Below are 144,179 nucleotides of genomic sequence, written 5' to 3'. Positions count from 1 at the left end.
TCTGTCAAATAAATAAATAAAATGTTTGTTTTTTTTTTAAGAAAAGAATGCATTTCTTCATTGTGTACATCATGTGGAATTTAGTGATCATCTACCCATTTCTTGAACAATTGTCTTTTTTAAATTAACATATAATGTATTATTTGTTTCAGGAGTACAAGTCTGGGAATCATCAGTCTTATATAACTCACAGCACTCACCATTCCACATGCCCTCCCCAGTGTCCATCACTCAGCCACTCCACCCCGCCACTCCCTTCCCCTCTAGCAACCTTCACTTTGTTTCCTGAGATTAAGAGTCTCGTCTGGTCCGTCTCCCTCCCCAGTCCCATCTTGTTTCATCTTCCCCTCCTTTCCCCCACGACCCTCCGCCCTGCCTCTCAAATTCCTTGTATCAGTGAGATCATATGATAATTATCTTGTATCAGTGAGATCATATGATAATTATCTTGTATCAGTGAGATCATATGATAATTATCTTTCTTTCGTCCATCCACATCATTGGAAATGGCAAGATTTCACTTTTGATGGCTGCATAGCATTCCATTGTGTATATACACACCGTATCTTCTTTATACATCATCTGAACAATTGTTTTTTGAGCACCTGCTATGTGCCCAGAATTGCATATACTCTGGCAGTAGAAAAAGAATATTAGACAATAAACATGATAAAGTAGAAATGGGGAGTCGTAGGTGAGTGTAAATAGGGTGGTCAGAGGGCACCTGGTTGGCTCAATGGGTTAAGCCTCCGCCTTTGGCTCAGGTCATGAACTCAGGGTCCTGGGATCGAGCCCCGCATCAGGCTCTCTGCTCAGCAGGGCCCCTGCTTCCCCCTCTCTCTGCCTGCCTCTCTGCCTACTTGTGATCTCTCTCTGTCAAATAAATAAATGAAATCTTAAAAAAAAAAAAATAGGGTGGTCAGGAGAAGTCTTATGGATAAGGAGACTTTCAAGTCCAAAGCAACATAATGAATTCCCTCCGTGAAGGCTAATGAAATAAGACTATCTAAAATGAATGATCTGAGCTCTTTCTAGCAAAGGTTCCTTCTAAATAAGCGGTTCTCAGTTGTGGGTGGTTGGCCTCCCCCTCCTGGGGACATCTGGCAATGTCCCCAGACATTTGTGATCACCACAACTGAAGGGGATACTGCTGGCATCTAGAGGGTGGAGGCCAGGGACATAGCTACATACCCTACAAGGCACAGGACAAAACCATCAGCACCCAAGTGGGAGTAGTGCCGAGGTTGGGAGCCCCGGTCTAGACAGGCAGACCAGCTTCTGCAGCAAACACTGGGAAACCAAGGTGCATCCATCTGTCCCTTCCCTGGCAGCTTAGGCTGAAGGGTAGACCACACAGAGCTCAGCAGGAGCAGATGGGAACGCCTGGTGCACTCGGATCCTGCAGCCGGGCACATTTCACTGACAGGGGGTAAGAAAGAGGAAGATGATGATTTGCACTAACTGGTGCAACCTACTGCCAAATCACAAGGGAAGGAGAATGAAACACATCCCGAGAAACTGTTTATGGAGCAGGAAGGGTTTAGTGACTTTACTGCTCAGATTACCGTGCGGATATCAGTTTCATCATCACCGACCTCCAATTTCCTGTTTTGCTTATCTTAGAATTACTTTTTTTTATGTTTGCACAGCCCATATGGCTTTGGCTTCAACTTGATTAGATATGGAACTGGTTTATAATGGATTAGAATGCAGGATTTGTTTGCTTTGTAATATTTTAAGAAAGAAATGAAAGAAGCTGCAATGATGGAGCGAGATATTATATATTTACAGTCTTATTCTTTTTTCATTACCGGAAAAGACAACTATTTAGGAATGTGGATTATGGCTCTTGGTCACTTTTTGATTTGTGTTTCACTTTAGGGTTTTCCTGAGTTACAAATCCCTACAGATTTGTGGGACTTAAGAGGTACACTTGTGCAGTTATTTTTTTTTTCTTTTAGCCTTTTTCCTTTTTTTCCCTTTCCCCTGGAGTTGGTTTTCTTTCCCCCTCATTTCTCTTTCCTTCTAAGTCAGCCTGTGCACCACTTTTTCCTGTGTTGTCTGTACACTTGGAAACATTGTTCGAATTAGTCCTGTGAAACCGATGGCCTGTTGTCCCTGTTGTTAAACACTGATTGACTGTGCATTGACACTTAGCTCATTTTTGGTAAACATATTTTTTCTTGATCATTTCAAAGTACCATGCAAAGCCACATCCTGCCTTTTGTAGATGTCTGGAACAGGCCCATATGCCATGCATGGCTTTTTGGGAAAGCAGAGGAAGGCTGCACGCACTGGTTCTGTAGCAAGGAGACCATCAAGCAGGTCTAGACGCACCCTAGTACTGAGAAGATGACCTGCTTTGGGGATCAGAACTGAGAGCTTAGACTTCTGGAGTTTTCTGGGTCTCAAGGTTAGAGGTTTTTGGTGAATTTCAACATAATTAACTTTAGGAATTCCTTGTCATTTCTAGAAAGAGTATGTGTAGTCATGAGATCTAGGCTGAGAACTTGGGATCTAGGATTTTTTTGTCTGATTGCCTTGGGTCCCACTTAGAGCAATATAACCACACCAATGTTTGTGGGACTTGACGGGCAGTTGCTGTGGGTTGTGTTCCCCAAAAAGCTATGTTCAAGTCCTAACCCTTAGTACCTGTGAATGTGACCTTATTTGGAAATAGTTCTTTGCAGATGTAATTAAGATTAAGCTACAAGAGGGGGAGACTGGACACAGAGAGCACCACGTGAGGCACAGACACAGAGGGAAGACGGATGGCCATGTTACAACAGAGGTAGACTGGAGTTATCCAGCCACAAGCCAAGGAACTGTGAGGGTTGCTCACACCCACCAGAAATTAGGAGAGAGGCATAGAGCAGACTCTGAGTCCCCAAGAAAGAGTCAATCCTGCCAACCTTGATCTTGGCCCTCTGGCCTCCAGAACTATGAGAGAATATGTTACTGTATTAAACCCTCTCATTGGTGGCACTTTGGTATGGCAGAGTTAAGAAACTAATACAGGAGCTCATTAAGAGCAACAAAGGGTTCTCTCACTTCCAATTTCTAGGAGAAACTGAGAGCCAAACATATTTACTCCCAGAATAATGAAATAGAACTATTTTAAAAACTGTGGGAAAACTTATCAACATTGGCCAAATGGATCCCATGAATTGGTCAATAAAGACAGCAGGGGGTAGAATACAGGTATTTGCATTTTTAATCAAAACAAAGCACTAAAGAAGGCACAGATACAGCTTTTACTCTCAATTTGGTACCTGGTGTTTACTAGTTAGCTGGAGAACTGGTCAACCTGGATGGTTCTCCCAGGATGAACCAGGCCTCCAGCGTGCGGCCAGGACAGTGAGAGGACGGCCGGTCGGGGGCTGGATACAGCCTTGCTCAGGCCTCTCTGAGCAGGGTCTTGCTTCTGCTTCTCCAGCCACCCTAGACTTTGGGGGGCCTGTGGCCGGGAAGCCCCACAGAGGCTGGGCTGGAGCAGGGGGTTTCTCCAGCTGACGCCCCGGGTGGAGACGGTCGCAGAAAAACACGGACACAACCACCCGGCAGGACGTGAGCCCAGGGAGCTCCCGGAGCTGGAAGTTGTCGGAAGTACACGGGAGGAGAGACAGGTTCTCCACCACAGAGAATCTGACATGGGGTTCGATTCCAGGACCCTGGAATCATGACCCGAGTTGAAGCCAGATGTCCAACTGACTGTGCCACCCAGGTGTCCCTCTATGTTCATGTTTCCACTGGGGTTCCATTATAACTTAAACATTAAGTGTTGTACAAATGTCTTTGAGAAGGGCCTTGTCATCTCTGGTCCACAATTACTTATTACTCTAAGAACTAAAACAAAAACAAAAACAAAAAACAAAGCACTAAAACACAGGAGTGTGCAGATGAACTTTGAATTCTTATTTTACTACTGCCATTGAAACCAATTGTGTTTTACTCTTTCACTGGAAAACCCCTCTTAGGAAGTACCCTTTCTCTTGCTTCTCACAGTTCAGCTTTGATGCAGAAACTGAGAGTAAATTAGTTGCGAGTAAATAACCTGTAGTCCATCCCTGTGGCAGCCCCATCGGAGTGGAGAGCACATCCAACTGTCTTTTGTGTTAATCACAGGAATACACTGATACTGGACATAGCTATCCCTAGAAGTAGTTCTATCTTCAGTCCTCAGTATGTTGAGATCCCTCCCCCTTATGTATGAAAGGCAGAAAGTATCAAAAATAGCATTCCAGGGTCCTGAGATCGAGCCCCGTGTCGCCGCCTGCCTCTCTGCCTACTTGCGATCTCTGTCTGTCAAATAAATAAATAAATAATCTTAAAAAAAAAATAATAAAAATATTATTATTGAAATGAAATCTCTAATAAAAGATTTGGGGGAAAAAAAAAGTAAAGGCAATCTTCCAGAATTTAAAAAAAAAAAGGGGGAAATCAGGGAGAAAATGTAAAAGGCAGGGAGACCAACTCAATAGTTCCAGTATTTCATCAAGTGGCATTTCAAAAATACAGAAAAAGAAAGGTTAAAGGAGGAAATATTCACAAGGAAATAATCAAATGAAATTGCCAGAGCTTAGAAAAAAAAAAAAAAAAACAACTACCAGAACTGAAGAAAAACATGGGCTCAGCTAGAAAGTGCTCAAATGTTGGGTACACTGAAAGGGTCAAGTCTCCCACTTAGACTCATCGTTGTGAAATTTCCAAACAACCTAACATAAAGAGAAGACGCTAGAAACTCACAGAGAGCAGCTATGTACAAAGAGACTAGAATCAGAGTTGTACTGGATTTCTCATCAGCAACAGTAGGTGTTAGAAAACAGTGGAGGTAATGCCTTCAGAACAGTGCTGAAGGAAGTGATTTTAAACAGAATTTTAACCTGTTGATCAAATGAGAAGGCAAAAAAAAAAAAAAAAGACATTTCATACATGAAAAGACTCAGAAAGTTGTTTGTTTGTTTGTTTTAAAATTTTGTATATTTATTTGTCAGAGAGAGAGAACGTGAGAGAGGGCACAAGCAGACAGAATGGCAGGCAGAGACCGAGAGAGAAGCAGGCTCAAGGAGCCCAATGTGGGACTCGATCCCAGGACGCTGGGATCATGACCTGAGCCGAAGGCAGCCGCTTAACCAACTGAGCCACCCAGGCGTCCCAAGACTCAGAAAGTTTTCCCTTCCATATAATCTGCTGGAAAAATTACTTAAGCATACACTCCAGTAAAATAATGACAGTAATCACTAGCACTTATTGAGGGTGTACTAAATGCAAGGCACTGTTTTAAACACTTTACATGTGTAATTTCACCCTTACAACGACCCTGAGTTTGGTTCTCAGATTTACTGTCATAATCCCCACTCTATGTACAAAAAACAGGCAGAGAAAGATTCGGTAACTTGTCCAGGGTCATGCAGCCACTATGTGGAGGCCGTGGAAAGTGAACCGGGAGTTGGCTCCAGCCTGGCACTTACTCACCATGATGCACTGACTCTCAGAGTTATAACCCAAGGAAGGGAAGGCCTGTCTGCAGACACAAGTGACCCTCACCCAGAGGAAACGGAGAAGATGTGTCAGGGTGAGAGTCACTCAGTGGATCTGGGAAGCAAGCGTTCCAACCTAGAACAAGAAGAACAGACTGTGGAAGCATGACTCTACAGTGAAACGAGATTCTCTTAACAAGTATGTGATTGAGAAAGCTGAATGATCTTATGAGGGAGTGAAGGAACATGCTTCTTTTGTGAACAAATGTTTTATTATTTATTTTTTTTAAAAGATTATTTATTTATTTATTTGACAGAGAGAGATTACAAGTAGGCAGAGAGGCAGGCAGAGAGGGAGAGGAGGAAGCAGGCTCCCTGCTGAGCAGAGAGCCTGATGTGGGACTCGATCCCAGGACCCTGAGATCATGACCTGAGCCGAAGGCAGAGGCTTAACCCACTGAGCCACCCAGGCGCCCTGAACAAATGTTTTAAAAGACAGTTAAAAGCCTGTCGAAACCAAGAACTGTAAAAGGATGTCATGGTTCAAATGTGGAGCAAGCTGAAATGGGGGCATGATTGGAATTATTGATGAGGGGGAAGAAGAGAATCCAGTTGACCCTGACCCTTTGCTCAGTCTCCCTGGAGGGGCCCAGGTGGGTGGCAAAGGGTGGCATTTCCTTCTCCGTGGTCGAGTCGTATTACATGGTTTTCAGAGATCAACATTTGCAGAATCGTGGCATTGTAAACACTCTATACTGGGTTTGGGATTTGAGAACCAATTTTTTAGACCAAACTGTCAGTTATTGATCTGAATGGATCAAAGCTTGAGTTGGCTGAAAGAGAGGGAAGAGGCAGAATGAAGTCTAGAGACCACGTTTCTTCCTCATAACGATGCCAAGTCCTATATTGTCTGGGTTGATGAATCAAGAGGTTTTGATGCATTGTTGAAAGCAGGGTTTCTCAACATTGGCACTGTTATAATTTGGCTGGGTAATTCTCTGTTGTGGGGCTGTCCCATGCACCCTGAGATGTTTGGCAGCATTGCTAGTCTCTAGTCACTAGACATCAATAATACCTCCAAGCTGTAACAGCCAAAACCCGCCTCTAGACTTTGCCAAGTGCCCCCACCAACACACCCAGGGGGATTGCTCCTGTTTGAGAACTGCTGGTTTAGAGTTATAAAATCAGTAGAAGTACTCAAAGTGAGATAAAGTTAGCAAAAATTGGGAGGAGATGGAGATTTTGCAGGTTATAGATAAGCTAAACCACTCGTCTCTCATACCTATGTTAATAAGATTTGGTCTAAAGTTGATAAATCAAGACAAGGCACCATAATTTCCACGGGATATTTTGAAAATTATGTGTAATAAAGTAGAAAATGAGGTTCCTGTAGCAGGCTGTATGAGGAGAAAGAAGTAGAAGCCCGCAACTTGCAGAACCCTGGTATGACTATAAGCAATAGACGGCCCTAAACCGTGACATGCAAGACCCACCAAGCTCGTTCAGGTCTCTGTTCTTAAGAAGACCATGGATGCGTTGTTCCAGTACGTTGCCTCGTGGACAAACTGACTGACGGTCTCAAGTCTCCTCCTGCAATCGGCCTATGGATGGGTCCATGCTAGTTCCTACAGTTTTACCCCTCCTGGCTCCCACACCTGAGGTGTTCTACAGTTTCCCTATGCGTTCTCCACTCCAGCCTAACACACCTAGCTCTGTTTGCCCACGAGTATGTTCCTGGAGGTCTTGGGCTGGCAAGCTTTAACATACAACACTTAATGTAGAATGCAAAAGTGGACCCCGTTGGTTATCTTTGCTCTGGCCTGCCCCAAAGATCATCTGCCACTGAGGATATTGGATTTATTCAGAAGCAGTGCAAGGAGGTAAAATTTGGCTTGAGAAGATTTTCCTAATTTCTTTATCGGTGCTATTTTTTTCCCATTCCAAGGGCAAGCCCAGTGGGCCCAGGTTTAAGAGGCAGTAAAGCCAAGACCACTCTGCATTGGGAGAGGGGAGCCTTCTATTTGTACCCTGCACTAGGAAGGACTCTTAACATGCTTCATGCATTTGATTTTTATAATAACAAGTATAATATTTCTCATTGCGCTGGAGAAAAAGGTGAAGCTGAGAGAGATTCAGTGACTTGTCCCAGGCCTCCTGCCCAGGAAGTAGGCACTGGGTCTTTATATATCTAACATGGGTGTTTTTGTTCTTCTGGGCCAGCCTGGACCAGGGAGGGCAGGGTGACTGTGACATGTGGGGGTGGGGTGAGATTCATCGTGCGTAGGTCCAAGGAGGCCTGGGCTGGGAGTGGATATGCTAAGGGCCACTGGGGTCTCAGGATGGGACATCTGCATCTGACCCTGCACCGCTGTCACTTGGGACCTCATGGCCACCATCCTGATACCTCCTGGGAACGGTGAGCTAAGTTGCCACCAGCAAGGACCTGCTTCCCCTACCTCCTTTCCCACACCCACTTTCCCCCCAGAGTCTTGTTTTCTCAGGTGCCTTTTCTGTGTGGCTGGGGTCACACAGCACTCATGGCCACCCCAGGCACATGACCTGCCACCATTCGTGCACAGCAGCCTGACCTATTGCATGGTTTGGGGCCCGTGAAGTGAGTCAGGAAGTCAGCCCTCCCCTGGGACCTCCGGGATCAAAACTTACTTACACAACCCCATGAGTCTACACTGGGTTGTGTTTCAGCTGATGCTCCAGTGCAGGAGGCGGGGGAACCTACCAGCCACACCGGGCGGCTCAGGGAAGGAGAGGAATGAAGGCCTGGTCTTACTGGTCCTGACGGCGGAGAGGAAGCCTGGTGAGGTGCAGGCCTCCAGTCAGAGCGGGTTGGGAAGAAAGGCGTGTTTTCACCGTTCCAGACGCTCATCCACACGGACTGCGGCTCAAGGGCCTCCATGAACAGCCCGAGATAATGATGCAATTCTCCAGAGGCTGATGTCTTCCGGGACCAAGATGTCAGGTCCCTGGATCTTCTTCTTCCCTTGCTCCTTAGCTCTACCCTTCTTGGGGGAAAAAATCAACTCAGAGCCCAATGCGGTTATTATTCAGATAATTCCCACCAGAACGCTTGTGTTGCTTTTGCCTCTGCCTCTAGCAACCTTGCGTCTTCGTTGTCCCCGTGACTGGAGGGAACCCGGGTCCCTGGCTGGAGGGGTCGATGGAGGAGGGGGGCCTCGGGGGGTCCGAGATTCCATCCCCCACCCAAGTTTGTCATCATGGAGGCCAGCCCTTGCTCCCAGGGAAGGCAGGGCAGCGACTGCTGTCAGCCCAACTGCCTGTTCCTTCAACCGTCAGTTCCAGAAGCAGAGGGTCCATTCTTCTTAGAAGTTTCTGGCATCCAGACTTCCTAAGAACCGGTCACTCACCTCCTCGCATACATGAGCGCTGTCTGCTGAGGCCACAGGGCTATGAGTCTGGGCATTTGTCCCGTAGGAGTCACCCCTGCCAGCACGTCTCCATGAAGGGGGGTGGAGGGTTGGTGGAGGGGATGGGACACGTTGCAAAAACAAGACCCCTGCAGCAATTACCTTCTCCCTTTCCACAGTCGGACTGGCTTGCCTTTTGTTTTTGTTGTTTTAGAATTCCAGGGAAAGATGAACTATTTGCAGTTGGTCAGACTCACTAAGGGATACAACCCCAAATTTGTCCGTCTAAAGATGGAGACAAAGAAGCTATTTTTACGCCAAGTCAGGAAATGGTAAAAGGTACGACTTTCCTAAGCTCCCTGCTCTTATCATTGGCAGCAGAAAGCTAAACATTAGCCTTTTCGTTAATGGGTTTTTGCAACTCAGACAGCAACTCAGGTCAGTTTTGAATGTCAGCTGCTCAACCACCTCTGCTTTCCATCTTTCCCAAGAACTGCGATGGAGACCAGATAAGACTTCCCCCTCCTTATCTGGGTTGCCTTATGCTCCTCACAGGCTGCCCTATATTGGCTGGGGGGCTCACTGCCCACCAGCTCCAGCCTCAGAGCCAATGGCAGTAAAAGGCCGTCTGGGTGACGGTGTTGAGACACAGAAACGTCTGGGGACATTCCAGTAGCTTTGGGGACAGTTTGAAAAACCACTGGACCATTTGGACTCCCAGAGCATGGCTGTGGGACTGGCCGCACTCAGGCCTGCTCCCAGTCCTGCTTCCTCTGCAGCTTGTACCTGCTCTGCGTCTCCCCACTTCCCCTCCCCTCCGCACCCGTCCCGGCTGGGACCTGACCTCAGGCAGCTATGCCTGCCCTACATTCAGGAGTGTGGCTTCTCATTCTTTCTGCCAGTTCACTCCTAAAAACTTGGGCTTTTCTTTCTTCTTTTTCTTCTTCTTCTTTTTTTTTTTCCAGAGACACAGTTATTTTCCATCACCCAGGCCAGGAGGCTAGATGGAGGTCTTGCTCCCAGGGTAGTGGTCCTTATGCTGGCGAGCTTCCAAACCATTCTCAGGAGAAGGGAGACTTGGCCTTGCCTGGTATCGCCTGCCCTCTCTCTGGGTCTGATGTGTCCCTCTGGAACTGTGGCTGGTAACCTGCAACCTGCCCTGAACGTCTCCCAGCCCAGCTGCCATCCTCTCTGGATCCTGGGCTCTCCCCTCTCCCCAAGCCCCATAACAGGACTCCCCAGCCCTGCACAGAGGTGGGCTAGGCCTCCGGCTGCTGTCCAGGATGCCTGTCCCTCCCTGGCTCTCTGCACAATGCACTCTGCTTCCAGGCTGGCCTCCCCTCCAGCTCTGGAGCCATCAGTCCTGCATCCCCTGTCCTGCCTCAGACGCAGGGCTCATCACCTCCGGGCTGCCCTGCTCCAGCTGCATGTCATGTCTGTCTCAAGCCCCACGGCTGTAGCTCCTGATGGCTGCCATGCCGCCCCCCCCCCCCCCCGCTCCTGCTCAGCAGGTTGGAATTTCCCAAGAGGAGGGATCTCCACTTTGCCTTTGAAGAACAGCATAAAATTGCAATATTTGTGTCCCCAAGAAGATCTGTGTTATCAAAGGCAATTTCCACTCCAGGGTTGACCGTGGGGTCCAGAGGGTGCTCCCCCCACTGGCCCGCCGGACCTGTGGCCATCATGCAGAGGTTCTGAGGGCACTTTGATGTCCGTTCCCCTGGGCCGGCTGCCAGCACTGTGTGTGAGTGCAGCAGGCCCTCCCTGAGCATGGGTTGAACGGAGAAGTGCCCAAGGGAGGGAAGAAGAGAAGGGGGAGGAGAGAAGGAGGAGACGGACCTGCGTTCCGAAGCCTCTGTGAAGAGTGGGAGAGTAATTAGCCGCCAGCGGAGCGGAGTCATGTCCTGTAGGAAGCCAGCCTGTCTCTAACTGGGGGTATTGGGCGGCAAATGCAGTCCTCCAGGGCAGAGGATGGGAGATGTTTCTGAGGGCGCTGGTAGGTGTCCCACTCTGCTTCCTCCCCAGCTTGACCTCTCCCTTCCGTCCTAGCCCCTCCTCTCACTCCCAAGAGCCGGGGCTGCTGGAGAGGGTCCCCCCTACTGTGTCTGTTTGCTGAGGCTGCTGTAGCACCGTGCCATAAACCGGAGGCTTCGACAACAGAAGTACAACAATGTCTTGCAGTGCTGGGGACTAGAAGTCTGCGACCAAGGTGTTAGCAGGGTTGGCTTCTTCCAAGACCTCTGTCCTTGTCGTGCAGACCTCCCTGGGTCCTCCCATGGCTGTCCCTCTGTGCATGTCTGTATTTAAGTTTCTCCTTTTTATGAGGACTCCAATCACTTTGCATGAGGGGCTCTCCCTGCTCCACTATGGCTTCGTCAGAACTCAACAGAGCTACAGCGAATCTGTTTCCAAATAAGGTCACATCCCGCAGTTCTGGGGGTTAGGACTTCAACATATGGATCTAGGGGAGGGACACATTTCAGTAGCAGGGGCCTTGGCATCTTTGACAGCAGAGTCTGGTCATGGAGAGGAGGAGTGTGCATGTTCAGGGGACAGCCCGCTCATTGTCACCCTGAGCTTGTCACCTTATTTCCATCTATTTCTTAAAGATTCATGTTTAACTTGAAGGTGGATAAAATCTGCCCCAAGAGCTGCAATCTCCTGCCCAGATTCCATATTCTCAGTCTAACTCTGGCCTCACTTGAGGCTGGTCACTGGTCCACTTCTGTAATGGTGGTTGGAAGAGGGCGACAGATGGTCCTGCCGTGGTTCCCTAGGGTGGCTCCCACAACCTTCAGGTTCTAGGAACAGGAGGCAGGAGGCAGCCTGCTGCACCGGCGACAGGCACAAGCCTGCTTCAGAGGTCCATAAGCTTTCTGGAGAAGGCGAGAACATGTTCCCTGGGAGGCAAGATTGATTCTGGGCCAATGGCTGGAAGGGTTGGATTAGGGAAGTTTGAGGGCATTGGGAAAGGAGGCAGTGAGGAAGATGAGGTTTGGGTGTGTTTCAGGATGGCTAGCGGCCCGGGCTGGCAGGAGCCGGGGATGTCTGTAGGGGCACGTGGCGCTGGGCAGCCATTAAAGAGGGCTATGACACCCTGCTGGGAAACTGGACTTACTCTGGAGTTGGTCCAGTGCCGTGGGTTTCTGATGCGAGATGTGCATGTGAAAGTGAGGTTTTCAGACAACTAATGCACATCAGAGTGGTACAGACAAATTAGAATGACGCAGGGTCCAGGGGCAAAGCCGGGAGGAGAGGAAGTTGGGTCTGGGTGTGGTCAAGTCAGAGGGAGGAATCACAGCGGCCATGTGTGGGGTGCTCCACTGGGAGAACGGCCCTTGTATTGATGGGGACATAGACACTGGGAGGGAGGAAGGCGTCTGGACTGGAGGCACCAGGGGAGATCACAGAGCAGCAACTGAAGGCAGGTCTGGAAGCTTGGAGGCCCAGGAATAGCAAGGTTGTAGATTTGGGGGTTGTTCCTGTAACAGAAGCTTCAAAGAGCAGAGGGGCAGAAAGGGCAGTTGCAGAACCTGAGAGACTCCATATTTAGTTGGTTAAAAGAGGAAGGAGGGAGAAGAGACAAATGAGAAGATCATAAGCTTCTGGAGGCGGGGGCCATTTCTGTCATTGCAGCCATAGCCCTGGGCCGAGCACCGCGCCTGGCACACAGTAGGTCCTTTGTAAGTATTTGTTCAGTGAAGGAAGGAAAACTGGGACAAAGTTTCAGCAGCCGAGTTTGGAAACCATTTTATTTATTTATTTATTTAGTTAGTTAGTTATTATTTTTTAATATTTTATTTATTTATTTGACAGAGATCACAAGTAGGCAGAGAGGCAGGCGGGGGGTGGGGGGGAAGCAGTCTCCCTGCTGAGCAGAGAGCCTGATGCAGGGCTCGATCTCAGAACCCTGGGATCATGACCTGAGTTGAAGGCAGAGGCTTTAACCCACTGAGCCACCCAGGCGCCCCTGGAGACCATTTTAGATAGGGACAGTGATCAACCTAGAGCAGAACACGCAACCATTGTACACATTTCCCTCGGAGCTGCACAGATTGGCACAAACTGGGGGACTTAAAACAACAGAAATTGATCATCTCTCAGTCTGAAACCTGCAGGGGAGGAAGCTTCCTTCCTCTCCTGGCCTCTGGTGTTGCTGGCTCAGCCCGGCATTCCTCGGCGTGGACAGCCTCACTCCCAACTCCACCTGTCATCACGCGGCCTTCTCTCTGTGTGTCTGCGTCCAAGCCCTAATCCCCTCTTCTCAGTAAGACACTAGTCATAGTGGATTAAGGGCCCACCCCAGTGACCTCATCTTAACTAATTACATTTGCAACAACCCAGTTTCCAAAAAAGGTTACCTTTCAACACATCTTTTTGAGGGACACGTGACCCACAGCGAAGATGGTCTACAGTGCTTGGGAGTTTCTTCAAAAGCCTTACATCTAGCACCCAAAGAATTGAAGAAGCCTCAGTGGGGGCACAGAAGCATCTGGTGTCTGGGTGTACTTACACCCTGGGAATTCTGATTTGGCTTGAGACTCGAGCAACAAATAGCAGTGGCTGAAACAGCATATTTTAAACATAGTTGACCAAAGCTTCCATGAGAGAAAGGAGATGTATTCGGAACATCTCAGGAGAATATCAGCACGCTCTCTACCTCCCACCATCCGGGACCCTCCTTGACCAGCCTCTCTAAGTCACAGTGGTCATGTCGGCCACTGGGCCTGTTCTCAGTGTCCAGGGATTGAGGGAAAAAGACAAGAGAACTTTTTTTTTTTTCTCAATTTCAACCAGTTCCCAGTTCCTCGAATCACAAATGAATGAACTGGAAAGATGTTTCCCACATAGACAGATGGCCCCAAACTATCAAATGCTGGAAGTTTCAGAAATAGTTATCCAGACCAGCTGCTCAGAGGCAGGGATAAATTGCAAAACAGGCTGTTAGAAGAGATGGTGTGATTCTAGCCTAACCCCTGGGAAGACAACCTTCTTGAATGTCTGGAATCCTTCCAGAGCTGGATGGGAAAATCGGGGTCACCCTACCTGCCCACAGGTTGTCCTGACCCCAGGCCAGGGCTTGCAGTGAATCAAGCGCCCCCTGGTGGACATTTTAACACTCTCCTTAGGAAGGTGCACGTTGGCAGGTCTAGGAAGGATTGGTTCTACCTGGATGTGACAGTCTCAGAATAAAAGGAGACATTAAGATCGTCTAAGACATGTTCCTGATTTCAAAGATTAGAAATGGAGGTCAAGAAGAAAAATGACATGTCTATTAAATGTCTACTACATGCCTACGAAAAAATGACAGAGCTGCTAGAACAGAGCCTGGGTTAGAATCCTTGGCTAGGAGAACACCAAAGATAATTTATCATGTGGAACTTGGTCCTCCTACCTCTCTTTAACTGGAAAAACCTGCAGTTGGGGTGGAATAATTTTAAGCTCGTTCCCAGCTCCTGTGTGTGGCTGATAGTTTGGTTATTAGGTGGGGTCATGGGAAATAATGGAAACTACAACATTTTAATCACCTTTTTGAGAGGCTTCTGTTTTAGGGTGCTATTCCTCTTCCAGAAATGGTGTTTCTTTTTAATCAGTGACAATGTGGAGTTTCTAAATAGGACATTTTTATTTTTTTTTTCAGATTTTATTTATTTATTTATTTATTTGACAGACAGAGATCACAAGCAGGCAGAGAGGCAGGCAGAGAGAGAGGGGGAAGCAGGCTCCCTGCTGAGCAGAGAGCCCGATGCGGGGCTCGATCCCAGGACTCTGAGATCATGACCTGAGCCGAAGGCAGAAGCTTAACCCACTGAGCCACCCAGGTGCCCCAAGTAGGACTTTTTTTTTTTTTTTAAGATTTATTTATTTATTTATTTGACACAGAGAGAGAGAGAGACAGCGAGAGAGGGAACACAGCAGAGGGAACGGGAGAAGCAGGCTTCCCGCCAAGCAGGGAGCCTGATGCGGGACTCCATCCCAGGACCCTGGGACCATGACCTGAGCTGAAAGCAGATGCTTAACGACTGAGCCACCCAGGTGCCCCCCAAGTTGGACATTTTTTTAAAAAAATGAATTTTCTAGGGAGGGGCAGTTCAGGGTAGACTCTTACACAAAATGCTTCTCACAGAAAATACTGCATCTGTCCCATCATTTCCCAGGACTAGGCAGAAAAATTGGTATTCTCAAAATCACTTGTTGGTGTTTGTCCTCCAGTTATGAAATCAGATCTAACAGGGATTTTTCTTCTTCATATGTACAGGATATGCAAATTTATTATTATTTTTTTTAAGTAGACTCTATACCCAATGCAGAGTCCAAGGTAGAGCCCCGTGTGGGGCTTGAACTCACAACCCTGAGGTCAAGACTTGAGCTGAGATCAAGAGTCAGACACTCAATTGAATGAGCCACCAGGTACCCCAATTTGCAAATTTCTTGGAAACTTTGATTAGTGGGCACCTCTCTTTGTTGCCATGAGGGTGTCTCCACACCTGGAGATGCAAGGGACTCATGGAGACATGCAGAGCAAAGCTCATTTATTGATGTCAACATATTGGACAACCTAAAAGAAATGGACAAATTTCCAGAAACATACACTCTCCCAAAACTAAATCAAGAAGGAATAGAAAATCTGAACAGACTGATTACTAGTAACAAAATGAATCAGTAATTTAAAAACTCCCAACAAACAAAAACCCAGAGCCAGTTGGATTCACAAATGAATTCAGCCAAATATTTAAAGAAGAGATAATACCTAGTCTCCTCAAACTATTCCAAAAAATTAAAGAGGAAGGAAAGCTTTCATATTTGTTCTATGAGGCCAGTATTACCCTGATACCAAAACCAGACAATGATACTGCAAACAAAACAAAACAAAACAAACAAACAAAACCCTACAGGCCAATATCCCTGATAACAGAGATGTATAAATTCTCAACAAAATATTAACAGACCACATTCAACAATACATTAAAAAGGTCACTCTCCATAATCAAGTGGGATTTATTCTGGGGATGCAGTGTAGTTTAACACCTGCAAGTCCATCAGCGTGATACGCCACATTAACAAAACAAAGGATAAAACCCCTATGAGCACCTCAATAGATGTAGAAAAAGCATTTGACAAAATTAAACATCCATTCATGACAAAAGCTCTCAAAAAAATGAGTTTAGAGGGAACATACCTCAACATACAGAGGTGAGAAGTACAGCCTGAAGAATAGACTCAACAATGTCTCGATAACTCTGTCAGGTGACTACACCTGTTCTGGTGAGCATAGCTGAATGTGCAGACATGTCGAATCACGAGGTTGTGCCCTTGAAACGGAAGTAGCATTGCGTGTCAATGCTGCTGTAATAAAAAAGAAAGAAAAGAAATTACTGTCAGTGGTTTCTATACCATGCAAAGGAGGTCAGCAAAGAAAAGTATCAGTGTATTTTAAAGTTGCAGGAACTCAAAACGAGAAAACATTATGGGCTCTGCAAGGAGATATTAAATTATCATGCTCCGAAGAAGCCTTCTTTATAGAGGTAGCACTCTCCAGCATTGGTTACTTATATGCCATTTCATTCCCAAAAGGCTTGGAAGCCGCTACAAACACACATGGCAAACTTCTGTTAATGCATCAGAAAAACCAAGACCGTGCAAAAGAGGAGGAAGCAGGTAGCATAAGCAGAGCCCAAGTCATTACTGGGACTTACCCTTGAATTTGGCTTCGGACTTCCTAGAAGTCACTGGTTTACATAACATTCGTTATTAGGAAGAGGGGAGCTAGCAATCCTTAAGGGGCTTCCCAAACTCACCCCCACACATGGCATTATATAGTTATTTATTTATGAAATAATTATGAAATATTATATATTATATATTATTATTATATTATTATATAATAATAATTATGAAAGAGAGAGTTACAGGAGTGGGGGAGGGATGGAGGGAGACAGAGAGAGAGAATTTCAAGCAGATTCCCCAATGAGTGGTGGGGGTGCAGGGCTCGATCTCACAACCCTGAGATATGGACCTGAGCTGAAATCAAGAGTTGGACACTTAACAAATGAGCTAGCGAAGTGCCCTGACATTATATTCTTAAATAAATAAATAGGTAAATACACTTCCTCTGCCCGTGGCATTACATTCCTAAAACAAAACAAAACTTTCTTGGGTCTTCCCCTGGGCACGCTGGAGCTGGGTGACAGAAGGAACCCCGCCTCTGACCACAATGTCAGCCCAAATGCAGAAGCAATCGTCATCCAGCTGCTTCTTGTAATGACCTCAATGAAATCTAAGGGCATGACCATAAACATGAACACACTGAAGCAACTCTGCCAGGGCTAACCTAATGGGGTCCCGACAGGCCCTTTCCTCATACGTGAGCATCATGGAGGAATGGAGCCTAAACCCATATAGGACAGGAGACCACAGCCAGGCGGGGCCGGGGAGACGCGGCGGGATGGGGGGAGTACTGAGTGGCACAAAGCTTCATTCCTCAGGAGTGAAACTTCAGGACCTCCCCCCACACATGTGTGTCGATGCCTCAAAATCTTCATCGTGGGCCATACGTGGAAGCTGGCAGGGTTATTTTCCTGGAGGACAGCCCTCATCGAGGGATGTGGGAACACGCAGTTAGCCTGTTCTGACGCCCATGAGATGCTTGTGTCTTTATTGCCCGTAAGCGCTCCAGAAAAGTTGCAGGTTTTATCCGACACACCCCCCTGCAGATGCCTGTTCAGGGTGTGTTAGAAAGGCAGGCTCGGCTCTGCAACCCACATGTGGAACTGCTTGCTTCACTGACTTCCAGAAATATCTTAGGTAGCATGTATTTTCTTACTGCTCTGTTAGAAAGATACACACCGGGCACACGCTGTTTGCTTTACGCACCCTTTGCTGTGAGCAAAACAGAATGCATGTGCTGGGTGGCGGGAGTGTTCGTGGCACCCGGGCCGTCAGCCTGGGGAGTCTGGGGCTCTCCTGGTAAAGCAGACGCTGCCCCCGAGGTGATAACCCGTATGGTATTTTAGCTTTTTGTGACTTTCTGCAAGTCAGTTCAGCAGCCGAAAGACGGTGGCTTCCCCTCCTGCGGTGAGAAAAGGCCCGCGGCTTCTGCTTGCTGCCTTCAGTGCGCCCTGCAGTCGCACCCCCCCGAGTCCGAGGGGGCACCTGGGGTCCCACGGGGCCGTGTCTGCCGCAGTGGGGCACTGGGGGAGAGCTGGGGCCTGCGGTGTGGGGGTTCCATGGGGTCCCCCCCAGCACCCACATTCGTTCTCTGGAGCATGTCCTCAAGGATGAACAGGAGGCTGAGGGTGCACACACGTTCACTAAAACCCGATTTTCTCTTTCACAAAAACAACGGCTCCCTGCTTGCTTCCCAGAGAGGCCGGGAGGTGGAAGGACCCCAGCGGCGGGCAGAGGCCTCCAGCTCACTGAGGTGTGCATGTGGGAATGGCAGGCCCCGGGGCTCACAGAGGGAAAACCTGCAGGGTTCCCCGGGCAGGTCCAGACGGAGGCAGGGAGGGCCCACGGACTCTCTCCTCCAGCTTCTTTTTCATTCTTGCTCTCAACTCATCCCAGAAGCAGCGTTGCATGGGACATGAAGAGCACCCAGGGGAGAAAAAGACACCCCTGTATTAGATGCAGGAGTCTGTGAGCCCATCAGACAGGAATCTGGCTGAGGTTTTCTTCTGACCCCATATCTAAAAGATTTATATTATTTTATGTATATTTTTAATGCTGTCTGGAGAACAACCTAAGATCTTGGACTTAGTGTAGACCATTTAGAAAGATGACAAACTGCTGAATCCTGGAATGGTGGTAGGAATTTTTTTTGAGAGAGAGAGAGAGGGAGAGAGCAGGGGAGGGACAGGGAGAGAATCTCAAGCAGGCTCCACGCTGAGTGTGGAGCCTGACACGGGGCTCGATCTCATGACCCTGAAATCATGACCCGAGCCAAAATCAAGAGTCAGAGGCTCAACCGACTGAGCCACCCAAGCGCCACAGAAATAGAGATATTACACAAATCTGTGAAGGTGACTTAAATAATGTGTTTAGAATATAATATATAATATATAAGACATATAATACACACACACACTGGTGGTCCATTAATCAGGATAACTGCAGGAACAAATTTAGGGCCAAATTTTCAGTGTGTGGCCCTGGGTAGAAAGGCCACATCATGGCAATATGGGGATATAGTCATGGTGACCCAGTGCAATGAAGGATACAAGCTCCCTCCCTCTGGTCACATGTGGCTCTGATGTCACTTGCCCTCCACTTGTCCCCACCTCCTGCAGTGCAGATGCCTAAGGGGGTGTCTGCCTAGTCTTGGTCTCATGGGTACATGAGGCTCCTTTAGGCGGATACTCGTGTCCAGCCGCTGAAGGGCCTCAGAAACATTCATGCCAGGAATGGCAGGTATTTGAGAGAAGGACTAGGAGGAAGGTGACAGTCTTGAAATATTTGAAGGGATGGTCATGGAACAAAGAAATTAGACTTGTTTCGCCCTTCCCCAAGAGATGGGAATTGTAGGGAAGTCTGTTCAGGTTGACATACAGGACAGTTTTGTACCATGTGATCTAATCCAAGGAAAGGGTCTGTCCCCAGGAGCTGTGTGGTGACCTAGAGGGACACATTCAAGAGGACTCGGGGTCCAGGTAAACTGTTCCAACCCAAGAGCTTGTGATCTGTGGGGTTTCCTGCCTGAGAGGCCCGGAGAAAAGTACCGGCCCTCCTACTCTGCTTATCATCCCTGCATGTCAGAAAATTCTTTTAAAGAGTGACTGGAGTGTATTCCACAGTTTAATTTTTGAGCCATTTGAATAGGATTTTACTTTTTGAAGGGTATGGGAAAACCCAACACTGTATAAAGTTTATTTGAATTTCACAAATGAATTTTCGTGGAAAAAAAATACCCTAATGATCTGAGATGATCTAATCTTCGTAGCCTTTTCCCGATGGTTCCATGGACCCAAGCAGAGGCCACACATGACCCTTTGAGATGTCTTGAGAACATCTGGATGTGTGGCCATGATTACACCAAAGTACAGGTTTTTGTTGTGTTAAAACATATTTTTATGGTTGAGAAACGATATGTAACATTTGTTGTCTTTGTCAAAGAAAAAAGGAAGGAAGGCTTGTAGCAGCGACAAGCACATTTTCCAGATAGCCGTGATTCGTCCACCCAAGACTTCATGAATACCTGTTTCATTTAGTTACTGCATTTTCAGCTGCGACTGGAAAAGAAATGAAAGTGGAAAAAATAATCAAAATTAATGATGGCCTCATAAAGTCATGTGCACTTTCTGAAAATGAAAACTGTGTCAACTTCTAATCTGTGAAGAATTTATACAAAGGTTATGTTATTTTAAAGCATTCCTTACAGCAACATAAAACTTCAAGTTTCATGTTCCCGATGGTGAGTTAGAGTAAGCATGGTTGGCTGGTGGGGTGCTGCTGTGTTTCCCCAAGTGTGTTCCCAGGAGGGCCACAGACTGCTCGTCTGCTGGTTCTGTGGGTTTTGTGGTCAAAAAAGTTGGGAAAGGCTGAAGGCACAGCCTGATATGCACAGCCATAAATCTTGATGGCATTATCTGAGGCTCTGAGGTGTCTTATGACATGAACCCTTGATAATATCTCTTGGAGCACATGTTGGAAAGCTCTGGAGTAGGATTAAGAGCACTGGGCTGGTTGCCAGGAGATCCAGGGCTCATCCTAGTTCTGGTCTGTGGACTTGGTCAAGCTACCTTCCCTCATTGTGCCTCAGTTCCTCCAGGCGTATCACAGAGTTAGGGATGTGCTCTGTATGGTAGTTAAGAGTTTGGTATTCACAATTACTCACTCTCCCCTCCTCTGTGATAGTATTATACACCCCTGCCCCATTGCTTTGGGCTTACCCTTGGGTTATGCTTTGGCCAATGGAACATGAGCACATGGGCTTGAGCCATGTGTGAGGACGAGCTCTGTCTAGGAAACACTGGGAGCTTCTACCAGCTCTCCTGCTCTTTTCCCCTGCCTTAAGAGCCGGGACGGGTCTGATCCCTGAGCCATGTCCTGGAGTGAGAAGATGGGTGGAGCAAGGCCACTACAGCATAGTGGACCCCATAACATAGTAAGAACAATGTCTTTGCTGCTGTAGTTTCTGAGAATTCAGGGATGGTTGTTACTGCAGCAACACTGACTGATATACCCACGCCAGTCTCCTCCAGCTCAACATTCTTAAATGCATGTGAACTCTACCTGTGAGTTGTCCCCTCCAGTCTCCCCAACCTCCTCAGTCTCCTGCACATGGAGATGCCCATGATAGCCCTCCCACAAAATCTCCAAGAGGCCCTGTCACCTCCCTAGAGACTGAGGGTCAACAGCCTGGGGTGGAGACAAAGCAAGAATCTAAGCCCACTCACTGTAGGATTTTGATGGGTTTGGGCAATTCCAAAGCCTGTGGGTACCTGAGGCAGGAGTCTAGTGGTCTGGGGCCTAAGAAGTCCCTTAGGAAAGAACCCATCCAAAGATAAGGGCCAGCAGACCTTCCAGCCCAGCCTAGTATAATAATAAGTGAGGATTCTGGAGCGAGGGTTCTGGAACCTTCCAGGACTGCTTGTGTACGGGTACAGGGACACGGACAGCAAGAGCCAGGGCAATGCTGAGCTTGGACACTATGGGACAGATCTGGGGAACGACTTTGCCCTTCCTCTGTCAGCTTAGAGCCTTGCGGTTCCAGACACGGGAGCTGGGTCCTCAGCACAGGGTACTGGGCTGTCGACATCTTGTAAGATGGGCACAGGGAAGGCAAGAAGAAAGTGGAAGAAGACCACAGGGTGGCTTGGAGGCCTGTGTCACACTCCCCAGGTGTAGAGTTTAGGGGGGTGCATCAACGAGGTTTGGGGGATTCCTGCAATAGTGGGCACAGACATAGCCAAGAATGCAGGTTGTATCATTACTAGCATGTGGGGTTTTTACCCCAAGGGGGTCCTGCCCAGCATAACATGCATGGAGACAGCAGCATCATAAAACCTGCCACATCTGTTTGTCCTGATGAAACACCTGGAGACACATGGAGATGTGTGAACTTCAGGATATGCTCCCTGCAGGGTGGTTTCTACCTCACACACTGGACGCAATCTGCCTGCCCATCAAAGGGGAATTGTTAAACTGGGATCCATTCACTGATGGAACATTCTACAGCCCCCAAAAAGGATAAACCACGTGGGAAGGGTGTTGCCGTGGAAACAAAGATCTGAAAAGCGGTGCACCGTGGAAAAGGCAGATACACAATGGTACGTATTACAAGGATTCTTTTTTTTTTTTTTAAGATTTATTTATTTGATAGAGTGTGCATGCACAAGCAGGGGGAGTGGCAGGTAGAGAAAGAGGGAGAAGCAGGCTTCAGGCTGAGCAGGGAGCCCGACGTGGGGCTCAATCCCAGGACCCTGGGACCCTGACCTGAGCCGAAGGGAGACGCTTAACGACTGAGCCACCCGGGCGCCCTGCGCGTGGGTTCTTTTTATTCTAATTATGCACAAACATCTACAGTGATTCTTACAAAGTGGGGAGAGGAATTATAGGGACTCTTCTTTGTATGTTTGTGGACATTTTATAACAAAACACGTGCCTCCCTAAAACAAAAAAATACAGATATTTCCATTCTGGGGGGAAGAAAATGTGCCTTTTATCCAATGAGATGCCTATGGGGTTGCCTGTGAGTGATGCCTTGGCTTCCTGGCCTCTTGTGATGTTGAAGAGGTCATCCTGCCTAATATTTCTATTTGATATTGGGGTGAACACTGAAGAACAAATGACATTTGGATTCATGGTAACTCATTCGTTAATCTTGCCAGTAGAGGATCTTCCACCTTGGCCCAAACATAATTGATGTCCATGTCACGTTGCTGGAACTTTAGGGGCAGCACTGCAGTCACGCGAGAGTGGGTTTGACTCCTGTAATCATGGGTTCCTAGCTGTGAGCTGTCCCTGTGCCATGCTTGACTTCCTCAGAAGCAAGGAGAGGAGGAACTCCACGGGGTGAGCTGCCAGGAGCTCAGCACTGTGCTTACCCAAGCCAACAAACGCAGGGAACGGACTGCTTGTAGATTTCCTTCCTTTTCTGTGCTTCTCCTGCCTGTGCTTTCTCCCTCTTTCAAAAATGTTGCTTTCCTGTCTCATTTCTGTACCGATGCTCCTGTCAGCCCACTGTCTTCCATAAGTTCTTTGTGTCCAGATGGACGACAGTCCTTCCCTCCCTGCCCATGGAAACGGAGAGAACAAATGGCCTGGGTTTTACTGGTCTGTCTGTGGTTGGCATCAGCCACATGAAATATGAGATCCAAGCCCTTAAAAAGTGGCCAGTGCCAACTGAGATACACTGAAAAGTATAAAATACACACTGATTTCAGGGACTTAGTAAGAAAAATGATAATTCTTGTAAATAATTTTTATAATGATTACATGCTGAAATGATAATATTTTGGATAAACAGGATTATAGAAAATAGGTTACTAAAATTAACTTCAGCTGTTTCTTTTTATCTTTTAATGCGGCTACTGGAAAACATAAATTATGTTTCTGCTGGGCTGGGCTGATCCAGATCTACCAACTTCGTTCGTTTCTCTCGGTACACCGCTCACCTGCTTCTGGCTTGCTGCGCACATCTCCACGCATCCAGTGTCGGTCATGGGGGACGGTGAGTCTGCACGTGGATGATGGCACAGGGGACACGGAGGACAACACTTCTTCCTGCCTCTTGGGACCTCGAGCTCTGACAGCCTCTGCAATCTCACAGGCATGCACATCAATGTGCCTAAATAAATGTGTTCTTATACACTTGATTCTCTCCAGCCCCAGCAAGGTGGATCTGAAGAAGCAAAGCAAGAGAAGTGAATTGTTCATTTGCAGAACAAATGAATCATGCAGCCGCTGTGGAAAACAGTATGGAGTTTCCTTTAAAAAGTCAAAAATAGAACTACCCTATAATCCAACAATTTGACTTCTGGGTATTCTTCCAAGGAAAATGAAAACACTAACTCAAAATGATAGGGACCCGCATGTCGACTGCAGCCTTATTTACAATAGCCGAGGTATGGAAGCAACCTTAGTGTCCATTGATGGATGGATGGATAAAGATGATGTTGTGCACACACACACACACACATACGATGTGGTATATATATATATATATATATATATAAAACAATGCCGTATTGTTCAGTCATAAGAAAGGAAGATAATCTTCCCATTTGCAACGACGTGGATGGAACTTGAGGGCATTATGCTGAGTGAAAGAAGTCAGAGAAAGACAAATATTTTATGGCCTTGCTTATATATGGAATCTAAAAAAAAAACAAAACAAAAAAACAAACAGAACAAAACAAAAACCCCAACCAAGCTCATAGATGCAGAGAACAAGATTGGTGGTTATCAGCGGTGCGGGGCAGCAGGTGAGGGAAATGAGTGAAGATGGCCAAAAGACACCAGCTTCCAGTTATAAAATAAAGACGTCATAGGATATAATAAAGGACTCCATAATGACCCTAGCTAATAATACTGTATGGCACATTTGTAAGTTGCTTAGAGAATAAATCTAAAAAGTTCTCATTGCAAGAAAAAAAATTTTGTGGTTGTGTATGGTGATGGATGTTGGCTAGACTTGCAATGATCATTTAACATTATATACAAATACTGAAAATCATCATGTTGTACATCGGAAGCTAATGTGATGTCAATTATACTTCCATAAAAGTTTATTTAAAAAAAAGAAAAGATGAATCCTAAGCTTCCTTGAAAACGTAAATGTCCCTGAGACATTGACAATACTGTTGGGCCAAGTTTGGTAATGACCAGTGGAGTTTATCCTAACCTTGAGTCTCAGCCTTCTGTCTGTCTTTCACTGACAAGAATAAGCTCCCAAGAGGAGGACACATCCTTAATCATCTCCTGTGCCCCCGCTAGCTAGCTGTGGGTAGTGGGGGAAGGAGACAGTTCACAGGGTTGAATCCCATGAAGGACCAGGGGCAGGCAGCCTGGTCCGAACCCTGGCTCTGCCCCTTACTACCTGCATACACCTGAGTGACTGTGTTTTCTTATTGTGTGTATTCTTGATGCTCCGGCATGTGGGGCCTTGAGCCTGGAGAAAACGCCCCTTCCAGGGCTGGCTAATTCCTGGAGTCAGGGACGACTGCCCTACAAGCATGCCTTTGATCAGAAATGAACCAATCCAGAGCCGGTGCCTCAAACATATCCTATGTTTGACTCTCAGATGTCACGCCACTCCCCCCACCATGGTCCTTTATCACCCCAGGGCCAGGTACCTAACATTGAGGGACAGTTCCATAGCCCAGAAACTGCCATAACTATTCAAACTAGCAAATCTGAAACTTGCTTTACTCTACCTTGCCTTCTCTTCCCACAAAACCCCAGTAAGGGGTGTGGACCAGGCTTTCCCCTTCCCTGTCCTCTGCCTCCCGACAGACCCTGGGGCTTCCCCACAGCCTGCATGGCATCTGCGCCTCCCATTTCTAGGGAACCGTGAGTACAGAGTCCTCTCCAGAACTACTTCTGTGTTTGCTTACCCGACTAAAACAATCCCAGACATATCCTCAGAACATCCTGTCTTCCCTAAGTCTTGGCTCCTTCATCTCTAAAATGGGGGTGATGGTGTCCTCCCAACAGGGAGATCCTGTGTATGAAGGTCACTTAGCACAACACCATCTCCCACAAAGCTCAAAACATGGAGAGTGACTTTTTTTAAAAAAAAGTTCCCCTCCATGATTTCATTCTCTTTCTCCACTTTGTTGTGTAATTTGTTGTTGTTACACTTTTTTTTAAAATAAGACATACACAAAAAAGAAAAGTAAGAGCCCCTAACCTCAGATTTCACACACACACACACACACACACACACACACACACACACACACTGGTGAGCAGTATATACTGTCCCACACGTGACCGCTAAATGGGAACATACAATCCAAATGACTTTGGATCCCTCCCCAGCATGTACCTGCACACAAGAAAGGAGGTGGGAGCATTTCCCCCTCCTTCTTCCTCCAGAATCTTCCTGCCCATCCATGAGGGCTATCTGGGAGGGGTCATGGCAGACACGTCAGGAAACAGCAATGACCAGTCGAGAGGAACGACCTCATGGCCATCGACTGCCACCGATTCCTCCCAAAGCCTGAGCTGGCCAGAGAATATGAAAATTCCGTTCTGCTCTAGAGGTACAGCCAAAAAGTTCACTTATAGACTTGAAACGAGAGTGATATTTGAATATTTTAATAAATCACAGAAAAGTGGGATTTCAAAGGGCCAATGGAAGGAAAAAATGAGAAAGCGATGTGTCTCAATGATGGAGGAAACAAAATAAAATAACAATAAGTGAATAATAAAATAAACTAAAAATAAAATAAAATAATCCTTGGAGGGATGGGAACGGAGGACCCTGCATGCTGTAGGCTAGTGTGTTCCATCAGAGTTGACCCCCCTCTCCTGACTGTCCAGCTTGGCCCATACAAGACGATTCTTGTGCATAATTTATATGATGACATCAAATTTCCTGGTTAGGAAGGAATGAAAACACTATATATATTAGCTGTAAGTTACAAGGTCAAAGGAAATTTTTGGACAGATACTTAACTATATTCACTTACGAGAAACGTCTGTTTGTTGTAAAATCAGGTAATCACCTTATAATGAAAAGGAGGATTTCAAAAATTTTTTTTTCCACTTACAGCAGAATGTCTTCAACCAAATAAGTTGAATTGGCTTTTCATGATTATATATTTCAGTCAGCTGCCTTAAGCCCTTTCTGGATCAAGGCAGGGTACAATAAATAATGTACATTTTAAGTTAAATCTGGAAAATATCACAGTAAGCCTGCTAGTTAGAGCCTGGGCCACATAGGTGTTCAAGAAAACCTAGCAATGGTTGTGTCCATGTGGCAGGCAAAGAGGGTTGGCAAATGTTTTAAAAAGGAAAAAGCAGGCCTGAAACCTCGCCAATCCATCACAGAGCTCAGTTTCTACCTCCCTGGCTTCCACTGAAACCAGACGGACCCCAACCAGAGCCCTGGTAGAACCCTGTGGTTGTGCATCCACAAGAGTTTCTGAGGTCAGATTAGTCAAACCCATTCTTTTGCGAACACAGCACCCTCCTCCCCCCGGGACCAAGCTTCCTCTGTGCAATGTCCTTTCAGGCAAGTAGGAAAATTTCTGACCTGCCCGGATCTAGGGAAGTCACGAAACTACCCAGCTAATTCTGTGTCGCCCCAATGACAGAGTTAGCGTGACAAGGTAGGGCCCTCCATAGATGGGAGAGCTCAAAAACAGGGTTAGACGCGGGACAGAATGCAGAAGGAAATAATCTGAGTGTCTTCAACCACTGCCTAAAGCTGGACAACCCATCCATTGATAAGGGATTACAAACCATGATCAATGGCGCAAAGGAGACGGTTTCATCCTGATCAATTTATGGCCCTCGTAAGGAAACAATAGGAGTCCCGCACGGACTTCTGCAGAGAGCATCCAGTGGATTTTCGTCTCCTTAACCCATGCTTTCCTGCCAAGGGGCTGCACCCTAGGCTGATCCAACAAAAACACATTTGAGAACACACCTGGCACCTTATAAGCCGACGGAGGAGACAAGAAAGTTGGAACAGTAAGGCTTAAAATAAATGTTGGTCTGTGGAACCATTAATAAAAAATGGACTGCCTTTGGCATGGATTTGTCCCACTGTCTTCGGCTGAGTTGAAAACACTAATAAAAAAAATAATGTATCCCTGAATGTAAAAACCATATTACCCCAGTCCTAAAGATTTCTCCTGTCAGGGAACCCCAGGGAGTTGTCAAAAATAAATAAAAATCTAAGCTAAAGAGAAAGTTATTGAGAAGGTGGGACATGGTAAGAGCTTTATATGTGGCACTCAGGAATGCTGGGTTGACAGATGTAGCTAATTCTGCAAGAATAACTTCCTATTTGAATAACAAGTAAAAGGTGTTTAAAGAGAGAAAGGTTATATTTTATTTCAACAAGTATAGCTTTTGGTGAGTGTTACATAAATACTGATTAAAAGCCCTGTGTTTGTTTCCTTCACTCTGACAGATAGAAAAAATAGGTCATCAGAGCCTTTCTTCCTTGGCTGCTATATTACAGAGATCAGATTTGCCAAGGCTCCTCTCCTATATTCAGGGGAAACCAGGAGTTTAGATTTTATATTATTTTAATTCAAAAAGTGTGTGTGGGGGTGGGGAGGGGAGTTGTTAGTTTGGCAACTCGTTTGGCTTGCATTTTGAAGTGCTTTTAATGAGGACTATCAGCACAGTGCGGTTTACCATCTACAGAGTGTGATGTGTGATGGGTTTCTTTGGGGCCAGATCCTAAGAAATGACTCATCCTCCTGGAGGGTGAGTCCTGAGGCAACAGCTAACAGGGTTATTCCTGTCGCTTCCCAAAGGCTGTTTACCAGGCAGAAATGTTTTGTGCAAGACTTCACAGAGAGGTGAAGGACGGTCGGAAGGATGCCGAACCCAGAAAACCAGTTGTGTTGAAAAGTTCCCTGCTCAAAACCTTAGAACTTTCTCCTTTTAGTTCCTGCTCTTTTAGGAAGGCTCTCTAGTGCCTGCTTGTCAGTCTTTTAGTACTGATACTGATAATGGTAGTAAAAATACCACTAATAAGAATAACGGTACTAGTAGTGTACCAGTTAGCCATTAGCCATTGCTGTGTAACAAAGTACCTCAACACTGTGCAGCCTAAAACGACCATCATTTTATTTTAGCAACCAATTCTGTGAGTCATAAACTCAGATGGGGCCGGGCTGGGCGACTCTTCGGTTGCATGTGGTACTGTTGGGTGGAGGTCCTTGGTGGCACTCACCTAGCCAGTGGGCTAATCTGGAGGGACTATGATGTCTGGCACTATGCAGGGATGGGGGCCGGACTGCGGTCCAGAGCACCCCCACTTGGCTGTCTCAGGGTAGCTGATCTCCGCAGCCCTAGCTCAGGGCTCCGAGAGCAAGGGTCCCCATGAACAAGGAAGAAGGGCACAAACTTTCATGACGCAATATCAGAAGTCACACTTTTTCTGTATCCCAGTGGTTAAGGGAGTCAGAGAGCTCACCCAGACTCAAGCAGAGGAGATGCAGACTTACATTCCCTCTTACTCTACCCCTGCAAAGGAAGGAGTGAAAAATATTATAGCCCTGTTTTAAAATCACCACAAACATACATGGACCCTATGTTGATTGCAGCATCATTTACAACAACAAAGTTGTGGAAACAGCCCAAGTGTCCATTGACAGATGAATGGATAAAGAAGATATTATATATACATATATATGTATATGCACACACACACACACACACACATATTCTTTTTGTGGCTGCTTAATATTCCATCATATATTTCCATTAATATATATATTAATTATATTCCTTACATATAAAAATGGAATATATATGTGTGTGTGTGTGTATATATATATATATATATAAGTGGAATATTAAGCAACCATAAAGAGAATGAAATCTTGCCATTTGCAATGACGTGAGTGGAGCTCAGATAGACTCGTGCTAAGTGGACTAACTCAGACAAAGACAAATACCAGATGATCTCACTCTTATGTGGAATTTAAGAAATGAGACAAAGGAGCAAAGGAAAAAAAGAGAGAGAGAGAGAGAGAGAGAGAGAGAAACCATGAAAGAGACCCTAAACAGCAGAGAACAAACTGATGGTCACCGGGGCAGAGGGGATGGGGGATGGGGGAATAGGTGATGGGGATTAAAAAAAAAATCAAGCTCTGAATCACTGGGCAGTGCACAATAAAAATAATAGTAGCTTATATCTTATTTTATTTTTTTAGAGAGAGCATGGGGTTGAGGGAGGGGCAGAGGGCGAAGGAGAGAGAGAATCTCAAGCAGACTCCACGCCCAGCGAGGAGCCCAACGCAGAGCTGGATCTCACAACCCTGAGATCATCTCCCGAGCTGAAATCAAGAGTCAGATGCTCAACCGACTGAGCCACCTGGGTGCCCCAGCTTATATTTTTAGAGTGTTGACTACGGACAACAAAATGGTCTGAGGCTTTATTCATAGTTCTCACCACAGACGTAGGTGTTATCACTGTCCCTGCTTGCACAGAGAAGGGACGTTCTGCTTTCTCTCCGCTTCCCTGCTTACATGTGCCAGAGCCCAGATGAGAACGGGGGGTCAGTTTCGGGATCTGCTGTCGGCCACCGTGCCCAGAGTGGAGTGTCGGGTCAGGGTGGGGAGCTTAATATGTCTGTAGTCCTCATTTGAAAAGGGAGAGAAAATTAGGTGCTGAGAATGGTGAGCGGAGGTGGTCACTGGATGGTGCAAAGGTCTGCATAATTACAGAAGTGATAAACAAACAGATAAATAACATGACCAGAAGCAGCAAAAGCCAGCATTCACGGAGCACTTCTTATGTGCCAGGAATCTCTTCGTATTCCCCCGTATTTGGAAAGTTTGCCATGCCAACTGCGTTTGTGTTAACTGTTAAAACGGTCCTCTGAAATCAGTGCGATAGTCCCCATCCCGCCGATGAGAAAACTGAAGAAGAGAGAAGTTAATGCACCAAAGTCACACATCTGGGAAACCAGGGTGGAGGGATTTGTACCCTTACAAGGTTGTTTTGAAGCTCAAGTCAGAGTGGGTGTGAAAGCCCTTTTTAAGAGGGTAATTTCTTTATAGCCATCCTGTTTTGTAAAGAATTGAAGGTGGTTTTGTCAAGGGCATAAAGTGGTCCGGGAATCCAGGGGGCTATTGTCTCCCCACTGAAGCCGGAATGATTCCAAGACATATGCGACTCCCCCACGCCCCGGCTCAACACCCACAGCACTTCCATTGCTGTAACCAGAAAGCCCGTAACCCTTTGCAACAAAACGGAGGCAACTGTCTTCCTTGGGGTTCCAGGGAAACCTCATGTGGCTGCCCCGCCTGTGGGACCATTCCTCAGGGACATGCCCAGCTGTGCCGCCCTGGGGACTAGGACTGCCAGGGAGAGACAGGCCCACAGGCCCACAAAGGGGGTTTGTGCTGTGAACGTGAAACAAAGCCTCCCGCTTCCATACAAGTTTGCAATGAAGTCTACACTGTTTGCGGAGCCTTCCCTGGGTGTCCTACACGTGTCCTACAGTTTTCCAGCCTTATATTTTTTTCCTTCGCACATACCATTCTTCCTCTTTATGGACTCTCCCTTCAGTGAAATGTCAGCTCCATGGGAGCAGATATTTCTGTCTCTTGCTTTATCCCCAGCTCCTAGAAGAATACCCAGAATATAGGAGGGATTTGATCATTAGATGGATGACGTCATTGCCCACGGAACTGCTCATAGCCGTAGTGGCTCTGTGAAGGTGGCCCAGAGTTCCAACCATTCAATGGCCATAGGAAGGACTCATTAGTTCAATGAATGAGTACTTTTAAAAAAAAAATTTTTTTTTTATTTATTTGACAGACAGAGATCACAAGTCGGCAGAGAAGCAGGCGGAGAGAGAGGAAGAAGCAGGCTCCTTGCTGAGCAGAGAGCCCGATGTGGGACTCGATCCCAGGACCCCGGGATCATGACCTGAGCTGAAGGCAGAGGCTTAACCCACTGAGCCACCCAGGCGCCCCAATGAATGAGTACTTTAATATATGGGGATTTTTTATGGTGGTTGGGGTTCGAGGAGAGTCCCATCCTAAATTTTAAAGCAATTGAAGACACAGGAGGAAAGAGAGAAAAGGTAGGAGAGCAGAGGAGCTGGAGATGGCTGTTAGGGTCAGAGCTGGGCAGGATGTGAGCAGCAAGAAGCTTCCAGAATCAGACCAAGCCCTTTGTTACCAAAGTGCAGCCTCTAGACCCGCAGCATCGATATCCCCGGGAGCTACTGAGTAGTGCCCAAGCCCCAGGGGATTTATGTGCATTGAAGTCGGAGAAGCACTGGGTGAAGGTGTCACCGAGACAGGACCTCCAGAGGAAGAGTGGGAGGGAGCCATCTGCTGCGGAACGCTCTCCTCCGAGAAGCTGAGAAGCGGAGTGCAAGCAGCGCAAGAGCTCAGCCCCTCGGAAGCCCTGTGGGGAGCAAAGCCTGCTCTGCTTCAGGCTGCAAGGCAAAGTGAAAGGAAGCAATGAAACTCTTCAGATTGGGGATGGAGAAGAACACAGCAGGGCCCTAGAAAGTGGGTACCCAACCTAGTCCCTCGCTAGTGCCCTTCGCACCTCCCCCTGTGCCCTCTAGACACCCCCAACATAACCCACCCACTTCGACCTCCCTTCCACCCACTCAGAGCAGGGAAATGGCCCTTTCCTTTCCTGTGTGGCCCTTCCCTTTATTCTTCCTCTCCTGCCTCTCTCCCCTTGCCATCTTCTAGCAAATTCTGCCTACCCTGGAGGTCTCCACTTCACAGTCACCTCCTCCAGGAAGACCCCCCTGACTAGTTTGCTTCCCGGTTCTATGGGCCCTAGAACTCTGATTCTTGCAGCTACTCTCTCTTGCAACTACTCATCACATTTGACCTTACATGTTCGGTGCAGATAATTCCTCATGTGGCTGGAAGCTTCGAGAAAACAGGCTATATTCCCAGCACGCAGGCCAGTAGGGCTCAATACACATTTGTTCAATGAATGAATAAATGAATGAACAGTCTTTAAGACTTTGCTCAAATGGTTCATTGGAGAATTACATTTTTTCATGAGCACTCTAGAAGATGTTCGGTCTTCACTTTTCTTTCCGGGTAGTAGAACCTCAAATCCATTCAAGTGTTGGGCAAGCCTGGGGGAGGCATTCCTCCCTGCCCTAGAGGGTGAATCATGACATGGGATCCCAGGCATCTTTCTGTTCTGCTGCCCGGTGGTGAGGGCGTGTCCTAGGGGGACACAGGGGAAATTGCTGGGGCTCCTGAAGGAGATGTCCTTCCCTAATAACAGGGGGCCAGAGGGTGACCAGCCTGCCCGAGTCTGCCTGGGACTTTCCGGGGAAGGCCCCCCTCCAGTCCTGCACAAAGGGGGGCTGGTTGGTCACTTTAGATGCTGACCACCTTTTCTTTCTTATTGGAGATCTTGTATCTGCAGCTGCCGAGGCATCTTACACCCATGAGGCGACAGATTTAAGGATGAAAATCTAACTTGTTGGAAATACCTGAGCAGACTCAGAGTCCTCCACAATCTCACTGAGTCACATGAGAGCAACCCTGGGAATTCTCAACTTCCTATTTCTTGTTGTTGCCATAATTGACCGTCTGGATTTCGTAAGCCCGTCTTCAGTGGGTTTGCCATCACTTACGGCTGAAAGCGATCCCAACTCATACAGTCAATGAACTGTAGGGGGGAAATGCTGGCAAAATTAAGACCAGTCAAACATAAGTAATACAGAAGGCAAGATCTTTGGGTGTTCCAAGTTCTGTGAATGCGTCGGCCAACAGTGGGAGACATTTGGATCCGGGGCTCAGGCTGGAAATGGCTCAGGCATCTTGTTGTCCTAAGTGCCTGCCACACACCCCATCTGTTCAAATATTGTCAAACAGAGAAATCCTGTGTTGAAAAACTCTCATACAATGAAACTGCACGTTTTACCTGCTGCGACAGGCAGAGCCATTATTGGAGAATTTCCACTGAGCAAATAAGCCTTCACATTTCATTTGGTAAGCCGTGTGCAGCGCCCATGAAAAGCTGAGTCACGTGCATTATTTTGTCTTGTTGATGCACACATTTTTCAGGGCCCAGCAGTGGTGTGTGTGATTTGGCTCTGTTGCAAAATCCTCTGCCCTTCCCCGTAAGTTTAGAAACAAAAGTGCTCTCTTTCCATGTCTCTCATCACCCTTTCCTCGGGAGCCTTCCTGTGAGCGGCCTGACTGAGAGCTCTGAATTCCGAGGGGGGCGGGCAGAAGCGCAGGGATTGCTAGCCCTTCCCTTCGCATGCATCTGCGGGGAATGTCGTGCGCCCTTTGCCTGGTCTCCAAGTTAGAAGCCTCCTCTGGCTCTTCATTCCTCGTTCCCCTGGGAGGGTGCTGATGACTTCCCTCGGCAAAGACAAGCAGCAGACGTCAACTTGCAGTTGAAATCACACTGATCATCTAGAAGATGCAATTTGTGATACGTTCCTAAATCTGGTACAGAACCCAAGTGGGGTGGTCAGTCTCGGCACCACGGACCCCTCAGTGGGGGTAATCCTGTCCAGTGTAGGATGTTTACCAGCAGCCCTGGCTTCTGTCCCCTAAGTGCCACCAACACTCCTCTCCCCAGTTGTGACGATCAGGTGTTTCCAGATTCCCCTTGGCAGAGGAAGAGCTTGCTAAATCAGCCCTGGTTGAGATACTCCAATTTAGGGGAACAGAGAATTTATAAGACAGAAGTTACGAGGGTCATCAAAGCCACCAACTCATTCTAGGGATGGAGTTGTGCATTTGGGTGACGTTGACATTAGCGACCGTCATGGCCCCGAGGTCCAATCAGTTCAATTTAGAGTGACCATGGGAGGAAGGTGGGGAAAAGGAGAGGTCAGTTTGTGAGTCCTCTGTGTTTGGTGGAAGCGTCCTGAGTCCCCGCCTACTTAGCGTACTCCTGATTGCCGATTACTGTCTGTGTAATTGTTGGCGCAGGGGAAGCAGACACCGGTGGAGGAGAGGCTCCCATTTGCTGAAGCCTCTCATTAGTCTCAGAGGTCTCAGAGCCACATGGGTCCCTGCAGGTTAGAGAGGAAGGCCTGGGAGGGAGAAGACAGCAGGTCTGGCCCTGCTCTTCAAAGGGAGTGGATTCCAGTGAGGTCAATGCCATTGGAAAGCATCAGTTGCCCCATTATTCTAGTAACCAACAGGTGTGGGTGTTGAGCCCTGAGTGACACTGATGTCGCTCTAGTGCAGGGACCTAGACCAACCTGGGGAACCCCCGAGAGTTCACAGGCCAGCTGGGGAGCCCGGATACAGAGAGGAGGGAACAGCAGGACCTGCAGACCCACAAGGGGCAAAAGGGACCGGCGCTGGGAGCTTGCAGGGGAGGCTTCCGCAAAGCTGGAGGGGGCTGGGCGAGGATCCCCAGAGGAGGTGAGCGCTGAACTGAGCCCCACAAGCTGCACAGAGCTGGAAAGAGCATGAGCAGAGGCCAGCAGGGAAAGCAGGGTCAGGTGGGACACATTGGCCTCGGTGTCCTTTCCGGGTACCGTGACTGAGCTTGAGCAGAGCAGGTCCTTCATAGGGGGCACTGGCGGAGAGGAAGTGAGGGGGACAGCAGGGTCACTGCTGGGGAGCCTTGAGTGCCAGGCCAAGGAGGCTGAGGTCCTATATGAAGTCAGGGAGGGAACCATGACCGAGGACCTGCACAGATTCAGGGCTTGCAAACACCAAGTGACCGAGTGAGTGGGGTCTGGGCCGACCGAGTGAGTGGGGTCTGGGCCGGATGGCAGGGCTCCCACCGGCCGCCAGGCCCAAGATCAGCTTACACCAGCCCAGTGTCTCCCTGAGGAGCCAGCCCCTGCCCCTCCGCGGCCCCCACACACTCCCTGGTTGTGTTCCTTCCATTTTAATGGCAGTAAACAAAACACTCCTCCACAAAGGGCCCAGTGTGTGCAAAGCAAGGGGCTGCACGTTTCTCAGCGTCACACCCCATTTATCCCATGCGAGAACTGCACCCCCATCTGGAAGTGGGGAGCTGGGCAATTATCAAGAGAGTGTGATCGATGGAGACAACCAATTGGGAATAATTAGGTCAAAAGCCCCTCTGTTTCCTAAGCACCACTTGGCTGTGGTTGAGTTTCTGCCAGAGTCATCTGGAGATTGGCCTGGGTTCTGCAGGCCCCTGGGCATGGGGGTGTGGGCAGGCCTGGGAGCCCACACAGACCCCGGTCCCCTCCTGGCTCTGGGGAGACAAGGCTGGGGCTTCTGAGGTCTGGGACACAGTGGAGAAGGCAGATCCCCCGTCCAGGATTCAAGTCCTAGGGGCAGGTTTGGAAGCTGCCTCCTCTGGGTCCCTGGGCTCTGCAAGATGCTATGGTGGCAGGAACCAGGCTGGGTTGCTTCTCTGGCTCTTGGTGCAAACTGGCAGCTCTTTGGGTTTTCTTATAGCCCCTCCCTGTAGGATGCGGTGTGTGGGATGGGCTGGAGGGTTTGTCTAACGGAACAGGCACCCAGGATCGTGGTTTCCCTAACCCTATGGCTCTGTGTTTAGGAGTGGGTGGTGCCCAGCTTCCCCGTAGGAGATGCTTCTTTCCAGGGAGGATGCTGCCTTCCCAGCACTCACCCCATCAGCTCTCCAGATGCAGTCTGGGCGGGGTGGGCTCCCGCTGGAACCAGTGACCTTACACAGATCAGTCTCTGTTCCCTGGGGCTGGCTGTCTTTGTCACAACCACACAGGGAGGCTTTCCTGCCTGGGGAGGGAGGCCACACTGGCCAGGCTGTGGGATCTTGCTGGTGTTTGCCTTCCTGTGAGCAACGGGGCCACCTCCTTCAAAGCACAGTTTTCATAGCCCACAGGCCAACGTCCCAGAGGCTGGGGTATGAACGTAATTAAAACAGAGTCCCAGCCCTTCCAGAGCATGGAATGTTGTTTGGAACAGATGGGCATACTAAGAAGTGGTGCACGTTGGTGAGTGTTTCACAGTGCAGTGGGGGCATCTGCCCACCTGGGGAGTCAGAACCAGCCCCTCAAGAAGGCAACCTGCAGGCTTCATGAAGACAGGGGCAGGGGCCTCCCTCGCAAAGAGGGGGGCATTCTTGAAGGGTCTAGAATTGCCTCTAGGTAGGAAAAGGATTCAGAGTGGGGCTGGTGGAAGGGGAGGGAGAAGCGTAAGGGGCCATTTTCCATCTTGGGGTCCCACCACCCAAAATTCGGATTTTCAGGAGAGAGACTGTGGGGGGCCAGCTCTGACCCATCCCGTGCCCAACTCTTGCACCAGGAGTACCTCTGAGCAGCAGCCGAGCTTGCACATGGGGTGGTTCCCCGGGAGAAAAGACCAAGGTGCTCCTGGCATCCTGCAGGTGGATTGCTGGTGGTGGAAGGGTCACAGGGGAAGGACATTTGTCCCTGGGGGCAAGGAGAGGTAGAGAGTAGGCAGCTCATTTGGCCACAAGAATAGGAGCGCCCAGGAACTCAGGAAGCAGGAGACGCTGGTGGTGACAATGGCCTGTGTCTTCCGGGAGGGGGGGGGGTGTCTTCCTTTCCAGGATTGCTGTTGGTGTTGGCTATTTTTTACAGAGCATGAGTCCCTTTACTAAGGATCCTTAATATACTAAGAAGATCCACGATTCTGTAAAGCCGGTGATCTTTCCCCATTTAACTGATGAGGAAACCAAGGAAACCCGGAGATGCCAAGCTGCCCCCTTGACGCCCACATGTCCCTGCTGAGACGACTGTGTCCTCCTCTGGATAGGCCACTGAACTCAGTTAAAAAAACAATAGATCACTAAACTCAAATGCTCTTGAAAATGCCATGTTACCCTTTCCAGGAGCAGTGATGGGTCCAGGTCGTGCCTTAAAACTAGGGCTAGGACCCAGCTCATCGGCCGGGGGAGCTGCTCTTCACCTGGATCCCCAGTGACACTTGTGGGTATTAACAGGACTTATGTGCGCTTGGCCAGAGCAGGGGAGGGAAGCCAAGTATGTGGCCAAATAACCAGCTGGGTTGGAGATACAATGAAGGCTGGCTTACTTACTCTGTTTTGAAATCATTTCTAAGTCTTTTCTTTTTAAGATTGTATTTATTTGTTTATTTATTAGTTGAGAGGGAGAAAAAGAGAGAGAAAGCAAGAGCATAAGAGCAGGAAGAGGGAGACACAGGTTCTCCGCTGAGCAGAGACTTAACCAGCTGAGCCACCCAGGCGTGTCTATGTCTTAGTCTTGATTCTACATTCTCGCGGGTCAATCGTCTAAAAAAACAGAGGAAAACCCGGAGCGAATGCTCTGGCTCCCTCGTGCCTGCTCCCTACTCCCTCGCCTTTCGTGCGTCTCTTCAGAGTTCCCTCAGAAACCATCTTTTCCCTTCGAGGCGGTAGATCACCTACTCAGGAAACTCAGTGTGTTTAGTGAGTGTGGAACACAGTTTTCCACTCAGAAAAGTCTCCCTCTCAGCCACCCGAAGGAGTTTAAAAACCTGTTCTGGAGAATCTTTGCTCTGAGGGAAAAACACTCAACTTCATACCTTTGTTCATCAAAGAAATTGAAGGGAGATTGAAGGGCTCGTTCTTAAAAACGCAATCTGTCATCTAGGAAGAGACTCTGTTTCTTTGGCTTCGAAACACTGCTGTTTTGTCTAACAGCCAGAAAGTACATTAATAAAGCCCAAGGGATCCTTTGCATTTCGAACTGCCTCTGTTGTAACAAGATCCCCAGATGCCCAGTTTCCCTCCCTGCTGTAGACCCTTCTATCACCGGTGTGGCCACTGGCGGTGGTCCTATCTGGGCCACCGAAGAAGCACCAGAATGGAGGCAGGCACAAGGGCTCCTGAGTCGAGAAACTGGAGGTTGTTCTTTCCTATGAAGTAAAATGAGCAGAATCTCCCCTCTCTTCATCTTTACGGGCTTGGCACTCGCTCAGCAAGAGGTAGTAATAAAACATTCTCCAAACAAGGCCAGTTCCTGAGAGTTTATAAACGACACACCAGAGAGGGTGCATTCCTTTGGGAGGTTCTGGGTTTTTAATGAGCAGCAGGACGTTCTAAAGAACTTGTAGGGAATGAGGAACAGCCAGTGTCGCCAGCAGCTGAGACATGGAGGCCACAGTGACCGGTGACCAGTGGAGCAGCTGAAGCGACAACCGCCTCTCTTGGGGTGTAGAAGGTAGGAAGAACCCAAGAGACCCTATCGTAAAAGTGGAAAGGGGGTCCACCTTGCTTTGTTCCATGACTCCAACAGGAAAGCTTCTGATCTTTTAAACTCATTGGCCAGGGGTCGGCAAACTATGACTTGTGGGCCAAATCTGGCCCACTGCATATTTCTATCAATAAAGTTTTATTGGAACAGAGCCACACCCCTTTACTTATGGATGAATCAGCTGTGGCAGAGACCCGTGTATGGCATGCAATGCCCAAATACTTACCATTTGGCTTTTGACAGAAGAAAATTTGCTGATCCCTGTTGTAGGCAATAAAAAGGGGGAATCGACTGTAAGGGAAAGGTAGGAGGCATTTTCCCGGGCTGTGAGATTACCGGAGGAACACAGAGAATGAAGAAAGCTCCAGGGCTGGAGCTTGTTGGAGGAAGCTCCAGCCCTGGCTTGTGGTGCGAACTTCAGTTAGAGCAGGTAGGAGACGGGCGTTCCGGGGATGCCGGTGGAGTTAGAGGGAGAAGGGAAGCCGGACTGTCTCAGGGATGCCTGGGATCAGAGAACCTTCCGAGCTCTTTTGTCTCCAGCAGAAACTCTACAGATGTGTGGCCTTTAACCCCAGCTACCTGGGGGTCCTCAGAAGATGGGGCTCTTAGTGCCAGTGCCTCAGGCCAGGTCAGTCCCAGACCATCCTCAAACAGCTCCTCCTCATCCGGCCAGTAACCTCGGTGTCGGTTTCAGGGGAATGGCTCTGTCCACAGCCGACTGGGGTGCAGTGGGGCCTCTGAGGGTTTGACCCCCTGCCCGGGTCAGGAGGAGGTGGCTCCTTAGGCAAAGAGGGGGCTGCAGGGCTGGCAGGGCTCTCCTCCCGGAGGAGGACAGACTGAGTTGAGCTGATGAGCCTCCACTGTTGGGTCTCCTGACTGTGAATCGCATCGGGGGCTGGTGTCACACGCCAGTCTCATAATAATACACTAAATGAGTCCTCTTAGACATCCGCGTGCACATAGGGGTTCCCCCCAGAAAGGGGAAGAAAGGAATAGAGTGAGAGAGGAAGGGAAATAAGAGGGAGTGGGGGGGAAGGGAGAGTGGGAGAAGCACAGAGCCTTGAGGAGTGGGGGAGGGGAAGAAAGGGTGTCCTTCCACCAAGGGCAGACTTCAGAGCCCGACTGTCCAAGCTGTGACAGACGCTCTCAAAACACTGATGCGATGACTTCTGATGCAGTGAAGCGCTTTCGGTTATGGACAAAGCAAAACAGAGTCTTTCCTTGATTTACCCGATGTTTGCATTCCCGGAAAGTGTGGCGCAAAATTCACCTTATATGGAGGTAGTCTCCAGGCTCAAGCACTCGTGTAGGTTTTCATGTACACGAATGGTGCGTGGGACAAACGGCCAGTTTTCTGTCCAGCGCTGCTCTTCTGCACCGCCAGGTCCCAGGCTGCTGTCGCCTGGATGCCAGGAGCCCCTGTTCCCTGCACCCTAAGGTGCCAACCAAAACCGCCTTCGCTGATCTGCAAAATAACCCCTAGGGGGCAGTACCGCCCCTGCTGAGAACCGAGATCTTCTGGCTCCTCACTCCAGTGCCAGGCTCTGTGCCAGGCTGGGAGTACAAACGAATCTAGTCTGGTGCCCAGCCCAAGAAACATTACGTGAGGGTGGCCAGATTTAGCAAGTAAAAATACTGCCTGGGACATACACCAAAAGTTATTGGTTGTCTCCTTGAAATTCAGATTTAACAAGATGCCCTGTGTTTGATCTGGCAACCGTCCTGGTCATACAGAGACCAGGAGCCGTGATGACAGTGCTGGCACAGGGACTGAGGGGACTCAGAGGAGAGGTCTGCGGGAACGGAGACTTGGTGACGGCTTCTGGCATTGGTAATCCATTGTCGCTCCTTGAATGCCCACCTAAGCCAAGGGTCACATCGTTTTCCCCAGCTGGCCAGTGAGGCCACCAAGGTACTAAGAGGTCACCTGACTCCTCTGAACACACATCCAGTAGGGTTGGGATCAAGGGGACACTGATAGAGCGCTCCCTATGACCGTCTACACCCCAGGGTTGGGAGAGGGCCGTGGGGAAGGGCAGGTGTGGAAGAGACCTGGCGGGAAACCTGCCACTGCATGCGGCCTCCTGAGTGTCAGGAGCCCGGTTGAGAACTTGGATTTAGGGAGAGCGGGCTTAGAAACGGGGGTGAGGGTCCGCAGGGCTGCAGAAGCCAGGTGCGTGGAGCATGAGAAGAAAATTGCTTTCAAGTTTTCTTGCACCAAGAAGGGTGCCCCCCACCACCACCAAGAGAAAAGGATAAAAGGTCTGTACGTGGTCTGAGGTCTCCCCTCGGCAGGTGCCTCCAGCCCAGCCCGGCCCGGCCCCCACAGTCCTGCACGCTCAGCTTCCCGGCCCTGACCCCGCCTCCTTACCAACCCCTTCCTCTTCGGGGCCGAGGCCAGGACATGCTCCCGAGATGCTGTGGGATCAGCCCACGCGTGAGGACCGCTCAGGAAGCCTTGCGCTGGGGAGAAGTTTCTCCCCTTCAGGAGTAGGTCTTTTGGGTTTACGCGTGGCTCCTCACAGATGGGGTGCTCTCTTAACCGTGGGTGAACGAAGGTACTCAGTGGGGTCCCCGCGGCCCCTGCGAATGCCCCCTCACACAGACAGAGAGCACAGGGAAGCTGCTGGAATCAGCAGGCCTCATTCTTAGCTGAGGTGTGTTCTTATTTGCACATGGCTTAACTGCACCGGCTTCCACGGAAACTCAGAGGTCGTATCTTTGGGGGATGAGCTCACAATGAGTCTTGGAATGTTCTCTCAAATAACAGGAGCTGAGACCTTGTTCTGGGACCGACAGCTTCCTCACGAGACAACTGGAGGCTGAGGTCTCCACTGTGAGCAGTTGAGAGGGACACTCAGGAAACCAGGTCCTGGCCCGTGGGCACCCCGCAGCCTCAGACTGGGGTGGGGAATGAAAGGACACTACCTTCAATTCTCAGGGGGAAGGAGAAGGGGAAAAAAATCCAGAAAAGAAAGCTTCAGGGAGTTGGAGCTGCAGCAAAATCCTCAATTGCTCTCTTTAGAATATTCAGGGGAAAGGCCAGACTGGGTTTGCCAAAAACCTGGGGGTAGAAATAGAATTGATTTTGTGGGGTTTTTTTTTTGTTGTTTTTTTTTTTTGGTTATTATTAATGCAACTTTTCCCCGAATGTAAAGACATTTTTAAAGTATATTCCAGGGGCGCCTGGGTGGCTCAGTCGGTTAGGCGACCGACTCTTGGTTTTGGCTCAGGTCGTGATCTCAGGGTTGTGAGATCAAGGCCCTCGATGGTCTGGGCGCTCTGTGCGGAGTCTGCTTGAAATTCTTTCCCTCTCCCTCCTCCTGCCCCTCTGCCCTCCCTGTTTGTGGGCTCTCTCTAATTAATTAATCAATTCTTTAAAGTATATGCCAGTGTTACAACATTATCCTTGCTGAAGACAATTTAGAAAAATATAGGAGTAAATCACAGTAACTGAAATTTATGCATTGTCTTGCTAAAAAAAAAAAACACCTTTTTTTTTTTAAGTTAAAGGAATAACTTAAACTAACCATTTAATAATTGAAACTTCTAAACATGGCTCGTCCAGTCAGCCCTCTCTTTGTGGGGAACGGAGAGTCATTTGTCATTAATATGTAGGTGGTTTGTATAAACCGAGATGCAAAGCTGGCTTTAAAAGACTCTTGAGAACATAGATGCCTCCTCTGAATCTTGCTGACCTCTGAATTTCCTGGTTAGGCTCTCATTTTCTCATGGACAGCCTAAAGGTAAACTTGACTTCAGTCTTTGTTAAAATAATTAAAAAGGAATGAGATCTTGCTAGATGGATCCTCAGACAAGTCTTAATATTTCAAAAATAGACTCAAAGTTGCCCAAAACCAGGGTGGGAAGAGTGGGGGCAGAAACAGAAGCTAAATCATCATCATCCCCCAGCTTTGCCAAATTATAACATAATAGGCAGGACATTAAATGTCTGACCCTCAGTTTCCCTTTCTGTAAAACGAAGGGTGCGCTGCATCAGTGTCTCAGATGAAGGTATCCTAGAACCACACTGGTGAGCTTTTATAAATACCCATGTGCTGTTCCCCGTTCTGGGGGACTCTGGCAATTAGTTGTGTGGTGTGGGGGGAGAGTGGGGGGTTTGGGTATTTTTAAAAAGACTCCCAGACAGTGATGTGCTAGAAGGGCTTATTCTAATTCAAGCCAGTTTTTAAATTGGAAATTTTGTGAGCTCATCGTTGAAGAGTCATTATTAAAAATTAAAATAGATCAACTTACAATTAAATAAATTACATTTCAAGCAAAAGTTATAAATCTTCAAACCCACCACTTCCTCATTATTTTAGGACATTTTGTAGTTGGCCTTTGAACACCATGGGTTTGAACTGTCTGGGTCTACTTATACGCAGATTTTTTTTTTCAATAAATATATTGGAAACTTTTTTGGAGATTTGTGACAATTTTTTTAAAAATTGAAAAAAAAGACAAACTGGGGTGTCTGGGTGGCTCAGTGGGTTAAGCCTCTGCCTTTGGCTTGAGTTGTGATCTTAGGGTCCTGGGATCTAGCCCCATGTCGGGTTCTCTTCTCAGCGGGGAGCCTGCTTCCCCCTTGTCTCTGCCTACCTCTCTGCCTGCTTGTGATCTCTGTCTCTGTCAAATAAATAAAATCTCAAAAAAAAAAAAAAAAACCCACCTAGCCTAGAAATATGAACCCCCAAAATAAGAAAAAGTAGGTATTAGTAAGAATACAATACTTAATACGTGTAACACACAAAATATGTGTTAATCGACTGTTTACACTGATTTATCAGTGAGACTTCAGTCAACAGTCGTTTCTGAGTAGCTAGATTTTGGGGAAGTCCGAAGTTAAGCTCGGCTTTTCCACTGCACAGCAGGGCATGGGGTGCCCCTGACCAGCATTATTACCTCTGCTCAGCTGTAGGTGAGTGGAACCCGTGTAAACCAGCAGTGTGCAACTTCACATCTTTCTAAGTCTCCCTCAGTGAGTCTCACTGTAGCCTGAAATCAGCTACTGTGGGAGGATTTACACCACAGAGATGGGCAGATGCTACAAATCAGCTATTCCCCAAGCCCCTGCTAGCAATCCAGGCGTTCCACACTCCCCCGCAGACCACTGTCCCAAGCCTGACCTGGGGTTAATTCCGAGCCCCACTGATACAATGAGCCTGGGTTCATTTTTGAAGACTTTGATCTGAAGGTTGATCCGGGTGTAAAGCTTCACTGGCCCGAGATGCTAGCGCCTCCTGCGGGGACTGGCTTTGGGGCTACCGTGTCTCTTTCTCTGCATGTTTCTGTGAAATGAGACGTGTTTGCTCTGTTCTCCGCGGCCCTGAAGAAGCAGGTGTGTTTGTGCAGGTCTTCAAGGTAACTTTAAAGTAAATAGGCTTGATAAAATCTTTCCTTTTCTCTTTCCTTCATTCTTCTGTTACTTGTATTGATCTAGGTCTTTCCACAGAAACAGAGCACTCTGGCTGTGTTTGTACATTTCTGCAAATAGATAATCGTGGAAGCCTAGTCTATAGAAACAGGCTCTGGTACGATGAACCGGGGCCAAGGGGGCTGGCCAGCGACTTCCTCTCCTTTGAGATTTTGGTCTTTGGAAGATTTTCACTTAAACTCCTTTCCATAACTTGGCCTGCCTTCTTTGTGGCCTTCTTTGGAATGCATACCAGCTATTGTGGGGAAAACAATACCAGAAGAGAAATCAATTCACTGCTTGGCCTTTTATGGAAAGTTCAAGCTTGCCTTGGGTTGGGCACTCTCCTTTTCAGCCTCAGGTATAAAATTTTTTTGGCACACAGGGAAGGAGACTGGCATGAATGGATGGTGTGTAAAGTGCTGAGAACCTAATTGGTGTGAAGAGTGGGCCCTGCATGTCTGTGCCTGATACATGGGGTGCTCTTCCCTACTCTCCCCTGAACCAATTCAGAACTGAAATCAAGGAGTAAGGCATCCCCAAGATCACCTTTACCACTGCTAAAGTCTATGTTGGAAGATACGGCTTATATCTATCTGCAGGCAAATAAACTTCCTAATTCTGAAGACCCAATTTAGTCAAGGATATATGGGGGATCTGGGCATATCCCCCTGGCCCCATAGAGAGCCTTCCTGGAGGTATAGCTCACTCTTAATAGTAAACCAAGAAGCTGGGGCCTCTCACTGTACACGTCTGGATTCTTCTTTCCAATGTACCAATCAGGAGGTTGGGAATGATGGGCAGAGGCAGCCAGTGTTGTGTTAATGTACCCTCTCACCAGGAGCCAGGGTTAGAAGGAGCCAGTGTTGTGTTAATGCACTCCCTCACTTGGAGCCAAGAGTTTTGTTAATGGACTCTGTCATCTTGAGAGGCCTAGCCCGGCCAGCAGACACTGTGAGCACATGTCCTTGCCTGTAGTGGCTCTGGAAAACTCCTTTATTTGAAAGCTGAGCCCTGCCTGTATTAGACCAGGTTTATAGAATGGAAAAAGGAGACCCATGGTCATTTCAGAGTGCTTTGGGGAGGAAAATGGGATATTGCAGCTAAAGTCGGCTATACTTAAAAAGTCAAAAGTTCTGGCATTCTTTATCCATAAGTTACCATACTGTGTCGGGTAATATCTCTGCAAAATTCATGTACACCGGCAACCTCAGAATGTGGGCTGATTTGGAAATAGGGTGTCTGCAGAGGTAAGTTAAGATAAGATCATCCTTGAGCTCCTGGATGACTTAATCAGTTGACCATCTGACTTTTGATCCCAACTCAGGTCTTGATCTCAGGGTTGTGAGTTTAAGCCCCATGTTGGTTTCCACGCAGGACATGGAGTCTACTTAAAAAAAAAAAAAAAAAAAAAACAGGGCGCCTGGGTGGCTCAGTGGGTTAAGCCGCTGCCTTCGGCTCAGGTCATGATCTCAGAGTCCTGGGATCGAGTCCCGCATCGGGATCTCTGCTCGGCAGGGAGCCTGCTTCCTCCTCTCTCTCTCTCTGCCTGCCTCTCTGCCTACTTGTGATCTCTCTCTGTCAAATAAATAAATAAAATCTTTAAACAAACAAACAAACAAAAAAAAAAAAACGACCATTCTGAATTAGGGTGGATCCTAAATCCAATATGGCAGGTGTGCTTAAAAGAGGAGGAAAACCTAGACACGCAGAGAATGCCATGTGAGTATGAAGGCAGAGACAGGAATGCAGTCACCGACACCAAGCAATGCCAAAGATAGCCAGCAAGATGTAGGAGCTAGAAGAGGAAAGCAAGGATTCTTGCCTCGAGCCTTCCAAATTGGCAAGTTCCAACATGCGGCCACCTAGTTGGCCCCTTCAAGCAAGGGGTGGTAGAGTCTTTTTGGTGGAGTGAAGATGAAGGAATGGCAAAACCCAGACTACAAGGTGGCAGCATGGGATGGGTTGTCCAATGGCTTAATGTCCAGAGGGGCCTCATGTCTCTGCGAAGCTTGCAGCCTTTCTAGTCTGTCAATCACATCCCTGACTGGCACAATTTGTCTGCAAAACTGCTAGATTTCACCTGGGCTTCTGTTAATAGTCTCCAGGCAGGACCCACAGGTTATTCAGACTCTTGGGGTGGCTTTCCCTGAGTTTCATGTGTAGTTGGAAGGGCTTTCTCGCCCCCCATCCAGCCCAACAACACCCACTCTCTTCCCAGGGTTGGCAGGAAAGGAAACCTTGTTGAGACTCTGTTAGCTCCTCTATAGCACACGAGGGCTGGGAAGGGGTTGTGAGGGGTAGTCCCTTGTGGACCGAGCAGGTTTGGGGCTTACTGGACAGTTGTTACAGGATGCCACTGTACCCTTCCAGATGCTGCTGAGTACCTGACTGCTCCTTCAAGGCCTTGGCCAGGTGCTCTTCTATCATTCTTGACATTAAAGAGGGCTGGAGACGGGAGACCTGAGCTGCAGGTCTTGCTAGGTCATTACCAAGTTTAGTGGGCGCCTGGGTGGCTCAGTGGGTTAAAGCCTCTGCCTTCAGCTCGGGTCACGATCCTGGGGTGTTGGGATCGAGCCCCACATCGGGCTCTCTGCTCAGCAGGGAACCTGCTTCCTCCTCTTTCTCTGCCTGCCTCTCTGCCTACTTGTGATCTCTGTCAAATAAATAAAATCTTAAAAAAAAAAAAAAAGATAATGGAATGTTCTGGAAAGAGAAACTTTCATTCCTGGAGATGTGAAACCCATTCCCTACAGCTGGTTTGTCATAGATAGAAGCTGTGTGAAATTCTTGGTCTGAGGCAAAGCAGTGGCTGTCGGGTCAACAGTGGGACATGCTGGTGGGCTGATGAGTTGCGTTATGGAAGCCAGTCCTTTTGTGGAGCCAAGGCAGAGATTAGCAGACTGAATTTCACCTTGGGCATTTGCCTCTCAGACCCCAGTGCTGGCCTGACTCCCAGCTCAGTTTTGTCCTTTTCTCTCTGGGAGCTCAGTGCCTGCCATTGGCATCTGTTTTCCCGCTACCTCCTGCCCACTGAGATAGAATCCATTTATCAGGTTCCTCTCCACAAACTGTCTGATTCTATTGCTAAAAAATTGCCATTCTCAAGCAGAATAGATTTCCTTGGCAGGATCTTGCCTGTTTGGGCTAAAGGGGGAAAGTTGCATTTTTCTACCTAATCCTGTTGTGAAATGTTCCCCTTCATTCGATGGATTCATTCAGATAACACCTCTCAGCCTTCCCATGTCTCACTCCTAATCTTTTCTCTTTTCCAAGATTTATGACTTACATATACATCTCTCTCTTTAAATTTACTGTACTGCCTTCTCTTTCCTATCACACCTCTGCATCCACCCCGCCTGCCCACTGTGAGTCCTTGGTGGAGCCCAAACGCAATGATGTGTGCTCTACTGCACCCTCCCTTCCTTGGCTTGGCGCAAGCCATCCTTCTAATCAAAATGCACCACCTTCTAAAATGTCTTCACTCTGCCCAAAGACGATATGCCTTTTCATATTCACAACTTCTGGAATGGATTGAAAGCAAAGCAGATTCTAATCTTCATGAAAGAAAAACCACTTGCTTTTCCTGCATCTCAAATCAAGGCCATTTACTTGAAACAAGAAAAATACGAAATAAGAATAATCTTGGCATAGTGCCTTTTTTGAAGGACTTTTTTATTAGACTGGTCCCTGTAGCCCCTCCATCAGTTAAGAAGGCTGACACAGCCGACGGACAAGACATGTAAACATGGCGTAGTTCGGGGTGTGTGGTCATTCCACCCCACGGGCACCTATCCTGAATGCATCAGCTATTTCCCGATCTCTCTCGTTGTTTCTTGCTGTGTGATTTGAATTGATTTAATAAATCATGTGATTTGAACATCCTAACTTGGTCTGTGAGCCTTTCTGTCCCATGACAGCCCGCTTGGTGGGACACTTGGAGACAAGCAAGATATCAAATACAGGATCATTCATCTGGCTAAGGCTGCAGTCAGCACCCCGATGTTCCCCAGTTGTGTTCTGTGGGTGCATTAGTCAGTGCTCTCCAAAAAAACAGAACCAGGAAGACTTGTATTTATATGTTGTGATAGTTAGTTTTATGTGTCAACCTGATTGGGCTAAGGAATGTTCAGGTAGCTGGTAAAAGATTATTCTGGGTGTTTCTGTGAAAAGATTAATTAGCACTTGAATTGATAGAGTAAAGACTGAGTAAAGAACATCGGTCTCACCAGTTGGGGAAGGGGGTGACTATCCCATCTATTGAGGGTCCAAATAGAAAAGAAAAACAGAGGAAGGGCAAATCTGCTCCCTGCTCGTGCCGGGGCGTCACCTTCTCCTGCCCTCCTGCTTGGACTGGAACTGCCCCAACGGCGTTCTTGGACCTCCAGCTTGCAGATGATAGATCTTGGAATTTCTCAGTATCCATAATCTCATAAATCAATTTTTATAATGAGTCTTCTTCTATATATCTAATTAGTTCTGTTTCTGTGGAGAACCCTGACCACTGCATAGATAGATAGAAAGATAGGTAGGTAGATAGATATTTTAAGGAATTGCCTTACATGATTATGGATTAAGTCCCAAATCTACAGTGTGGGCCAGCAGGCTGGAGACTCAGGAAGAGCTGATCTTGCAGATGAAGTCTGAAGACCATCTTACTCGGGAGAGGTCAGCGTTTTTGTTCAATCCGGGACTTCAACTGATCCAGGCCCACATTATGGGAGGATAATCTGCTTTACTCTCTCTCCTTTTTAAGATTTTAATTTATTTATTTGACAGAGACAGAGATCACAAGTAGGCAGAGAGACAGGCTGGTGGTGGGGGGAAGCAGGTTCCCTGCTGAGCAGAGAGCCTGATGCGGGGCTCGATCTCAGGACCCTGAGATCATGACCAGAGCTGAAGCAGAGGCTTAACCCACTGAGCCACCCAGGCGCCCCTGCTTTTACTTTCAAAGTCCATCAACTTAAATGTAAATCTCACCCAGAAGTATCCTCCTAGAAAGATCCAGGATGACATTTGACCAAATATGTGGGTTCTGTGGCCTGGCCAAGTTGACACATAAAATTAACCATCACAGGAGGAGCATTTGCAAATGTGCTGACAACTAATAAAAACATTCTGTGTTGAAGGGAGTGTAAGAAAGGCTGGGTTAAGCAGAATTATGCAGGGCCTGTTTTACTGAAGGAATTCTCAGAACATTTAATGGGCAGGATAGAGTATACAATGTTTCATAAACTCTGCCCATGGGATCCCTTTTTTGCAGGACATTCTTTGGGATGGGCTCTGACTCTGAACACAGTCTGCAAAATGTAGGTTCAGGCCACTCATAGGCAGGCAAGAAAGTCAGGAAGCCACAGAGGGAACCAACCTTAGGGACGCTATGATCTTGAAAATTAGGCTTTTAGAATGGTGAGAACATAAATTTCTGTTGTTTACACCACCTAGTCTGTGGTACTTTATTAGAAAACTCTATCAGACTAATATACCTACTTGCGACCACTATATAGATATATATGTTTGTGTTTGTTTTTTGCCTTATTCTTAATTTCATCGTCTATCTCTTATACTTGCACTTTCTTCTTTTACATCTACTTTTTAACTTATGCAACTCAGTCATGTTTTCGTTTCCTTTTAAGCTTTCTGAATTCAAGCACAAGAAAAATAAATTTTTTTTTTAAAAAGATTTTATTTATTTATTTGACAGAGAGAAATCACAAGTAGGCAAAGAGGCAGGCGGGGCGGGGTGGGGGGTGAAGCAGTCTCCCTGCTGAGCAGAGAGCCTGATGTGGGGCTTGATCCCAGAACCCTGAGATCATGACCTGAGCCAAAGGCAGAGGCTTAACCCACTGAACCCTTCGGGCACCCCAAATTTAAAGAATTCTTACAGTGATATCTACTGAGTGTCTCTGGTCTGGAAGTCTTGTCCTGGATATCAGGGAGATTCAGCATGGTGGGCTGGGATGTGCCCAGCAGAGTACCTCATGTAAATAAACCCTAAATAAGTGTTGGTAATTATTACCAGCTGTAAGTTGCTATACTAGTTAGCTTTTGCTATGTAACACCCCCCCTCCAAAACTTAATGGCTTAAAATAAACATTTATTATGTTTCATGATTCTGTGGGTTGGGCAAGCAGTTCTTTTCATCTGAGCAGGCTCAGTTGAGGCTGGGATGGTCCAGGATACCATCTTGCCTGTGTCGGGGACCTCAGGTGGAAGGCTCAGATGGTTGGGGCTTCTCTCCGCATGGTCTCTCATCCTCCGTGGGCCCAGCCTGCACTTGTTTTGTTGTGGCTAATGGATTTTCAGCAGTGGTGCTGGAGAGTCCCAGTACATCCACCCTTCTGATCTCCATGATCCAGCACATTTTCTAACATCCCCTTGGCCGGAGCAAGTCACATGGCCAAGGCCAGCTCAGAGGCTGGAGGAATAAATTCTGTCTTCTGATGGGAAAATCAGCCATGTCATATTATAAGAAGGTTGCTGGTATAATAAGAGATATGTTTGGGTTTTGTCCAATTCCTGATATGGAACTTCTCAAACCCTTGAAATTTCCTGAGTGGTGGAAGAGCCTTTGTCATTCATTAGGAGCCCTTTTGAGCTTAGTGCTAATGAGGTGACCCCAACCTCAGGTTGGGGCTGGTCACCAGAGACACCACATAATGACAGAGTTGGAACTTTGAGCCCCACCCACTAACCTCTAGGAAGGAGAAGAGGTTGGATGCGTATTGAGCCCCATAAAAACTCTTGAATAAGATTTGATTAACTTCTGGTTGGTGAATGCATCCACATGCCAGGGGTTGGTGCATCTGAGTGGGGACATAAGCTTCTACTCTCAGGACCTCTCCCTATATACCTCTTCATCTGACTGCTCATATGAATCCTTTATATCTTCATAATAAACAGATAAACATAAGCGAATGTTTCTCTGTCTTCAGTGAGCTTATCTAGTTAATTGATCAAACCCAAGGAGGAGGTCTTGGGAACCTCTGATAGCCAATGAGTCAGAGCACAGGTAACAACATGGACTTGAGATTGGTGTCTGAAGGGGATGGGAACAGTCTTGTGGGACTTAGGCCTTTACCTGGGAGATTTGATATTATCTCCAGGTAGATAGAGTCAGAATTGAGTTAAATTCTAGAACACCAGTCAGTGTCCTTTGAGAATTGGAGAGTTGTTTAGTGGTGTTGGAAAACTCACATCAGAGAGATAGATGCAGAAGGAGAATTTGGCACCATTTATAATCACTGAATGCAAGAAGGCACTGTGCTAGCCACTTTATACCCATTCTTTTCCTTAATCCTGCAAGTATTTCCAGCTTCATTTTAAAGATCAAAACAGAAACTCAGAGGGCGTATGGCGCTCATGCGAGGGCACACAGTTGATGAGTAGCAGAGCTGGGACCCAAACCCAAGTCTACTCACCTCCTAAATGGTTTTGCTTTCCAGGCCGCCATGCTGAATCACTCTGGTGCACAGGACACATCTTACACACCAGATGTACCTATATGCATTAAAGTGTTGATTGGCTTTCAATCGGAGGACATACTCTACAAGATAGGAATGAATAATGAACAAAGATAAGCACACTAAGTTTTAGGTTAAGCTCTAGAGCAACATTGGAACCTCCTACTGGGAAAATACTTAATCTTTCTGGATCCTGGACTTGAGCTGAACAACCAAGACCATAATACCTGACTGGTTTTGGTCATTAGGATAAGGTTCATGTGGGAAAATGGAGGTGGATGTGCTTGGGAAAGTTACCTGGGCATAGAACACATGGAAGGAAGAAGTTTCTTTTCCCTTCACCTTTCCTGGACAACAAAACATTTTAATTTTAATCTTTAAGTTTTATTCCTTTGTTTTTGCGGGGGTGAGGCATGTTCTTGTCTTTCCCCAGACTTCACCATTCCTTAAGAAGCTACTTCCTGTGTGTATTTCTCCTCACTTCCTGGGTGGATTTTTCCCACTGGCCACCTCTTCCGTGTTTTTTTCCCTCCTCGAAGGCTTCACTGCAGCCCTTCCGTAGCATGTTTTTCTTCCACGGGCCCCGTTCACCTCCTTGCTTTTCCTTCTTGTTTCCTAATGTCGCTCAGTCTGGGCTTTCTTCTGAATTTGAACACCAAGAGGCACCAGCAATGACCAGAAACAATGAGGCCTAAGAAAACAGGTTATTTGAGCTGAGAGAGACGTCAGTGAAACCATCTTAGTATTTGATTGTCCCTTTGTTAAGAGAATAGTGACTCTTTAAGCCAGGCCTGAGAGAGACACTGGCCCCTTTTAAGAATGGACAGAGTTAGGATGGCAGGTCTTGAAAGGGCAAGGTTGGCAGCTGAAACTAAGTGTGCCACACACCGGGACTGTCAGAGGGTCTGAGAGACATCTTGTGCAGGAGCAGGCGGGGTACCGGCCCAAAGTCCAGCGGCCTCAGGAATGATGAGTAAATAAAGTCTGACTAGAGACTGAGGGGACCTGATTGGTGGCGAGGTCAAGCTGGGAGTAGCTATGGAGAGAGAACGCACGACCTGACCAGGCAAAAGTCAGGCACTGGGAACACCTGAGCAAGAGGCTGAGTAAGATGTTCAAGAGGAGCTCCGAAAAACATTCAGGTACAGCACCAAACAGGGTGGGACACACACCAGCACGGTGAGTTGCACTTCTGGTTTATAAATTATATCTCTGCTCAACTTCATCTTGATGTCGGAGTTTGCTGACCATGGAGGTTTAGAATAATTAGAGCAGGCAGGTTAGCCGGCGGTTGGATGGGCAAGGAAGTAAGCAAAGGAGAAAAAGACGGAAGGAAGGAAATGATGAGAAATGTCTATGCTTCTTAACGAGCCAGCTGGGTGGCCAATGATTAATTCACCAGCTTTTTTATTAAGTGACTCTGATTGCCTAGAATCTAGACAAATCTATTTATCTAGACTCTAGAGGATATCAGCAAAACATACTCCTATTCTTACCTTACTTTGCTAAGAAGAGATGGCTTGATTACTTTTCCATCACTGAGTACATGAAAATGAGATAATGATTTTGGGATACATAGGCTTCGCCTTCATGTAGATTAACAGCAAGATTAGTTTCACAAAGGAAAGATAAACTGTACTGCACTTCTGGACTGTGTGGGGGTTTCTGGGAGAGCCACTGCACAAATGTCACTGCATTCTCTATTAAGGAATTCCAGAGAAGCTTGTTCTCTGGGTTTATGAGCTCATCTTGCCAGAAAAAGGCAAGTGATGCGTTTTAAGCTCCAAAAGCAGTATGGCTCCATCCTCAAGGGAGTAAGGGAAACCAAGTATAAATCATGAGGGACTTCATTAACAGCTATGATGTTGTAAAGTTCAAGGACCATAAACACCTGGGAACTTGTGTTTGGGAGTGTCTGTCTATGCTGATAAATGCTGTTTGTGCCTCTTGTGGACAATGTACCCACTCCCAAGACTGTCTCCATTACCAAACACCACACAGGGCAGAATCACTGCTTGTGTTTTTATTCGTTCTTTTTGCTAAAGCACTAGTGACATTGCAAGAGATGATGGCCAAAAACATGAATTCTGGGAACAAACCACCTGGATTCAGACCCCAGCTCTACCATTTAGTAGATGTAAATTATATTACCTGAGCCTCAAGTTTTCTCATCTGAAAAATGGGGATAATGATAGTCCTACCTCCATAGTTTCGGAGATGAATACTAACATAAGTACCTGGCATATAGCATGGGCTCCATTCATTTGATCAGTTATTCTCGGTGGATTGTCATGGTTTGAGTTCACTAAGCATCAGGATCAGTTTGAGTTGGTAAATCCAAAGGGAAGCCAAGTGTGGACCAAGGGACCCCTGCATGCTGCCTGATGGTAAATGAAACAACAAATAAACAGCGTGACCAACGTTGGTAATCTGAGATCATTTGCAAAATAGAAACTTCAATTCTATAAAAAAGAATATGGTATCGAGAATTCTATAAAATGATTTAATATGATGACATGTTCTAGTATTTTCATTTTTAGGGAGACACAAAGATGTCTGTTTTTCGTTTGACTTACCTTGCTAAATATGATTTTATTTCTTAAAATAGTCTCTACCAGTAACTAAAGGTGTGGGAGAAGAGGCAAAGGGGAAGGAACCACAGCATCGGAAAGTGGGTCAGTGGCTGTAAAGAGTTTTATTCCCTGAATCCCCTAGAAATTTAGCAGGATGGTAAAACAGTCCAATCAAAGCCTTGTCATTTAGTTAAGTGGAAAACGTAGTTTCTTTATGTTGGAAACTATTTCACCATGAACAGTGTATTCTACTTTGTTTTCATAACTCAAAATTCTTCTACATGAAAAGAATTCTAAAAATTTCAAATACGTCTACAATTTCAGAAGTCTCACAGTATGATCAATACCATCACGATACGTATATTCTTTGCAAGCACATGTGTGAGAGCAGTTCACTAATTAAACATTTTAACTTCTAAGAATTTTTCATTTCTTATTTTTAAAGGTGTTACTTAGGCATAATTAACATAAATGGGATGTTTAGTTCAACAGGCTTTTGACAGTTGTATATACTTTGGTAGTTCCCACTCAAAATAAGATATAGAACATTTTTTTTATCATATCAGAAATTCCCCTGAATCTTTCCAGCCTATCTCCTTTCCACCCATAACTTTCTGACTTATTTATAGGTTTATATAAAGATTACTTTGAGCTTTATTTCAACTTCTTATGAATGGAATCGGACTGTATATACTCTTTCAAATTTGGCTTCTTTTGCTTGGACATATTGTATTTGAAAATCATCCCTGTTGTTGGGTGTATCAACAATTTATTCTATTTTTCAGTGGTGAATTGTATTGCATTGTATAAATATGGTGCATCCAGTCTTAAGCAGTATTTATTACAAAGACTTTCCTTTCTTCATGACTTTGGCATCAACGGACCATCTGTGTATTGGTCCATTGATTGATTACCTGCTTTATTCAATGGATTTATATGCATATGTTTATGCCAATACCCTGCTGTCATAATTATTGTCACTTCATACTATACCTCAAAATCACATAGTGTGGGTCCTCCAAATCGGTATCTCTTTTTCAAAATCATTTTTGGGTAATCTAGATCCTTCTGGAATCAACTCATTCATTTCTTTAAAAAAAAGCCTGCCGGGATTTTTATACAGACTGTGTTAAACCAATACATAAGTTTAGGGAAAAGAGACATCTTCACAATATTGAGTCTTTCAACCTATAAACATGGCATATCCATTTATTTAGGTCTCATTTGTTTTTTCTCAGAAGTATTTTGTAGTCTTTATGTAGAAGTCTTACATGTATTTTCATAGATTTATTTCTAAGTATTTGAAGTTTTGGATGCCATTGTACTGATTTTTAAAATTTCGTTTTCAAGTGTATGCTAAGGTATAGAGTGATAAAACTGATTTTTTTATATTGACTTTGTATCTTACACCCTTGATGAATCCCAGTGATTTATTCATCCATAGTGTTTTCTTGATATAATATAATTAATAACTAACTAGACAGTAAATAAATTAGGAAAGTTAGGTGTTACAGTTTTAACCCTCTGTCAGTACATCTTTATTTCTAAAGGAATTTTTTTTGTGGGGATATGGTGATAGTTTTGATGGGGGTGATTTGCACAGAGAAAAGTATAAAACAAATCCTTCATATCAATTGCAAGGTTTTAAAACCTTGTGGTTAAGCATCTAAATAGCCCCTAAACTTAATTGAGTCCCGAGGTTTTGTAACTATTTATAATTTATACCTTTGTTTAGAGAATTTTCCATTTGAAATAGCTGCAGTGTTATTATCTAGTACAATAACTTTTCTCCAATTCTTACAGCATCTATTTCCTGCACATGCACAGCAGACACTGTTTTGAAATACCCTTCTACTATTATTTGGTAAATCCCATGCTCATTTTGGCATGGAGCTGGAGGAGCACGTAGCTGTCACTTAGGGCACACCGACCACATACTAGGAACTGAGCTAAGCGACTAATATGCATCATTTCATTTATTCCTCTCAAAGACCTTATGAAGTAAGAATCATCATTAAACCTCTTTTACAGACCAGGACACTGAGGCTTATATCCAATTGCTTGCCAGGCCACACAGCTAATGGGCAGCAGAGTTGAGATCTGAATCAAAGTTCTGGACTTTGGAAGCCCGGTGTTGACCAGTGTCTTCCAAATCATCTGTTGAAAAGGAATTTAGCCAGGTTTGGAAAATTCTTAGGCCAATAAGGAATGATACTAGCTTCCATTTATTACTACATAATGGTCGAGGTGTGGTAATATCTTCCATCAGCTGCCTAAGTGAGGTACTAGGAAGACCAAGATCTCGTCTGTAATCCCTGGTTACCATCGGCAACTGTGTAAGGGGTGCAGAGCTCCATAGCTGGAGAAACAACACCAAAGCCAACCTCCACAGAGGGCAGGCCACCCAAGGTGCCATATACGATGGGCCACATCAAGTGAATTGGACTGCCGTGTGGTGCTCCCTTGGGGTGCCGCCTGCCATTGGAAGAGCACATTCAATTCACATGTACACAACCCACACAAGCCCCCTGCACAGATGCTGATGACGCCAGGACTAGAATTACATAGCGACCCCCAAACAAAACAAAACAAACCCAACCAAGGGCAGTAAAAGCCTGGGTTAACAAGCCAGGAAAGCATCGGCACCATAACTGCAAAGGTTGCCCTGTACGCTGCAGAGTCTAGAATCATAAAGAGACGCTTGTAAAACAAAGCCTGTTGTGCTTCAGTGCAGGCCGAACTTGGCAGTCCCGTCGCTGTATCTGGTTTCACTGAGGGAGGAGGGAGTCCTTAAGAAATGGCCTCGAGACGATTCAGCCAGACTCCCATCTTTTGCAGACTCTTCCCAGTGAACTCCACAGCACTGTTTTCATGATCATTTAAATTTTCTTTGTGTTGACCTTTACCCTTCATACCTTAGACACGTAGGGGTGAGGAGAGTACTTTATAACTCCTGGTGACGTTCCAAGAAAATGTCACTCACAGGTACCAGCACTCTCCTGGAATTTCCAGTCTGGGGAACGGAATTTGGCAAGGTCTTTCTACATCAATCAGGGCACCTGCGGGTAACAGTGCGTTCTCTCGCTCCAAAGGGCATTCCATTCCAAGATTCTCCATCTTTTCAGTTGGCAGTTGGGTTGGCAGTTCACTCCTTTACAGGCATCTCCTCCTTGAGCCACTGGAAACCCCCCAAGCCTGAGGTGTGCTCTGAACCTTGGGTCCACAAGCAGTATCCGCAAGAGTGGATACTGCTTGCTTCTAGACATTAAAGGGCACCTTCTCTTGGGACCCTGTATGTCATCTGACATCATAACCATGTTGTGGACAAACAACATAACACAGAATCAAGAGTTGGCAAAACTTTGCATTACACTGAATAAGCTCTGTGTTACAAGGCACATAGGAGGAGGTTTAAAAGTACTTTAATTGTCCTCCCTCGTATAATTTAACCACACTTGAGAATTACTTTTTTGAATATACTTCAATAAGGGTGTTATAGGGAACATGCTGTGCACTGCTATTCTTCTGAATGGCTTATTTTTCCAACTTGAATTGTTTCTAAACTGGGCCAGTAATCTTGTTTTCACAAAACCCCCAAGAATATGTGGCTTTCTACACAGTGCCATAAAAATCCTTGGTAAAAAAAAGTAGGCCTGTTCTCCAAAAGCTTTCATTTAAAACGTTTTGTTTTTCAGGATCTCCTTCTTTTACTTTATATTGTGAACAGTTTCAAGTATACCTGGAAGAAAAAAATAGTATAATGAACACCTGTGCACTCGACATCCAGATTTAATAATTACTAGTATTTTGTCACATTTGCAGCAGTCTGGGTTGTTGCTGTGACATTACTACATGAGTATATGGACACATTCCTACGTAGCTGACACTGCCTTCATGGTCTTCACTGGCAATGCACTATCCTGCTATTCCTGCTCGCTGGTAGGTAGGTCTCAAGGATTGCTTAACTTTAGGTTTAATGTGTTTTTGCCAAGAACCCTTCACCGATGGTGCTGTGCACTTCATGGTGCATCCCGTCGGTGCCAGGCTACCCCACTCTTCATGACTCAAGACTGATGGCTAGGTTAAGAGGGTGCCCATGGATTTCTATCTCTATTACAAAGTTGTCTTTTTTACTCTTGCAAGTCTCTTGTGCGGCAAGACTTTGTCCTTGTGGATTATCAGGTGCCCTATGAACTTCCAGTGTCCACTGACGATCCCTGACAAATCACTTATTTCATTCCAGGTTGCAAATTGCTGGTTTTCCCTTCCTTCCTTTATTTCTTGCTTTTTCAAAAGATTTATCTACCTATTTTGCGGGGGAGGCAGAGAGAGAGAATCTTAAGCAGACCTGCAGAGCCCAGAGGCCAGGGCTCGATCCCCACCCAAGACCAAGACCCAAGACAAAATCAAGATTCGAACACCTAATCAACTAAGCCACCCAGACACCACCAAAGTGATCTAATCTGATCATTTACTTGATATTTCTTAGCATTCTTTCATAATGAAGAGTTTTCTCTCAAAATCAGGGCTGTTTGGTAACCCCTTTGTATAACCTAACACTTGCACTCTAGTTACCAATTTTTAGAGTAAATTCGCTTATTATCTGGAACCTTTGAAATAAAATAATTTACTGTCTTTATATTGTAAATGCTGCATTATTTGCAGTTTACTGGTGTAAATGGCTTTAGTATACCAATCTAACTCCAGGTATATAAGATACCAGAGAGGGGTGCCTGGGATGGCTCATTGGTTAAGACACCAGAGAACCAGTAAACTCAGCAGAATCCCTTAATTCACAATAAACAAAAGAAAAAGCCAAATTGGTTAATTAAGTTAATTGGGTATTGGTTTAAAATGACGATCAATTCCATCAAATGACTTGTCTGGGAGCCTCACAGTGACCCTGCCCCAGTCTGAATTTTTCAAGGAATAATAGGGAAGGTGTGTTTGTGAACAGATGGAGGGGATGTAGGAAGAGGGACTTCCCTCATTGTTTCTTGTACCAGGATTTCAACTGTTGCATTATCAGCCAAAGGGGTCTGAGTGGCCACTGTGTCCACTCCCCTCCCTCACCCTACTGCCCCTGTGCCATGGGTGCTAGGGAAGCCCAGGGGGGAGCTCCAGAGCACACATGATCCGTTAGAGAAGCCCATGTCAGGTGGCAATGCCTGGGACCTTGTTCTTCCTTCTTGTTCAGCCATTGGCTGGGACAACACAAGGACAACATGACCTTGGCTCAAGAGCTGAAACAGACCTGATGAAACACAGTAAACTCTACTCCCCCTTTTCTTTAAATTGAAGTATAATTGACATACAATATCTTATTGTTTTCAGGTATACATCATAGTGATCCTTTATTTCTATACATCATGAAATGATCCCCATAGTAAGGTCATTTCCACCTGTCACCATACAAAGTTACTACAATATTAGTGATTATTTTCCCTCTGCTGCACATGAGATCCCATTGATTTATTTATTTTATAATTGGAAGTTTGTATCTCTTAATCTCTTTACATATTTCACCCATTCCTTCAAACCCTCCCCCATCTGGCAGCCAAATTTTTTTCTGAGAGAATTTCTGTTTTGTTGTTATTTTTTAGATTCCACGTATAAGTGAATCATACAGTATTTTTCTTTCTCCGTCTCATTTATTTCACTTAGCATAACACCCTCAAGTTCCATCCATGTTGTTGCAATCGGCAGAATTTCATTCTTTTTCCTGGCTGAATAATACTCCATTGTATGTATCTACCACATCTTCTTTATCCATCCATCTATTAATGAGTACTTAGGTTGTTTCCATATCTTGGTTGTTAGAAATAATGTTGCAATGAACGTGGGGGTGCAGATATCTCTTTGAATTGGTGTTTTCATTTTCTTCAAGTAAATACCCACAAGTGGAATTGCTGAATCATACAGTCTATCTATTTTTAATGTGGGAAGGAAAATCCTACTGTTTTCCACAGTGGCTGCACCACAGTGAGACCTTTCTTGAAGGGGGTGAGAGTAGACCACCTTGTACTGCACCATGGCACGTGGGACCCCTGTCTGACTCAGCAGCTGCATGCCCACCGCCCATGCTCCACCCATCCTAGGCTTCCTACAGCTCTTCGAGTCCCCTCACATGCTCCTCACGAGGCATTTGGCCTTCCATGTCCAGCTCCAGCTTCTACAATCCTGGAAATGCTTCCCAGAAACGCTTCCTACTTGCCTTTCCTCAAGGTCTCTCACTCTATTGTAACTGCTGATTTTTTCATCCGTCTCCCAGGTTGGACTTTGAGGTCATACAAAAGGGGGACAATCTTATTTCTTTCTGAATCTGTCTTGACAGTACTGATCTGCCACATAGTAGGTGCTAAGGAAATGTCCTCTGAGTGAAACAAATGAATGAAAAAACAACAACAACAAGAATATAGGACTTTGACTCATCCTCAGGAAAACATTGACTTCCCTACTTCTCCCTTCCATAAGGTAAAAGGCTGAACTGACTTTGCCCAAACTGCCCTGGGTAAATTACATCTGGCGCTGAGGTGCACAGAGCCTGGATGATTTCAGGCTCCAAGGGAGAAAGTGGTTTGCATGTTAAGAATAGCCAAGGAGGGGGCACCTGGGTGGCTTAGTCCTTAAGGGTCTACCTTCAGCTCAGGTCATGATCTCAGGGTCCTGGGATGGAGCCCCACATTGGCTCCCTGCTCAGTGGGAAACCTGCTTCTCCCTCTCCCTCTGCCTGCTCCTTTCCCTGCTTGTGCCCCCCCCCCACTCTCTCTGACAAATAAATAAATAAAATATTTAAAAAAGAAGAAGAAGAGAGACAGAGCAGACAGGGTGGACACTGTTCTGGGTTTAAAAAAAAAAAAAAAACGCATTGTAGTAAAGAGCTTATGAAAGCTGAACGGAGTAAACAGACCCCCCCAAACCCCACACCCCCAATTGAAAGCGGTCGTGTAATCGCACTATGATTAAGGAATGCCGTGAGTAAAATGTTCTGGAATACGTGAATAGATATAAATCAGGAATTCCGGTTTCGAACGAAACATTCCTTAACATCCATTAATCTGCGGTTGGAGCCTCTTGAGGCTCTGGGGCCCCTCTGGGCTTCTCTATCTCTTAATTGAAGCGGTGTGCCTTGGAGAATTATTGCTTTCCTCCATCAGCTCTCCCTTCCAAGGGTGGATTGCAAAACAAACGGAGCAAAAAGAAACTGGATTCAATTTCGAGGCAAGAGCTTCACTGGGGTCTGTGTGAACGCGCAGGCTCGCAAACCCGAGCCGGCAGGCCCAGGCCCAGGCTCCTAATTGCCGGTGAGCTCGCGTCTTCGGCCGTCGTTCCCGGGGACTCTGGGGAACGCCGTCGTTGATGAAATGCAGGCCTGCAGATCAATTCACTACGGGATGAGGAAGTTCTCTGGAAAATGTAGCATCAGCATCTTTAATGTCCTCCTTCTCCATTTATCCCAACCTCCACGGCCCCGGAAGTGCAGCGGCTGCAGGCACCGCCCCCTTCCTGCGGGTAGACGGATGTCTTCCGGCCTCCCTGCCCATCACCGGGAGGCCCCTGATTTACAATCCTGAGCCCGAGAAGCAGGGCCTGCGGAGGCCAGAGCATCACCTGGCCTTCGGAGTTCATTTGGTGGAGGACGAGATGTCCAGAGTAGATGGGCCGCCTCATTTAGGTTTGTGTCATTGTGTGAACGTGGCAGCCAGCTGGTGCCACATCTGGAAGGGATGGAGGGCTGTCCATCCAAATCACAGAAGAGCAGCTCCAGGAAGCACTGTATGAACTGTAACGGGAAGAGATTATGTATAAGGGCAGGCTATGGTGACTGTACAGCCCCAGGAGCCCACCTCAGAGGGCAGGGTGACTGAAGCTGGCCCATTTCACTGAAGAGGAAAGGGAGAAAGGTTTTGATTGAAAAACACAGGGAAATGCCATGGTTTTCTTTGCAGGGCTGGGTGATATTTGCTGAGTCTCTTAAGTCACAGGCCTCTTAAGTTCTCAGTTCTTAAAAGTAATATTTGTTTGTTTATATTTGTTTAGCAGACCCTCCTAAAACACCTACTATGGGCCTATGAAGTATCTTTCTCATACACCAATTGCAATTCAATGGTGATATTATTAAGTGCATAGAATATCTCTTATATGTGTGTGTGCTAAACTTCCTCCCACAAACTGGTTTAAATATTTCATATTCATACCAATTTACTACCTAATATGTCCTACTACAATCAATGACAGAAATAGGACTTACTAGATTACTTAGGTGTAATAGGTATAAACTAAGACATGTTAATATGATCAAAGATCTCTTAATAATTTTCTGAGTACGATGATTTTAGGTTTCAGTGGTTTTCAAGTAAATCTTAGGGTCTCAAACTAAATTGAAAAATAACTTAAAAAGGAAAAAAGAATTACAGAAAGCACATTCCAGAGTTAAAACTGGTCTTAACAATTGGCGACTAGGGCCTTTAATTGACTCATGGCTACTTGTGACACTGCTTTTTGGCTCTTCAGGATTTCCATTGGTTCTGAGCAGCTGCAGTAGGGGAATGAGGGAATTTAGTTACAGGACCATCTGTAAAACAAAACATAATTGCTCTGAAAGACTCCACAGTACTGTTTATGGTAAAGGCCAAATTGCTGCAAATGTGCTGTGCTTTCTGAAGGCCTGGGGCTCTGCAGGCCCCTCTTGAAGGGTGGGGGACTTTAGACATGCTTCAGGGTGTGCTTAAGCCTGGCCAGTTCAGCCTGTGAACATCTCTTCCCACCTCTGCATTCAGTGATGTTGGTAGCTTGATGTCAGCCATAGTAGAAACATTTACACTGCAGAAATTGGCAGATGGCTAAGGGCACCTGGGCGGCTCAGCTGATCAAGCACCCAATTCTTGACAGCTCAGGTCTTGATCTTAGGGTCATGAGATTGAGTCCCATGTCAGGCTCCATGCTGGGTATGCAGCCTGCTTAAGATTCTCTCTCCCTCTGCCCCTCCCCCCACTCTCTCTCAAAAAAAAAAGAGAGAGAGAGAGAGAAAGAAATTGGCAGATGTTACAGCAGGGCTACTTGCCACCCCCAGAACCAGCTGACTGGTACACCCCAGAAAAGGAAATCTGAAATTCTGTGGATCTTTTGAGCAAGACAAAGTCACATATTAAAGGAAAGAAGAGGAGAAAGAGGTGGGGAAGAAAGGAAAATGGGAGAAAATGGAAACCACAGGACTCTAAGAAGATTGCAGAGTTGGTTTTGAAGAATCAGTGACTTTGGTGTTCAAGAAGGCTATCTTTCTCAGGAACCAGAGAGAGACCCTGGGGACCTCATGGCTGTCCTCACAAGCAGAGAGAGGAAGAAGCAGGCAGAGAGACAACGCCATTTATCCAACCGCTACCTCCAGCCCATCCTGTGCCTGCTTTTACCCACACAGCCAGCCTCTGCTCTAAACTTTGTTCCTACCTGACTTTCGTGATTCTGAGAAAACAACAAAATTAGCTCTTTTCTCACTTGTGTCAGTCAGCAGAAAACCTTGAGGCAACTATATTAGTTTCCTATCACCACTATTAACAAATTACAGACTAACTGGCTTCATACAAATGTACTATCTTACAGTTTGGCGGGTCAGAAATCAGTCTCACTGGGCTAAAATCCAGGAGTTGGCAGGGCTGGGTTCCTTTCTGGAGGCTCCAGGGGAGAACACATTTCCTCACCTCTCCCAGCTTCTAGGAGCCACTTACACGCTTGGCTCATCATCCCTCTTTCCATCATCAAAGCCAGCCATGGCAATCCAGGCTTTCTATATCGCATCTCTCTGAATCTGACACTGCCTCTGTCTTCCACATGTAAGGGTCCTGGTAATGACATTGGGTCCATCCAGATAACCCATGATAATCTTCTTATTATAAGGTCAGCTGGTAAGCAGTCTTAATTCCATCTGCAATTTCAACTGGCCCTTGCCATGGACCATAACACATTCACAGGTTGGCATCACACCATGAACAACTTCGGTGAGAAATGCTTTTGCCTATCACAGCGACACATATCAGCTAACGTCTTCAGTGAAACACCCTGGAAGTGACTTTAGAACAACATCTGTCTTTTTCTGGAGGGACCTAACCAAAGTGACTAAACCAACCCCAGCCTCTTTCCTCAGTGACAGCTAGGGAAATGTAGGGGTAAAACCACACCTGTTCTAGATACTGGGAATGGGTTTATCAGGTACTTCTGTAGTCTTAAGGATGCAAATCAGAGGTGCTACTGTTTTCCTCCCCTAATTTTTTAGTCTATCCAGACTTCTTAAAATTATGTCTCTAGTTTCTAGCTCTGCTTGGCTTGGAAAGAGCTTGAAGTTGTCTGGTGCCTCACACGCTTATACACATGTTAAAGCCCAGCATATGGCAGGTACATCTAACTTGAACCAGGCATCCTTCTTGACACACAACATGGGTGTGTAATAGAAGACTTATGAACTCAAAAGAAGGTTAATTGTGCTGACCTCAGGGGACTGAAACACATCCCTGGCCTCCCCTTAGTGTTATTTCCCAACCTGCATTGTCTCTGGCATTCACAAGGACTCCGCAAGATGGGGTGAAGCTGGCTAGGTAGATGGGGGTGCCAGACTTAAGGCTCTTGGGTCATCAAATGTACTTTCCCACCAGGGAAGGAGTACATTTCCTTTGAGTTTGGGGAATCAACCAGAATTGAACCAACATCTCTCTCTTGATAACATAATTCAAATATGGTGTAATAGTGTTTGGGGGAGTGGATTTGAGTATTATTAGTTTCGCTGCTTGGGAATGGGTCCCAGGGGAGGCCATGTAGAGGGAGACCCAGCCCGCAAAATTGTTGAACATCATTGGGTTTGCAGAGCCCAGTCAAAGGGCCTTCTGAGTCACCCATGTCTCTACCATCCCCAACATAAGGCCTCCTCCCCAAACCTCTAAGCCACCAAGTCAGCCAACATTTTCTAATAATCATTTCCTACATAAAATCAACAAGGGGAAAAATTCCTCTTCAAGCACATGTCTAGATGATTACATTTCTCTTTGACAGAGAATTATCAGTGACGGCCCCATGGCTCATAAGACTGTAGAGATTGCAAACCTCTGATTAATGGGGTAAGACAGTTTGTTGATATTCATGGAATTCAATATTCCAACCTCAGACCCATATTTACAGCACATTGACTTGCAACTTTGAAAAAGGCTCTGCTTTTTAATGTTGGGTTATTAGGAGAGCACTCTAGAGTGAGGAGCCAGGCCAGCATGTCTAGTTGGGTAGCCTAAACCAAACCATGCATTTTAGGTAGTGATTTGGGATTTAAAACCCAAATAATGCATGGAGATACTCTGGCCACAATATATTTTCCTATTGTACCTGCACACGGGCCTCGATGGAATCCTTCAAAGTCCTGAGTGATCAAATTTTCAAAACAATGTGGCAGTTTTCTTGTTCAAACAAGCAGCAGAGAAAGTACCCCAAGTGTCCTACACTGCAATCTTCTTTGTTTCTTCTTCTTCTTTTAAAAAAATGAGTAAGTAAAGCATGGAACTTGTCACGAAATGTGACTCCCCTAAAGAATGATAACATTTCATTCTGCATTTGTGTGGCACCCCAAATCATGGTTAGATGAAGGTGACCGCTTTCATTCCCATCATCTTGTTATGGCTTCAAAATCACGCTGGTTATTATTTGCCCCATTTTGCAGAGGAGCTAAATGAAGAACAGAATGAATAACTTACCCCAAATTACCCATGAAGTCAGGCTTATTAGAATTCCCAGGCCAGTGGGCTCGCCACAAAACTGCACTGCTTGACAAATAGACAGTGTGCCAAGCACAAGCCAGCCCTCCATCCTTCATGAGCACTGTCTACTTCCCAGGTGGGAAAGAGGCCAGATGTAATTTGCTCATGCAAAAAGAGCCAGGAATGGGTAGGGGGTCATTTGGATATTTTAAAGATAAGAGAGAAAGTATTTCTTTAGAGGTTACTGAAAATTATTTTTTAAAGCAAAGCTGATGAGTAAATCATAAATACGAGATGACACGTGGGTTGGAAGCTATCCATGATGGAGGATTGGTGGGGCTTTACATTAAATGGATCCTTTTCCTCAGGAATACCCCCAGAAGAGGTATTGTTATGTTTTTAGAGCCAGAATGTAGGGGGGATAGTTTAGTATTTATCTGAAGGATGAACAGAATTATGAAGGGGGTAAAGTTTATCCTTGTGCGTTTCCTATTTCCCCTTGGATCCCAACTCTTTGCTGTGGCCAACTTCCTGATCTTGGGTTGTCCTGGTGACTCATGTCTGTTAAAAGGGTCCCACAATGCAGGTCCCATGGAAAGCTCCATTGTCCCAGATTTCCCACCCCCATCAAACATTACTCATCTTAGCCCTATTTCTTCAGTTTCTGTTTCTTACATGAACATGATTGTGAGGAGGGGCTCCTGGGTGGCTCAGTCAAAGCATTTGCCTTCAGCTCAGGTCATGATCCCAGGGTCTTGGGATTGAGTCCTGCATCGGACTCCTTGCTCAGGAGGGACTCTGCCTCTCCTTTTACCCCTTCCCCCTACTTGTGATCTCTCTCACTCTCTTTCAAATAAATAAACTCTTAAAAAACAAAAAAGGAAAATGGTTTTGAGTAGATTAATCAGAGAAATTACCCTATGGAACACATTAGCTAGATGGTATGTTACCTCTTGCAGATCGTAATAATGACACTCTTCACTGCATTTTCATGCATGGAGAGATTTGAGGGTACCATGAAAGGAATGCAATTAAAATGAAAAAAAAAATAGTATCAAGCTTCTGCCATTCAAAATAGGATTTTGTAGCAAAACAATAAACTTGAAAATCAGGTGTTTTTGAGAGAAGGGATTTCCTCAATTTTTTTCTATCCCATTGGCATATCAAGAGCCACACATGGAGGACTAAACCATAGAGTTTTTATATTCAGAGGGAAGGAAGGAGCGGTGCCAATTCCCCCCAGCCCTGGAGTATTGTGGGTCACAGGCAGCAGGCAGAAGGAGGAATGAGTAGTGAGATGTGTGAGTCCCAACTCATCTCTCCTGGCAGAGACCCAGAGAGAGTGAAGCACATACATTAGTTGAGGAAGATACAGAAAGCAGAGGAGTTGGTGTGCTCTCTATTTGGGGGACATCATTTTGCTGGGTAGCTCCTCACCAACATAGAAGGCCCCAGAGAAACCAAGAGGATGGAGAAGCATTCACAGGCAGAGAGAGTCTGCTGGCACTAAGCGATGACTAAGTTGAGTGGTGGAGGATCTGCCAAGAGGCTCAGTAGGGTGGGCACCACGTGACCTGCATTAGAGGACGTCCAGAGGTAGAAGGAGGCCATAGCAGAATTCTTATCTCAAGCCATAGGACAACCTAGTCCTGACTGGTCAAGTAGGTTTCATAAGCCATGGACATCAGCTGGCCAACTCTACCCCAGGGAGAAACAGCCAGACGCTCCCATAGACCTGCATTAGTACCAGGTTACTTCGCCCAATACGCTCAGGGGACATGTGCCTCCTCCTCCCTCCATATGCTCAGATTTCACCTCAGAAGCGGCAATGGGGTGAGGATGAAATCAGACAGGTCAAGTAAGACCTTTGGAGACTATTTAAATCAGTTCCACTTGAGTGGATCTGAGCACTGGGACAGCTGTTCAAACTGTTGCCATCATAGGAGGACACAGGCATGAAAACTGGAGGCTAGAGAAGAGGTGGTATATATACACAATGGAATATCACTCAGTCACCAAAAAGAATGAAATCTTGTCACTTAAAACAATGTGGGTAGAGCTAGAGAGTATTACGCTGAGTGAAATAAGTCAGAGAAATACAAATTCTGTATGATTTCACTCCTATGTGGAATTTAATAAAACAGATGAACATAGGGGAAGGGGAAAAAAGGCAGAGAGGGAGACAGACCATTAGAGACTCTTGACTATAGAGAACAAACTGGGGGTTGAAGGTGGGTCACAGGGGGCAGATGGGCTAGATGGGGGATGGGCATTACGGAGGGCACTTGTGAGGAGCACTGGGTGTGATATGTAAGTGATGAATCACTGAATTCTACACCTGAAGTCAAAATGTTAACCCCCTAAAATTAAAATAAAAGAATAGAATCATTAAAACTGAGAAACTAAGAGTAAGTGAAAACTTTGAGGGTGGACATTCAGAAGTTCTTGTAGAAATATGACAGAAGGAGCACCTGGGTGGCTCAGTGGGTTAAAGCCTCTGCCTTCAGCTCAGGTCATGATCCCAGGGTCCTGGAATCGAGCCCCACATCTGGCTCTCTGCTCCGCAGGGAGCCTGTTTCCTCCTCTCTCTCTCTGCCTACCTGAGATCTCTGTCAAATAAATAAATAAAATCTTAAAAAAATATATGACAGAATAATTTTATTGACATCATCATAAAAGTGGCTTGTGTTTTGTGTGTCTTATTAAATTTTATTTGTAGTAGTTCATTTCTATGGACTTTATGAAAGTATCTGCAACTCATTGGAAATTAAAAACAGCAACAAAAATGGTCCCTTACCACAAGTAGCTTGAGAAGCATGGGGTTATGGATGGAACTAGGTTTTAAACCAGACGAAATACATTCTTTTCCCTTCAAATCAGTGAATAGGGACTTATAAAGGAAGATCAGATTAATTTAAAAAATTCAAGAAGTGACATTGCAATGTTTCCTGCATGTCCGAGCTATTTTGTTTATATATATATTTATATAATATTATATAATCATATAAATTATTAGAGTTTATATAAATGTATAGTGATTATATGATTATTTAATTATATATACATATATATAATATATAATAACGAGAATACATATTTTCCCAGTTTTACTCCCACTTCATCTCCCAAGTCATTCCTTTCCTCCCAGGATGGCTGGGCCACTGGGGGAACACATCTGCAGTGTGGCTCTATAGAGGGGAGGTGACTCTATCTGATGTCCTCCGAGCACCCCTCCCCGGGACCTATCAGCTCCTTGGGGCATGTCCTGAGGGGTAAGAAGCATGGGGCTTCAACCGGAGTAGGCTGCCAGATTTGACTTGAAGATGCAGAGTTGGCCCAGCTGGTTGGAGCTTGTGAGGGCAGAGTTAGGAGAATGTATGGGCCTGGTATCCCAGCAAAGTACAACTTCACAAAACAGAGACCAAGTTCTGAGTTCCAGGAGCTTCCATTCCCAGGTGTCATGATCATGGTCTTGCCTTGTCAAGCAATCATTTTGAAGATAAATATCTGTTCACAGATCCCATATTAAAAAATTCAGTCACCAGGCTGGTCATTACAGAGAAATATTCTGGGATTTTGAGAATGTCTCACTTTCAGATAGATCTATTTCCTTAAATAGTGTTCCCCCAAACACATGAGAGGGAGCGTTGGGGATAATTAACTGAATTTTCTCTCAGATACAAGGGAGATATTTGGTCATACTTGGTGTACACCAATGAAGAAGGCAATCCCGTTCACCGACACTTTTCTCAGGACGACAGCTGTGGGTAAAGAGAATTCATAGTAGCCAGTATGCCTCAGTCACACAATGCTGTTGTGTTTTGGTGTGGGTCATCCTGTTTAATGCTAATGGATACCCACAGAGCCAACACCATTCTCTCAGGGAAGGTGAGACCACACAGAATCCAGTTCAGGAATTTGCCCAAGTCATACTCCTGGAAGGTGCAGAGCTAGACTTCCAAATCACGTCATCTGGACTCAAAAAATGCAGTCTTCCTACAACGTACGAAGTCTGTTGACCATGAGACACCAAGAAAATGGACTTGATTGAGTGGTCTGCAAGGTCCGTGGCTTGCTTTTCTGTTGGTGTGTAGACTTCTAGCCTTGGTCACCTCCAGCCCTGGTCCAGTCCAATACAAATGGGAGATTTTCCTCTCTGTGATGTAGGCCAGTCAAACAAGAAAATATTGGAGGACACCCTTGATCAATGGAGGACTCCAGAGGAGTGAACGACAAGTCCTTTTGCTCTGAGAATGTAAACTGTAAGACTAGGTGTCTCCCCCACCCCCAGGGTGAGCTGTAGCTGCCACTGTGATCTGCCAGCCCATAAACAAGGCGGCCACACTCAGCATCAGGAAGTAAGGTAATGAAATTACTCACACCCTCCAGACAGCAGGGACCGCTGCAAAGTGTCCTTGTCGGAACACCGAGTGTTTGGGGGCTGATGTTTTCAGAGTGGCTTCTCTGGGCATAAGACAGATGATACCGGATGGGAAATGCTCAAAGTAAAACTTCTTACAATTTCTGATCCTGGGCAAGGACAGCACAACCCCGATTTACTGTGCAGAGTGACCCGGAGGTGTGTGTCCCCATGCCCACACGCACACACATTCACACACACCCACACGCACACATGCTGCCCTACAGAAAAGCAGAGGAAGACTGCTTAGACAGTCACATGAGCAGTCTTGGAAGCTTCCATTAAGGTTAAAAATGCTAGGTGGGACCTGCACGTCTTGGAGATCGTCACACACACGCCACGAACCAGCCTTCACTTAGGAAAGGGAAACTGCCTGTAGCCTGTGGAGTTGTAATGAGGGGCTTTTAAGACGGCCTGGACAAGCTCTTCGAAAACTCCACATATATCCATCACCCTAGCAAGCCCCAGTGGACTCCGGCACTCCTTTGGTTTTATAAACCATTGCAAACGCTTGAAAGTTTGAGAAAACTTATGACCTTGGAACGCGTTGCCTGTTTTCTTACAACTTAATGAGACTAAATCATTGATAAGTTCTGTTTTAAAGCCTAATCGTTCACCCCCGGGCGGGATGCAGGGAGCCAAATCCTACTTTCCAGGGGACAGATTCCTGCATCAAGGGCTCGCGAGGGTCATCGGCCCACAGCCCCCTCCTCTGGCTCATATTCTCCAGTGATTTCTGGCAAAGCCAAGACGGTTTGGGCCTGATGTATCTTGGCAATTTGTCTGAAACCCCTCCTAATACCTTCCAAATACTGGAAAAACAGCACTCTCTGGTTAGAGGGCGTTCTGACGGGGGTTCTGGAAAGCAGCACGGTTAGGCCCCTCAGAGTTAGGCAGTGGTGGGGGTATTCCTTCATTCATTTGACAAATGTCTGCCAATGGCTCATGGCCTGCCAGGACTCTGGGTGCTCTGGGGGCTCCTGGGAATGTCAGAGAGGCTGACCCTGGCTCTCGGGGGGCCTGTAGTGTGCTGGGGTGGCCAGCAAATGAAGAAATGGTTCTATAAACATCGAGGGGTTTGGCAAAAGGCATTTGTGGCTGTAATGGGGGGAGGCTTCGGAACTGGAGGGGGTCATGGGGAGACATGCCAGATTATGCAGATTCCCCCCAGCCTGCCGCAGGCCGCTCGATGCTGCAGAGGTAGGGACAGAACACAGTCAGTGTTTATTAAGTGCCTCCTTGGTGATAATACATCCCAGCGTGTGTGGGGGGGGTGTTAATAGAAGCACCCCCTGCCCACGAGGAACTAGTGGGAAACAGTAGTTGGAAAGATTGGACATGCGCAAGCCTGGACTGCTGGAAACATGGTCATGCAGTGGTTAAAACACCAGAATCCCGGTTCTCAGCCTCAGATCTCGGGTTCACCATCTTGGCTGTGTGAGTTTAGGCAAGTTTCTTAACCTCTCTGTGCCTCATTTCCTCCATGTGTGAAAGAGCAATCAGAATACTGTCTATTTTCTAGGAACGTTGTGAAGAATAGGTAAGAGAGAGGCCCCTGGGTGGCTCAGTCGGTTAAGCCGCTGCCTTCGGCTCAGGTCATGATCTCAGGGTCCTGGGATCGAGCCCCACATTGGGCTCTCTGCTCAGTGGGGAGCCTGCTTCCCCCTCCCTCTCTGCCTGCCTCTCTGCCTACTTGTGATCTCTGTCTGTCAAATAAATAAAGTCCTTAAAAAAAAAGAGAGAGAGTAAGTAAGAGAAACACTCAGAATGACTCAGGCCTAAGTATGTATTGTGTTACTATCCTGGTCCTTAGGTCCCTCTTTGGGGGCGGGGGCTGTGCGGCTGGGGTGCGGGGACCAGGTGGCACCGGGAGGCAGTCGATGTCCTTACAGGAAGGAGCGGGCAGGGGCAGCTCTGGAACTACCGCAGAGAGGGACTGAGAGCTTCCAGACCAGGAGGGCTTTACATGGTAGGCGTGGTCCGGCCATGGCACCTGGACCCTCTCTGGCACCGTGGCCTTCACTGCGGCAAGAGTGAGCATATCTTCCTCTACCAGCTTCTGCCAACTGTATTCAGGCTGAGCGTCCCGTCCATGGTGGGGAGTGGGAAGACCTCCAATGGCCGGGGTCCTCTGAGGCCACAGCCTCCTAGACACACAACGCCTCTGTCAGCTCTAGAAGCCTCTAGAAGAGTCAGTGCACATCCAGCCAATACTGGAATAGCGCGCATTTGTCGAGCTCTGTCTTGTCAGGTCTGCCTGGGCCTGTCTTCCCTTGGCTGCTTCCAGGCGGCGGGACAGCTGTGGAGAGACGGGGCTAGGAGGGGCCTCTGCTGCCCCAAAGCCCAGGCAGGGAACACGCCCAGGAAATGGCTGGTGAGTGCCAGAATCAGTCAGAAATCCCAAAGCTCAGAGCAGGAAAGGGGCAGGAGCAAGGCTTCCTTCCAGGGGAGAGATCCAGTTTTCAGAGCAGCGACTACACCGACCCAAGGCTGGCAGACATGCCGGTGCATCCACTGTAGCAAACGCCGGTGCCCTTTCCAGTCAGTTGGGGGGTTGGTTCCTGTCCTGTTGTGTGACGGGGATTCAAATTTAGTTCACTCTGTAAGTCAGTAAAAACTAGCAGTGGCCAAAAGTAGGGCGGTTGTTTTTCTTTTTGCTCAGGTGAGCCTTGATCTCACCTCATTCAGCCGCGGCCGCCTCTAGAAGGCTGACGTGAGAGCTCTCTGGGGAATGATTTCCAGCAAATATCAATAGTGACCCTTTCAGGAGAATGAATCCTCCAACAGGTCGACTTGGCTTGGCCAGGAACGCAGCCAAGTGAGCATGGGTTTGCCCGTTTAACGCAACCATCAGCTCCCTCCCGCACACCGGACGTCTTGAAACCAGGACAGGGATTCAGAAAGTCCACGTGTCTGTCAACTCGGGTAGGAAAAGCACACGCGTCTTTGCGCTTGCTAGAGTCACGGCTATTTGATTGTTTTTTAAGGAGCCACGGTGGAAGCTTTGCTGTTGAGAAAAGCAACTGCCAGTCTCTGTATCTTTTTTATGACTTCGGAGACTTTCCTTCTGAATGCGTTTCAGGGGTGCCTCCTAGTTTCCCTGCATTTGGCTCACGCCGCAGGCTGCCTGCAGGAAGACCTCGTGGCTCGCCACCAGCTCTGCAGAGCATAATCAGTTGCAAATGTCTGCGAGCGGATGGCTGATGAATGGAGTAACGTTATCACTTCGCTCATTTTTTACTCGGAGCGAACTGAAGAGATCTCGCATGAGACAAGCTCCTTCCCTATTTCCTCCTCCACCCACTCCCCCCAGCAGTCATTTTAACATGATGAGGATGACAGCCAAGAGGGATGGCTCGTCTGTGGCCGGGGTGGCAGGACCGATGGGACCATGCGCCACGCTCACCTCGGCCGCTGGGCAGAAACAGTTGAGCCGGGCTGGTCTGGGGCCGTGATCTGGGCAGCAGGTGAGAATTTCACTCCACATCCTTTTTCTTTTCCTGTGAAACTTGCTCCCTGCTGTGGGCCACAGTGCATTGTGGGCCTTCAGGAGGGGCCCTTATGATGCCACCGGTTTAGATCACCACCCCAAGGTTGTTATCTCTGACCCAGATCAGAAACGCAGCCTCCCTGACTGCTGTGACCCATCTGTCCTCCAAAGGATGGGCTGGCTATGATCCAACCGTGTTCCTGGTGCTTCTGTCCTGGGCCAGCGACTCGGCCTGAAGGTGGTACAAAATAAAGATGGAGCCTCAAAGGAGGGCGGATGGACGAGGAAACTGGGAAGCGAGAGTAGCACTAAGTGGGGGATGGCCAGCTGGGAGAAGACGAGGTTCAAGGGACAAGCCTGTCCACGGACAGCCATGTATCTGCCTGGACCTCTCTCTGGGGGCCACTTCTTCTTCCAGTGGAAAGGCCCAGGGCAGGTCTGCCAGGCATCAGACAGTTGCATCTCTGTGTTAGTTTGCTGGGGCCACCGATTAAGTGCCACGGATCTGGGAATATAAACAACAGACAGTTATTTTCTCACAATTCCAGAGGCCACAAGTCTGCAATCACGGTGTTGGCGGGCTGGTTTCCTCTGGAGGTTCTGAGGAAGAGTCCATTCTGTGTCTCCTGTGTGGCTTCTGTGGTTGCCAGCAACCCTTGGCTTTGCTTGTGGATGCACAGGGCCCTCTACTGCTGTCTCTCTGTGTCCCTGTCTCTAAAGAGCCTCCCTCCAGGGACATTGGTCGTACTAGATTAAGGGCCCACCTACTCCAGTGTGACCACATCTTAAACTAATTATATCGGCAAAGCCCCTATTTCTAAATCAGGTCACATTCTGAGGTCCTAGAGGACATGAGTTTGGGTGTGTTTGGGGGCTGGAGCTGGTGAATTAAATGAAGAATGGGCAGATTATAACCCAGGGTGACCAGGAAGGTCCCCTGGCCTCTGGGCTCCCACTTTGGGAACGTGAAAACCACGAGGTCTTTTGATTGCAGGAGCAATGTCAGTACACCCACACGAAGGAAGGGAAGTCACAAGGTTCATTACTTACTTACACATCCCAGAAATTAGGGGGGGGGTGGGGAGGAAGGGGAGGAAGGTGGTTGGCGATGAGCCAGGGGAAGGGTCATCCCTTGCTCCAGGCCCCCAGCAGGGAGAGTCTGGACAGCAGGGTAGCAAACACCTACTACTTATAAGGTGGTTTGGGCTGGGGTCACTAATTTTCATGGGGGCAACTCTAAGTGGTTATCTTATTTTATTTTTTAAAGATGTAGTTATTTATTTTAGAGAGAAAGAGAGAGTGAGTTCGAGGGTTAGGGGCCGGGGCAGAGGGAGAGACAGTATCAAGCAGACTCCCCGCTGAGCAGGGATCACAACAGGGGGCTTGATCCCACCACCCAGAGATCAGAACCCAAGTCGAATTCAAGAACTGGCAACCTAACTGACTGAGCCATCCAGGCACCCCTAAGCGGTTATTTTAAAAGGTGCCCCGGGAAAAGCACAGCAGGAGCACGGGGCAGGAATCCTAAGCTCAGGCCCTTATCTACCTGTCCAGGCTCGCGGTGTGAGCAGGGCTGTCCTGCTGCAGAAAGCCATGGGGCAGCCACTCCCGAGGACTGTTCACTCATCACGGGGGACACTTCTCAGCCCACCACCATCTCTGCAGGGAACGTGGCTGGTGGCACGTGCATGTGTCCCCCAGCACGGTGGTAGTAGCTGGCATGAGGAAGCAAGCAGAGAGTGTGGGGGGCAGGGATCTGTGAACAGGTCACAAGAACTGGAGAAGGGCAGGATAAGGACCGAGCCCTACAGAAGCGCAGTGGGAAGAACACCAGGAGGGAGCAGATGATCCAAGGCCCGTGGTGGGGATGAGATCACAAAGGGGACATCTGTGTATAAAAGACAACAACAATGGCACAAGGGCTAGGCCCCCAATGCCGTGGACCCAACTTTCCAGAGACCACCTGAGAAGCCCCAGCAAAGGGGAGGTGAGGCCACTCCTTCACTGATCTCTCTTTATTAGATGACTCTTAGCAAATCTCTTTCCTTAGGCCACTCAAACCCTCCCTCAACTTATAATTATTAAAATTCAGCCTTGAGCTGCTTCCATGTAGAATAACTGCAAAACAAAGTTTATAAATGTCTCTACCTCCTTTCTGAACCAACGCAGAGTTTACTCTACCTGTCAGGTCCCAGTAAGAGGTGCTAAGAGTGTCGCTACCATGACAACGGCCAAGCCTCCCAATGCAAAGGCTGCAAGTCTGATTTATCTCAGGGGGTCACTGGTAAAACACTCGATATATTTTCAGAAGAAAAATTTCTTTTAATTCACTGACATTTATCCATAAGTTGGGACCACCTAGTGCTTGGGGGGAATTTAGAAAAGCAACATCTTTATTTTTTTTTTAAGATTTTATTTATTTATTTGACAGACAGAGATCACAAGTAGGCAGAGAGGCAGGCAGAGAGAGAGGTGGAGGCAGGCTCCCTGCTGAGCCGAGAGCCCGATGCAGGGCTCGATCCCAGGACCCTGGGATCATGACCTGAGCTGAAGGCAGAGACTTAACCCACTGAGCCACCCAGGATCCCCGAAAAGCAACATCTTTAAATGAATCAGAATGCAGGTTGTTACCATTCCCAAAGCAGCTGTCAATGATGAAGATCATTCATTCTTTCAGCTGGTCACCACCAACGTCCCAAGCAGTGCTTTGGATGTTGGGGACAGAGCAGTGAGCTGTGCCAATGGGGGGGGGATCTTGCAAATTATGGTCCCTGCGGGAGAGAGGGATGTTAGAGAATGAGCAACACGCATGGGATTCAGAGAGCCCTCCGTGCTCAGTGGGGAGACTAAACTTCGGTGGGAAGGGAATGTGTGTGCCACCGGCCAGGGAAGGGTTGTAGGTGGGAAGCAGAGCAGGGGAGGGCTGAAAACCCAAAGGGGAGAGGAAGTACACGAGCAGAGTCCAGCCTTGGCTTCAATGTGCTCACCTGGGGCAGGTGACTTCCCCAGCTGCGCAGGAGCCTCCCGCCCACCCACTGAGCACTTACAAGCATTCGTGCGGTTGACCCACGTCTGGGAGAGCAGCCTCCTCTTTCCCTGCTCATCCCCGCGCTGAAACAACCACCAGAAGCAACTCGCACGCCACCAGCCCTTCCTCTGGGAAGCATTCTGGAGGAGGTTTGTTCTCCGTAGAAAGAGAATGAAGGAAAAATGTCCTCCAGGGTCTCTGCGGCGGGGGGTCTCCAGGGGAGGCCCGCACACCTGCCAGTGGCTCTTCAGCTCTGGCTGGGCCCTCCACTTCTCGGGGGCGGCTCGCCTTACCCAGGAGCCCACACATTACTTCTGCTCATCAATTCACTTTTCAACACCAAATACATCTTTCTCAACTTACAGTGTTTTCTTACACTTCTAGCACTTTTGGCTTCAACAAGAATTGTCGGTAGCTGAGAGATAGTGTGTGTGTGTGTGTGTGTTTAATGAACACCTGAAGGAATAGAAAGGTCTGGCTTGAAGCAAACACCCTTTCTTTTGGTCTCCATTTCTGCTCCTGCCAACAGAAATTGTGGCAAGATGGACAAGTAAAAAAAAAAATTCCAAAAATTAATCATCTAGGCATGGTGACATATGATCTAGTGGGAATCCCATTCCGTAGACATTATCGAGCACCTGGATAACTGAGGCATTGTGCATGGTGTAGCAATTAAAAGGAAGGAGAAAATCCTCATAGTCTTGCTCTGGGGGACTCACAGCATAGTTCAGTACCAGGCACTTAACAAGGTCACTATTGCTGTTGCTTAGCAACGGGAATACATCCAGGGTATTATGGGACTCTGAAAAGGGGATGTCCAATGCAGTCTGGGGTCACTGTAGTCAGTGACCTTTGTAGAGAGGAGAACCCCTCATTCCTCTCATGTGTCAAGCTGGAAGTTTTTGTTTTGTTTAGTTTTCCCCTATTATCCTGGAGACTCTCTTAGCTCCCCCCACTCCTGGGCTCCTACAACTCCTGACCAACACCAGGGGGTAATTGATTCATCACTTGAGCATCAGGGACGTCTGCCTTCCTCCATCAGGACCAGGTGGGAGAGGGGAGAAATGAAAGAAGCTAAGAAGTGGTCAGGGGACCTACCAGGCATGTCCTTTGGCAGAGACCAGACCTGGCCACCCATAGTCCACCACTCCTAGCAAAGTCACAGAAAATTCCAGGCTGCCCAGGTCCACTTATTCCACATCCTGGGGGCCCCTGTACTCCTCACTCTTCACCTACTCTTCCAAAAGTGCCCTTACAAGTTCTTAGGGGTACACACTTTTGGGGCAGGGCCATTTCTGTGACTTATTTGGTCACTTGGCCAACAGATACTGGTTAACTTCCAAGTTTGTATCAGATGCTGCTTCAGAATCAGATAAACAAACTAGACTCAGGCCCTGCTCCCACAGAGCTTACAGACCAGCAAGGAGACAGACATTTATCACATAATTGCACATAAAATATGAAGGTGCATCTTTCCAAGTGCTAGGAGAGAGCGGACCCAGGACCAAAGAGCCTGTAAGGAGAGGATATGACCAACTAGGGGAGTCGGTGAATGCTCTCTGGAGAAGAGCAGACATTAACTAGGAGAGAAAGGAAGGAAGGCTGTGCCCGGTCAAAGGGACAGCGTGTTCAAAGGCCCTGTGGTAGAGGGCAGCCTGACAAATGCAAGGAGCTAACGGAAGGCCTGTAAGCTGGAGTTGAGAGGCCAGTGGGAGCCTGGAGGATGAGAACACTGACATAGGAGGACCTTTAAGCCCACCCACAGCAGCAACCTCTTTGCTGGACCTGTTGGGGAACTGGTAAAGAACTTGGAAAGGAGCAAGGGGCTCACCTCTCTTCTGTCACCATCTAGAGGTCATCATAGGCATCTCCTTTGGAAGATCAGGCAGAGGGCACGTGAGGTGACTTCCCTGGCGTTCATAGCTACTAGTTCAAGGACTCAGTGTCAGAGGAGGGGGCTGGTCCCCGCCTACATTGTGGCCAGCAAGGCTGCTCGTCACCCCCACATCTCTCTGCCCGGCCCTGGGAGACCTGCGCCCTGAGTTGAGGGCTCATTAGTGTCAGAAGCTTGGCACGGGGACCATCTCATTTAACTTCCCTCTCCCACAATCGATCCGTCATGCCAGGACTAGACGGCGGCCCCTCCACGTGTTTCTGATTCCCTTAATGGTCCCTGTGCTCTGCGAGCCCCACACGGTGTCTGACAGGCTCCCGGTGCTCCGGAAAGCCCTTTCCGAAGGTTCTTCCCAGGCTCCTTATACAACCGTTTAAAACCTTTTCTTTTTTAGTAGGAATTCTGTGTTTTCCGATCCTTTGAAAATAGTCACATATCCCATGTTATTCAAACATACTACGTTAAGTAGGTAAGACATGCATGCGTTCTAAAAGACACGAAGAGAAATACGGTAAAAAGTAAATATTCTTCCCTGTCCCCAGACCCTCCACTCCCCTCCCCACCCCAACAACTGCTGACCGGTTTCTTACTGGTGTTCTAGCACAGGTACAATGAAAGTACTATAAACCACCAAACCTATAGCATTTAGGACACTTTTCAACTCAAAAATGCAAGTAAAGTGAGTTCACTCAATTTCCTAGCAATTTTCTACTCTGGAAAATACTCCTTTTCATTCAGGGCGAGATTCCTCCACTTCAGTACTAGTGCATTAGGGGCCGATCACTCTTTGTGGTGGGGGCCGCCCTGCGTGTCGAGGGGCAGCATACCCACTGCTACACATGGGATTTCAGCGCAACGCTGCCCTCCACCTAGTTAGGACAACGAGAAATGTCCCCAGATGTCGCCAAGTGTCCTCCGGCGGGAACAGACCAAATCACCTCCAGATGAGAGCTACTGACTTACTGTGGTTATAAAGAATGTACTCTCCCTCTCTTAAGAAGAAGGGTCTGGGGGACTTGCAAAGATTCAAGGCCCCAGTAAGAGTGACTATAGATGTTAAAAATTGACTCCGAGTCGAAAATCACTGAAGCTTGGTGATGGATATACGAGGGGGCCTTACAGCACGCTCACTATTTTGTGTGTTTGAAATGTTTTCTAATAGCAAAGATAAATGTTTATGTTATGTTTAAAATTTTTCATAATAAAAATGATTAATGAGTAGGTTGAAGCGAGTGTGACCGAGGGGAAGGAAAGCAGAGGCAGTAAGTAGAAGGAGAACAAGTATGTGTGCCTAAGATCTCGTCCTGAGATTCCTACAACCAACGTAGGGAGAGCCTGCTCAGAAGCACCAGGGACTGGTGATTAAAAAATAACCCAGTTGCTCAGAACAAGCGCAGCTCTTCCTAGTAATGACGGCAATAGAATGGGAAAGTCGCCTTGGCTCAGAATCGGCAGAAATACACGTTCCTCGAGCTCCTCTGGAAATGCTGAATCAGACTCCAGTATGGGGCCCGAGAATGTGTCCTCTTAAGGAGTATTCTTTAGAAGTGGGTCAGTGAGACAAGATTAACGTGCAACCTGGTAAAAGTAATTCCGCGAGGAATGAAAACGATGCACTCCCATACACAGCTCTCCGGACATCTGGATTCATCCAAGAACACGCTTCAGAGCAGCCACCGTTTGGACAGCCTCAGAAAGATAATTTCTCTCTGACCTTTTAGAAAAGCCCAAGGCCGGGTGCCTGAGTGGTTCGGTTGGTCCAGCGATTGCCTTCGGCTCAGGTCATGATCCTGGGGTCCTGGGATGGAGCCCCACATCAGGCTCCCCCTGCTCAGCAAGAGCCTGCTTCTTCCTCTCCCTCTGCCTGCCGCTCCCCCTGCTTATGCACGCTCTCTCTCTCTCTCTCTCTGTCAAATAAATAAATAAAATCTTTTAAAAAAAATGTCCAAGGTTATAACCTCTGCTTCCTCTAAGGCAGCTGTCCAGGGGGAACCATCCTGGCTGGCTTTGCAGCTGGAGAGAGGACTTAAGCCCCCGTGGGAAAACAGAGCATCCTCAGAATGTTCGGGATACCCTACCCCGCCCCTCCTCCACTCAGGCTCCCAGGAGGGCTGGTCAGACGTCCCCTGAGGATGTTCCTGCAGAAACAAACCTGGTCTTTCAAATTTCAAAGTTTTTTTTTTTTAAGATTTTATTTATTTATTTGTCAGAGATAGAGGGGGAGAGAGCGAGTGAGCACAGGCAGACAGAGAGGCAGGCAGAGGCAGAGAAGCAGGCTCCCTGTGGAGCAAGGAGCCCAATGCGGGACTCGATCCCAGGGCGCTGGGATCATGACCTGAGCCGAAGGCAGCTGCTTAACAACCTGAGCCACCCAGGCGTCCCCAAATTTCAAAGTTTTAGGCCATGATCATTTTAACTGGAAAGAAATAGTTGCACTGATCATTAAAATGATAAAAACATCACAATAATGTATCAACTGGACCCTCCATTTTTGAAATTTACCTTCCCATACACACAGAGTCAAACACACTGCAAAAGCAGATAAAAATGTATTTAAAAAAATTTTTTTTGGTCTATTTTCTTCCGGATATGTAAGAGAGAGAGAGAGAAAAAGGAGGATTCAGTGATCCAAACCCTTGAAGATTCAGGCAACTTTAAGAGAAATGTGGGCACAAAGAGCTCAGCTACTTAGGGAAATTTCAGTCCTGTGCCTGTCTGTGAGCTCTTGAGTGTGGCACGTTTGATGGTAATCTTCGATCTTCTGGAGGGAGAAGGATTCTTTCAGGCCCCAAACATACTGCATTTATATACCTGATACCAAGATGCGATGCTTAATTTCTGATGAAGATTCACCTATAACAAGCAGTCCCGAAGACCTGGGGACCTCAAGACTGAAGGCTCTTCACCCGACCTCAGAACGGCTCCCTGCACCTGCTTACGACCCCATTCAATCTTAAAACTCCGGCACTCCTCAAAACACTGCATTTGAATCACCACTTGTTAAAAATCATCTTAAGCCTCCCAGATCTGAGTAACTCCTATGGCTCTAGCTCAAATGTATAAAGTGCAGAAGGTGATGGAGAACAAGAGAGACATACCAGGCAAGAGGGGCCCTGCCTCCTTCCTGTCTCTCCAGGGCTTAAGAAATGCCTCAAACCCCTGGCCCTTTGAATTGGTTGGAGGCTAGAGAGTCCTTTTCTTTTCAGCTACCCAGTTCAGTTTGCTTGATGTCCACAAACACTGCAGCCAGTCCCTCCACCACGCAATAGGGCGCCCGCTGCGGTAGCTGGGATTCCTAGCAGAGACCATTGTGGTTTTGCTATTAAGTTACTTTCAGCAATTAGTGAATTTATTGTCCTAATTGTTTTCACATGGCTGCTCGACGCACATGCCTTACCTCGAGGCTGTCCTTCCAGTCTTGCCCCTGTCATCATATTTCAGCGTGATCGCTGCCCATCTCTCCAAACTGTCCAACCCCATCAAAAGCTGATTTGCAGTCAGGTCAGCAGGAAGGAGGAGGAAGAGTTCATTCCAAAGTCCACGGCATATTTGGATAAAACACAGAGAAATTTCATTTTGGCTCATTGGGGGTCTGAGAGTGTAGTCTGGAGGGAGGGAATAGCTGTCTGTGGTTAAAGCACAGGACAGTCCATATTCTCCCCAGCCTTGAACTTGCTGCCCTTCCAAATCCCAGCTCCAGCCCCACTTAATCCTCCTAAGGGAACAGCCTGGGACGTGGGGGCAGGGCTGACTTTCTCAGTTCCTGGAGAGCTTTGTTCTAGTCTCCCTGGCTGAGTCCCATTTGGAGGGTGCACAGAATCCAGCCAGACCTCCCTGTGGATGGGGTGGGGTGCTTTGGAGTCTTGGCTCTCTCTGGCTCAAGGCCTTGATTCCTTGGCGCCCTCCGCCATGGAAAGGTCACTGTCCTTCGCACGGACTTCCTCGAAAAGTGAGGTGGATGGCAGCCAAGTGGGGCCTTGGGTGGGGACCTGAGCGGGACATATATGTGACCCCGGTTCCTGGAGGGTGCTACCACCCACCTGACTGGCAGGCAGCACCCTTGTAATGGAAACCTGGTTGACACCAGCCGGGAGCTGGTGTGACTCCTGTCTTCTCGGGTGTCGCCCACTGGGTCCCCAAACTGAAACCCAGTTACTAGATCGCAGCCAGCGCTGGCGCAGCTTCGAGTAACAGGTGAAATCTGCGACACTGGCCCCCAGCTTCAGGCAGCTTGAAAACTCTTGTGCGACTCACCTAATAAATGGCCCCTACAGTCATGCCTTCTCTTTGTTGCTTTAGGAATCAACTAGAAAGCTGGGCAAGAAAGAAGGAGACGGAATGGGGTGGCCCATTACTTTTCAAGGAGCTTTTATGCATATTAGATCATCTTGGTCTTACCACACATTAGGGAAAGTGGGGAAAATTATAAATAGAATAATTTATTATATATATATAATATAAAACTATATGAATGTGTAAATCATAGCTGAGCATTTCAGAATGGGGTCCTGGAGCCAGCTGCTTGGAGTTCAAGTTCCAGCCTGACCATTCCTTAGCTAAGTGGCCTTGGAACCCGCTGCCTCCATTTCCCCTTCTATAAAATAGCCACAGATCCATGTTGCGAGGTCACTGTGACAACTGCATAAAGCACAAGTGCTCGAGCGCTCATTCTAGCGCCTAGTACATGCTAAGTGCTTGGTAAATGTCATCATCAAATAATAACATTTACTAAATTACTGTAAAAAAAATCCAAGAATTGCTAGACAGAACCGCATCTCTTGATTATCTTGAATGACTCCTCCAACATTCCTCCACGGGTAATTATTCAGATCATTCCCATCCACTGTTATTTCTTTATTGTTTTCCCGCCCCACCCCCCACCCAAACGGAGGCTCCAGGAAAGCAGGGACTTGTTTTTTTCACTGCTGCATCCTCCCTTCTCCCGCTTACACAGAGCTGGCACGTAACAAATGCTCAATAAATGTCTGTTGGGGGAAAAAAAAAAAAAAAAAGTATGGTAAAGGGCAGAGACCGGAAGAGCAGCTGGTGGGTCTCTTAGCGCCTCGGTGGAAACGGGTGTTCCTTCCGCCGCAGACGAGAGCCGCAGCCCCAGCCCCAGCAGACGGGCCCCTCCGCCCGCCCCCGGGATCTGGGGTGCCGCAGCCCGCTGGGGTTTTCACACTCCTGCCAGGCAGGAGGGGAACCTCGCCAGGTTGTGCTAATTAATCCTGTTTTATGCGCACACGTTGGAACCTGAAACGGAGAATGCAAATGTATTCCCAGCCAGAAGGCAGTGCCTGTGCCCGTGCTGGCAGGGGAGCCGGTTCTGAAGGAGGCAGCGCTCCCCCGGGTAGCGGCAGGGGCGGCCGCGGGCGGCGGGCGGGCGGCGGGCGGCGTGGGCACCCACAGCCGTAATTCCACTCCGCGCGTCAATTATTCATCGCTCGCCGCGCGCTTCGCTCTCGGGGCCACCCGCGGGCCGCTCGGGCCCCAGCGCCGGCGGCTCTCCGGGGCTCACCCTGCTCCCCGCCGCCCGGGACCGCGAGGGGCGCCGCCGCGCTCCAGCTACCGACCCCTGCGCGGTCATGAGCCGGTGCGAAGCCGCCCAGCACCGGTGAGTTCGGGGCTGCCCCTGGGCGTGGCCATCCCAGGCCCCTCTAGGATGCTTCCAACGCCTTGCTTTTGAGTAGTCTGGTTCAGGCTAGCCCTGAGGGTTTGCAGCACCCCCCGGTCCCCAGGAGGAAGGGCGCTCCCTGGCAGTCTGCCGCGGGCGGCTCAGCTGATCGGGGGACAGAAACAAAGGAATTCACGAGTATTTTCATTGTGACATGAAGGAGGTCTGGCAGCTCTGTTGCGTGAGGCTTGTTTTCCCAGGGCAAGTGAAGTCAGAATTTTCCAACCAAGGGGAGGGAATGTGGGAGTGTGTGAGGTTTATTACAACGTCTTAGAAGGTCTGCAACCAATTTCCACATAGCACGCGTGCACACACATGTGTGCGTACACACACACACACACACACACACACACGCACACAGCTACACACACAGAAAGAATCACAAAAGAGATATACATCCTAGGACAAAAAATGTAATTAGGTCCGTGGATACCAGACAGCTGCTACAATGACACTACTAGAAACAAAAACAAGAAAGAAAGAAAAAGACCTATGCCCTTGAGCAGTGCCCCTGATGGCCCATTCTCCCAGACATTTGGGCTTTTTTCAAGTTTATAGGGAAGGGTTTTGTATTTTGTGTTAAATTTTCATTGACAGAATTTTTTGCCTTATTGATCACTGGCCCTTAGAGAAGTCATGTAGTGAAAAAAAGGCTTTCAAAGTAGAGAATAAGAACAGTTTTATTTCTCCACGTAAACCAGCATGCTTCCTGTTAGGAGACAATGAACTCCATAAAACTCGCCTTTCCCTTTTTGCTTTGGCTGCTAGGAAGCTCAGAGCCAAGTTTTTTGGTTACAATCATTGTGACTTCTTTCAGAATTAGGACTAGGGCATTATGATTTCCATCCTTTTGTTATTTGGCTCTTATGTTTACACACACACACACACCTTTTCAGTAGTTTTCTCATAATTGTGATTTTTATTGTGAGACCTTTCAAATCATCATCATTGAAATAAATATGGTCAAGGTGAATGTGCAGAGTTTGATACATGGTAAGCCCTCACCAAGTAAGGGAGGAGGTTATTCTTCAGAAGATGGAAAGCTCTGTCTAAACTCTTGACTTCAGTGTTTTCTATACCAGACTGTTCACTTAAGGCTATTCCTCTCTCCCTAACTGGCACTACCATTTGCTTAAACCAGAAATTTCTTCCTTTCTCAACCTTAGCATCCAACCCATTAGCCAAACTTGTCAATTCCATCCACTTCTCTCCTACTCCATGGTCACTGTCCTACTTAAGGAAAAAATGACTCACTCAAACGGCAGCAATAGCTCCCACTCTTGCCTGCGTGTAATCGACTTGCTGCAGGATGGTGTTTTAAGACCTAAATCACATCATGTCCATGCACATCTTGGAATTATTCGGTGGCCTCTTATCCACTTAGAATAATGCAGAGCTGTTTGTCACTGGCAAGGTCAGACCCAAGGTTACCTGAGGCACATCTTCAGTCATTCTCCTCCGACTCCTCCTGACCTGCTTCCTGTGGTTCTGGACTTAGTATTCTCTTCAGCTTTCACCGCACTGATTCCCTCCTTCCCTCGTCTAGGTGCCCTGTTCTTCCTCAGAGACTCTCCTCAACCTCTGCGCCCCCCTCGTTCTCGTCAGAGTAGGGATGCGATTTCAGAGGGCGATGCTGCCCAGTGTCCACCACTAGTCAATGGGACTCTGTTTTTTGTTGTTGTTGTGTTTAAGATTTTATTTATTTATTTGACAGAGAGAGATCACAAATAGGTAGAGAGGCAGTCAGAGAGAGAGAGAGGAGGAAGCAGACTCCCTGCCAAGCAAAGAGCCCATTGTGGGACTCGATTCCAGGACTCTGAGATCATGAAGATCATGAAGATCATGAGCCGAAGGCAGAGGCTTAACCCACTGAGCCACCCAGGCACCCCAACAGGACTCTGTTTATTTCCTTTTGAGAACAAATCAATTTGTACTGAGGTGTATTTATATATACAGGTATAAACACACACATATTGTTTGTTTGCCTGTTTTATTACTTGCATCTCCCACTAGACCTTAGACACCATGAATGCAAGACCCTCATCTGATTTATTCACTGATGTAAGTTCTTGTCTAGCACAGTGCCTGGAACATAGTAGGTGCTCATTAACTGTTCTTAAAAGATTCAAGTAAATGATTTGAAGCTCATTCTCAGTATCCCTTAAACTGACGTGAGGCGCAAGAGAGACTCTCTAGCCAACAGTCTGGAGTGAGTCAACATAAGATGTGTGGCTCTGATTCCATGGTTAGAAGCTGGGTCATAGCTTCACGGGTCAGGCACGAGTTGGAAGCATGTTCGTTTGATGACTGGAACTGGGAGGGATGTGACGGGGCTATTTTCAGCCTCCAGCGCGGTGCTATTGATATTCTGCCCTGTTTGCTCCCTCTTTGCATGTATATGTGTGTGTACACACGTGTATGTTTCATGTTGTTTTGCTTATCCATTTAAAAGTAAACTGTAAACAATCATGAAACTTCACATTAAATATTTCATTCTCCCAAGGACATTTTCCTGTATAGCCACAGTAGCATTGTTAGACCCATTAAAATTAACTTCATTTGAACATCACCTATCATCTAGTTGCCGTTCGAATTTTTCCATTTGCATCAAAATCTCTTTTACAGCTAGAGTTTTGTTTTATTTTTCCTTGAACCAAGATCCAATTAAAGGTCAACATATGTAGGTTGTTGAGTCTCCTTATCTCTTTTAATCTAGAACAATCTCCCAGACTTTTTGGTATCGTTTTGACTTTTTTTTTTTTTTAAAGATTTTATTTATTTATTTGACAGAGAGAGATCACAAGTAGGCAGAGAGGCAGGCAGAGAGAGAGAGAGGAGGAAGCAGGCTCCCCGCTGAGCAGAGAGCCCGATGCGGGACTCGATCCCAGGACCCTGAGATCATGACCTGAGCCGAAGGCAGCGGCTTAACCCACTGAGCCACCCAGGCGCCCCTCGTTTTGACTTTTGAACTGTCCGATCCAGTTGTCTGATAGAAAGCCCAGTGTTCTGGATTTGTCCTGGCTGTGGATTTGCTTTTGCTTAAGCGGTGTGAACACCCTTCCTTAAGATATGAAACTGAACGTCTGTCTATGATCCGCTTCCTCAAGATATGGTACTGTGTGGCCTTATTTATACACTGTCTACACCTAAAAAGAATTTAAGGCAGCTTACGATAGAATTGGAAGCCTGTTGAATAAAAGATAATTTTTTTTTTTTTTTTTTTTTTTTTTTTTTACCATGTAGGAGGGTGGGAGCTAGGATGAAGGGGACAAATACGCCAGAAACACACACTGATGTGGTTAACGTGACTCGACATGAGATGTGACGGCAAGTTTTCTGGCTGCCAAAGCAAAAACTTAATAACAACCCAAAACACTAAAACGTTGTCTTTAGGAAATATGAACTTCGGCTGTACTAGATTGCAAAAATAATTTGTCCCGTGGAGTCTTATTAGACAAATGACATCAAACAAAATAACAAGGAGCATCTCCTAACAGTTTCATCCGTGATTTAGGAACACTCTTCATTGAGCTGCTTCTGTACACACAAGGTCAATGCCAAGGACACAACACTAAAATGGAATGCAGTGAAGGGTTTTTTTTGTTTTTTTTTTTTAATGAGTCCAGTTTATGTAAGTTGATTTCCTGATACTAGCAGAGAACTGGCACACCCTGAGGATGGTTAGACGAGAGACCGCCTGGCCTTGACCCTTGTCCTCAATTCCCCGCTGCGGACGCTGGCCTCCCCTGGCCAGGTCCTCAGAAGGGGGCAAGTCCCCACTGAACCCTGGAGATAGAGGTAGAGCTAGTGCAAGGGTGGCTGCAAAGATGAAGCTGGGAGAGCCTGAAGCATGGGCTTCGGAGACAGGCAGCCCCCCTCGGCCCGTCCCCACCCCACTACCTCTGTACGAAGGTGGCCACAGCTGGACTTGCAAGCTCTACCAAGATTTTCTGAGAATTTGTTTTCTGTCTGCATAAGTGCAGACCCCAAGCTCAGAACAGCACAGCCATGCTGTTTTCCCCTGTCCTTTGGAAAATACTTAGAGAGGAGAGAATGAGGATGGATTTCCATTCTCCAGGAGGAGGGAGGACATGTGTGGCCCCTTTCGTGCCATCTTGCCTCCACCTCCAGGCAGGCCACCGGAGTGGGTTAACTGTAAGCGTACCCCATGCAACTACCCAGCTTAGTATGCCCATTCAAACTCTGGAATGTGTCTGCCAGAAAACCACAATACATTAACTTTCAATTACACATTATGTAAGATGTCACCGAAATTCTGGGCAATAGAGAAAGTCCCCCATAAACTCACCACTCCTGAAAATCAGCTAAGCCACTTGCTCTCACAGAATCTCCATGAGCCCTCCTGTTCTCTATCAGGGTACCTGTTTATTCCCTTCTGCAGTAAAACTTGCGATTACCCATGTATTTATTTTTTAAAGACCTTATTTATTAATTTGACAGAAAGAGAGCACAAGCAGGGGGAATGGCAGACAGAGAGAGAAGCAGGCTCCCCGCTGAGCAAGGAGTCCTATGTGAGGCTCGATTCCAGGACCCCAGGATCATGACCGAAGTCTAAGGCAGATGCTTAACCAAGTGAGCTATCCAGGTGCCCCTTCCATGCATTTATACTTAGATGTATATTATATACATATATCTATACTCGTATTCCTTTACAGTCTTTAAAATATTTTTTCATATTTATAATTATAATTTGTATATAGTACCTTTTCTCACTTAATTTCATATCATGTGTTTTTTCCCCTTACTGCATAATCCTTAAAAAATCATTTTTTAGGGGCGCCTGGGTGGTTCAATGGGTTGAAGCCTCTGCCTTCAGCTCAGAACAGCATAGCCATGCTGTTTTCCCCATGATCTCAGGGTCCTGGGATTGAGCCCCACATCAGGCTCTCTGCCCAGCGGGGAGCCTGCTTCCTCCTCTCTCTCTGCCTGCCTCTCTGCCTACTTGTGGTCTCTCTCTCTCTGTCAAATAAATAAATAAAAATCTTTAAAAAATCATTTTTTTAAATAAATAGGTGATTTTCCACCCAATGGATGTACTACAATTTAATGAGCCACTGCCCCATTTTTGGACAAAACTTGTTGTTTCATGACTCCTTTTCATCCTACATGAATCACACTCCCATGTCTATAATGGTAAGAGCAGGGGCGGCTGCCACTCTTGCTGGTTTGGGAGGGTTCGATTCTGCCTTCCTTAGAGGGAAAGGCGATTCTGTTTCCTCCGGTCGTGGCTGGGAAAGACGCAGCCGGGTCAGCTCAAGTTGTGTCATGGTATTAACATGCAAGGGCTGGCGGCGGGCGATGACCTGGGCTGTCACGTGAATGAGAACCCAGAGCTGGGCGGTAAGCGGAGGCAGGGCACGTGCTCCTGCTGTGGGGTGTCGGGAGACGGGCTGCGAAGGAGTCTGTGTGTCACCGTGATGGGGGAGTGCCGTGGGGACTCAGCCACCCCCGCCTCTCCAGTATGTTTGCATCCAAAGCACACTGTGTATTCGCACGAAAGAGGGACCTGAAGGACCTCTGGGTATCAGCCCCCTGCAAGATGGGGAGCTGTGAGCTCTCCGGAAGCCATGTGTTTTTATCATCCTGTACTTGTCAAAGAGCTTTGAAGTCCTGATCTTTCTCCAGCTCCCGTGGGGCTTGTCCTGCGCTTTTCCCATAACTCTTCAGCATTGACCTTGTGGTATTTTTTTTTTCCGTGTGGAGCCTCTACACCTCCCCCAGGACTCTAGGATTCCTAAAAAGCAGGGATTATGTCTTTAAAACGATTAATTTCCATTAGCGTAACTTCCATTCATGTAATAAAAAAGTTTCCATTTCCATTCATAGACTTTGTTCTTTAAAAGAATCCTTTCACCCCAGTGAACTAAACTATTGCTGCTTTTCTGTGTTTGGCTTGAGCCCTGGGCTGCATGTGTACATCAGGTCTTGCCAAATTATTACATTGTTGCTGCCCAAACCCCTGTCTGTTCTTCGTCTCTGGCTTAGTCTGACCATCAGCATTCTCCCACGTTGGCCCAACATACAGGTAGCCATCATTTTTAAAGGCTCTGTGGGGCGCCTGGGTTGTTCACTCGGTGAAACATCTCACTTTGGCTCAGGACAGGATCTCAGGGTCCTGGGATCCAGCCCCGCATTGGGCTCCCTGCTCAGCAGGGAGTCTGCTTCTCCTTCTTCCTCTGCCCCTCCCAGCACTCATGCTGTTTCTCTGTCTCTCTTTCTCTCTAATAAATAAATAAAATCTTGAAAAATAAAAAGTAAAGGTACTGTGCTAGCCCAGAGACCAGTGGAGCTCACCTTTGCTTAACTCTTTCCCAAGCTCAATACAAAGGTAAACCCACAGTTACAAACCGTGAGCCTCTGAAAACACAGCCACAACACAGGGTGTCAAGCGGCTAGTGCCCCGTCTCTACAGTTCGGTACTGAGAGGGGAGCAGTTCTGGAACCCCCTCCCAACAGCATGGCATCAGGATAGACCCTTCCCCAGGCTGACTGTCCCCATCTCTCGCTGTTCAGCCGGACCCCGACGCCCCCAGTTCCTCCTTCCCACACTTGCCGAGGGTGGCATGGTGAGAACAGAGCACAGAGGCGGCAGGCACGTGCTCCTGCCTGCTGGTGTGGGGTGTGAGGGAGATGTGGCCAGATGTGCAGTCCCGCCTGAGCTAAGCCTTGCTTGATTTCCGACCAGCGCGCCCACCCCACGCCCCCACTCTGCCCGAATGTATTTTCTGTACAGTTGGTTGCTACGCTCTGCTCTGGAATTTCAGACCATGCTGAATTTCCTTGTTTTACGGCTTGGAATTTCAGGAGCAGCACCACAGATGTTAAATGTGTGAGTCTCTTGGTGCTAGTAAAATAAACCTCAATCAAACAGGGGTGTCGTGACTCGCAGAGTTAGATAGCCTTTAATACATGATGTCAGTCACCAATACAGATGTTGCAAGTTGAGTCATTTGGTAGCACAGTAACTTTATATGGCCGGAGAGCCAGCTGTGAATATTTAAGGGAGGGGGAAAACTTTCTTTTTTTTATTTCTCTGCAAATATATTTCCGATCATAAGTTAAATATTTTCTTTAGTCAAAATACAGATTTCTCGCGCGCGCCATATTCCCCAGAGAAGCCCCTCCTATCCTCCTGTTCCTCAACTCCACCAAACAAGCTTTTGTATCCGAGATCTTTTGAGTCGAGGTTAGAGACTTGCTCTAGGAAAATGTCTGGAGCACATCTTTGAAAGCCAGCACCTCCCTTTGTTGTGAAGTAAAATATTTCCTGAGGGCTCGGAAGTGCCCCAGGGCTAGGATGGGGACGCTGAGGTTGGCTTCAGTCAAGGTCACATGGCGGCTACTGGGCAGAACTTGACTCCTGGTCCCACTGCTAGTGTGTGGTGCTCAGCGTGGTACCAGAGCATCCTCTCTGCAGATGAAATGCCTTCTGTGGTTGGGCAAATTAATTAAAAAAAAAAAAAAAAAAGGAAAAAGAAAAAACGCATTGTAATGTAGTTTTCATAGCTACCTGGAAAACCCAAAGGCAACAATGACTTCTCCATGAGCTATTTTACGAACTTCTTCCTATAACTCTAAACAAAAAGGCCATGAGAAACCCACATCTCCTCATTTGTAAAATAACGGAATTAGACCTGGTGAACTTGAGGTTTTATGGACCAGGAATTCCGTTTCTCCAGAATGCATTTAACTTGGAAATCCCAAACCTAAACGTGGTCAGACAATGTAATATTCTTCAGTGCGTAGGTTATGAAAAGTAAACGGGCACCTGGGTGACTCAGAGGGTTAAAGCCTCTGCCTTTGGCTAAGGTCAGATCCCAGGGTCCTGGGATCAAGCCCCACATCGGGCTCTCTGCTCAGCAGGGAGCCTGCTTCCTCCTCTCTCTCTGCCTGCCTCTCTGCCTACCTGTGATTTCTGTCTGTCAAATAAATAAATAAAATCTTTAAAAAAGTAAACAGATTATTGGTTACATAGCTAATACAGAATATATTCTCCTTAATTAAAAAAAAAATTCTCCTTAATTTAAAAAGTCAACATTACAGGAAAAAAACTGGAGGCCACCCTGTCCCACACCCCCAATTAACACCCTCCTGTCCCTCCTAGAGACTATTACTGGTTTGGGAAATATATATAATAGAGACCTTTAAAAACACATTTACAGAAACACAGACACACACACACACATATATCCCTAAAATATATATGTGTACACACATAAATATATATTGTTTTTAGTGGTTTTTTAAAAATGCTATTTGGTTTCACATCTTGTTTTCTTGGTCAGCAGTCTGTCTTGGAGATCTTTCTGTTTGTCTATAGAGATGTAAGCCCTTATTTCTTTATGGGGGTTATTGGAAGATTTGGTTCTGGCCTCCCTCCGCCGGCCGCCTCCTTGCCGCTGGCACTTTGCCTCTACCAGGTGCTTCTTTTTTTTTTTTTTTTTTTTTTTTTAAAGATTTTATTTATTTATTTGACAGAGAGAGATTACAAGTAGGCAGAGAGAGAGAGAGAGAGAGAGAGAAGGAAGCAGGCTCCCTGCTGAGCAGAGAGCCCGATGCGGGACTCGATCCCAGGACCCTGAGATCATGACCTGAGCCGAAGGCAGCGGCTTAACCCACTGAGCCACCCAGGCGCCCTCTACCAGGTGCTTCTAAAGCAGGGATCCTCCCAGTCCTCCCACTGTTTGAATTACCTCCCCTTTCCCGCTGCTCGCCTGCACAGCCCTATCAGCCCTGCCCTGCCCAGGCGGCCCTCTCTGCCGCCTGCCTCTGCCTGCATTCATCCTTCGCGGCACCGTCTGTGATCAACGCACGTGTCCTGTGATTCCTTGCACTTCACCTAGGTCTTGTTTCTTTTTAAAGATGTTATTTATTTATTTATATATTTTAAAGATTGTATTGCTTTATTTGAGAGAGAGAGAGAGTGCACGTGCGAGCAGGGGGAGAGGCTGAGGGAGAAGGGACGAATCTCAAACAGACTCTGCACGAGGGGCTGACGAGGGGGCTCATCCCGCGACCTCCACGACACCACCCAAGCCAAAACCAAGAGTCAGTCACTCAACCTACGACGGAGGCACCCAGCTGCCCCTCGTTTACATCTGTATCAGCTCTTCATCTTCCCTCATTACATCTTCACGTAACTCTAACCCCCCTCTTCTACCAGACGATCTCTGTGAAGACGGGGTCATTGTCTGTGTTTATTCACCCACCCGGCACCCACGCTCCAAGTCGGGCACGTAACAGGTGCTCAGTAAAGGGCGGTGGGCTTGCTTGAGCTGGGGCAAGGGGACAGGTCAGGAGAAACCACTGCACAAAGTTGAGGGCAGACAGAAGGCAGCCTCGGTGAAGAGCGGCCTGCAGCCGGGGCCCCTGCACAGCGGGGAGCTGCCCCAGAGCACCCCCCAGCACACTTTTCCCCTAAGGAGACTCAAGGCAGCTTTTTTTGTTTGCAGAGCACGGTCTGTGAAGGAAATGGAATCTGCAAACCAGCTTCCCACCGTGCTTCTGTTCCTGTTAAAAATAAACTTAACTCTATCTAGGAGGGTTTGTTGTTTTGTTGGTTTTTTTTTTAAAGAAAGAAAATACTCCACACTCCTCCCAAACCTGCCTTTGAGCTACAGCCTGATGTGAAGATTTAATCTTTAACAGAAGTGGAGGGTGAAGCATAAACCAATCATGGAAATGCTAACCCTTTTAATCATCCTATTAAAATCTACCTCCCGCGAGTGGCTCACTCGGGCATCTGTTTTGCGAGATCCTCAGAGAGGAACGGATTTAGCTGGCATCCAGACATGACGTTAACATAACATACGAACTATGTTAGCAGTATAAGGCATTTCCTTAATTCCTTAATACACTTATTTCATTTGTTGGGTAAGGTTGTCTTTTTAGACTAACGAGTACAAATAAGGGATAAAAGAAAATATTATAGAAAAATTTCCATAGTAGGTCATTCCTCCGAACCCCATACAAGTTACTGAGGCAGACTGATCAGAAGGGCTCATCAATGGGGTAAGGACTGGATTTCTCACCTGCGGGAGATGTGGGGAGGAGATAAAGAAATAAAGCAAGCTGTGCGTTTTCTCTGTGTTAGAACCGCCAGTAAATATAGGTACAGATCAGGGAAAGTTTTTTGGTCTTTATTTTTTTCCCCCTTAGTTGAAGCAAACCCTTTGTATGAAAAGATGCATCCTTTCAAACATGATTAATATGTCTTGCCTGTAGCTTTCTGCTCAAATTATTTGTAATTCTAGTGAGGAGGAAGCATTTCTTTCTAGCCAAAACAGCCGTCTGGATGAATACAAATGAGTTTATAAAAGGGGTAAACTGGCGGGCAGGTGACCTTCTTTGTTTGAGTTCTGTTGCTGAATGTTGTCAGGTACAGCCTGACTCGCATTCTCCTTGGGCTTGGTGGATGGAGTGCCCTGGCAAGGTTGCAGCTCACCCCGTAACAGACTCTGCCTGTGGTAGGGATGGAGGAGCGGAGGAAGGAGGAAGTCATTTCCAGAAACTTCTGCAGCTTCCAGAGCCTTCTGCGGCCTCCAACCCGTAGATTATTTCATTGAGCAAAACTGATTTGCCAGCAGCCAGACTAGAGCCCGGTGAGTCACCCGTCTTCAGGACAGGGACAGACGCCCCTTCTATAAATGGGATGGTTCAAGGGACCCACATTCCTTGGAATTGACTCATGGGGAAAGGACCCCAGCCTGGCTCCTTAGCTCTGCCCTCCTGTGAGAATCAGTCAGGAAGGGACCCGCGGCCCGGCCCTCCTGTGAGAATCAGTCAGGAAGGGACCCGCGGCCCGGCCCTCCTGTGAGAATCAGTCAGGAAGGGACCCGCGGCCCGGCAGGAAGAGCAGAAACCCGGAAGTAGAAACCAGGGAAAAATTGGAATGTTCCAGAAAGAAGGGTGGCCTACCACTTTGGCCTACCCCAGTGCACAGAAGTTAAAAGCTTAAAATCAGATATGTGAGTTCAAATCCCACCCAGACTGTGGGACGTGGGCAGGCTCGTGCTCCTCTCCAGTCTCACCTGTCCTGCCGGGAAACGGAGGGTGATAACAGTACCTGTCCCAAAGGACAGCAGGCTCGACGACATGACTTAAGAGGGCAAACTCTTGCCACACTGCCGAGCACATGGTAAGGACTGAAGAAACGTTAGCTTTGATTGTGCATACTTTATTCTTAATGTTATCCTTACTACTTGCTCATCTTTAACGGTAATTAAAGGGAGTGTTAGTTTAAAAAATTAACTTCAGGGGCGAATCAAACAGAGAGGTTGAAAACCAAGGATGACAACGTTGTGTCAAACGTCGAGGAGTGATAACTAATATTTTTAAAAGTAAAAATTCTAACGCAACTTTGAACAAGAATTCAATGAGTCAGTCTGGATGATCCCATTGGAATTTTTTCCATTAATTTTTGTCACCCCAGCTCTGGGGTTTAGAAAAAGGACATCCTGGTGATGACCCCTTCTCAAACCTGAGCTTAATTATCTTAAACAGCAAAAACAAGCTTTTCTTTCTCTCTAAGTAACAGAAAATAAGCAATATGAAAAAAAAAATTAGGAAATTAAATTTAGCTGTCCTGGTGAATACCTTTAACATTGACGGTTCCTTTTCCTGCCAAACATGGTGAACTGTTGTTTCTCCTATTTTCTCCCTAGAGAGTTAAGAAATTATTGCATGATAAGTCATTTATCTTTAGTGCAGGTACAACAAGCCTATAACCACATATGACCCAAAATGGGGAATTCACATCACATTATTTTCCATGGGTGAGTAATGGACGGGAAATGGGAAATGTCACTACAAGGCTGGCTGGCCATCTGGCCAAAGCCGCTCTATGAATACAGCAGCTGATCTACGTGGAAATATTAAAGCAACAAAGTCTGAATCTGTTTTGCTTCTCCAGGGAACCTCAGTTCATGCATGGAAGGAAGGCAATAAAGTCCAATTATTCTAGACGGGGCTACACAAGGCGTAGGAAAATTATCTCATGTACGGTAATTCTAAAGCTAAGTATTTTTTAAAATCGCCATCCGTCACTCTGAGTAACAAAATCAAACAAACTGATCAATCTCTAAGGAACTACCCATTAATCAAAAGACGGTGGTGAGATGTTGGCAATTTTTCATTATTCCACGTGTAATGTTTTAAATCTGACGTGCTGACAGGGTGGTCCAAAAATACGAAATTATCACGTCCAAAAGGAAGGACAGTTAAGCATCACGACGTTGGTCCGTTTGTGCCACGGAGCCCCACGTTTTCCCTTTGAGAGTGGTGCTTTCTTCTTATTTGGAGTGCACGGTTCCCATAGTTGACAATGACAAGAGAAAGAGGCTCTTACTGCGAGCTTGACCGAAACGCTGGGGAAACCCAGTGCTTCTCCAGGGGTCCTCAGAGCGGAGGTTTTATCCATGGAAGCCCCACGTCTCAGGAGTAGGCATACCGGCCCTGCCGTCGGGGGAAGGGACCCGCCGGTGCTGAGAATCTCACGCAGCACGTGGAAGACGTCAGCAGGTGGGGCAAGATCGGTCATAATTAAACTGGAGTGAAATTGGTCTCAGGTGTTATCACTGGGGCCCATCTCACGTGTACGGAGAGCTGTAGTTACCTGGCAGGATGTTAGTTAGTGGGCCAGGCAAGGGGCCCAGCTCATGTTCTAAAGTTGCAATAACTCTGTTCTAAACCAAATAAATAAATAAAATCTTAAAAAAAAAAAAAAAAAAAAACTCTGTTCTAAACCATGTTCAAAAGTTGCAGCAGACGATTCCCAGGAAGGAAACTGATGGTACCCATGGCTCCCCAGCACTGTTGTAGCTGGTGGGTCAGATCTTGTCAGGGGGAGGGAGAGCTTTACCAGGCGACCCCTGACGCTGTCCAGAGGGCATCTTGCTCCAGGCATCCCACAGGTGGCTGCCCTTCCCAGCCTTTGCTCCTCTGGTCAGAAAGTCACCATTTGGATTCTCAGCCCAGTTTCCAAAATTCCCCTCAGGTTAGCCTCCCTGATGCCTCCAGCCCTGTGTGGGCTCCTCTATTGTCACCAGCATTCCCTGTCTTGGCTATGGGCTTCTCACTTGGCTATGGGCCTCTCATCCTATGCTCAACCCCTCCCTGGTCACTTGCTGCTCCCCAGCCACAGAGCCTTCCCTTTCTCCGTGCTGTGAGTTCAACGACTTCATCTCTCGAGACCAAGCGCGGTTCCCCTCCTCCAGCATATTCCAGAAGACTGACATCTTCTCGTTACGTGCTCCTCAGTTCTGGCTCCATGCACAACTACACGTTCTTGACCATTGGGTCTCCATCTTATATTTCTCTTGAGGTCCCAGGATTGGACCTCGACTAGGGGTCAGTGTGTAATTGGTTATTGAGTGGTCTGGCCAACCCCGCCTTTATCCTCCCTGGGACGTGATTGACTGGTATGTTTCACAGAGCACCTCTGTGCGGGTGGACAGTCCACTCAGCTGTGTAAGGGTGCACAGAGCAGCTGCCATGGGCAGCAGGACAAGAGAGGCTCTCAGAGGGCCCAGAACTCCAAAGGTGAGAGTCAAGGTGCCCAGCATTGGAGGGAAAGCCAAGTAGAAAGCCCCTTGCATCTGGGCATTGGGTCCCAGCATGCACCCAGAATGACCTGAGAGAAGGTGAGCATTTCTGCCCCCTCATTCACCCTGGTGCTAGTCCCACTGTGTATCATGGCCCGGTGCTGAGGGCATAGGGCAGAATATCTCCGCAGGGGTCCCATTTCTCCTCCTAACAGTGCCTTCTGGTCCTATTGGAAGGTGACCGTGACTGTGTCTGAATGTAATATTTGAACACCAATGGCTGCATTTGCCCCAGTGGGCCCAGGTCCCACAGGGTATGGATTTATAATCCTGGCTGTCACGTGGCACCCATACTAACAATTCTCCTCATTCCTCAGCTTCCACCAGGGTCATGTGAAGCCTCGTTTGCAGGGAGGGGAGCCTCATTTCTCAGTGTAACTGACTCCCCATTTCCCTGGTGCAGGTTAAGATTAGTGGCAGATGACCATGGCCAGCAGCTTGCCCTGCTACAGGAGTTGGACTGACAAGAGGGCTCCTTGTGCTCGTAGAGGACAGTCGACCCCAGTACTGAGGTCACCTGTCTCTCCATTCTGTCTACTGTCCATCACATAGGATGTGCCTAATCCACTTTCCACCTGAAGTGGGAAACTTCCTTAATCATTTTATTATACAGTTGAAGTTCTGAGTGCAATTCCTTGTTTGCCAAAGTTTAGGTGAACACAGACCATCCAAACAATTTGGCTGAAGAATATTCCATTTGTCACACGCATACCCCATTTATTTGTATCCCAATGGAATTTCAAGAGAAGGATCTAAAACCTGGGACAGACATGGCATGATGCGCAGGACACCAACCTATTATTTGAAACTGTCTGTTTGCTCTGTGCAAAGGCGATCAGAAAGACACAAAGGTGACAGCACCTGTAGCCCTCTGTGTGTGGGACTCCTGGGTGCACCCAGGCTCATTCCCTGCTCCTTGTATTTGGGAGGGTGGAAGCACGGGGTAGGGAGGTGTCCATTCACGACAATGAGTGTGGCTGGACAGGATGGGGTGGGGTGGGGGGTGGTCCATTCCGAATGCCCTGACTGGTTTCAGGCTATATTTCTCCAATGCTATGGATGTCCACCAACCTCTGTGTGTACCATCTCAGCTTCCCCTTCCCCTAGCAAATCCCTTCTGCTCCCCAGAAAGACCACGCATCAACACTAGGGATCTGTAGCTGGCCAGTGGCGGGACAATAAAGGCACGGTCCTTACGGCTCATGACCTTGTCACCGAGACAGACATACTTACTATTTGTAGCAGACCCAGCAGAGGGCTGAAACAGGGCGGGAAGAGGTCATCTGGGTCCAAGCTATAGTCCTCGCAAACTTACCTTGAGCACAAAAGGCCAGAGTTAGGGAAAGAGAGAAATGTCAATACTTTCCTTCCAATCTGAACTTGTGGTTTGTGATTTATGTGTTAAACTCCGGGGACAGAAGCATCTTCTTGCACAGTTCTCGGGTTACCCTCCCCCACACATCTGCATCCTGTTCTCTGAAAGGCACCATATATCACAGCGTCCTCCAGATGCTGTTGCTTGGGGTTTGTGAGAGTGGCGTGAGCATGGAGGCAGCTGGAATGGGCAGAGCTGTACTTCTGTCTCCAAAGGGGCTGAGGTGCGGGCCAGGGGAGTTCTGGGCTCTGCTCCTTGGGCCTTTGCAGGGCTTGGGGCAGGAATGTTTGCACACACACCCCACCCATCCTGGGGAGCTCTCAGGGCCTCCCCAAGTTAACAAGTGAAGACAAGGAAGGACATGTGCCAAGTCAGGATGCACAATTTGGGTTTGAGTCTCTCCCTTGTGGTTCTGATGCTTTATTTCAAGACAGGCTCTGAGCCTACCAGGGTAATTATATATACTCTTGCATAAAGTAGGGTCTGAAATTGGAGAAAGAAAGGCCAGACTGGCTGAGGGTGGGGTGTGGCTGCCTTGATTATATTGGACATGAAAAGAAGATGGATTTTATAATAAGTCTAGGTGCCAGCAAGCCTGCCACTTTCTCAGTTTGGGGATCAGTTTAATCCACAAGGAGGAGTGCAAAGATTCCGCTTGGAGGCCCAGGCCTTTATTTTTTTTGAAGTTAGAACATGAATAAACTTCCTATAATGATTTGATAAGGATTTTTTTTTTTTAGCTGATGTTTTGCTGTTGATGGAAAATTCTAAAGCCTAAGGGCATGATAATGACCACTGGACTTTGTGCATAAAACATGAAATATTGGGGTGCTTGGGTGGCTCATTTAGTTAAGTGTCTTCTTTCATTGCAGGTCATGATCCCAGGGTCCTGGGATTGAGCCCCGCGTCAGGCTCCCTGCTTGGCCCTCCCCCCCCCCCCACCCACCTCCCTTGAGCTCTCTCGTTCTTTCTCTCTCTCAAATAAATAAATAAAATCTTTTAAATCATTAAATAAAACACCAAATATTCTTCAATGTGATTTTTGGTGGGGAAATCACGCCAATGCTGCCATTTCCATCGAGAAGTAAGGAGTGGGGTCGGGGAAGATAAACGCATTCCTGAATCCTTACCCCGCTGCTCCCCATCTCTGGCCTTGGGCCCCCGGCCCAGCAGTGCCTCTGCAGCAGGGGGACTTCGCCCTCCCGCCTGCATTCCAGCCCCAACCCCCAGCAGTGACCACCAGCTTTGGAGCTCCCTCCATTGGTCCCAGGACATCTGCCCACACAGATGCACCTCTGATGCGTGGAATATTATTTCCTGGGCCAAAAAAATTCCAAGCCGTCTACAGGACTCAATTTCAGGATTTTCTTGGAATGTTGTGAAAATCTGTGTCTTTGCCATGGGAACATTCAGGAGTAGAGGTTTGTGTGGCTCTAGTTACAAGATGGTATGTCTGAGGCCGTCTTTCCGTCTTCAATACATATTCAGCAGGTCCCTCCCTTAACTCTCCTCTCCTGCATATCAGGAAGCTGGGAGAGGATGAAACCACCTTCAGAAAATGTTTCTAGTCACTCCCTACCTTTGCTCTCCTTCTTGCCCTCCCTGCCCCTGCTCGGGAACCAGCAGGGCCCATGTGTATCCAGGTTTCTTCCAGGCAAGCCAATGGCATTTCCACCAGCAGCCTGCGGGAGGGCCTGTTGGTTGAAGAGGCTGATCTGTACAGACCAGCTCCACGTCAGACAATCTGTGGTCATTGCCAAGTTTTTAAAGCTTTGATTCTCAGTGCCTATTAAAAAAAAATAATAAAAAGGTAGATGTTATTTTTTTTTCCCCTTTCTTTCTGAAATGATAGCTTTTTGAGCAAGTCTGGCCATCCCCCAAGCCACTGTCACTCTGGGCTGCCTGTTCTGTGTGGCTCAGGAATTGAAGTGACCTGCTGCCCAGGCTACAAAGCCCAGCCTTGCATCGGATCCCACAAGAGCCGCTCTGCAGAACAGCAACGCTGCTCTGTCAGGGGAGGTAAGAGGAGGGCATACTAGCTACTGGCTCCCTCCTACCAGATGTCCAATAAGAGTGGATGACCTTTTCCATTCTCTGCCCAGGGCCTCTGGAATGGCACCTGTGTGCACACAAAGGGCAGGAGGGTGGGGCTTCAATGGCCCTAGAAAGAGATGCTCTATGTGGCTTCTGGTGGATTGTTTAGAAGTATGGAGCCTGCATCTGTGGTGGGTGAAGGTGAAATTGTGTCCCCCCAAAGGAGGTTCTCAAATCTTAAACCCGATAGCTGTGAATGTGGCTTTGTTTGGAAGTAGGATTCCTGCAGATATAATGGAGTTGAAATGAGGCAATACTGATCCTAATCCATTGACTGGCATCCTTATAAAGAGAGGGAGATTTGGACACACAGACACACAGAGGGAAGATGGCCATGAGAAAACAGACTCAGAGACTGGAGTGTTGAGTCTACAAGCCAAGGAGTGCCAAGGATTTTGGATGAGCCCCAGAAGCCCCAGAAGAGACAAGAATGGGCCCTCTCCTAGAATCTTTAGAAGGCACATGATCCTACCAACACCTTGATGTCAGACTTGCAGCCTCCAGCATTGTGAGAGAGTATGTTTCTATTGTTTTAAGCCACTTAGTTCGTGGTGATAGTTAGAGCATCTCCAGGACTCTGAAATGCTCTCTGGATGTCTGTACCTCTTGCATTGAATCGTGTGTCCTCCCGTGACTCTGTGCTCTATAAACTCCCTCTTGGGAAAGCTCCGAACTGAGTGGCAGGAGGCAATGGAGAAGCCCCTCTGGTCAATGGCATCAACATCAGCATGTGTCCTTCCCTGGTAGGAAAAGCTGACCAGAAAAATGGTTTTTGTTGCAGTAGAGAATGAGATGAGGAGATGGAAACAGATGGAACAGATTTCCACATTTTAATTCCTGAGGAGTTGCAGTTTGAATCCAGTGGCCAACTACAGGGTAAAATTCCTTCTTGCTCAGGGAGGTAACTTTTTGTTCTATTAAGGCCTTCAAGTGATTGGGTGAGGCCCACCCATATTATGGAGGGTAATCTGCTTTACTCAAAATTCAAAGAATAATGTTTAACCAAATATCCAGTCACATGGCCAATTCAGTCAACACGTAAGATCAATCGTCACAGTGACTCTGGATCACTGTTTATCAGTGGATGTGCCATTGATGTTTAGGGCAGAACAATTCTGTGCAGATCTTTCCCATACACTGTCAGGTATTTAAGATCCCAAGTCCCTGTCCGCATAGCATCCATGGTATCCCCATGATTGGTGGAACAGCAGAAGTTGTGTCCACATGCTTCTGGATGTCTCAGAGGAGGCTAGTTTTGCCCAAGCTGGAGAACCACTGATCCAGATGTACTGCCTGTGATGTAACATCCCTCTCCTCCTCTACCCCTAACCAATGCTGGCAACATCAAGATTTTTGGTGGGCTTCTCAGGTCTCAATATTCAGACTTCACTGGATAGATAGCCATTGTCTAATCCAAGGGTAGGCAAACTCTTTCTGTAAAGGACCAGATAGTAAATATTTTGGGCTTTGGGACTACATAGTCTTTGTCACAACTACTCAACTCTGCAGTGGTAGGATGAAACCAGTGAGGACAATACAAAAATGAGTGAATGTGACTGTGTCCCCATAAAACTTTATTTATGGACACTAAAATTTGAATTCCATATAATTTTTCAGTGTCATGAAATACTACCCTTCTTTTGATTTTTTCCCAACCATTTAAAATGTAAAAAGCATTTCTATCTTGCAGTCAGTGTGAATTGAACTCTCTTACTTTTCATCCCCCGTGAACTTATTGTGTGTTCAGCTAACAATTGAACAAGGGCTTCGATAAATATTTATCAAATTGAGTCAAGTGGGATTTGAGCAAATACAGTGCTTTTGAAACAACTTCTCTCAGCAAAAACTTTTTGGAATTCAAATCTGATAGAAATCCCAACATTTAAAGCAAACATAGTATTTTATTAGCAAAATTTTATTTTATGAGTTCAAATGAATAACATTTGTATGTTTTGATGAATATGAAAATCAAGGGAAAGTTCCAGATGACTGTGTCAAGATGCTCTTTGATTAAACTGTCCAATGCTTGAAAGAGGAGAGAGAGCGAAGCTTCTCTAACACAGCAGAGCACTGACAATATCTGACGGTAGTTTATATTCTTATTTGTAAATAATAAAAGTCGCATATTTGTAAATATAAAAGTCATATATGATGCACCAGAAACTTAAATAAATGACAAATAGAATATGATTGTGCACATCACAGGTATTTTTATACAACAAGCTCTGTGGCAGGGTCAAGAGCAGGTCACAGCTATGCTCCCACAATTTTATCTGAGTGGAGAAGAGTAAGTCTGAGTTTTTAAAGGATTAGTGCTGGAGATACAAACATCGTAACCACTGGCATATTTGTAATAAACGTGATCTCTCTCTCTGACAAATGCCAGGAGAAGCTTGATTCCTGAGAGGGCACAAAGAGAAAGCAAGAAAGAAGCCCAAATTAACACACAAATGGTCTCTGATGTATAAACAGTATATTTTTGGGTATCTGAATGTTTATGATGTCTTGTTTTTTTTTTAAGGTTTTATTTTTTTATTTGACAAAGAGAGATCACAAGTAGGCAGAGAGAGAGGAGCAGCAGACTCCCTGCTGAGCAGAGATGTAGAGATGTAGGGCTCCATCCCAGGACCCTGAGGCATGACCTGAGCTGAAAGCAGACACTTAACCAACTGAGCCACCCAGGCACCCCACTTATGATGTTTTTATTGTAGTTTTCAATTATTAGAATTCTTTTAATTTTTAAAATTACAGTCAAATATATGTAACATAAAATTTATCATTTTAACAGTTTTTAAGTGTAGAATTCAGTGACATTGAATATATTCATACCATCACCACTATCCATTTCTGGACTCTTCCAATACACCAAACAGAAACTCTATCCCCATTAAACACTAACTCCCTATTTCTGCCTCCCCAGCGCCGGGAAGCCCCTATTCCGCTCTCTTTCTCTATGAATTTGACTCCTCTAGATGCCTTCTATATCATGGAATCATGCAGTTTGTCCTTTTGTGTCTGGCTTAGTTCATGTAACAAAATGTTTCTGAGGGTCTTCCACGTTGTGGTATGTATCAGAACTTCATTCCTTTTAAAGACTGAGTAATAGTCTGTCGTGTGTGTATCCACATTTGTTTATCCATTCATTCATCAATGGATATTTGAGTTGTTTCTAGATTTTGGTTATTGTAGATACTGCTGCTGTGAACATGGGAATATGAATGTCTGTCTGAATCCTTGCCTTCAACTTTGGGGATATACCTCTAGGAGTGGAATTGTTAGATTATATGATAGTAATTTTTTGTTTAATTTTTTGAGGACTCTCCGTACCATTTTCCAAAGACATGGTACCATTTTCCATTCCCCCCAGCAATGCCCAAGGGTTCTACTTTCTCTACATCCTCACCAACACTTTTTTTAAATTTTTCTGTTATATATATGATTATATATATTTGATAGCCATCCTACTGGGTGGGGAGTGGGAAAATGTTTTAATGAGATTGGAGTTGAGTATGTGGGGACCCCGGGGCACAGTCACATCACTTTAGAGTTCCACAGAGCAGTTTGAAACCAAGGGGCTGGGATTTTTTTCTACAGCCCCCACCTCAACCTCAGAGTTTATGATTTAACAGTAAGCCTTCCTTGACTTCACTCCAAGAAGTGAGCAGGGTGATTGATTTCAAACTGGAGGTGAGACTAGGAAAAGAAACAGATACCTCCATGCAAGGTCTGGTGTTCAGAGCCCAAGTCGAAACCAGCCATCCCCCTGGTCGGTGTTTGGGACTAAAAATCATCTTTCTCTTTCTTTGTCTCTCCACGCCCTCCTCCCTCTCTCTCTCAAGCAACCACAATAAGTAAGATTTCATTTCCCTGCCCTCCCTTCCGGGGCTAGCTCCAACACACTGCAAGGAATTATCCCAGTTTAAGACATTTATTTTTAAGATTTTATTTATTTGACAGAGAGAGATCACAAGTGGGAAGAGAGGCAAGCAGAGAGAGAGGAGGAAGCAACCTCCCTGTGGAGCAGAGAGCCCGATGTGGGACTCGATCCCAGGACCCTGAGATCATGACCTGAGCTGAAGATAGAGGCTTAACCCACTGAGCCACCCAGGTGCCCCCCACCCAGTTTAAAACATTTTAAGTCAACAGCAGTTTGGGGGCTGGAGTTTGATTCAGGTAGACCCTTCTACAAACCAGTCAAAATGATCATCACTTCCAGGGAAATGTTGGGGGTGATCCTGGGAACACCTGCAGCAGGCAGACTCCAGCCTTTCCCACCTCTTCCTCAGTGTCCACTGCCGTGAGTTCCCTCCAGACTGATTTATCTCACTGCTGCCAGGCCTGGGCTCTGCAAGCCTGAGGTCCTACTCAGGGCAGCCACTGCCCCAACCCCACACTCATTCCCGCTCTCAGGAATCAGCTGATGTCCTTCTTTCCCACTCCCCCAGAAGCACTGGAGGGCTTTCTGCTCCAAGAAAAGGAAACATTTCCTCCAAATAGCCTTTGATGTGATGGGTTTTGGCCCTGCAAAGTTCATGCCTCTGTTAGGAACTTGTATCAAATACCCCAGGGGGCAATTGTGGGGCTATTTGTCTTATATCCTCCTACCTTGGGCAGCCCTGCTCACCCACTGACATGCCAGGGGTGTGGGTCTCTGTCTCAGGATGAGTTTCCAGTCTCCTCCCACCCAAAGAGTTCATGACCCCTTCCCCACTTGGGAGTAGGTTCTAGTACCAAGAAGCCATCTTGCTGAGGACCCAAAGGTCCCCTCAGATGTGCCCAAAGGGTTTGAGGCCTCAGCCAGGACTCCTGTTGACTGATATGTCCATCAGGTTGCATTGGGCTGCAACACATAACCCCACCTCAACAAAAAGAAAAATGTGTTCTCTCACTGGAGCAGAAGTCCTGAGGCAGGGCAGCTCTGGGTCAGTTGATTCATTGGCTCAATAATTTTTTTTCAAGGACTCAGGTTTCTCTTCTGCCAGCATCCTCAGTGTTTGGCTTGGTCGCTGGGGTAGCTCCCTAAGGAACAAGGTGGTCGCCACCTGCCTGTACTCACATCCAGACACTGCAGTACCTAGCAGAAGGAAGAGGTGCTTTATCTTTTTTGCTCCTCTCTTCAAGAGGAGAGAAGCTTAACCAGTGGTCCCCTGGGCAACCCTTTGATTCTCACTGGCCCTGATTATATCCTATGATCAAGCTCAAGGAAACACTGAAGAGAGTTGGAACCTCCATTATTTTGGTTTTTTTCAGGTGTCTCTGGAAACATATACACCCATTCCTGAGCAAAGCCGGGCTCTGAAGACAAGGAGAAGGGATGGGGGGCAGTTGCAGAGTTTGCAAGACCACCACACTAAACTTTGGGGTCACCCTTTGCTGTTTATCATGTACGTGCTTTGTTATATTTTTTACCCTTTTCCTTTTTTACATAAGAAATACATAAATATCTTCTTGCTCTGAGTAACTTATTCAACACGGAAGTATGTGGAGTAGAAATATGAACTGTGTCTTGCACTACCCTCCCCCAATCTCACTTTCCTTCCCAGAAGGAACTTCTGTCTCAATTTTGGTGTGTCCTTGGCCTATCCCCTTTATGCATTTGCCTGTAAGCCTATGTTCATACACACAGAGATGCTTTACTTTCATTTTTACCTAAGTGGTATCTTGCTCTGCTTCTGGCCTTTTCCCACTTAGCTCTCAGTACTTCTAGATCCACTTCATTCATTGTAATGACTGAATATTATCCCAAAGGTAGATATTCCATTGCCTTATATTTTAAGTAGCCTTTCAATCTTGTGCCTTATCTTTCTAGCTGGAGCACAAACATTCCAAGGACATATTTTTCTTTCTATATCCAGGCACTTAATATAATATTTTCCTACAAAACGAAAGTCAATTAACAGCTATTGATGGAAGGATTCTCTCTCCCTTGCCACATAAGAGCTGTCTTAGTACTTCTAGTGGCCTGACGAGGAGCTGTTCTCTGAGCCAGTAAAGGTACACAGCTTATCACTTTGTCATTCTTTTGTCTACCAACAAGAGTGATAAATAAATCTATTAGCAAGAGAGAGTTGATAATTTTCCACTGCTCCTTTGGTAGTATTTTCTGGGTACAGGACAGCACAACATCTCAATCTATCTGAGCGGTTGTCAATCCAGAGCACTTGGGGTACTTGCAAAGTTATACATTATCTCATTGTTCAGCTCACATAGGAACATCGGGGCAGAGTTATTAACAGCCCACACTTCCTGGAGAACCATTTCAATGGCTACTAATTGTGTTCACAGACTGTTGAGCTGGAAAAGTTATCCATTTGCTTAGATACACATTCTTAATAACCCTTTCCAGGTTTCCTAAGGCAGTCACAACTACATAAAATAGATTACAACTGAACCTATTCTAGACCCTGTAGTGGGGAGAAATTACTTCAATATGAGGTTATCACTTGCAAACAGACCAACCAAATGAACCTCTCAAGGCAATCACTCTTTAAGCAGATGTTGGCATTCAGACCTGCTGATAGCATCAATGGATATCGTCTTAGGCCTTGGTGGGGCTCCTTGTACTTCTGAATCCATGAGCTTCCTGTGGTAGCTGAAAAAATTACCATTGTGAAAAAGCAAAGAAATGAAACACATGTCTCCCAGATGTGCTCTTTGCATTGGGGAAGACTCTCAAAGTTTGGGCCTTAACAGGAAACTTGGAACGATGAAAGGAAATCAAGCAATAGGAATGAAACTGAAATTAGTTTATGTTCCTCAGCTGATAACACACAAGGGGAAACTTTTTGATCAATCATTTTAATTAGTATTGATTATGAAAACTCTGGTCCCTACTATTAAAAAGTCTCCAAGTGTTTGGGGAAATAAGGTACCCATATATGAAATATTGGACACCACCACCAGGTAATATGGGATCAAGACTAAGTAAATGCCTATTATGGGTTCAGGGTGAGAATCTATTGAGATGGTAAGGGTATTCTTCCAAAAAGGGCTGGGAGTCTGTCTTGTTATACTCTGAAAGAATTGTACTTGACCCTTCTGCTCACTTATTCAAAAAAACAAACCAACAAACACACACACACAAGCAATTTTCTCTGGGAACCCAGCCTACATTTCTTTGCTGACTTGCCTGCCTCTGTGTGTGTCTTCATATGTCAGGGTTGGAGGACTCCCAGCCTGCCCCCTCTGTGTCTGTACCACCTCCCCAAACTTGAAATAGTCATGATCACTAAAGATCTTTATGGCCCTTCAGGCCATACTTACACTCACCATCTCACCCAAATTTGTTGAGGAAGCTATTGCTGGCAGATGGGGAAGGTAGAATCGGGAGAAAAATCTAGATACCTTTGTTACAAAGGGTTAAGAGGGTTCATAACAAATAGGTCAGAGCCTGATTTTTAGGGACTTGGCTGGGAGCTACCATACAGGTTCCACCTCCATGCCCTGGCACCGATGTCCCCCTCACCTCATGTGGGTGTTTCTGTAGACAAATATTTTTTCAGGCCAGCATTGGATTATATGGCTGCAGACCCTGGAATTCAAAAGGGAAAGATGAAACCTTCACAGCAACTTGGAGTTTTCTTTCAAGTGGAGTTTTCTCTACAGAATGTTTTTGTTTTAACTGGTAATTAAAGATGGCCAAAACACTCCTGAAGAAATGGGTTTTCCTCCTCTCCAAGGCCGTCTTTCCAAGAGAAACAGGCACAGGCAGGGCCCTGAGTAGAGCCAACTGCTCCTGGTAGTTTGTGGTCTGGTCCACGTCAGTTTCTCATGTGTTCCCCTTTCCAGGGGTTGCAAGACCCAGCAATCTGGACCCAAGCCAAGAAGTCAAGAACTGTTGACACCGACGTCTCCACTCTCCTACTGACACCAGCGACCACCCAGCCCAGCGCAACCATATGGCCTCTTGTTTTCCTGATGTATGAGGTGGGTAGAATGCTTTCCCCCCAGAAGAGGACTCCAAGGGATCAATTAGTTAAAACCTGTAAACATGTATCATTATAATTATTATTCCAGTTTCTAGTTAAACTTGCACTGGCCAAAAGGAAAGAAAATACCCACGCTGCCCCTGAGGGCAGCTACCCTTGCTTTTCCGGTTTTTCCAGTCGGGCTGATGGGAGAGTGCCCCGAGCAGCTCAGTGCTCAGGGGAGCGGAGCGGGAGCTGTGCCCCCCCCGCATTTGAGGATCCGGAGGCCAACAACACGACCGAGTCCTGGATTTAACGGGGCTCTGGGCGTTCACACCGCAGGCTCTAGCCGAGGCCCCCGCGGGAGGAAGCGAGTCTCAGGCAGGGCCCTGAATCTCTCCCCCTGGCAGCGTGGCAGGGGCTGGCAAACAGACTCGGTTTCTAGGGTGTCGCTCTGAAACCAGTGCCTCGGAGGGAGCCACTACTGCTCTCCCGGAGAGAACCGTCTCCGGACTCCTGAGGCTGTTAGAGACAATTTCAATGTGGTAGCGGCAGCCCATTCTCCAGGCGCTGCCTCCGGCCCGTCCATTGCTCCTCTTCCCGGGAGACGCTCAGACAACACCACAGCCAGCACTCCACGGCTCCCCTTCCCTGGGTCTAAAAAGTTCCATCTCATCCCGACTCCTTTCCCCTTGGAAAGCTCCATGCCCACACATCAAAGCTTCTCCTGACTTAGCCGCAAACGAGGCTGCCCCGGGGTGCTGTGCACGTGACTTCCGGTCAGAGCGCAGGTCTGGTCCATGCAGCTTCCGGGAGGTCGGAGCGCAGCCTCCTCGCAAGATGGCGCCGCCGGAAGTGCCCGCTGCCAGCCCCGCAGTTCCCGCCCACAGGCGTTGTGCACTGTGGCGAGCGCAGCAGCTGTGCCCGGCCCGGGTGGAAACAGGCTAATAATTCCACACTGTTTAAACGGTGGTTTTTAAAATATTTGTTCAGTATTTGCTCAGAGGAATGGCTGAGTGCTCTGAATAAACAAAGGGAGGGCCCAGCAGGAAGAAGGGCCCTTGGGGGCAGCTTCAGCCTCTCCCCTCCGCTCAGAGACTTCATTTCTGGCCTCCAATCCGCAGGCCCCTGTGAGCAAAACAAAAGCCTGGCAATTCGGGGCACCCGGCCTGTGTCAGAGGGCGCTGTCCTCACTCTGGCCTCGGCACCCCTCCCTCCAGGCCCTATTCGAGTACCTTCCCGGTCCCCAGCTACCCCAACCCCCAGGGCAGTTCTGCAAAAGACGGTTGTCTCTGTCTTGCTGGCGTTTCGGGGGCTGGAGCAGACATTCAGCGGGCTTGCCCTGGCGAACAGGACGTGTAGCCTCCCTCCAAGTGTAGAAGGAGGCCTGAGCAGTAATGATCCTGGGGGAGGGGGTTGTCCCGCTTGCCCGGCTTCCCGTGCCCACCACTCCTGGCTCAGCCAGTCCCGGCCCCACCCCCTACCCCCACCCCACACACACAGTATCGGGTAGGCATGGCACAGACAGTGTGTAGGAGTTGGGAAAGCTGGCTCTGCAGGGCTTCATAAGCTTGATTCTGGCTTCTACCTTGACCTTCCTTCAGGGGCCCTCCGTCCTCCCTCCCAGCTGTGCAGTTCTGCTTATGATGCTCCTTACAATTGCAAAGCACTTGCACCCATCCCCTATGGCTCCCTGAACTTCAGCTCCAGCCTCCTGTACCATTTCCATGAAAGCAGCTCTTGCTTCCTGGAAACTGGCATTTGGACATCCAGCGTAATATTCTTCCTTTGTCTGTCTGAGGCAAATCCAAAATGATCACTTAAACACATTTGACCTGCAACATCGAATCAAAACTGTTCCCTAGAATATGGGATAAAAGGCAGAAGAAAACCCAAAGCAGAGCAAGCAGTGTGTTTTGCAGAACTCACTCTGCCTCTGCCCTGAGAAGACTTGTAGTGGAGAGTGTGTTGTGCTGAAGGCCCTAAGTGGGCAGGGAGCTTCCCTCCCCAGGTCCCACTGGTTGGGATTATGTACATATATAAATAGAGTGATTATATACCACTTCTAAGAAAATTATTTCTGAGACCAAGGGTATCACAGTGAATTGGCCACGTGCAGAATAGGATTAAACAGGAAATGTGTATGCCTCATTTGTAGAAGTTAACAGAGCTTCGGGTGGCCAAGACACTCCCTCTATTCAGGACACAGGGCCAGATAACCTTTTTTTTTTTTTTTTTAATTCAACTAACCAACCCCAACCTCCTTTCTGCCCATTTTGTGTCCACAGAGTAATTAAATACTGAGGCAGTTGTCTCTGGACTCTTTGACCTGGTGATGGCTATGATACCTGGAAGCCTCAGATCCCCTGCCACACCTTCCACTGAGGTTTATATGGTTCCCAGAGGCTGATCATTGCCTGTTACTAAAAATACTCACCAGCCACTGGTGATGGCAATCTATGAGTTGTGTTTTTCCCTTTGTCGATGTCTCTTGACCTTTACAGCATGACTGAATTTTTATGCAGCCCTTTGTCTTGTGTTGTAACTTTTAGCTGACTGATATGTGCTGCCATTTCTTATAGCTCTTGATTCTATTCTCTGCAATAGGTACCTTGTTCCATGTTATATTAATACATTTTTTTACTTAAAAAAGGAAACAGAAGCATGTGATGTCAGATACAAAAGTCTTTCTCCTTCGTCTTGACCCTTAACTTCACTTCCCAGAGGTAACCACAGCGAACAGATTTTTATACAGCCTTCGGAAAGGCTCTTTGCATGATCAAAATGCATATACTTCTTGTTTTACACAAATATGATCACACTGTACCCATTGCACTCAACTGGCTTCTTAAAATTGTGTCTTGGAGCTCTTTCTGCATGACTACCTGTAGGAGCACTGAACCTTTTAATGGTGCATTCTCTCCTGTGTGGGGTGCCATCGGCTAACTAGTCTCATTGAAGGCCATCTTGGTTTCATCTAGTTTTATCCCTCGAAGAAAGAGCCAATGAGTGCTGGATATTGTGTTACGTGTGCCTTTGCTTGCTGTAAGAGGATATCTGTAGTATGAATTTCTAGCAGGCAGATTGCTGGGTTAAAGAGTATTCACAATTGACATTTTGATAGTTATTCCCAATTCGCTTTCCAAAAAATGACACCAATAGTATGATAGTACAACAAGGAATTTTTTTTTTTTTTTTTTTTTTTGTAGAGAAGTAATTGCCAACTCGGCTATCCGTACATGGAAAACCACCATGCTTTAAGCCTCATTTCCATCAAAGCCAGCTGATTTAGGCTGGGTCAAGCCAGGAAGAAGTTTACATATGCCCTTCTCTCTGCATTTCTCTTATGAAACTGTATATTTAAGATATGAGCAATTCCGAGTGGTTTTTACATTTTCTTTTCACTGTGGCCACCTGAATTTCACTTAGCCCAAGGCCGATTTGTTGTGTGTGTGCATTGTGGAAGGGGAGCAGTTTAGGGGTGCTGGCAAGGGGTCTCTGAGCCTTGCAGAGCTGCTAGGGTCCTGGGGTGAGCTGCAAACTGTGGGCTCAGAGGCTGGGACTCCCTGAGATGTGCTGTTCTTAGGATTTCCTTTCACTTTTCCAGTCATTCCATGTTTCACAGTCAAGATGCCCCTGTTCTTCAGCCCCTTTTGGCCTATGTTGTCCATTAGAAAATTATTAATGGGTTTAATTGGGCCATTGTCCTAGGGTTCCCACCTCTACAGCTGTACTTTCCAAGCTACTTGGGATGAAAGACTACTTTTTAAAAATTTCCAATTTGTTATGAACTAGTACTTTTGTAAAAGACTAGAAATACTGAATTACTAGAAAAATGAAATTAAAAAATACATACAAAATTCAAGTTCAATTTCTTCTTACATTTCACAGACATAAAATGACTTTGTTGTTTTGCTACGAAACTGTTTTGAAATGCTTAATCTCAGTTTCTGTTCTCATCTCATTGGTGATCTGTAACAGTTTGAGTACTGCTCTAATACACTTCTCCAGAAGCTTCTGTGAACTTCCTTTTGGCCCCAAACCTTTATTTTTTTTACTGGGAGAGTGATCTTCACCCAATAGGGGAAATCATCCAGGCTTTCAACCACAGAGGCCTTGGGTCAATTCCCAGCATTAACACCAGGCATGGGCTAAGCTCGGGGTCTAGTCCGATTGACCCGGGTTCCCCCTTCTCACCTGGCCTTTCTCATCATGGCTAGCAGTAATCATGTGTTTAGGGTGCCATGATCTCCTGACTTCAAATTAGAAGACATCATTTTCTTTCCTTCAGATTTTACTTTCTTGATTTAAGTCAAACATCAGCCTTGCTATTATCGTGTCTTCTCTATAACTCACTACAAACAGGAGAAATGTGAAATTTAGGGCTGTGAATAAAAGGGAAGCAATTGCACTTTTCCTATCAAGTCATTCAAACTTTTCAAATCACATTTTAAACAATTTTACACCTTGTGAGATACTTCGGGTAGGTCTTAATACAAGGGAAAAAATGAGCAGCAACCCCCCCAAAATGTGAGATTTTTAAGTCTTTTGTCTTTAAAAGAGGCGAACTATTACAATTTTAAGTACTTGGAGAAAAATAGTTTTCAGGTTGCCTTTGAAACCTGAAGCAGCAGATTAGAGCGACATCTAGTGGTCATTACTAATATGTACTGTAGTCCATCCATTATAAAACCGATTTCCCTTTGTTTTGAGCATTTTTTAATCTGGAGCATAGCTTATAATATATGGTGTATCATAGTTTAAAAGTTTTTTTTCTCACTGATACTTCTTACAGTTTTCTTAAGTTCATCAAAATATGAATGTCCATATGAAACTTTGTAGGACATTCATTCATTCAGTAATATTTATTGAATATTGAATTGTATCTGTATTGTATTGACTTACTGTATGTATTATATTCATTGCGCACATTTTAATTGCATTATATTTCAAAACTCTTCATTGTGATGTATAACGTAGGTCTTTCTCCTTTATGATACATTTATACATTGATATTAATCAGATCTAACTCCCTAAATTTAAAAATCTATTTTTGTCTAGACCCAGTAGTTCTCAACACTGGCTACATATTAAAATCGCCTGCAGAATTTTCTAAGTTCTAACTAGCCAAACCACACTTCTCAGAGATCTGAACTAACAGTATGATAGGTCTAGGGGTGAGGTCTAGGGATGAAGCCCACACATAAAGAATTTTTGCAAGCTTCCAGGTGCCTGGATGGCTCAGTGGGTTAAAGCCTCTGCCTTCAGCTCAGCTCATGATCCCGGGGTCCTGGGATCGAGCCCCGCATTGGGCTCTCTGCTCTGCAGGGGGCCTGCTTTCTCCTCTCTCTCTCTGCCTGCCTCTCTGACTACTTGTGATCTCTGTCAAATAAATAAATAAAATTTAAAAAAAAAAAAGAATTTTTGCAAGCTTCCAAACTTTATTTTTTAAGAATTTATTTATTTATTTGACAGAAAGAGAGAGAGACAGCAAGAGATGGAATACAAGCAAGGGGAGTCAGAGAGGGAGAAGCAGGCTTCTTGGTGAGCAGGGAGCCCAATATGGGGCTCGAACCCAGGACCCTGGGATCATGACCTGACCTGAGCCTAAGGCAGACGTGTAATGACTGAGCCGCCCAGGTGCCCCGAAAGCCGCCCAGGTGCCCCAGCCGCCCAGGTGCCCCGGGACTGACCCCTCGGCATACTACCAGGATGGCATAATGGCTCTTGACCTGGCTAGTGCAGGAGGAGAATGTGATACTGCATCAGACCAAACTTTTAATTTCCATTGTGTTGACTGAGAACTTGTTCCTTCATTCAAGTCAGATGTTTTCAAGATTAAATGGATTTTTTAATAGTTGAGAAACATTCAGTGTTTTGTTTTATAAACAAAGAGTAAACAACTCTTGTTTCTTACAAGAGTTATATTGTTATATATATTTCCTTACATATTATAATTCATATTATAATATGAATGCAAAGAAACTCTACGTATTAAAGGAATCATGGATAACCTTAAAGCCATGATATTCAAGAAAAAAATCCATTCCTGTAGACATCATCATTTAGTGTCTCATCAAATAATGTTACAACTTGCATTTGAGGTTTACACATTCATCCACACAATATTATTTGGAGTAAACACCAAGATGAGATCAGGAATGCCAATGAAGTATGAAACAGTGGCTATGAAATTTACAAGATGTCACAGTAATATAATTGTAACACACCATAATCCTCCCAAGTAATGTCTATCCACTAAGGGGGGAAGAAACATCTAAGGTATCATTTCCTCGGAATATTCTCTTCTTGGCTGAGAGTGAACCCTGTTAATTCCGGGACTGACCCCTCGGCATACTTCCAGGATGGCATAATGACTCTTGACCTGGCTAGTGCAGGAGGAGAATGTGATACTGCATCAGACCACAGCAGGGAAAACAATAGTGTTACATGGGAGACAGTGTGGAGAAGAAAGGATCCCATTCATTTCTGGGCCCTACCCCTTGCTAACGTTGTAATCTTGTGCAAGTCAGATCTGTTGTTTCCCCTCAATGCGAACTTGGGGTAACAGCACCGACTTCAGCTTCTGTGGCTACTAGAATTCGTATCTGTAAACCAGAACACATACTGGGCAGCTGCTGTGGTAGTGAGAGCTTACTGTTACTCGTGGTGGTTTATTCTTACTGCTTTTAGCTCATCACAGAAAGTCAAAACGTGGTCTGGCATAGTCGAGGCAGAAAAGGACCATTAACCCCTTCCAGCCTGCTGGTCCGGCCCCCATCGACTGAGGTAGACAAGGTTCAGACATGGGATTCATGTTTAAACAATAGCTGGGCCCCGTTAGGGGTCCTTAGGCTTCATCCATCACTGGGCTTTTTAAATTCATAGAACTCTTTTTTCTATCCAGTGTTCTCTCATGGCTGAGTAACAAAGTCCAAAACTATTCTCACTTTAGTCTTCCTCATCCCCCGAAGAACAACCTTTATCCAGGAACAGGAGTTGGCTGGGAGCCTGCTGTGTGAGCCCTGAAGTAGAGAGAAGCAGGGGTCCTGTAATTCAGGCCCAGGCTGCTGATAAGAGAGATTAACAGAGCGAGCAATAGCCACGGATTGCAATGGCCATGCTTGGGGCTGGGGCAGGAAGGCTGCCACACTGCAGGAAATATGGAAGGAAAGCAGTCAGAAGGCAATTTTCAAGTATGAAGTGTGGGGCACTGAAGTCCATAGGTTCCAACTCAGTTCGCCAGTCTAAGCCCCAAATGTACCAGATTCTACCCCATACCCACACCTTTGTGCATGGTCCTCCCTGAGTCAGATGACGGTGGCCATATCCTAAAAGTCCCAATTACGTTCTGATTGGATCTTAAACTGTTTCTGTCCCTCAAACTAGTGAATCTCAATCACGCTTTTCAGGTTTACGAAAAGAATCATATGGACAGAAACTCTCTGCAGACATGTCAGTATAAGCCTGCAGATCTCCTCACGTTTCATTTTGCTAATACGAGCTGGACAGGTCATGCAAACAGGGGCTAGCCTTAGGGCAAATCTTCCAGCCCACAGCCAAACTCGTTTTCTTCTTCTTCAAGGCAGAGAAACAAGGTCCAGGCCGGCGTAGGTCATCACCAGGCAGAGAGCGCTCCCATCACTGAGAAAACACGGCGCTGAGTCGCAAGCCTTGGTCTCCCTTGATGAGCTGGGCCACCTTGGGCCACTCAGTTAACTTCTCTGTATTTGTTTTCTCATTATCACATGAGATCTAATAACACCCATCACACAGAGTTTTGTGTGGGTTAAATGAAGCGGTGTAAATGTAACAGCTAGCACAGTGGTGAAGGTTGGGCTATTATTAAAATGTAACATGGCATCTACTGGAGCATTTTTTAAATTTAAAAAAAATTTTTTTTTCATTTTTGATTTGGCAGACAGATCACAAGTAGGCAGAGAGAGAGAGGAAGGGAAACAGGCTCCCTGCTGAGCAGAGAGCCTGATGTGGGGCTCCATCCCAGGACCCTGGGATCATGAGCTGAAGGCAGAGGCTTTAACCCACTGAGCCACCCAGGCGCCCCCATCTACTGGAGCTTGAAAGCAAACATCAAGAGGACCAGCAATTTACTAGTGAAAGCTGGTTGAATTTTTACAAAGAATAGGAAACAGGTAAGCCAAACTGGAGCTTAAGAAAAGGGATTACATCTCCTTCTTCGAAAATAATGCTTTGGGCCCTGTTGGAGGGGAGGCCGTGGCTGGAGGTATCCCTCCATCCCGAGGCATCACTGGGCTGCAGGAACAGGTCGGACCTCGGCTTAGCTCTCAGCCAGGAAGGAAGGTGTGGGGACGCACGACTCAGCGCTCCCACCATTTCCTTTCATGTGCCTGCCCTCGACTTCTGTCAGACCTGGTGCTGGACTCCTGCATAGGGGCTGTGCGCTAACTTGCAATAAATAGACTAAAAAGGGGGAACTTTGCAACTAAGCCAAGTCAAACACCACTGTGAAAACCTATCCTGAGTTGCCCCGAGGTGTTTCCAAAAGCAAAGCAAACATTATAAATGAACAGCATTCTCTAATTCTCCTCCTTGGGGGAAACCAGTGTAGGAAGACAGGTAGACTCTGTTTGCAGCTGGGACAGGCTTCAGGCTCAACACCGCCCATGGGGTCACTCCAGAGTCCCCCAGATCTTCTCCACCAGCCACCTGATTTTGTGAGACTGTCGTTCCGCACCAGAAGACTATCATGGTCCTTGACGTGACTGGTCACCTAGGAAGCAATAAGCCGTTTTTTGGCTTTGCCCTGGCTGAGTCTGTGAGCTTTAAGTCACTAGTTTGTCCTTGAATCCGCTAGGATATCTAAAATCAATATTTGTTGTCTATATGTCTAGATCCATGACCCTCAGCTTTACCCTCAGCTTTACCCTCGGCCCCCCCAGAGGGGGCCGGAGCTGGTGGAAAAACATCAACCCCCAGACCCACCTCTTGAAATTCTGGTTCAGTAGGTCTGGGTCAGGGCTCTGGAACCCAGCAGCCGTGCAGATGCTAATACAGGCAGCCCTCAGGTCCACCCTTAGAACTCAAAACACATATAAAACAGCTTGATTTTATCCCCAGTCGTACTGTGTTAAGATCATACACTGACTCAAACCCCAGTGAGTAATTCTTTCTAGGAACCCAGGCTCATAAAGCAAAATGGCTTCAATCTGACTCATTTGAAGGGAAAACTTCTTGAGGGTTCTCAGCGCTTGGAGTGGGCTGTGAGGCCAGAAACAGGTCTATTAGGGTCTCAGCCTTCAAGAAGCCTAAAATGTAGCTGGGGCGATGGCTTTTGAGTGGAACACCTGCGAACAGGAGAGTCAGGGCGTGGCGCAGGGACGGAGGGACCTCCGCCGGATCACTGCTCCTGGGTCCTGGAAACAGAGGCTATGTCAGTGCAGCCCCAAGGTGCCCGGGAGAGACGGCAGGGGATCCCACGCAATGGGCCACGCACGTGTGAACTGAGACCTACTGTGTGCCAGTGACACAGCAGACAGACGCGCACAGTGAGTGGAGAGGAACGATTGGAAGGAGCGAGGACAGGAGCCACGAGACCAGGTGTGGTGGCCGCAGGGCAGAGGAGATACAGGGCGTGGGAACGCATGGGCGGTAGGGGACGCACCTTGTGGGGCGGCGGGGGGGGGGGGATGTTGAAAATGGAGGTAGAGGAGTCTGGTCCTAACGACAGGGGTAGAGGGGAATGGATTTCTTCGCTGGGGCATAACGTTCAGAGAAGGGCTGTAAGGCTGGGAACTCCCATGGGTGACGTCCTTGGGATTCCGAGTTCTGGAGACTTCAGTGTGTGCAGAATGAGGGTACGCTATGTTGAACAGTGTCCCCCTCCCCAAACTCATGTCCTTCCTAGATTCCCAGAATGTGACCTTATTTAGAAATAGGGCCATAGAGTTAAGACAAGATCATACCCGAGGAAGGTGACCTCTGAATCCAGTATGACTGGTGTCCTTCTAAGAAGAAGAGAAAAGACACAGACACAGACACAGACACAGAGGGATGATGAGGGAAGCAGAGATCAGGGTGATGCTTCTGCAACCCAAGGAGGGCCAGTGATTGAGGGCAACCCCCTGAGCCCCCCTGAGGAATCAACCTGCTGACACCTTGATTTGGGACTTGTAGCCTCCTGAGTATCAGAGAACAAATTTCTGTTGTTTGAAGGCATGCAGATTGTGGGTGTTGGCTCCTGCCCCCCTCCCCCAGGAAGCCAGGAAGGGGCGTAGGGGATGGGGCTTGAGGAAGAAGAGAAAGTGAGGGCACCCTCGGGAGTGAAGGATGGCTGGGCAGTGGCTCAGCAGAGGAACCTGAGCAAGGAAGCCGGCAGGAAGCCCTGCCTGCCTCCCTCCAGCCCCATCCACAGAAGACAGGGGGCAGAGTCCTCCCAGGAGGCAGCCTGCAGACAGACGGCTTGCCCCTCGGCGCCCCTGCACATCTTCCTAGTTCCTGTTCCACGCGTTTCCTAAACAGATACCACCGCAGCCACATGCTTCGTTCCTAAAGGTTTCTGAGCCTCCTCCGGAAATTAAAGGATTTTTCTGGTTATTAAATGTGTACCAAATGATTGTTAAGAGCAGGTCTTGTTTTTCCATTTAAGTATTGGGTCGTTTCAAAGAGAAAACACAATGCCCCCATTTTCCTCACTAAATTATAGCCCTGGACTTCCCCCTATAAATTCAAAATTGGAGAAGGCTGAGGGCAGAATGGCCCCATTCACACAATAACTCCAAAGGATAGCTTTCCCGCGAGTTGCGGGCTTCTGTGCTCCCCACCCCCAACCCGTGTGTGAAGTCACTTACCACTCGCCATCATTGATATCATGTCGCTCTGCCTCCTGCCCTCTGTGAAGTTTCCTAAAAACAACCGTACAAAGGTTTCTCTTCTGTCCTATCAGGGCGGCTCATGCACGTGGAAACTGAAAATTGGTTTCTAAAAACGGGGGGGGGGGGCCTCACCCGTTGGCCGGATTGCAAAAGGACATCCCCGTCTGGGTGGCTGAGTCCAAAAAATATTTCAGTGCTGAGTAAGTCAGTCACTTAGGAGGAAAGGACGTGACCCCGGGACAGGGACTGGGGCTTGGAGAGCGGAGCCCTGGTTGGGTTTCAGCTTCCCGCGAGGACCCCACGGGCACCGAGCCCGCGTGGCACCGGAGGGCGCGGCAAGCCCGGTCCCGCTCCAGAACCAGGGATCCTTGGTCATCTCTGCCTTGGAGCTCAAGGATTCTGCTCCAGGGGCTCCCGCCTGACGGTGGGCTGCCTTGCGGGCCTGTCTTGCCTGCCGCTGTCAGTCTCTTCCAGACACGGCTCATCCTCATAACCCAGCTGGTGAGCTTCAGGGCACATACCTCATCCGAGACTGGAAACCTCATGTTATCCCACCAGCCCGCCGCCAAGCAGCTTCTGCCGTCTGCTGTCCTCCAGGTCTTGGATAACTAAACCCAGACAGGAGATGGAAGACAAAATTCTGGGTAGAAGGAAAAGCGCACGTTTCATCCCTCCGGACCAGAGAGAAGGCATGATTATTATCATGTCATGTTTTTCCCTTTGCTCTCCACTCACCTTTGTCCCTGCGCACAAAGGCATTCCCCCCTTGCCAACAAGGTCACTGCCAGGGGTTGAGACCAAAGACGGACCCCCTTGGAGCCCCATCGCATCCTCCGTTTGCTTCAAAGCTACCCTGAAATCGGCAAAGGAAATGGAACCACGAGGCTGCCCCAGCGATTGCGCCCCTGCAATAATTGGAAGCCGCGAGCCGCAGCTCTGGGGTGCGGCTCGGTCCCTCAGCCCTTGCAGGGTGGCTCATGCAGGTGTCCGGGGCGGGGATCCTGGTGGAGGCCATGAAGGTGACAGCTGGGACCTGCAGGGGGAACAGAGTCGCAGTTACACAGCGATGAAATACGGAGTGACTTCTCGGCGTCGATCCGGCTTCCTGGGCTGAGGGCTTGAAGAGGATTTATGTGAAGCCTTTGAAGTTAGCTACTCTCACAGCTCTTGGCCGGCCTGCTTGAGTTTGCGGAAAGATAGGAGTTGTTGGAGATAGGAAAGAGCAATCTGACAGAAGAGAAAAGAAAACAGACTTGGGGCTGCTTCCTTCAGGGAGGCAAAGGCAGCCTGTGTGCCGTGTGTCTCTTTCCTTCGCCGTCCGGCTTGCTCCTCCAGCCGCGGGAGGCAGCCCTGCGGGATGCTGAGTTTGCTCTTAGGGCTCCAGACCAGGTGACTTCCAGCAGGAAGGGCGAGCAAGGGACGCTTCCCGGAGATGCCCTGCCACCTCCACCTAAATCTGGAGGCATCTGTCCTCAGGAGAAAGGCTTTTAAATGCACTTAGACTTAGATAGAGCACAGTCCTTCGGAAACCCCAATTTTGATGACATGGGGTTTTGGGGTTTTGGTCGTTGTTGTTTGTGTTTTCAGGTTCCTAGGACTGCCAGAAATAAGTGCCACAGATTGAGTGATTTAAAAAACCGAAATTTATTCTCTCAATTTTGGAGGTTAGAAGTCCAAAAGGAAGTTGTCAGCAGGGCCGCGCTCCCTCTGATGGCTCTGGGGGAGGATCCTTCCCTGCGTCTTCCCGCTCCCGGCCGGCCGTTGCAGCAGACCTGCCAGCCCTTGGCGTGTGGCGGCACCGCTCCGGCCTCTGCCCCTGGCGTTACATGGTCTTCCCTCCGCGTGTCTTTTTGGGAAGGACCACCAGCCAGACTGGACCAGTGCCCACCCATACGGCTTCATTTTGCCTTCTTGCCTCTTTAAAGGCGCTGTCTCCAAACCCAGTCACATTCTGAGGTCCTGGGGGCTGGGACTTCAACAGAGGAACTGCAGCCGGGGCATAGGGAAGCCCCCAGTCCCCACGCGGAGGTGACAGATCTCCCATCCAGTCATGTACTGACTGGCCTTTTCTACCAAGAAGCTATATTGGTCTTGATACTGATAGGTACCCGGTCGGGGAAGCATGGGCTGGCTTTGCCCTCTGAGCATCCAGTTGATGTCCTTGTGAACGCAAGGGACTGAGAGACGAGGCATAGGAGCTCTCATGTGCGACCAAGCCACTTTGGAGATCCCCCAATGTCTGGTGGGATGCCCACTCCATCCCTGGCCAAGGTGGGCTCCTTCCAGCCATTGACTCCCAGCCGGGCTTTCGGCTACATGCTGTACCTGCTTTGGGGACATGTGAGGATCCCCAGGACACCTGCAGGCCTCAGAGGAGGTGAAGGGAGCCAGGAATCCCGACTTGAGCTCACTCATCCCACCTTTCTGTGACCATGCTTCACTCCCCGACACCCAGGCATCCCCGTGTGGGGATGGGGTTAACTCCTCCAAGGATCCAAACAGGGAGCAGAAGAAAAGCCCATTTTCTTTGGGTTACCCCCAGAACATTCAGTTTGGCGGAGATTGGCACAAGCAGATATGATCACCAACTTTCCCTTCTTTGGTCTTCCTTATCCTTGTTCACCAGGGCTGGAAAGAACTGAGGTTCCCCTGTTCCTCGGGGCAGAAACTTGTATGCAATGTCTTGAGTTTTCTAGATTATAAGAATTTCAGATATTGAATCTCTAGGCCTCAATCCTTATATGGTGATAGGAGCTAAAGGAATTTCTAAAATTATCTCTGGCCATTCAACGCCTGATTTTTAAGAACACTGACTTGCTGAGAACATAAAATCCTATGTTGAGTATCAAAAGTAGAAAACCTAGTATCTTGCTAGTTTTTCTCCATGTCATGCCTTCCGGGACAGCCGGGAGATCAGCCCTTTCTACCCACAGACCCTCCAGCTCAGCCAGGACTCCTAGGGTGCCCCACCACTCTGTGGAGCTGACCCCAAGACCAGGAGGATAGGACAGAGCCTCTGACCAACAGCTTGCTCTCGAGCCGCCTTCTTTCCTCCTTGGGGATCAGGAGCAGCTAGTGGGCATCTGGCGATCTCCTCACAGGTAGCAAGACAAAAACCAGCTGACCAAAACACCGGCTCAATATGGATTCTTTCAAGATCAGTTCTTCCCACTCCAGGACCTCGGCTCCTAACTTAAGGGCCAAGAATGTCACCAAGTTCTCCTTGGTTCTAATATGCCCCATCTCTCTCAGCCTAAACAGCTCCCAGCAGAAGGGGGGGAGGCTGTATGCATTTTCTGTAACTGCTATAATAAATCACCACAAATCAGGAGACCCCCCCAAACCACAGAACTTGATTCTCTCACAGTTCTGGAGGCCAGAAGAGTGAAATCAAGATGTCATCAAGGCTATGTTCCCTGAAGGCTCCAAAGGCTGTAGGGGAGGATCCTTTTTTTAGCTCTTCCAGCCTCTGGAGGCACTTGGCACCCCATAGCATTCCTTGGTTTGTGGCTGAATCACCCCAGGCTCTGGCTCATCTTTATATGGCCTTCTTCTCGCCTCTCCTCTTGTTCCTCTTCTCCTCTTACAAGGAGAAGCCATTGGATTGACAGCCCCCCCCCCAATCCAGTATGACCTCCTCTTCATTACATCTACAAAGACCTTGCTTCCAAATAAGGCCACAAATCAGGTTCCAGGTGGATATGAGTTTTGGGGTGCAGGGACACTACCCAACCCACTGCAGAGACTCGTGGGTCAGTACTTCCTAATATTGTTCTCACTCTGGTGGTGAAACCCCAAGCACAGAGTGAGTGTTCAGGAAGGGAAAGGTGCCTGACCGTTCTCCCAAAATGTACCATACTTATCTGAAAGCTGTACAGGTTTTCATAATAGCCTCACACATGCCTTCCAAAGGTAACAGCTCCTGCAAATATTGGCCTGCAGTGTTTGCTCCGGGCTCACCCACGCTCCCCCTTTCTGAAGCAGCCCCCCCTTCCCATGGTCATTTATGCCTATTTGCCTATTTGTTTATACCCTTTCTTGTTCCAAAAGGGATTTCAGGCAGATGGTTTTTATTACCGGGCTAAATGAATACAGCAAGATCCTGTAGCAAATACAGTGTTCTCCGCAAACATAAATTTCCATGAAACCAACATGAAAAAAACCCCAAAGCACTTGAAAATTAAAATGATGGTGTTAAGTTTGACATCGGGCTCCTTTCTTATTTTCGTCGACTCTCTGAAACAGAGTGCATTCCTTGCTGCTCTGCGTTTGCAAACTCTGTGTGTTCTTTCTTGTTTTCTGGTTAACCTCTTCGTGGAAGAGGCCTCTGGTCAGGGAGGGAGATTCTGGATCACTAAGAGCTGAAGGTAGAGATTCAAGGGCCTCATTTTAGGGCACACACTTCAGAAGGGAGATTGAGTAAGGTCCGTCAGGGCACATGCAAACGTCACTCTGTGCTTCTCAAACTGAATATTGAGAATATTCCTGTCCCTTTGGAAAGGGTCCTGATGGTGTCTGAGTGTGTCTTGAGAACCCGATTTTCCCATCCACATGCTGCCTGATCCGTGGCAGCTGAGATATTTGTGAACAGTTTCCATCTGGGCCCCAGCAAAGCCGTGCTGGTCACTCAGCCCCAACGAACATTAGCCAGGACCGGAACAGAGAGCAAGGCCTTTCTGAGAATCCTGCTTGAGCCCTGTTCTTGTTCACTCAACAAACCTTGATGGAGCCTTCCGTGCCGGCCTGCAGGGCTCTGCCCTGAGCCCACTTTGCTCATCACCGAGGCCTTTTCCGAAGGCTTGAGAGAGGGCGGGGGCAGCTCCCAGCTGGCAGCCTGTGGAGGAAAGAACTGAAGCTTGGGTTGGAGGCCCAGATTTTTCTAGGACCAGCTGCGAAGACTGGACAGGATGCCTAAACTTGATAACAGATGCCTCACAGAGCCGTCTGTAGGGTTAGATAATAGTTTGCGCGCAAGCACTCGGTAAATTAGACGGTGTGGGGAACCCAGAGGTGTGGCACCAACGTCATCCGACTGTCTGCGCGTGGGGAGGGTAACAATTAGGAGTCTGGCACAGGTGAGGCCTTTGTTCAGAATGGCAGGCGGAAGACGTGGCAATCTTCACTGATCCCACCCGGCCGTGGGCTCCCCACCAGGTCCTGCAAAGGGCTGCAAGGCCCACCCGACCTGTACCAGGCTGAGCAGGCCTTCCCACAGTGCCTCCTCGAGGAAAGGAGGACTCACTGCAGGGAGGCCCCTGTTTCCCGGCCTTAAATCCTCCAACAGTCCTCCAACCTCCCAGGCGGGCCAGGGTCTGGATCTGGCATTTGGCTCTCAGAATTATCTAGAACAGGGATAAGAGGACAGAGCTGTCCCGGTTCATATCTGAGAACCTTTATCCCAATGAAACTCCTTTCCCATAAACTAACGAACTCCTCCAAGACCACACGGAATGGGGTGGCCCCACACGGAATGGCAAAGACAAGACACACATCTTATGTGTATGTGTGTGTTTGTTTTTTACTGTGGTAAAATACAAAGAACATCCAACTTACCATTTTGATCATTTTTAAGTGTACAGTTCGGTGGCATCAAGTACATTCACATTGTTATGGAACAATCACCACCAACTGTCTCCAGAACTTGTTCAGCATCAGAAACTCAGTCCCACTAAACACCAACTCCCCGTTCCCCCTCCCCAGGCCCCAGTATCTGTCCTGCTACTTTCTGTCTCTATGAATCAGACTCCTCTAGGGACCGACCTTCCTTAAGTAGAATCATGTAATATTGACTCTTGTGACTGGCTTATTTGACTGAGCATAATGTCGTCAAGGTTCACCTGTGCTGTAGCACGTGTCACAATTTCATTCCTTTCTAAGGCTAAACAATACTCCACTGTTTGGAGGGACCTTATTTTGCTTATTCATTCGTCTGTCAGTGGACATGTGGGCTCTTTCCACCTTTCGGCTACTGTGAATAATGCTGGAATGAAATGGGCGTAGAAATGTCTGTTTGAGTTTCCAATTTCAATTCTTGTGGCCTCTTAGTATTTAAGCCATAATTCTTCCGTGGTCACTACGTATCAGATGATCTCTGGGCACGTGGGCTGTGGCGTTCCTGGTATCTATCTCACCTAACAAGTTAAATCTTCCTGTGTCCACAGTATAAAAGAGCCATTAGCAAATACAAGATCACATTGAAATACGTGTTGCTGAGACTGCGGTCAGCTGCATTAGGGGCACCAGATTAATAAAAGGGAGGTCATGTCTCCCAGACGGGTTGTTTAAATTTCAGAAACTTCCCATCTCCTACCAAGAGACCAGCCTTAGCCAACATATCGATGTTCAGACAGCACCAGAGAAGCCCTGCTTGAACTAAAATCTACCTCGTCTTCTAGGATAAAAGCATGAATAAGATCCTATTTAATTCATTTCTCCATGGTCTTCCCTGTTAAATACATTTGCCATCAGTTCACTTGTCTATTTCCTACTTGGAAATGTACCCGCTAAATTTTTTCCAACACTCTTTCGAGGTAGACTACAAAGCACTATTAACCCTAGCTATTTCTGTAGGATTCTTTCAAGAAACGGGCAAATGCTGTGATTTACAGTTGATAGGAAATGAGGGGTTCCCCTCGATGCGGTTGCATGGCTTCCAGATAATTACTCGGTTTGCCTTTGTTGTCACTTTGTTGCCATTTAACTCAGGGTGAGAGGGTCCTGAGGCAGCCAAGGCAGAAGCTTCAGAAAACAAAGCAAAGTGTAAGATTAGGACGGCATCTTGCTTTTGCTCTGTATTTGGAAATGAACTTCACTGATACAGCACCTTCTGCTCTATTGATCTAGCCGACATTCAGGTATCAATGCTGCCAGCTGAGACTTCCTGGTCCTAATGAAAATCACAGTCTCATCCCACAGCATAGAAATCGTAAGAAGTACCTGGTGAGCCACAGATACCCCCAGCTGTGATGGGTTGAGTCCTGTCCCCCCAAAAAAGATGTTTAAGTCCTAATTCTGGTACCTGGGAAGGGGACCTTATTTGAAAATAGGGTTTTTGCAGATATAATCAAGTGAAGACAAGGTCATTGAGCCCTCATTCAATACGTCTGGTGTCCTCATAAGAGGAAAATGCCCGGTGAAGAGAGGGACCCAGAGGCCAGAAGCCAAGTGAAGACAGAAGCAGAGATTGGAGTAAAACAAGCTGCAGGCAGAGCAGGGCTAGGATGGCGAGCCACACTGGAAGCTGGGAGAGGCAAGGAGGGATCCTACCCGAACGCTCTGGAGCGTGGCCCTGCTGCAACCTGGATTTTGGCCTCCTCCAGAATTGAGAGAGTAAATTTCTAGTATCTTTTCTCCCAAATGGCCCCAGGGCCCCTAATTCTGAAGTAGACTGTGGCTGGACCTGATGGTCTGGTATGCACCCCCCCCCCGCCTCCCCATGAAGGGCCAGTGAGTCCCTGGTCATCCTCAGGAGAGAGACCAGACTGCCCAGTCCTCTAATGGATACATGGATACACACCTGTCCCTGCCCCGCTCAGCCCACTGTGGGGTGGTAAGGATGCGAGGCTGGTTGTTTCCTTGTTGCAACTGGGCTTCTCTTCACCCCCGAGCTGACAGCAGGCAGGCAAGGAGCAGCCTCCACCTCGCCGGTCCCTCTATAGGTTACAACATCATCGATGCCAGGACTCCAGACCAGCCCCTGACCAGCCTGGTGCCCACAAGAGCCCTCTCTGTGAGGGGGCAGCAAAAACTCTCCTTCAGTGATGGCAGCATGGCAGCTGCCAGCTGATGTTGGGGATGTGATGTATACAGTGATATGAGCCCAGACACTGAGGCCAATCTGCCTGGGTTCAAGTCCTGCCTCTGCCCTTAGAGCTGGGTGACCCTGGGCAGGTCATTTCTCTTCCTGGAGCCTCCATCTCCCCACCCATAAAATGGTATAAATAGTAGTACCTAAAGCAAAGGGCTATTTTAAGGGTTAAGTAAGTAAATATATGTAATGTGCTTAAAACCACAAACAGCACACAATGAGTGCTATGTTAGTGTTTGGTATCATTTTACTATTGTTATTACTGATACGAGGAATCCACCAAGGTCAGACCTCTGCCAAGTTAAAATGAAATCTGAAACAGAGGTTTCCATGGGAGTTTCGTGGCTTCGATTGGATATGCTGTCAATAAATTGAGCAAGGTCAAGCTTTCAATGGCCTTTAGCCCAAGAAGAGAGCCAAGACTCTGCTAACTGCAGACTCAAGTTGCCTGCTTGTGTGTTACTCAAATCAAAAGGAGCCCAAAACAGAAACCCCCAAAACACAGGCCTCCTTCATATATAACCTCCCTTTCATTAAATTGTTCATTCAACAAACTTTTTACCAACTCCCTAATGTCTGTCAGACCTTAGCCCAGCTCTCTGAGAAGTCAGAAAACGAATCAAGCTTCAAACACAAGCTGAGAGAATAAAGGTGATAGAATCGTCCATCATCTGTTGTCCATCCGTCCATCCATCCGTCCATCCATCCGTCCATGCGTCCGTCCATGCATCCATCTATCCGTGCATCTGTCCATCCATCTAATCTGAAGTATCTCCTAGCTTCTATCATATCTGCAAGGACAGAAGTCACCAGTCAATGGAGTGACTTTAGGAGTATTAGAAAATGCTCAAAACCTTCCTCTTCCGATCCGCCTTTGTACCCTGACTGGTGTTTGAAATTTCACGATTAAACCTTTATCCTTTAGACTTAAAAATACCTCCTGGGCGGGATCAAGTGTTAAGAATCCAAGAGTGGGCTTTGATGGCAGGTAGGGGAGACGAGGATGAGGGTCTCGGCTGTTTGGAAAGGAGGGGCCGAGCCCCCAAGCCTAACCTCCCTGTCTGCCGACTGTCGCTCGGGCAGCAGGCTCTGTGTGCCCGCACCCCCCACCCACTGAGGGGGCAAGGGCAGTGTCTATCTTGCTCACCAAGCCCCCTGTTGCTCACATAGGTTTGAGCTCAATCAATCAATCAGTCAATAAATTGATGAACCTGTGTCTTCATCCTCTCGCCCAGGAAAGGCTCGTTTGGTCCATCAGGAGCCATAGGCCAGGGCCATGGGCCTCGGAGTTTTCACACTTCAGCCCAGAACAGGAATGAATTGCTTCAGAGAAAATCGATATTAACAAAGGTTTAACAAAAGTCTATAAAGCATAGGGGCGCCTGGGTGGCTCCGTCAGTTAAGCGTCAGCCTTTGGCTCAGGTCATGATCCCAGGGCGGGGATCCTACTGCTCTTTCTCTCTTTCTCTCTCTGTCAAATAAATAAACAAAAGCTTTTTAAAAATGGAAATTTTTAAAAAGTCTACAAAACATAACATTCTGTGCACTTTGTTCTTTGGTAAATGTAGTATTTATAAAAACATAATCTTTTGAAACTATTTGGGGTTCACATTTTGTCTGTCTGTGCAGGGTTTCCCAAATATACAGAATCAGTGCCAAGATATCGAAGACAGTTGTAAATTAAATGTATTACTCGTAGCCAAATCACCCCCAAAGACAAAAGGATAAAAACCATCCCCCCAAACTCCCAGCATAAAATTACAGATGGTGCGGGTGCGTTTTACTGTAGATGATATTCACTGGGCAGAAGAGGTTCGGGTCCTGGGAGGGCTCAGAACTGAAGATGGTTTTGTTTACAACAGTTACTTCTCGAGAAGAGATTTTAAAAAGAAGCTGTGTGGATTTGGTTGTGGGTCAGTTCTCGGTCAGTAATAATGTAACAGACCCGTCTGAACTGCTCCAAGCTCCCAGCGCTTCCACAAGACGCCCTCTGCTCTCACCTTCCCATTGCCAGCGACACGGAGGCCAGACTCTGGTCCCTGCTCAGAGCCATTTGCCCCCGTGGCCGAGCTCCTTCGTTGTCGCTGAGTACCCACCAAAGCCATGCGGACCGAGGACTGCAGTGAAGAGAACACAGGGGCCCAAGTCCCCGCCCTTGGAGCATCATGATGGAATCCGTGAGAAAGGGACAGACACACGAGTCTAGCTAAATTCTGGATCCCAGAACGCCCAGCACAGCCCCGTTCCCTTGGGTGCTGTCCTACCTTCCGGGATTATGCCCAGTCCCCTCAGGCTCTCCAGGCAAATGTCTCATAGATCCCAAGAAAGCCGCCTTCTTCTTTTGGCACCGGCTGCAGACTTTGCCTTGTCCCTTATCTCCAACTCAAAGCAAACCGTCCCTCCTTCCACACGGGCCCCACGACCCACTCCGTCCCATACTCTACCGGCAGACATCACCTAACTGCCTATATCTGCAACTGCGGCTGAAAAAATAAAACGCGGTTGCATGTTGGCCAAAATTCGATGGCTTGTGTCCAGAGCACAGCGGCCTGCAAGTTGAGAAACTCTTGGGTCGCTCAATTTGATAAAAGTCCCAGGCGGCACGGGAACCACTGCCAGCTGACCGGCCCCGGGGATGGTGGGTGGTCAGGGCCACAGGAGGGGCTGGATCATGGGCAGGCATCGGGCTGTTTGCAGGAGCGACTTGAGTACGGACACCAAGGAGGAGCGCACAGGCCAGGGGCCCGGCGCAGGGAGCGCAGGCAGGTGGCCTGGCTGACAGTGGGTGGACCTCGGCGCTTGGCGGGCCAGTCAAGGCTTTCTGCCGGCCGCCCTGGAGAGTCACTGGAGGGTGTTTTAGGGAGGAGATGACTATGTTCAGATACATTGGGCACTTTTCCAAAGTGCAGAAATGACATTTCTGGTTGGTCCTGAATGTCCGCCTTGGCCGGGCTGCCTCCTATCGTGCACAGGGCAGTTAACCATTCAACCTGTGCCCACGCAGGTCCTTCTCAAAGGGCAAGGTAATACTTTTCTCTCAAATCCTCTGGCCTTGAAGCTTCCAGTTGGTGGAAGAGGGAAGACTGGAGGTGGCGGCGTCCCGGAGGAATCCTGGTTCCACACGGGCTGGCCGGGCCAGGGTCTGGAGCAGCCCCACTGACGAGGGACCTGATGAAGCAGATGGAACTCAGAGCCTCTGCATGTGAGTCTGCGGTGAGGCGATGAGTCGGGAGGGTTTGGGGTTGACAGTCCATTGTCTGGGGGTTTTGTGAGGCCCTACCGGCCAGAGCCGTGGGCAGGCAAGTGTTCTCCAGGTGATAGGCAAGAAGGCAGCTGGAGGGGGCCAGAAGTGAGGGCAGCTGGGTTCCTAATGAGCCAGGAAGGTCAAGACCCCATTCTTGAGTGTTCGGGCAGAACTCTTTCATCACTGGCTGGCCCCGGTCTGGAGGCAAGGACAAAATCTGTTGAGTGTTTCAAGGCAGTGTCGGCTTGAGCTCACTGTCCCTGACCCTTTGCACTGTGACTGGCTTGTTTCTCCTGCAAAGAGGGCCAGGCGGAGCGTCCAGAGTTTCCAGACATTGGAGACTTATCCTCCCCACAACCCGCACCCCTCCCCGCCAACACACACCCACACCCACACACACACACACACACACACACACACTGCATGGGAGAAGGGGCAGGAAAGTTATAGATCTCTCTTAATAAGGGTAAAACAGGGGGAAATTCCATGCAATCTGATCCGTCAGTTAATCCTTCAACTACCTTGAACCCCACATCCCAACAGCTGCCGTGGTCTTCCCAGGATGGGCGGCCTTCCCGAGGCCTGCTGGGAGGGCCACAGGCAACGTAGAAAAGGATCTGGGGGGGCGCCTGGGTGGCTCAGTGGGTTAAGCCGCTGCCTTCGGCTCGGGTCATGATCTCGGGGTCCTGGGATCGAGTCCCACATCGGGCTCTCTTAGCAGGGAGCCTGCTTCCTCCTCTCTCTCTCTCTCTGCCTGCCTCTCTGCCTACTTGTGATCTCTCTCTGTCAAATAAATAAAATCTTAAAAAAAAAAAAAAAAAGAAAAAAAAGAAAAGGATCTGGGATTAGTGCCCTGAGAGGGTCCCCAAACGTGGAGTCACTCAGGACACTGGCTTTTGGCTGCACATTCCCACCGAGACATTTAATTCCTGCAGTTTTCAAGACCAAAAATCTTTTAATCGCTCGGTTTAGTTTTGAAGTCTCGGGAAACCAGAGAAGAGCTCCGTTGCTGTGTTCTCTGGCGACTCCGTGCCAGCTCTGGGCTCAGTGCGGGTGTCCAGGCTGGCTTGGATGGAGTCAGGAACGGATTTATTCGTGATGACATAAATCTGCAGCACAGGCCTTGCATTCGCCGGGCGTCCTCACTGCACTTACAGGTTTTTACATATATTATCTCAGCATCTTCTAGACAGTTCTGGGAAGCAGCTGTTATGAGGTAGATAGCCAGGTGAGTCATGTAAGGCTGAGCTGTTTGCTCGAATTAGTGAGACTGAAGTCAGCCTCCATTCTTATCTGGCACTATCTGCTTTGCAAAAATCTCTGACAGTTACTGTGTGTCACTTACCAGTTACTGTGTGTCACTTACCCACATCTACAATGGGATGGATGCTTCTTAAGCATCTGCAGAGAAACCTGTCCCAGAAAAAGGGGCGGGGCAAGAAACATAGATTCTTCCTTTGGTACCATGAAAATGTTACTGCAAATATTTGTTTTCTAGGGTTTTCTAGATAAAAATCAATACAATTGAAGGCCAATTCTTGTCTTTAAAAAAAAAAAAAAAAAAACTGTTCTCTCGTTTCTATCAGGGAATCTCTTCCATTACACAGAACAAGAAGTCTAAGAGTCTGTTTTCAAGGCTTCTTCCCATGCCTTGTTTTAAAATACAGACGGTCCGTCTGTCCTGCCAGTTCAGGAGTGATTCTTGGCGCTTTGAAACGCAAACATTCCTCCCTCCAGATGATCTTCATACTCCTTATACTGTTTGCGGGGCGAGCGGCCGCCAGGGCCACAGGCTTCTTCCCGGGGCTGCCAACAGCAATAAGGCATTGGGAATTTTCCACTGGGGGCTGTGTGCTGGGAGGGGGCCCAGGGCTTGCTCTCGGAGGGCTTCCGTGTGGGGGACCCTGGAAGGAACAAGGAGCAGCTGGGGCTCAGGCACCTCACCCCTTCTCACTAGGGGCTGGGGGCCCTGCCAGACTCCGGGGGCTTGGAGCAGAGTCTCCAAGAAGAAGCAAGCCACCCAGAGGCAGCTAGCTGTTTGCTCCTGGGCTTGGACGTGCACACCCAATGGCACGCACACCTACAGCTTCCCTGGAACAAGAGGAAAGTGAAAACAGATTTAGAACGACAGGTCTGTTTCCATTGGAGACCCCTCTCGGGCACAGGAGGCCGGCAATAGCTTTGTTTTCCAAAGGCTCCTCCTTGCCAGGCATTTACAGAGGCATCTGGGCTACACTTAAATGAGGAAAAAATAAACATAGGAAACCATATTTTTTTATTCTGCAGCATACTGCAAAAGTGTCTCCTGTTCAACATCTCAATGAGATGTGCTCATGGGCTTAAGGAAAACTCCCCACGTCCAGCTCCTGGCTCTGTCCATAACCAGTAGGACAGGCTTCAAGGGCCTGCCACCTGCCAGGTCCCACAAGACCCCACCCTCAGGAGTGGCCCATGCTTGTTGGATGCACTGCATTATATTTCATTCATCTTGAAATTCGTAATGATTTTTGAACAAGGAACCCCGCATTTTCATTTTGCACTGGCTTCTGGCAATGATGTAGCCCGTCCTGAGAATGAGCAAATGTAACCTATAGTGGCCTGTACTCTTCAGAGAAAACACACAACACGGCCCTTTGTGTGTGTCTGAAGACTAAGCTAGAAACGCCGTGCGCTATTTCATCAGCGGGCTTTTGCCTTAATGAAGACTTCTGCAATCTGGACTTTCATACCTCACTCAATTAACTTCAAATTTCTTTTTTTTAATTTATTTATTTCTTTTCAGCGTAACAGAATTCCTTATTTATGCACCATACCCAGTGCTCCATGTAATACGTGCCCTCCATAATACCCACCACCTGGCTCCCCCTAACTTCAAATTTCTTAAAACGTTTTAGAAACGCATACCTGGAAGTATCACTGGTCTCCCTCCTAGGGCTGAGCCAGTCATATCTTTACTGACGTGAGTGATATTCTTTGGGGCCAAGGACAGGAGATTTGTTCTCAGGGGGCCATCCAGGAAAATACAAATGCCCTATGTTGGCCAAGATTGATACACGACGTGGGCTGAGTACCCAGGAGGGGCTGGGTAAAAGCAGCCTGGGTGGTAAGAACAAACTTACCACCAAACCAAACAAACTTGCTATGCGGGTAGTTGATTGTCCAAGTCCTCGAAAGAATGTTCTGGGCTCATTTGCCCCATCTTGGTCCTCTCTTGAACCCATTACAATCATTCCACCAAAACTGTGTTTACCAGGTTCTACAGTTTCCTTCATGTTGCTGAACCCCACTGAGAAATAACATTTCTCAGTATTCCTTCAGATTGCTTGATTTGTCTGATGACTTGACCTGGCGCATCACTCTCTCCAACATGGATCTCTGTCCTCACTCACTACACTGGGTTGTCTCCCCTCTCGTGGCCACTCCTGTGCCCCATGCTACTGAATCCTCCTCGTCACCCAATCTCTGATGTTAAAGGGTTCCTGAGTCACTGGGCAGGCCCTGCCCTTCCGTGTCCATGGGTGTCATCCAGTCTCATGGCTCTTAATCCCAGGTGTGTGCTGTTGTGTCTCAAATGGCCTTTTCCAATCCAGTCTCTTCCCTGAACTCTGCACATCTTCATCTAACCATGGGTGTCCCCACCTGGGCAGTGATAGCCATCTCAAACTCAACATGTTCAAAACAAGATTCTTTTTGTCCTTCACCCTCCAAACCTGCCCATCCCCTACTGTCTCTACCTTCTCAATAATTGGCAGCTGTGTTCCTCAAGCTGCCTGAGCAGAACCCCTGGGGCTGTGTTTGACTCCCATCTCTCACACCCCACAGCTAACCTGCCGGTGAACCTTGTCAGCCTCACCGACCTCTTTTCAGCACTCACCTTTGTTACTGTTAGCATCGTCAACTGGATCATTACAGGAGTCTGCATTGGTCTCTGATTCAGCCCAGGTGTGATCCTGGACAAGTTACTTTACCTCTCTAAGCCTCAGTTTCCCTATCTGTAAATGGGGACAACAACATGCACATCACAGATTTCTTAAAGGATTAAATAAGATAATGCCAACAGAAGCACGTAGCCTATGTTTGGCATTTTGCAAACAGTACATTTAGCTGTGATTGCTTTACTCTTAGCATTAATAACGAACAGCTTCTGTGCACCTGGGCTCAAAAAGCTAAATTTACAGAGAATGAACATTAAACATCATTTTTAACTATATTTTATTTAGCATTAATAAATCTCAGTCATATTTTTTCATTTGACACCACACTTTTAGTCACTGCAATATATCCCCAGTTCAGTTTCGCAAGCTTATAAAATTCATGGAAGAGTTACCTTATTCATGGAGGCTTCTGGCCCAGCTAGGACAATGTCCTATTGCTTGTTTTCATTTCTGTTTTGACATTAAGGTCCTAAGGGAGGTTCCACTGAGCTTTACTGGATTTCCACAGGAAAGCCTGGCAGTCTGGGATCAATGGATTCATACACTTTTCCAATCTGGAGAGGTTGAGTTATTTGATTGCTGTATGGGTTACTTACTGTAGTTGGCACTTGCTCTTGAGTTTCCACAACTACAGTCTTCCAGATTCTTCCTTCTCTGTGTTCTCTAACCTCTCCTTAGATTCTGTCCTCTCCACTTTGGGACATAACGCGAATTACTGCCTTGTTGTTTTCCATGACAAATGTGAAGTGATCAGACTGTGCTCGATGCCTGTTCTGGGAAGGATCCACTTCTCATATTCAGACACGAGCGCTTCTTTTCTACAACGTCCCATGCTGCCATTTAGCTAGTCTCCTGTATTGATTTCCTAGGGCTGCTGTGACAAAGTACCACAAATTGGGTGGCTTAAAAAAACAGAAACTTATTCTCTTACAATTCTGGAGACAGGAGTCTAAAATCAAGAAGTCAGCAAGGTTGGTTCCTTCTGAGGACTGTGAGGAAAACTCTGTTCCATGTCCCTCTCCCAGCTTCTGAGAGTGCTGGCAAATCTCAGAATTTCTTGGCTTGAAGATACATCATTGCAACCTCTGCCTCCTCTGTCATCTGGTGTCCTGCCTATTTTTCTGTGTCTTCACAAGGCCGTCTTGTAATAAGAACACCATTCTTATTGGTTTAGGGGCCTATCCTACTCCAGTATGACTTCACTTAACTAATTATGTCTGCAACAACCTTATTTCCAAATAAAGTCACATTCTGAGGCACTAGATATTAGGACTTCAACATTAGCTTCTTGGGGGAAGCATAATTCAGCCTATAACATCCCTTATACAAAACTTTCCCTTGAAACATTTTAACTGTGAGTCATCTAATCATCATTTAACACTTTTTTTTTTTAAGATTGTATTTATTTATTTGACAGACAGAGATCACAAGTAGGCAGAGAGGCAGGCAGAGAGAGAGGGAGAAGCAGGCTCCCTGCTGAGCAGAGAGCCCGATGTGGGGCTTGATCCCAGGACCCTGAGATCATGACCTGAGCTGAAGGCAGAGGCTTAACCCACTGAGTCACCCAGGTGCCCCTCATTTAATACTTTAGACAATACCCATATCTTCTTACCTTTTTTTTTTTTTAAAGGTTTATTTATTTATTTGAGAGAGAGAGAGAGCATAGACATACAAGTTGGGAGAGGAGCAAGGGAGAGACTCTCAAGCAGACCCCACTGGGCATGGAGGCCAATCCAGGGCTCAGTCTCACCGCCTATGAGATCATACCTGAACCAAAACCAAGAGTCAGACACTAAATGACTGAGCCACCCAGGTGCCCCATACCTTTTAATACATTTGTTGTGTAACAGGTTTTTATTCACCTATGCCTTGAAAAATGAAAAACAACAACATAGCAAATCTAGACAACTATCTCATCAGGAAAAACAGCTATGCAAAAGCAGCAGTGTATTTTATTAAATGAAAGTCAATAATTTTATTTAGAAATACTTATCTACTGTATTTATAATGGATTCTAATTAAATCCGGTGAGTTGAAATTAGAGAGATAATGTCTCCTGAGAAATGGTTTAGAATTTTTTATGGCTGCAGTTACTTAAACTTACAGTTTTCACTAAAATCAATAGACTGTTCAATCTCACTGAGCTGAAAATGGTCTAACCACAAAGCCATGGTTTTCATCTGTATTAACACAGGCTTCTCCCCAAACCAGTGCTTGTTATGAAAAATAGATTTTTCTTTGGTCATCCAAAAGAGAGGGGAAAAATTTAATCTGTAAATTGTCATATCTATATGATGTGGGCATGATATTTCACATCAATATCCCTAATTAGCACAAGCAATCTCTAACCACCATGATAGTAATAAGTTAGTCATACAATTATTCTGTCTCTGGCTGTCACAGAAAGACTGCCATTCTTCTGCAACATCTGTAGATGGCAGAGAAATCCTCATAAATTTAAACTACAGATGCCTACCAGTCTGAAAAATAACCCAAGAAAATTTACAGAACGTTTGGAATGGTAATGAAGGAAACTTTATTTTTAGAGCCCAAAACTCCACAGTGTGGCCCATCCTGAATGAATATGAAATGGTCTTTCCAAAATATTACTTGATCCTTTTCTCTTGATTCTTATATATTTGGATAAGAGGATGCACTATAACATACCTCCAGAGTATACCTGAGCTTCTAGAAAAGAGATCGGTTTGCTTTGTACATTAATAAGAAACACAGTGCCCAACATATACTTAGGAAATACTAGGTGTAGTTATTTCATTTGGATATAGCACAAAAGTCATTTCTTTTCTCATGTTCATTTTGTTAATTCATCTCATTAAGGTGAATCCAAATCTACTTTGAGTTTATTCTTAGTTCCTAAGGTGTAGCATTTATGAAATAGCTAAGCAATAATGAAGAGGCAGTCCAGGGGCTCCTGGGTGGCTCAGTGGGTTAAGCCTCTGCCTTGCGCTCAGGTCATGGTCCTCAGGGTCCTGGGATCGAGCCCCTCGATCTCTCTGCTCAGCGGGGAGCCTGCTATCCCCCTCCCCCTCTTCCTGCCACTCTGCCTACTTGTGATCTCTCTCTCTGTCAGATAAATAAATAAAATTAAATTAAGTTAAAAAAAAAAAAAAGAGCCAGTCCAGTTGGGTTTTTTGAACCAAACATTTTCTTAAATTGCTGAATATCAAAGTTGAACCAACTCTGCATACTTACAAAGTCCAAGGGCCATTTTTCTTTAAGGCAGCTCTTCCTTGTCCTTGATAAGCTCTAGGAAGCCAGGTTGTATGCTGTCTCCACTATGGACCCAACACCATGTCAGGAGCCCTTGGGGCAGACGTGTGTAGGCTGGCTCATTCCCAGATGGCTATAAGTCTGTTCCCACTGCAGGCCAGTTCCAAGTTGAAAATTGGCTGAGTGGCCAAACCTTCCAACTCTTCCTCTAGACAGGAGTGTCCAGGGGATACAGGATAAAGAATCCCACACACCCGGCTGTACCCTCCTTCCCCAACACCCCCACGCCAGGTCTGACACACCCTTCCGCACTGTGGGTGGGGAAGGGCCAGCAAGCCACGCCTGCCCACAGTTGAGCTATTCGTAATGGGATTGAGTTCTCGAGGGGTAAGGTAGGTGACGGCTACAGGTAGCCAAAGGTGACATTTCTAAGGCATGGGGACATCATGTGACTCAAATGTCTTACTGGCCTCACACCTGCACCCCTCCAGGCCATCTGGATGGTGGGGGAGATCTGAGCTCACACTCCAGCAAATGAAGAATGAACTAGATGTGCTCAGGACATCTTTTGCTGGACAGTAAAAAGGCAGGAGCAGGGGGCTGGGAGAACAGTGCTTCAGTCTGTTGTCCTAGCCAGGCTGTCCCCACTGGCCACTGGGAGACAGCTGGAGTCCAGGCAGGCTGGGAGGTTGAACTCCACCATGTGCTAAAGCTGTCTGTAGCTCACAGACAACAGAGGAAGGAGCAACATAAAAGTTATGGAAAAAACCCCTCACCTTTCAGATCTGGTGCTCATAAAACCAGATCCAGTTTGAGGGGCCGACAGTGCTCTGGTGTTTTCCACAGCTGCCCTTCATGGATTTTCATGTTACTTTATAGCCCCGGGGCTTTCTGAGACTCTGCTGGGGGCAAACCCTATGTCCTGCTGGCCTTCCTATCTGTGCTCATTCAGCCTCCCGAAAATCAAATTACTTGGTTTTGCCTTTTTTTAGCAGCTCTAGCTCACCATTGCTCCATTAAACTTTTAAGGGACTTGTACCCTCTGGGTCTGCTTGCCAGAGTGATTTGACTTAAGGTTTTCCTGGAAGAGCCAAGAGACGATGTCCCTAGTCAAGTAAGTTTAGCAAATGCTACACAGAATTTTCTGGGAGGTGCACAGGGCTTGCACAGAGCGGTGAGAAGACCAGCAGTCACCAGCCCTTCTCAAAGCCACCTGACATATACACTCCTCACACAAGACATCCTGCAAATCCTAAATCCTGCTCGCTCACACAACTAAGCCACGTATTACCCACCCCGGAGGGTGCTTTGGGGACTTTGCGAACCCCAGTGCAAGACCCAACATTTATTCCTGGAGTGCCTTATCTTGTTACGCTCAGTCCCACCTGCCCAGCCTGTCAGGGTCTTTTTGGAACTCGAGTCTTAGGACCATATTTGTCTTGGACTCACGTCTCTCTAGCAAATGCTTCCACAAGCACACACACATCTGCAGGAAAAGAGTAGCTCATCGGTGAAGCTAGTCGCAGCTCTTCAACACGGCTGGCTTGTTGAGTTCTGCACGCACGGCCCCTCCTGGGAGGCATGCTTGGGCAGGATCCTTCCGGAGTATCAGGGATGAGTTTTATGTGGTTTCCAAGGAGATGCATTCATCTGAAGCTGTTTTTCCATCCAACAGCCCCAAAGTGAAAAGTGGTTGCGGGGAAGTTGAGTTATGACCTAATGCCAGTAGCAGCTGCTGGTAACTACCGGGAAGGGGTAAGGGAGCTGGTGGCTGGGAGTTGGGGGCTCATTAACACCCACTTCTTAAATTAGCAAATCCTTCTAGTACAAGTTTAAAAATAGAAACCTAATGGTTTCTAAAATTAGCACTCATGGCTCTCCATAAATATTTAGACCTCCAATAAACTTCTGGTCCACTTCCCTACACTAATGGGGTCAGGGAGGCTTAGCTTCTGTGCCACATTCTTGAGGATCAGTGTACTTAATGATTGACCTTGACAAGCTAGAGCTTTGAGAAGCCTCAGAATACCCTGGACCAGGGACAGGCTGCACGGCCATCAGCCTGGGGACAGCCTCCAGGCAGGACTAGAAGCATCCTAAAGGCCACCTGGAAAAGTCCAAAGCCTCTGGGCTTCCTGGGGGAACCGAGTGTCCGGTTCGGCCTGGGACTATCCCGAATTCACACTGAAAGCCTCCCCGTCTCCAGCAAACCAGAATGGTCGGTCACCGTGGCTGCCTGGACCACTGCAAAAGGACTGAGACCAATGTTCTGGGCCGTCTTTGGGGAGAAAAGTCAACTCTCCAGAAGGCACCGATGATACCCGTCCCCTCCTCCCCCCGCCCCTGGGGAGGTCTTCACAGCAGTGTCACTATTTACTTGAGCAAGTGTTTGAAGGAGGAATTAAACTACAGAGAAGACCAGCCAGGCAGGCCCAGTACTTCATCTCCTGCTCCCAGCTGCCCCGCGTATAAAACAGGATGAGCAGCTGCTGCATCCCTGGGTTACGGCGGGGAGTAAACCGGGCGGCACTGTGTCTGCACAGCGCCTGGCACCGCTTACATCTGGAAGTTGGCGCTTTGGGTGTCAGCTCGGCCAGCCTGCTCAGCACATCGGTGGTGGGGGGTGGGGGTCGCTGAAGCAGCCCTGGCCCACACAGCAGAGTGACCCCTGGGTGGGACCCTCTCCTCCCTCACAGTGACTGCATGACAGCCGGCCCTTGGGCGGCAGGGACTTGCCAGGGTCCACCCCACTCGCACCCCCACCCTGAGCCCAGCATCTCCATAAACCGTGCCCTTGCTGAGTGGAAGGAAAAACCCTTCGTGGGGAGACAAGGTGCAGGTGGCCAGTCAGTGTGAAGTGTGTGTGAAAAATACGGCGTCCTGAACAAATCATCCTTGCACAGATGTGGGGTTTTTTTTTTTGTTTTTTTAAAAGATTGTATTTATGGGGCGCCTGGGTGGCTCAGTGGGTTGAAGCCTCTGCCTTCGGCTCAGGTCATGATCCCAGGGTCCTGGGATCGAGCCCCGCATCGGGCTCTCTGCTCAGCGGGGAGCCTGCTTCCCTCTCTCTCTCGGGCTGCCTCTCTGCCTACTTGTGATCTCCGTCTGTCAAATAAATAAATTTTTTAAAAAAGATTTATTCACCTGCAGAGAACCATCCCTTTACTGTCCTCAGGACCAGGAGACACTTTGGGTCCACCGAGTCGAGCTCCCTCATATTAGAGAAAGAAGCTGAGCCTGGAAAGACCCCCTGAGAGTCACCCAGCGGGTGGGGGTGGCAACACGGATGGTCACCCTGCCCCAGGCCAGAGAGGAGACCGCAGGGTCCATTGGGGTCCACCTAAACCACTACTCTTTCTTCCTCCCCTACTCTTTCCTCACTTCCTTTTCGCTGCTTCCCTCCTTCCTCCTTTCTAATATTTCCCGAGTGTCCCCTAGTTGTCTGTCACGACAGAGGTCCTGGGTCTTTGCCCCACACAATGTGCTGGATTTTGCCGTGGTTAGGATTTTTAAACCTTTGAAATGGCTCTGCATTCCTGTCTCTCTGGAAGGCCGGTAGCAGTACCCAGTTCACAGCAAACCCACCCCTCTGCAGAGAGGTGTGACAGGAGGTGGCCTGCTGGAAGGGGTGGTTGCTGATCTGTGGTCCGGCCCCAGCACCTCAGGCAGAGTGACCTTGGTCATTCCTGGCCCCTGGCATCCGTGGGCAATCTCTAAGTTCACATCCAGCTCCAGAATTCTGGAAGAAAGCATCAGACCTGCCTGTGGGTACAAACCCTCTCACGTCCCGAGAGCACAGGGAAGTCACCCACTTTTGGAAGACATCTCATCCTGACCCGCAATCCGAGGCTAATTTCAAGTCGTAGGTAGCACACGCCTTAACTCTTGTCAGTCCCTGTGTTGGTTTAACAACTAAAGTGACCACTAATCAGAGGGTACGGAATGAGATTCGAATGCAGCATTAGTGGTTTAGGGTGGACATAAGGTAGAACTTTCCACAGGGCTTGCTCAGGGCTGACAGATCAGGAGAGGGGCTCTGGACTGCCCTTGCTCGGGGTCCTTGGGAAGCCCAGGCCAGCCAGATGTCTGCCTTCGCCCCCTCCCCTGGAGGGGAAAACTGTCTTTGACGGGCAGCGCACTCCATCACCCAGGGAAGTCGCAGAAACTATTTTTAAAACTCTTAACTGTTCTACCAACTGCCTATGGAAAACTCAGTTTCGGCGGCAGAAAATACATCAAGATAATCTTTAACCCATTTCCTCTCTCTCCCCGCCCCGCCTCCCGGCTTCATTAGGACTGCGGCGGGCGCCTGAGCGAGCGGGCAGCCGGCCACCGGGGCCATGGCCAGCGCGGCCGTGCAGCTGCTGGGCTTCCTGCTCAGCTTCCTGGGCCTGGTGGGCACCCTCATCACCACCCTCCTGCCGCACTGGCGCCGCACGGCGCACGTGGGCACCAACATCCTGACGGCCGTGTCCTACCTGAAGGGGCTGTGGATGGAGTGCATGTGGCACAGCACGGGCATCTACCAGTGCCAGATCTACCGCTCGCTGCTGGCGCTGCCCCGAGACCTGCAGGCGGCCCGCGCGCTCATGGTCATCTCCTGCCTGCTGTCGGGCGCGGCCTGCGCCTGCGCCGTGGTGGGCATGAAGTGCACCCGCTGCGCCAAGGGCACGCCGGCCAAGGCCACGTTCGCCGCGCTGGGCGGCGCGCTCTTCATCCTGGCCGGCCTGCTGTGCATGGTGGCCGTGTCCTGGACCACCCACGACGTGGTGCAGAACTTCTACAACCCGCTGCTGCCCAGCGGCATGAAGTTCGAGATCGGGCAGGCCCTGTACCTCGGCTTCATCTCCTCGTCCCTGTCGCTCATCGGTGGCACACTGCTCTGCCTCTCCTGCCAGGACGAGGCGCCCTCCAGGCCCTACCAGGCCCAGCCCAGGGGCGCCCCGGCCACCACCGCACCTGCCTACCGACCCCCCGCCGCCTTCAAGGACAACCGGGCCCCCTCGGCCACCTCGGCTTCGCTCAGCGGGTACAGACTGAACGACTACGTGTGAGTGCCCAGGGCCTGTCCCTCCCCGAGCGCACAGACGCCGCAGGACCCGGGCTCGCACCTCTGCCGTGTCCTGGCAGCCAGCTGACCTCTGGACTACTCTTTGGCGTCCAGAGGAATAATATGAACACGAGGGAGTGGGCTTAGAACACAGAGACGGAGGGGAAAAAAGGGGGAGAAAAGCTCTATATACCAAAGACTTCATCCTTTCTGGTTTTTTATTTATTATATGTATTTATGTGGGTGATTTAATAACCGCTGAATGAAAGGCAACTTGGGAGTTTGGTCTGTAGGGTTTGTTTGCGATATAGGAATAAACCTGTGGATGTGGTTGTTAATAAAAAGGACAGTATCTGCTTCCGTTTCCAGTCTGTTCTGTCTGCTGGGGTCTTACGACCACAGCACGCTGTCAGGGCCCCATGTTGCAAAGCAATGGGGACACTCCGGGAGTGGCCCCAGCCCACACATGATGAGAAATCAGAGATGGGCTGGGCTGACGTTTGTCTAGAAGCTGCTTGAGCAGCACCCACTGAAAACAGTCACTCCAGCTGAAGCCCAGAGGCGGGGCAGGAAGCACAGGACCTCCTAGGAGGAACGATGGCTGTCAGAAACCCCACGGTAAAGATAATGTTTTCTACCGGTAGCCCCCACTAGTCAGGAAGCGAATGTGAGCATTAAAAACACAGCAAAAGGAGCCTCATTGCTTGGCTCTCTGGGCATTGGCAAGA

At 47.5% G+C, this 144,179-nt stretch overlaps 1 protein-coding gene and 1 long non-coding RNA gene across 6 annotated transcripts; one reads left to right on the top strand and one right to left on the bottom strand.

The window, feature by feature from the left end:
* Positions 1 to 83,954: 83,954 nt before the first annotated feature.
* Positions 83,955 to 143,798, top strand: CLDN14 (claudin 14). Of its 4 annotated transcripts, none has more exons than XR_009351224.1 (4): positions 83,955 to 84,273; positions 106,675 to 106,808; positions 109,213 to 109,350; positions 111,620 to 111,993. XR_009351224.1 is itself a non-coding variant. In XM_059164699.1 (4 exons), the coding sequence occupies exon 4, from the start codon at positions 142,742 to 142,744 to the stop codon at positions 143,453 to 143,455; it is 714 nt and encodes a 237-aa protein (XP_059020682.1). In that variant the 5' UTR covers positions 84,027 to 84,273; positions 106,675 to 106,808; positions 109,213 to 109,350; positions 142,696 to 142,741; the 3' UTR covers positions 143,456 to 143,798. The 4 variants fall into 4 exon arrangements, 3 of the variants coding, with proteins under 3 accessions (XP_059020682.1, XP_059020683.1, XP_059020681.1); XM_059164699.1 differs by lacking the exon at positions 111,620 to 111,993 and adding an exon at positions 142,696 to 143,798 and having other exon boundaries at positions 84,027 to 84,273; XM_059164700.1 differs by lacking the exons at positions 106,675 to 106,808; positions 111,620 to 111,993 and adding an exon at positions 142,696 to 143,798 and having other exon boundaries at positions 84,027 to 84,273.
* Positions 112,414 to 130,820, bottom strand: LOC131825359 (uncharacterized). 2 transcript variants are annotated; one of them, XR_009351226.1, is made up of 5 exons: positions 130,256 to 130,820; positions 120,920 to 121,217; positions 120,706 to 120,792; positions 120,161 to 120,214; positions 112,414 to 118,083 (listed from the first exon to the last, which is right to left on the bottom strand). It is a non-coding gene; the product is annotated as an uncharacterized LOC131825359 (long non-coding RNA). The 2 variants fall into 2 exon arrangements; XR_009351225.1 differs by lacking the exon at positions 120,161 to 120,214.
* Positions 143,799 to 144,179: the final 381 nt, after the last annotated feature.

This window comes from Mustela lutreola, chromosome 2, assembly GCF_030435805.1.
Source record: "Mustela lutreola isolate mMusLut2 chromosome 2, mMusLut2.pri, whole genome shotgun sequence".
In the NCBI taxonomy this organism is placed as follows: domain Eukaryota; kingdom Metazoa; phylum Chordata; class Mammalia; order Carnivora; family Mustelidae; genus Mustela; species Mustela lutreola.
This window is presented reverse-complemented; position numbering and strand designations above follow the sequence as displayed.

Coding starts and splice junctions, on each gene's coding strand:
- CLDN14 (XM_059164700.1), top strand. CDS start 142,742: ATGGCCAGCGCGGCCGTGCAGCTGCTGGGCTTCCTGCTCAGCTTCCTG.